Here is a 125,959-nt window from a genome sequence, read left to right as displayed (position 1 = left end):
AAAAAAAATTATTCAATATTTTAAATTTAATTTTGAATACCAAAAAGAAATATATTTGAGACCTTTATACTTCATAACTGTAAAAAATTAATTCTTTTTCAAAGTAACAAATAGACAAATACAAACACTAAAGAAAAAAATGATAGTAAAACCCAAACAACGTATTCGTTCAGGGGGAAAATACAGAAATTCCCAGCATTCCGTTCAGGGGAACATATCTGATTATAGTGGCTTCATATATCACCTCATGGGTACTCTTACAGTGCAAGCAAAAGTTGACAGCATATTCTTACCCAAAATTGCCCCTTATTTAGTGTTTTCCTTGCGTTTTCTATAATTATACGAATTTTCTTGTGTCAGTCACAAATTAGAACTTATATTTTCCTTATTGATGGTCAAAATCTATTGGCAGTTAGCCAATAATAGGGCAACACACATTTTTTCTATGGTTTTTTCCTATTCTGCTTTCTTTGCTTTGATTTCCTTATAATTACTTTATACTCCCAAATTTACAGACGCCCATGCAGATTATAAATTCACCACTTAGACGTATCCGAAAAGAGTTGTTTCCGCAACAACTTTAGTTTCCGAATTATTCATGTCAAGCAATCCGCGTCGAGAAAATTAAGTCATAAGTTTTCGAGCCTCATAGTAGAAAGGCACTTCAAGAACACAAATAAGCCTATAACGTGAGCAGGACGTGACTGAATCTACAGCAAATCCATCGGGTTTCAGCCACATGTTAATCCCCACAACCATGGGTTCACACAGTGGCAATGAAACATGAAAATTTGCCACTTGTTTCTTGTTTTAAGACTTTTTTCAGACAATAGCAGCATAAAACTAAGAAATAACGATTGTCCTACTTCCATTTTGTACATTATGTTTTGTTTTTTTCCAAAAACATAATCAGTTATAAACCAGATCTAAGGAATCATTCAGACGCTAAGGAATTCCTGCCCAGAATCCTTATCTGGAGTCGGAGGAGTCACCGTTTTCACGACCGGAGAAACACTTGATTTTTCTTTCAAGGATTCCACGTCTGAAAACTGACAAAGAAAATGGCTGGAAGTTAGTTGCTTTTACCTTCTGAACATAATTCCCATTGCTCCAGACCGGGATCACGGGCAGGAATTCCTTTGAGTCTGACTTGGTCCTAACTGACATAGTAACTGTCAAAGATATATCCTACATCATGAGTTTTGACTTTTTAAAATACCTATATTGGGAAAGTGGCTTTGGAGATATTGGTCTTTGTGAACAGTTTGGCAATTTCAAAACTGCAAAAAGGTGACAGTGCCAATGTTTTGACGGCTGTGTGAACGCAAGGTAAGGCTATCCTAATAAAGACTTTAATTGCTATTACTTTCCAGTACTGCCCCTAAACCTAAAAAAAAATCACAAAAATGGATTTGAAAAAGGATAGGCTAAACTAGTAGGGTTGCTAAACGGGTTAAAAGTCAAACTAATGTGCATACTTTCTTTTAGGTGTGTAATTCAGCATTTAAACAAACAGTCGCCAGCGTTTCATCTTCTTTGAATGAAGTGATAGTCTATCAGATCGAGCAAGAAGGAAACGTTGGAGTTGTCGTAGAAACTTCGAATAGGGCTCATTCGATTGGAAATTGGAGTGGCTAGTGCCCTTTTTAATAGTCGAAAGTGATTGGAGGGCAACTAGCCCCCCGCCCCACGCCCATCAAAATTTTGAAATAGCCATTTTGTTCAGCGTAGTTGATTTCCAGATAGAAAATATGTTTTTGAGGCGGACACTCCCCCACAACCCTCAGGGCAAGAGTTTTAAGTTCTGCCCTGGGGGTATATAAGAACGATGTTGGAACAATGTACTATTTATTATTTTTTTCCTTTAGAGTAGGGCACTTCGTATCGAAGAAGCTGTCGTAGAAACTTCAAAAAGGGCTCATTCAATTGGAAATTGGAGTGGTTTGTACCCTTTTAATAGTCGAAAGTGATTGGAAGGCAACTAACACCCCTTCCACGCCCACCATTTCCCGAAACATATCCAATCACAATTTTGAGATAGCCATTTTGTTCGGCAGTGCTTTCTGTGTCAGTTTACATTAAAAAAAAGATCTCGGTCATGAATATGTCCACGCAAGCCTCGCAAATTTGTTTATTGGTGTGACTGAAATTTTAGGAATACTATGCCTTGCATGTCAAGATGTTAATGGGCGTTTGATTCTGAATGCACCCACTAATGCCTGTTTCAGCTCGGCAACGGGGAATGCATGAATCTATAACGGTATCTTTTTGTAGTATTTATGGTAATTTATAACCTTACCATATCCTTTCGTATTATTCTGGTATTTGTTCTGATTATCGACCGTAAAGTATTGTGCTATGTAATATAGTTATTGATTTTGTACCTACTATGCGTTATGTAGGTTTGCCGATTTCGTCTGATTTAAAGAGGTGTCGAGCTGCGCTTCCTAAATATTTATTTCTGATATTAGAAGCGCTTATGGATGGCTTATAAGAGCTAAGGCTTTCTATAACGGTGATGTATTGGCCCGCCTTTGTAATGCGTTTGTGATACCACATCTACTGTCTTTAATGCCTTTTTGGAAGCTGTTTATGGAAAAGGATAAAAATGATTTGTTGTGTTTTTTACAAGTACGCAAAGCTTTCGTCAGGAATTTCAATTTGGGCTCGTAGTCAAATGATCACCACTAGATGTGGGATAGCCGACCTAAGTTTTACTGTATCGGTACAGTTAGTAGTTTTTTAGTAATTCGCTGGATCCGAATGAAGTTTTTGCAATGCAGTTATACGAACTGTTGTATCTTCCTAGACTATTATCTCGTTGCTTCTTTTTCTTTCAACTCCACAGTGTAATATGTTTATGTTTCTTGTGGGTAACAAGGGTAATTATTATTACTAGCTTGATACAGACCTACTACTACAATTGCCAACTGGCCAACCTCTTCCTCACTAATCATATAGGCCAAGATCATGCTACAGGACACTCGCAAAGGCTAACCAAGCAGACAGCGAAGATTGGAATATACAAGAACTTCATCAAAAAGTGTATTGTCTATAACTGGAACAGCCTGCAAGACCAAACGGTAACTGCACCTACTACTACGCACTTTAAGTCAATACTTGACAAAATGTGGAACAAATTAGCCAGAAAAATAACAGTAGGAACCGTCTGTTCAACTGGATAGTGCTCCAATAACACAGTGACTTTTCATACTCACTATTGTTAACACGGAGCAGAGCAGATCCGGTATGGACCTTAATTTGCTTCGAAGGACGAATTAAAGTAATACAAATGTTCAGCTGAGCAGTTTATGAGTAATCGATAAATTTGGTGCTTGTGGTCGTCTATCTTTATTTTCTTCCAATAATGTTTCATAAATGCTGCTTGTTAAAAGCAGACCAATTCAGAATATTCGATTTTTACACAAAAATAGGTCAATGTGAAACATTCATAAATTTCCTTGTGACCACTTATCAGTTTTAACCCGTACGATCGTTTAATTCATGCTTATTAATTGCATAAATAGCTCATTTGAGTAAATCGATCGTTGGCAACACTTTATTCCAGCATGCACCATCCTCATCAGAAATAGCTTCAAGACATATTTATCGATCCAACACCTTTTTCTAACAATGCAGCATAGATCAGTAGGACATTTGTGCTATATACCTTTTGCTTGTGACCGCCACTGTAAAAGGTCTCCGCCACTGTAAAAAAACACGAAAAAAAAGGCAAAAAAAAATTCATGGGCAGACTTTATAACGCTTTTTTTGCTCCACATGTCTTCTTCTTAGTCACTATGTTGAGTAATTTACACAATATCTGAGCGGTAGAAAATAAAGTCCCCATTCTTCCGTTTCTCCAAATATATTCTGCAGTTAACGCTTTGGGCTCACAACCGGTACATTTTCATTAGATATCATAATTTTTGATATTTTTCGATAAATGGACCAGCTTGTGGACAGGTTCCGTAATCGTCGATAAATAATAATACTTATCTTTATTTGTTCCCTTTATCACACTGCAATAACATGGGTATCGTCAATTTAAGCACAAAAAAAAGAAAAGCACAAAAAGACACAACACAAAAGCACAAATGATGAACCATCACCTTTACTTCAGGGCACTGTTGTTGTAACACCTGACGTAGTAGGGCACAAAGGAGTTTAAAAGTGTTGTCGTCGAGTGTGTAGGCGGGCATTCCAACAGTTTTTGCCCTCTTTCAGAGTTGCCAACCTTGTTTTGTGTGAGTGGGTCTCTGAAGTAAACGGAGGCAGGATATGTCGGTGTGTTCAGGACATCAGGATGTCAGATCCAAACTTTATTAGCATTTTATGCCTCCTTTCATCCAGGGTTTGGAGCTTGAGTTGGCTCAAGTTTTGTTTAGAGTTTTATAATTTGGCCAAAGAATTATTTTGTTGGCTCTTTTCTGAATTGCTTCCAGTTAGTTTCTGTGCTTCTCTGTAAACGAGGGGCGCCAGACAGGACAGCCGTGAATAATATTAGCATTACGTAAGCTTTATAGCACGAAAGAAGGAGTTGCTCTGTCATTCCAAACCTTCTTAGATATGCGAAGGATTTTAGAAAACCAGCTGCTGTTGCTGTGATCTGGCTGATGTGATCTCCAAACGAGAGATTGTCACTTAATGTAATACCAAGTATTTTTACTGATTTCTTTGTTTCTTCTTCTTCTATTTAACAGCAGTCGGGCTTTTCAGTAAAACTATTCAGCCCTTTTCCTTTTGCTTCACTCTGTGGGCTACAGAGCTACTGGCTTGATTGCCTCATATTTATTACATATATTCAGATATCTTTCAGCAGATCTTTCGACTCTAGGAGTTCAAATATAATATGATAGACGTCGATTTCTATGCTCTGTGTGCAGGTATAGTTGGCTATGCTCTTGGCTGATAGTAGGATTTTGTGGTGTTTGAAGTATTTTAACAGTTTACAAAGCAAGGTATGTTGTGCAGACGTCAGCATATTACATTCAAATAGGCAATGGTCAATTGTTTCATTATTCATATTACAATGCCTGCAAAGAGGGGACAGGGGAATTGAACCACTTGAATTAGAAAGCTTATATGAGAATGCAAGGAAATTTAGTCCATTTGTTCCAGAACGAATTCTATGATAAATTTTAGAAAGATACTTATTGGGAAAGGGGGAAAGGATAGGATTAATCTTATTAAAATTAATATCTGATAGCCTCCATCGGTAAATATCTCTAATTGGGATTGGTCTCCCACTTGGCTGGTCAATATTTATAGCATTTTTTGCTATTTCATCAACCTGATGATTACCACCTATGCCAGAGTGGCTAGGAATGTACTGAAAGTAAGTTTTTATGCCGATTGAAGCAAGATTATCAATAATACTGTGACAATGATAAGTGTCAATGTCCAACTTATATTGAGGAGCTGAGGCCAGCAACTCAAGGCTTGATAAAGAGTTGGAATAGATGATAATATTATTCGAATTTTCAATCAAAGGTTGGTTTTGCTTAAGGTGTTCTAATGCCATGATTATGGCATTTAACTCAGCAGACAATATAGATAAATTATTAAATAATCTCTCTCCCATTGTAATTTTCAGGTGAGGAAGGAAAACACCACTTGCAACCTTCTCATCCATTTTTGACCCATCAACAAATATTTGGAAGTGATTTTTATAGGTAATTGTATTAAGTTCTGCAAATTTTTTCTGGACAAAAGCAATGGGGGTTAAATCTTTATTCCATTTTGAAAATTCAGTATTTATTATGGGAGATGACCAAGTCCATGGAGGGGATTGGGGGAAAGTAGGTGCAATAGACTTTGCTGGTACAGGGAACTTCTTTTGAATATTGGCATACTCATCTGCAATACCTCTATACATGGCTGGATTTCTTAACCAATTATGTAATGTGTGTGAGCTATTTGATTCAATTTTTTAAGATGTTTTATCAAGAGAAAGCTACGTCTCTCCCTTATTGTTGTTAATCCACTCTCCATAAGCAGAAACTTGGTGCTTGTGGGTTTCCTAAGACCAAATATGAGACGTATTATATCATTTGGTGTTGTTTCATTTTTTTGCATCTGGGCCTTTGCACATGCACCATAGACAATGAGCCCATAGTCAATTTGGGGTCTTATATGTGATTTATAAAACTGGAGTAAGGTTTTCTCCTTACAACCCCAGGGTGTGGAAAGAAGTCTTTTTAGTATATTTGCTTTTCTATAACATTTTTTTATTGTGTTTGAAATGTGGAGGTGGAAATTAAGTTTTTGGTCAAGCATGAGACCTAGGTAATTAATATTATTATCTTCTGGAATAGTTATTTTATTTAGAGTTAGTTTTGCATTAACATGGTTTCGCTTCCGGTGAAATTGGATTATTTTTGACTTGGTGGGTGCAATGGGTAAATCTGAATGTTGAGAAAATTTTTCAAACTGGAAAAGTGACTTTTGCAGATTTGACTGTGCTATCTGAAAGGTGTTGCCAGATGACCATAGCACCAGATCATCAGCATATTGTAGATTCGTGTGGGGTAGGTTCATGTCCCAGAGATATAGGGCAAAAAGGAGGCAACTGAGGACTGCTCCCTGAGGTAGGCCTTTGGATATTGTCTTTTGGGGTGAAGAGGCTGAACCAACACAAACAATGAAACTTCGCACTTCTATGAAGGATTTAATAAAGGATACTAGCTTAGGAGGTATTCCAAGGTTTGCAAGTTTATTTAAAAGGATTTGGTGGTTCACATTGTCATAAGCTCCTTCAAAATCTAGGAAAGCTGCCACTAGGATATTATTTTTTGAGAAAAATTCATTTATTGCATTTGTTAGCAAAATGAAAGCATCTGTTGAGGAGTGGTATTTCCTGAATCCAGTTTGAGTGTGTGGGATCATGTTATTTTTCTCAACAAACCAGAGGAGTCTGTGATAAATCATTTTCTCCATTATTTTCCCCATCACAGGTGTAATCATTATGGGCCTATAAGACTCAGGGTTATCTTTTGGTTTATTTTTCTTTAGGATTGGTAGGAGGGACGAACATTTCCATATATTGGGGAACCTAGACGATGCCCAAGCGTGATTATAACAATTTAGCAGTTCTTGTTTGTATGAAGGTGTGAGATTCTTTATCCATGTAGGGTGTATATTGTCATAGCTACTGCTAGTTTTGGACCTAATATGATGTATTGCATTATTCAATTCCTGGATTGAAAATGGATTAGTTATGTACTCGGATCCTGGGCGTCGTTGGTAACTAGGGTTCATAGGAATTGTGGACAGTTTGCTTTGATTATTTGATGTTAGCTTATTAACAAAAAGAGTTGCAAATAGGTTAGCCTTTTCATTATCATTGTCATAATGGGTATTATTATGTATAAGCTCATACAGGAGTGGGTTGGGAGAAGTCTTTTTCCCACATATGTGGCTTATGACTTTATGTATAATTGGCTCATTTGTTTCTCTGGAGAGATTATTTGCAAAATTATTCCAGTATTTATATTTAGCATCTATTATAGTCCTTTTTAGATTAGATTCTGCTTGTAATTTTTTAAATATGTAGTAGGTGTTGGTTTTTTTATGAATTCTGTCCTAGCTGCCTTTTTTATCCTCCATTTATTTAGGCACTCATTTGTCCACCATGCTTTAGGAATTTGTTTAGGGAATGTTTTCTTAGGTGTCGTCCTGGGGATAGCATGATTAGCTGTATTTATTAGTAAAGATGTCAACGCTTCAGCATGTGTGTCAACTGTTGTGTTAGAAATGCAGGAACTTTGGGTGAAACTTGTAATTTCATCATTTAGCTTATTTTGGAAAATAGACCAATTTGCTTTAGTGTTGATATATTTGGATGTATGACATAAAGTTTCAGCAGGTTCATTTAGGGAGCAAACTATAGCAAAGTGGTCTGTACATAAACTATCAATTTTATTTATGTAAATTTTGTTCAAAAAATTTAAAGACACAATTTGTAGGTCAATTGTGGAGAAATTGCCACTTTTGGGGTTGAAATAAGTATTCAGGTTTGGAGGGGTAGCAACAACTAATTCATTATTATTTGAAGTCATATGCTCAATAAATTTACCAGCTTTATTTGCTGGTTTATTCCCCCACAAAAGGCTGTGGGCATTGAAATCACCACAAATAATGATATTTTTTAACATATTAGAATTATTTATATAATTAAAGAAATCCTTGGCATCTGTAGTTTGGCCATTAGGGTTATAAAAGCTTATTATGTAGGTTTTTAAATTATTCAGCCAAACACTTATACCAATTACATCAACATCATTTTCAAAATCTGGAAAATTGATGCCACAAAATTTTATATTATTATTAACTAATAAAGCTACACCACCTCCTTTTCTCTCTGAAGATCTATCCTTTCTCAGGATAGTATATCCCATAGACTTAATTTGTTGATTTTGGGTTAAATGAGTTTCCTGGAGTCAAACAATATTAATGGAATTATTATTCATAAATGATATTATTTAATTTAGCTTATTTTCTGTGAGTGATATTACATTACATTGGAGTATTGATAAATGTTGTGTTGTTGATTTATTCTTCATATGACTGTGTATCAATGTTCAGCTTTGTTAAGAGTAAAGCAAGATCTTTTTGTGCTTGAATGAGCATATCATCTGAGATGTAAATTTTTGCCAATTCTGCAATAATTTTTGTTTTCTGTAGTTGATGTATGTTCATGGCCTGAACTGCATTACAGTTTAGAATGAATAAGCATATATTTGGGGATTGCATTTTTGGTAGTGAATCCTGTTTGTTGGTTAAGGGATTGATTCATGGTAGTGTTTCTAGTTTGTTTCTTCTTGGGAGGGAGGGCCAGGCTGGCCTCATCTCACCGGAAAAGGATGCTTGTTGGCTTGGTGATTCCTTCTGATCGGGATTTGAGCGAGGGGGCTTAGAAGATGGTGTTGTCTATGGGGTGCTTGATGCAGTGGGGGCATTTGACTTGGGGGTTTTGGTTGGTTTCATTACAGGCTTTATTTGGTATCGTTGGGCAGCATTTGCTTCCATTGCTGCAAAGGGGTATGGGATGGCCTTCTCTGTTGATATTTGGAGTGTTAGAGCTCTTTTCTTGTATGCAGGGCATAATGATTTATTTGTAGATTCATGAGGGCCTTTGCAATTGATGCATGTAGGCTGAGTGTTGTTACAAGTTGTCAGCTCTTTAAGATGGAAAGATTTACAATTACTACACTCTTGGAGAATTTCATTGCATTTGTTTGTTGTGTGTCCCAGTTTGAAACACTTCTGACACTGAATAGGCTTAGGTTTGTATTCCTTGTGTGGTTTGATTTGCCCAAATAGGAATAATTTTTCTGGGATATCAATTTTATCCTTCAGTGTGAATAAGAAGGATCTACTAGTTTTTAGGCCATTAGAGTTGGGTTTTCCAAGTTGGGTAACATCCTCAACTGGGATTGTGTTTCCAGCCCTATCTGAAAGGCCTTCTTTTAACTCCTGAGTAGATATCTCTGGGGGAACATTGTAAACTACTATTTTTGTTGGTGATTGTTTTGGGTTCCAATTAGATGCAATAATTGGGTTATTCAGAAGGGATTTAAGGTTAATTATTGTATCTGCTGATTTCTGATCTTCTACAGCTATTAGCAGAGATCCATCACGGTAATGTTAAGAGAGAACATTGATTTTAGCAATTTAAAAATTGCAACTCTTATTGCAGTGATCATTTTTATTTCAAAGGGGGTAGTGGGAGTAATTTTAAGGTAAATTCCTAAGTTTTTGGAGGGAGGATCTTGGGCAGGGAGAGGGGAAATACTTTTAATTGGGGAGATTTTTTTTCTTTTCTTAGAACTTCTAGAGAGGACCTCTTGAAACCCATTATCATCATTTATGGTTACATTAGCCCCTACACTTATCATTGTCCTATTCTCCGAATTGGAGCTATCATTAGAACTTTGAGATAGGGTGCTTGACCAGCCAGGATGGGTATCTTTCACTATGACACTTTCACTGGAATTTGATTTGGGATCTGGGGGGACTTTTTTTTTGGAGGACTTCTAATCGTTGCCTATTGGAAAAAGCTTTAAACACAAAAATAAAACCAAAACAAGAAGGGAAAAAAGATGATATCAAACCGTCTGCACTATACTATGGGGAGGATAAACACCACAGTATAGCCCTGAGGATGACTTGAGCAGAATTGGTTTAATACAACTGCTGATTAGAAGAGATAATAATCACAAGAAAATATATTTCGATTTTCTTATAAGGTTGCTGACACCACAAACAATCTATCGAGTTTTTTTCTTTATTATATTTCTAATTTCTTCGAGAGGTGCAGATTCATTTATGCTCTTCTTCTTCGGGAAGTTGATATGCATTACACAGCTTTTCTAGAGGCTTATTTGGAGCTTCACTTGATCAGATTGATGTTGAAGCTCTGCAACAAGGGGTATGTGCTGATTGGGTGTTTGTGATAGAAAGTGCGGCAGGCTTTGCAAAAGATCATCTGTAAATTTATACCTCTGTGTGTTGCCTCATTAGTCGGTGGATGACTATAACAAATAAGATGGGACCTAACTTGCTTCCTTGGGTCGCTCCACACGTGATGTCTTGGAAATTGAATTTTTCCCCGTTTTGGAGTTGTACGCACTGTTGACGACCAGAATGAAAACTTGCAATGGTACACAAGAGAAACTGCGAAACTTCCAGGGCACGGCCTTCGCTAAATACAGTCTCGTGATCAAGCAGATCAAAAGCTTTTACGAAATCAGAAACAATTATTTCACCAAGGGCCTTAGGATTTCTACGTGTTTTAGTAGATCATGAAGTAATCTGACCAGATGGTGAGTTGTGCTGTGTCCTGGACGAAAACCGAACTACATAGGATCGCATTTGTGTTCTAATTCTGCTAGTAGCCACTGTAAAATAACATCTTTGAAGACTTTTGAAATGATGGGAGTCTTTGAAAATGGCCTGAGATCGAATGGTGAGGCTGGTGATGTTTTCTTTGGGAATTGGTGTGATAAATACCTTTTGAACTTATCTGGGAAAATTCCTTCCAGTAGGCACTGGTTATATACCATAGCCAATGGTGTAGGCAGTAAGGAGGAGGATGTATGTATCAGCCTTACAGGAATTTCACCAGGGTACGAGACTTTTCTAATGTCTACGTTTTCGAGTTTTTCTTGAACCTGGGAAGCTGTGATAGCAGGGATGGTTTTGATTGGACCATTCTGTGGAAAAGTCTTGAGGGGAGGCTGTTAGCAGCAAATATTTGAAAAGTGTGCATTAATTGCTTCTGCGCTTATATTCTCTCCTTGGTGGTCCCTCAGGATGCATTTAGACTTTTGCTGTCCCAACAGTTTCCTTACAGTTGGGTGGAACTTTCTTGGGTCACTGGCTGACAACCTGGTAAAAATTTGGTGTACATAAAGACGCATAGCTTGCTTTAGTAGTCTAACTACTACATTTCTCTTCTGTTTATATTCGTCAGAGTGTGGCTTTGTCTCATAAAGTATGTCTCGCTCTGCCATTGCTGTTTTAATTGTCGGAGTAACCTATGGTTTATTCTGTGCTCTAATTATAACTCGCTTTTCAGGGAAGAGTCGTGGGGTAAATAGGAATTTTTTTTCATAGAGGAAATCAGTCATGTTGTTTGCGTCTTTGTTTTCGAAAAGGTGGCACCAGCATACTGAGTTCAGACATTTTTGTAGCCAATTATACCTTCTTCTGTAAGTGGACGGTAGGTGAACTGGGTTGCTTTAGTAGGTTCCATTGTTGACTTTATAACTGTTACATGGTCACTAGTTGAGAGTGGTGCTTCTCACCAAGTGTAGTGGAAAACAAGTCAAGGGTGTTTTCTCCCCGTGTTTCCACTTTAAATATTCGATGAAGGGCTGTAGAGCTTTCGATCCAGTTTGGCGTCAGGTCGCTGACGCCTCCACAAAGAAGGATTCCAGCATATGGATATTTTGTTCTGATGAAGTCACAGCTTTGTTGGAGGTATTCCAATAGTTGTCGCCGATATGGTCCTCTTAATATTGTTGACTTTCCACTTAACTGTATAGGTTAATTTTGTTGTCTAAGTAGCTGAGATGTTGTTTTTCTCGTGAGTTATTTTTTGTTAGTGTTACATTTTTCTTTTATATTCCTGTATTTTTGTACTCCTTTAAATGTGTTTCATGCTTGTAAAGAGGGTCGAAATAAGGTATTATTATTATTATTCAATAAATAAATATCATTTAATTTTATATAACAAAAATTTATTTTTCAAAGCCTAAACTAAACTTGCAACGCTATGTTGTTTTAACTTATCCTTTTATCTTGAAAATTTTCAGCACGATCACTGAACTTGATCAGAATTGAATTACTTTAAAATTCACGCAGTTCAACACTCATAGCTGGAAAGTTGATTTTAGGTGTCTTTTTAAGCTGGACCGCTAATAGTACTATACATTGGATAAGTAGGAATATCACAACGACCTTCCTAAAAACTATAGGAGTGTAAACTTGCTCCTGATTTGTGGCTTATCTTTAGCTGACCAATTGTTGGCCATTTTACACTCTTACCTGGTAACTTTTCTTGATAAAATATCGCTTCGAATATGGCTCAATTACCATTGAATTCTTAAAAATCCCAATGGAGATTGAAGCTTCCAAACATGTCAAATTGCACGGTAAACATTGCCTGAAAAAGCCATAATGAAGAACACCTTTACGGAATATTTTTGGATGTCAAATCATCCAGAAAGAAGTATTAAATATTAGTAGAATCTTCAATATCCCAAACCTTTAGCTTGACATTAATGTGTTGTTGCTCTCAAGCCTAACAGCTCACTTAGAAAGACTTCTCTATAGATGTTCAAATTTTCATGGGGCATAATAATATTTTTGAGTTGATCGAATAGCATTTTCCTCATCACTCGCAGAGGGAAAATTCTCATGAAGCTAAGAGGAGACTGAAGTTGAATACAAAAGGCTGGACTTCCACAGACAAAATGTAGGAAATACAGACGTTCAGCTTCAATAATTTTATGATACCGGTTAATTTGGTGCTTGTGCTCGTCTCTCCTCGGTTTTTCATACCTCTAGAACGCATAAACGTCATCACACATGACCAAAAAGCACCCAAATACCCGACCTTTTTTTTAACATTGTAAGATAGGGCACATAGAAAGCTGCATCATATGCTTTTGTCTCTGTTCACGTCTAAGATCATTTTCTTGAAATACAATTTGCTTAATATTTGGCAATACTGGTTTTGTTCAATGGGAAAATTCGAAAATCAACCTCAATGAAAGTCCTAATTATTACTTCATTGGTAATAGGCCTACTCATTCTTTTTAGGCTAATGTTAACTGCAGGGTGAAGCATGGTTAAATTTCTTATGATTGAATTATGTAAAGGTTAAGACTTGGAGTAGGTTTGAAGGAAGCACTAAAATATTGTTAAAAATAGGCTAGGCTAACCTATTTTAAATAGGCTGATTATCAGCCTATACTTATGCTATTCCATTCTTTAAAGTGTATTACCCTAAATTGCAGCTAGGAGAAATCTAAGGATTTCTCATTATAGAGCTCTGGAATGATGATTAATTGTATGCAAGAATCACTGGTGACCAGGTGCTGCTCCATCTTCAATAGGCCTAGCATCCCAATTGAATTTACACTCTTTGGAGGATCACTCAGCATCTAGCCTTCATTTAAAAACATCAACAGATTCAGCAGTAACAGTTTTGTTAGGCTAGATAATTTGTTCCAATTGTTGACAATACATGTTGAGAAGAAATGAGTAGGCTATAGACTCTAGGTGTTGTAGACTGCTTGACAAGTTTCAGTTGATGACCTCTAGTTCTCAAATTGGTGCTAACATCAGGGAATAATGCCAGGAGAATATTAGCCCTCAATAACTTAAAGGCTAAAATGGCATCCCCTCTATTTCTCCTGTATACAAGTGTAGGGAGATTCAGCTTTGATAGTCTTACAGGGTAGGAAAGCTCTTGCATGCCAGATATCACTTTAGTGGCATGTCTCTGCACATCTTCAAGAACTTTTATATCTTTTTTAAAATATAAAGAGGCAAGTGACATTCCAACTTCAAGCTTAGGATGCACAAGTCCCTTATAAAGAAGACTGATGACTTTAGAGGAATGAGTGGAGATAGTACACTTAATCAAACCCAAGGTTGAACTAGCCCCAGCAGCAGATCTCTTAGCATGTGTGCTGAATTCATTGTCAATAGTGACACCAAGATCTTGCTCATTATTAACAGAGGAGATTGGGTGGCCTAAGAAAAAATAAGAACAGCATAGATTCAGTTTGCCAAAGTGAATGATATGGCACTTGTCAACATTGAATTCAAGAAGCCAGGCCTCAGCCCAGTGACCCAGCAGATGAGGATTATTTTGTAGCAGGGGATGATCTTCACAGGACAAAGCTGGTCCAGGAAGCTTCAGGTCATCTGCATAAAGAGTTGAATTACTACTGATAATGGAAGGAACATCACTGATGAAAATATTTAATAGTGTAGGACCCAAGACACTTCCCTGAGGAGCTCCACTCAGAACACATGTTGAGGAAGAAAGAATACAATCTCCAGAGTCATCAAACAACTGAACACATTGGTTTCACAAATAAAGAAAATCAAGGATCCAGAGCAGGGATTTCTCTTCAAGCTTAACTGCATGCAATTTAATTGCAAGTCGATTGTGACACACTTTGTCAAAAGCTTTTGAAAAGTCAAGCAGAATCATGTCAGAAGAAACCCCAATATAAAGCAAATTCGTAATTTGATCATATAATTCCAGAAGGTTGGTGTTAACAGATCTTCCTGAACAAAAGCTATGTTTTGAACTATGTAAAAAGTATTTGATTCAAGATGTTTAATAACTGCAGAATTAATTGTTCTTTCAAGAACCTTAACGGTTGCTGATGGGTTGATAATTTTCAGCAAGGTCCTTTCTACCTTTTTTAAAAATAGGAATAATATGTGCAGTTTTTCAATCCTGAGGTAGTCTAGAAAGATTTAATGATAATTTGAACAGCAGGGAAAGAGGTTGACACAAGACTGTACAACATTTGTGTAGGATACATGGGTGAATGCCATCTGGGTCAGCAGATTTATTCAGTTTGAGGGAGGTCAGTTCCTTTAGAACCAAAGTATCTGTAATCAGAATTGGTTCCATATTTTGTGATACATCATATAAAGGTGGTGTATGATATACAGTACTTGGGTTGGACGAAAAAACTGAAAAGAAATATTGATTGATAATTTCAACTATCTGTTTAGGATCAGTAACTAATTTACTAACATGCGAGATATCCAGGATTGTAAATCTGCTGCTACATTTTTGAGTGGCATAACGCCAGAAAGATTTAGGGTTAACCTTAACTTCCTCTGCCAGTTTTTCCTTGAACCTTCTCTTCAACACCATTATTTGGTTTGTTGTTTGATTATGAAAAGATTTGAAGACTAGATAATTTTCTGTGGTCTAATTCTTTCTATAACAGTTTCATGCTCTGTGTTTTCTATTGATTAGCTTACTAAGTTTAGTAGTCAAAAAAGGTAAACTCTGCCTGCTTTACCTAAGAAATTTTGGTGGATGACTTTTCAAAATTTAGAATTTCCATTTTAACATTTGACCAACTCTAATCAACATCATCCGCAATTAACTTTTTCCAGTTGACTTTGTCAAGTTGGTCAGAGATTATTTCTTAGCTAACACACAATTGTTGCTTAGAGGAAGGCTGATGGGTAGGTAGAGATAACTCAGAAATAATTACAACATGGTCACTGTTACCAACAGGTGTGGTTATAATATTCTTAGTAAGAAGGTCAGGGTTACTGAGTATAACCAGATCAAGAATGTTGGAGACTTGACCTTCCCTGAAACGAGTTGGTTGTGAAATTGTTTGACAGAGGGAATTATCAGAGAGGGCAGACAAAAAAAGGAGAATCTCTATTACAAGAACCAGATCCATCAATCCATTGAATTTCAGGAAGATTAAAGTCCCCCATAAGGACAAGATCATAGCTGGCGAAATTGGTCATCATATGAGACAACATGGCAGCCAAATTTGATTCCAAGTCCATAACGCATGGAGCACTGGGGCTTCTATAAACAACACCCACTGCAATTGGGTGTTAAGGGTAGCACTAGAGGAGAGATGCTCTTCTAAAAGAAACATGCTAATGAGACAAAATTAATAGTCCACCATTAAATTTCTTATTTATGCTCATTTTCAATATAATAGTTATTGGTCAGACAATAAACTACCCCCCCCCCCCCCCCCCTACTATTGTTCCCATGTATAGCCCTCATAATAGCCTGTATTTCTCCATTAATTCAATATAGTCTTACACTAGGCTATAGGTCCTTTGTTAAGATGTTTTCTTGCACACTATAATTTATCTTTGTCTTTATAATTTATTTCTGCATAATTTGTTGTCAGTTTAGTACAACTACTCTTACTAAACACTATAAAATTCTAGAGACTAGTCAAATCCTTCTAAAACACTCAGTCTACCTATATTGTTCCTAAATACATGCTGCTTCACTTTACCACCCATCTCCTTCTCCTAATGTACAAATTCATATCCAATTAGGACTACTGTATATATTCATACATTAGGGGGTCAAGGGTAGCGTTTGGTGGTCCACATAGGCTATATGAATGATATAAGTACTGTAAGTATTTCAGAATGTTTTAGAATAGTTCCAGAATTTTATAGTGTTTTATTAGTATGGGTACTAAGCTGGTCTCCATAATGATTTATGTATTGAAAAGCCTCATAAGATAAGAAATTTAATGGTTCTACTTTTATTTTACTAAGATGTTTCCTTCAGAAAAGCCCCTCACTTCTAATGTTACCTGCATAAAAGACAGGTCTATACATATTTTACCCTTTGGGAGATATTACTTTTTCTGTAATTTTGCTTTTAGTCTATTATACTTTGACTCTGGGTTTCTATAAATTTCATTCCAATGATTTGAGTAGGATTTTAATAGGTAATATTCTAGATGAGGGTCTTTCAGAGAAAAATTCAGAGGGAGCAGATTGGGTTTTTGCCCAACAGGAGAACTGTTGGTGCACTATTCAGACTGGAGCACCAATTAAGATTAGGACTCAAACAAGGGGAAAAAAACGCTAGTGGCATTTCTGGATATGAAGACTGTGCTTGATAGGATTGACATCACAAGTTTGTTGAGCAAATTAAATGAGCTTAAAATTTGGAAGAATATTGTAAATTGTATGTGATTACTTGCTAAAGAAGGAAGCAGAAGTTAATATTAGCAGTAGTAGCTTGGGATCAAGGTGAAAACCTAATATGGGACTTCCATAATGAGGTGTTTTAAACCCATTGTTGTCTGTAGTTTATTATAATGATATTGATGGAATTCCTGGATCTAATTTATACATCTATGCTGATGATCTGGCATACATCACATGTGCAAAGGGCAGATAGCCCAGAAGCACTAACAACAGCAGCAACAGATGAGGGGTTCTTTTGCTATCTTGGAAAGCAGTTGAGGTGGGTGAATGATACTTTTAGGAACAGTGGCATCATTTCATTCTGACCTACGGGGGGGGGGCTAAGCAACCTCTGTGGGCCCCCTAAATTGGTCAGCTCACAGTTGATGAAGAGCAATATTTCTTCACATTGGTTGGCACAAGCCTCTCCGAAAATTGATTGATAATAGTAAGAAGCAATTTAAAAGTGTTTAATGAATACAGAAAAAACTTAAGTTGGAAATTAATTTGAAGTTTTATTGTAACACTGAGAACTGACAAGGTCTCATTTTTCTAAAAATATTTTAAATAGTTTGATTTTATATAATGATTTTATATATTTAAATATATTTTCTAACCATAATATTGAAATCCAACAATTTCCTAAGAGCCTTTTCACTAAATATCAACACCAGATCTCTCATAACTCTTATTGCCCATCTATTCCAGTATGCCCATCTTGTAGTAGATGATTACTCGAGCTGAAGAACAGTTATGCCAGTGGCTTTCTCAGGGGCATCATTTAGGGGGGGGGGGCTGCAGCTATAGCCCAACCCTGATTTTAGGAGGGGCCCCAAATCAGTTGTCACAATTTCTGTTGATTTGAAGTTTGAAAAAAAAAGAAATACATATAAAAGTGTTTTCAATTAAAACAAATCTGTTTCTAATATAGCTGTTCTTCACAACAATATATACTGGGCTTCATTCCCAAACATATTTATTTATTATTCCTTTTTCATGTATCACAACATATTTTTATTGCCTTGTTGTTACAGTGACAGTGACCAGCTTTCATTACAATTAAGTAATTGGGCCCAGGATCCGTAATAAAACTATGCATGTCAGTTATGTGATTCTGGAGCAGTGACCCCTCCATATATATGTATTATGTACTCTTTACTTCTTTGAGACTGTTTGTGAATCTGTTCTGACTTGTTGTGTGTTACTCAGGTCTGCTCTGTTTCTGGGCTTGGTAAATAAAACACTATTTTGTACAAAGGTGGACTTTTTGTGTTCCTAGTAGCCACAGATGTATTATCAAACAGTTTGTGGTGACAAATTGTAAGTAAGGAGCAACACATATCAGTTGCACTGCTTACAATTTACACTAACTGCCTCATAGACTCAACCTTGTTTTAGGTGATTCCATTCAGAACTTGAGATGAATGGCATCTTTTTTTGCCATTCTTCCAGAGCTGTACTTTTTTATTGAGAATAGCAGTACATGCTACCAACTGTTTGTTAATGTTCAGAAAGCCACTGGCATAACTGTTCTAAAGCTGGAGTAATCATCTACTACAACATGGGCATACTGGGATAGATTGGTAATGAGAGTTATGAGAGATCTGATGTTTATATTTAGTGAAAAGGCTCTTAGGAAATTGTTGATTTCAATACTATGGTTAGAAAATATATTTAAATGTATAAAATTATTATATAAAATCAAACTATATAAAATACATAGTAAAAAAATATTTTTAGAGAAATGAGACCTTGTCGGTTCTCAGTGTTACAATAAAACTGTAAATTAATTTCCAACTTAAGTTCTCTCTGTATTCATTAAACACCTTTAAATTGCTTCTTACTATTATCAGTTGATTTTGGGAGTGGCTTCTGCTAACCATTGTGAAGAAATATTGCTCTTCAACAACTGTGAGCTGACAAATTTAGGGGGCCCACAGAGGCTGCTTAGCCCCCCCACCCCCATAGTTCAGAATGAAATGACGCCACTGGGCTTTCTGAACATTAACAAACAGTTGATAGCGTGTTCTGCTATTCTCAATAAAAAAGTACAGCTCTGGAAGAGTGGCGAAAAAAGATGCCATTCATCTCAAGTTCTGAATAGAATCACCCAAAACAAGGTTGAGTCTATGAAGATGGCAGTTAATGTAAATTGCATGCAGTGCAATTGATATAATACAGGCTTACCCACCTGAAAATTGGCTCCTCATGACACTGCCCTGGTATTTTCAAAGAAAAATGTAATAAACACAAATTTCCATCTCCCTCTTGATGTTTAACAGTAAATTCCTCTCCCCAATCATAAATTTTCTTTAACTGACACGAATTGATAAGTTGGAGTTTATCTTTCAATGTTAAGATTGTTCTTGTATAGCTCTTATTTGTTAAGTTTTTCTTTTTTATTACCTTTTTTATAAGTTGGTTCAAGCTACCCCCCCCCCCCTCCCATTAATAAAGTCTTTCGTTTGTGAAGTCACAAATTTGGTCTTTGATTGTTGGTGCAATTCCTTTTTAACTGTCTTATTAACAAATCTTTGCATATTCTTATTTTGTTATGATCTTTGGTGTGTGAGATTAAGTATCATTCTTCAAAATCTTTATTGATTTTTTGAATTTTCCTTTTATATAATATATTTTTGTTGTCTTTCTTATCTTTCCTGAACTCTAATAAAAATTACTGGCCAGAAATTCCCACTTTGAGATTTACAAAATTCAAGAAGCTAAATTTCAAGACAATTCAAGAAACAAAATTCATGAAATAACCATTTTGAATGCCAAATTTCACATGTTGACTGGAGGCAAAGAATAAAAAGTGTAACAAACTTTCAAAATCCCATATGGTCTGTCTTCTATTAACAATTAAATAGAAAAAATAGTTTTTTTTAACTGAAAGTAAGGAGCAACATCAAAACTTAACACGAACAGAAATTATTCTGTGTAGGAAAGGGGCTGTTGCCTCCTCAACTCCTCGCTCTTTATGCTAAAATTTTTATTGTTTTTTTTAAAGTAGAGTTGTGACAAAAAGTCAAACTTTAGCGTAAAGAGCAGGGCATTGAGGAGGGGTCAGCAGCCAACCCCTATGCCTTCCACAGGTCAGCACATAATTTGCACACTACTGAAAAAATATAAATGTTTTTACTTTTATAACTTTAATAAATCAAATAATATTAACATTTTGAATACTAAATATCATTATATGTATATTAAACTGACAATGTACATTCATCTGTATTTTTTTCAGTAAAGTGCAAATTGTGTTCTGGCCTTCGGAAGGCATAGCGGTTTTGAGCCCAACAATTACTGCTCGTTTTGAGTTTTATTTGGTTATTTATTGTAATTTCTGTTCGTTTTGGATTTCATTTATTTATCAATGCTGATTTGTGGTAGTTTCACGCTTTCACACTTTGAAAAAACTATTTTAGGGAAATTTTTTTTTTTAATTAATATCTGTTTGTTTTATATTGGCATAGTCTTTTCAGGGAAAAAGAAAATAATGCTTCAAAATCTTTTCGTTTTTTAAGACTTTATAGTTTAGCCTGCTATTTATATGCTGGAGAAAATTTTTCAGCAATTTTTAACAACATACACCCTTTTAAAAATCTGGACACAAATAGTAGTGTTTAATTTAGTTTCATACCTCCTCTAGTTGACCTGAAATAGAAAACTTGATACCATTTACAAAAAAATCTCTTTACTTTCTTTGATAGCTTGGATACACTTACACTATTTTAATTTGGTTAAATTTTAAGAGCAGGAGTAGCGCGAAAGGTTTGAACATAATGCCCTCAGTTGTTTTTGGGATACTGTTGAGATGCCTTTTTGGTATTTCGATTTAACACAGTGATTTATTTTTAAATCTTAAGCCAAAATTTATTTTTAAAACAAAAAGTCAAATGGTTGGGGGGGCGTGGTAGAGGGATTAGTTGCCCTCCAATCACTTTTGACTATTAAAAAGGGCACTAGGCCTTTCGATTTCCAATTGAATGAGCCCTTTTTGAGTTTCTTCAACAACACTTTCTATAAACACCTTATATGTCCCCAAGGCATAAATTACAACCCTTACCCTAAGGGCTGTGAGAGTGGTTGTCATCCTCTAAGACCTAATTTCCAGAACTTTCACCTACGTTAAACAAAATGGCTATCTCAAAATTTGATTGGATGTGTTTTAAAAAATGGTGGGAGTGAAAGGGGTGTTAGTTGCTCTTGAACCACTTTCAACTATTAAAAAGGCACTAGCTCTTTCAATTTCCAAACAAATGAGCCCTTTTGAAGTTTCTATGACAATGCTTTCAATAAAAACTTTATATACCCCCAGGGCATAGCTTACAACCCTTGCCCTGAGGGCTGGGGGGGGGGGTTGTCATCCTCAAAGACCTAATTTCCAGAACTTACTGCTATGTTGAACAAGATGGCTATCTGAAAATTTTGATTGGGTGTGTTTGAGAGAATGGTGGGTGTGAGAGGGGGGTTAGTTACCCTCCAATCACTTTTAACTATTAAAAATGGCACTAGCCCTCTCAATTTCCAATTGAATGAGCCCCTTTTAAAGTTTTTATGCCAACTCTATCTATAAAAACCTTATATGTCCCCGGGGCATTACTTACAACCTTTGTCCTCGCTCTGGGGGGTTTGTCATTCTTAAATACATAATTTCCAGAACTTTCAACTATGTTGAACAAAATGGCTATCTCTAAACTTTGATTGAATGTGTTTGGGGAAATGGTGGGTGTGAGAGGGAGGTTAATCACTCTCCACTCACTTTTGACTATTAAAAAGGGCAATTTCAATTTTCAATCAAATGAGCCCTTTTTGAAATTTCTAAAACAACTTTATATAGAAACCTTGTATGTCCCCAGGGCATAACTTAAAACCCTTGTACTGAGGGCTCTGATCGGGTTATCATCCTAAAAGACCTAATTTCCAGAACTTTCAGCTACGTTGAAGAAAATGGCTATCTCAAAATTTTGATTGTATGTGTTCGAGGAAATGGTGGGCGTGAGAGGGGGTTAGTTGCCCTTTAATCACTTTTTACTATTAAATAGGGCACTAGCCCTTTCAATTTCCAATAGAATGAGCCATTTTTGAAGTTTCTACAACATTGCTTTCCATAAAAACCTTATATAACCCCAGGGCATAACTTACAACCCTTGACCTGATGGCTCTGGGGGGGGGGATGGGTTGTCATCCTTAAAGACCTAATTTCCAAAACTTTCAACTATGTTGAATAAAATGGCTATCTAAAAATTTTGATTGGATGTGTTTGGGGAAAAGGTGGGTTTGAGAGGGGGTTAGTTGCCCTCAAATCACTTTCAACTATTAAAAAGGGCACTAGCCCTTTGAATTTCCAATCGAATGAGCCCTTTTTCAAGTTTCTACAACAAAGACTTCAATAAAAACTTATATGCCCCCAGGGCATATCTTATAACCCTTGCCCTGAAGACAGTGGGGGGAGTGTTCTAATTAAAGGTATAGTTTCCTGAAATTTAAACTGCCTGGAACAAAATGGCTATCTCAGAATTTTGATTGGATGTGTTTGGGGAAAGGGTGGGCATGGAAGGGGTCTTAGTTGCCTTCCAATCACTTTCGACTATTTTTAAATAATGCTGGGAAATCCAGCGTCTCCTTCATGAAGTCTCTTCTCCATGAAAAATTCCTCCATGGAAAGATACTCCCACATAACCGCCTCCCCCCACCAGAAAAAATCCCCCTGAAAACGTCTGTATACTTCCCAATACCCAATATTATATATAAACAATGGGCAAAGCCCATAACTTGCAGCCCATCCCCCAGGGACTGTTGGGGATTAAGTTGTTCTCAAAGACGTAGTTGTTATATTTTTCTACTATGCAGAACAAAATGGTTATTTCAAAATTATGATCTGGTGACTTTGGGAAAAAATGAGCGTGGGAGGGGGCCTAGTTGCCGTCTAATTTTTTTGGTCACTTAAAGAGGATACAAACTTTTAATTTCCGTTTAACCCCTGGGGAAAAAAACAAATAAACACGCATCCATCATCTTTCTTCTGGCAAAAAATAGAAAATTCCACATTTTTGCAGATAGGAGCTTGAAAACTCTACAGTAGAGTTATCTGATAGGCTGAATATGATGGTGTGATTTTCATTAAGGTTCTATTATTTTTAGGAGGTGTTTCCTCCTTTTTTCGAAAATAAGGGAAATTTTCTCAGGTTCTTAACTTTTGATGGGTAAAACCAAACTTGATGAAACTTATATATTTAAAATCAGCATAGAAAATGCAATTCTTTTGATGTATCTAGTGGTATCAACATTTCTTTTTTAGAGTTTTGGTTATTATTGAGTGTGTTGCTCCTTATTTTCGGTTTGTTACCACGAATTTTTTGATGATATGTCTACGTCTACTAAGAACATAGAAAATCCGCTGCTGTACAAAATAGTGCTTAATTTACTAAGTCCAGAAACCGAGAAGACCTGAGTCAGACATGACTCAGAACAGATTCAGAACAGACTCACTAACAGTCTTAAAGAAATATAGAGTACATAATACGTATATATGGAGGGATCACTGCTCCAGAATCACGTAACCGATATGTATAATTTTATTCCGGATCCTGGGCCCAATTACTTTACTGCAATGAAAGCTGGTCACCGTGACTGTAACAACAAGGTAATAAAAATATGTCATGATATATGAAAAAGGAATAATAAATAAATATGCTTGGGAATGAAGCCCACTGTGTATTGTTGTGAAGTACAGCTATATTAGAAACGGATTTGTTTTAATTGAGAACACTTTTTTATGTAATTTTTTTTTTCAAACTTCAAATCAAATCGACAGAAATTGTGACAACTTAATTGGGGCCCCTCCTAAAATCAGGGTGGGCTTGTAGCCCCAGACAGCCCCCCTAAATGACGCCCCCGTTCAGGAATGAATCCAGAGCATCATTGATAATCTGAGAAAGTCTTTGAAGTATATAACTCCACCCCACCCCCTCCAAAAGGCACTGACTTCTGATCACCTCAGACTTTTTTTTTCTTACTAATATGTAATCTTCAAAATTAGATCTATAGCTCGAATGAGGTCCAGTAAAAGTGTTTTAATCTTCATATCCTAGCTCAGTCTTGATTTATAATGTTTCAAAGACTTTAAAAAAATTTTCAAATTTGAAAAAAATTATTCTTGTGGCTTAAAGTTCTGCCAAGATCAAAGAAATTTTGTTTTCAAAACCTAGAGCCTAAGAAAGGGACTAAAAATCCTAAATTTAATAGAAACATTTTTTGTCAAAATTTCGATAGGTACCTGTCTTCTTCCTCTGAAACACAGCACTTAGAGTCTTAACAAAGTATAAACACATACTGAACAAGTACTGACCAAAGCATAAACACATACTGAACAAGTACTTACAAAACCTATCCTCGCCACACAAAAAAAAGTGACCCTTTGTCTGCGTCTCCGGAGACGATGGCATACCTATGCGAACCTGGCGACTAAATCACAAGTTCCGTAGGTGATTATACTTGTTCCGTAAAAGCTGTATTAAATTTAATTTATTGGCTCGGAGCGATTAAGTAGTACAACATTTTCCCTCTAGAGGCGCTGAGGTACGCGGGGTCAATTTTGGAGAGTTTTGACTGTACTTGTTCAGTAGATGATTATACTTTGAGTCTTAAACAACCTCCTTTTGGCTTCAAATAAAAATTTTGGATTGTTTATTTGCTTTTAATCTTCTTTCCAATTTCACTTACAAAATACCCAACTGAAGCAGATTTAATGTCAGGACAGCCGTGCTAAATTATGCTATTGCACCCTAATAAATGAATAATCTCCTGGAATAATCTTTATTTTTCTTTTCCTGTCATCTTGATATTAAGTTGCTCACCTGTGTGTTTAGTCTTGAGAAAATATTTTTTGTTCTGTTTTCTGACTTTGCAATAATATTGCAGCTAAAGATTAGGTGTTGTGAAGTCTCTGGAATTGAAGGACAAAATCTATGGTTTGGATCCCGTCTTTTTTCCAATTGTACTCTTCTTTCCTCAGTATCAGTTATCAAGCCTTGAGTTGCTGGCCTCAGCTCCTCAATATAAGTTGGACATTGACACTTATCATTGTCTCAGTATTATTGATAATCTTGCTTCAAGTGGCATAAAAACTTACTTTCATTACATTCCTAGCCACTCTGGCATAAGTGTTAATCATCAGTTTGATGAAATAGCAAAGATCTCTATACATATTGAACAGACAAGCGGGAAACCAATCCCAAATAGAGATATTTACCGATAGAAGCTATCAGATATTAATTTTAATAAGATTAATCCTATCCTTTCCCCCTTTCCCAATAAGTATCTTTCTAAAATTTATCATAGAATTCGTTCTGGAACAAATGGATTAAATTTCCTTGCATTCTCATATAAGCTTTCTAATTCAAGTGGTTCAATTCCCCTGTCCCCTCTTTGCAGGCATTGTAATATGAATAATGAAACAATTGACCATTGCCTATTTGAATGTAATATGCTGACGTCTGCACAACATACCTTGCTTTGTAAACTGTTAAAATACTTCAAACACCACAAGGTCCCACTATCAGCCAAGAGCCTAGCCAACTATATCTGCACACAGAGCATAGAAATCGACATCTATCATCTTATATTTGAACTCCTAGAGTCGAAAGATCTGCTGAAAGATATATGAATATATCTAATGAATATGAGGCAATCAAGCCAGTAGCTCTGTAGCCTACAGAGTGAAGCAAAAGGAAAAGGGCTAAATAGTTATACTGAAAAGCCCGCCTGCTGTTAAATAGAAGAAGAAGAAAGTGAATCACTTTCAATTCTGAAATATAGAGCATTTTCTTCACAAGATGGGGAAATAAGCACCAGCTGTGGTGGATTCTTGTAGAGAATTCTTCTCTGAACTGTGCCATATAGAGTTTTTTATTTTACTGTTCAGTCTTTATAGATGTCTGCTGTTTTATTTGCAAGTAAATCAGCCACCTTTTTGCACTGATTCCTTACTGATTTGGCATGTGGTGGAAATAAAGCTTGATGTTTTTTCCCGAATACTCCATATTATTTTCCTTAGACTTTTTATGTCAAGGTCTGTGACTGAATTATGGACCTGGCTAATGAGCTGTAGGGCAGACCTAGAGTATGTGAGCAGGATCACCTTCTTGGAATTAGGGACATTTTATTAGTAACATTTAAAACTTCTATTATAGCCTTTAGCTCAGCTATAAGGATAGATGTGCCATTTGGAAGCCTGGTGGATGTATATAAGGAATAACCAAGCTCCAACAGCCTTGCTTTCTTTCACGCAGGAAATTCATGAAGCAGGTTGTAATTTCTTTGCTGGAAGATAGCTAGTACTTGACCAGAGAGATAACTAAACTTTTTGTTTGACATAATCTCTAAGCAAGTTCCAACTAGTTCAAATTTCCATTTGGGGGGGGGGGGGGCTCTTGAAATTGATGGAACCAAATGATCTTATCTCTCCATGTCAAAACTAAATCTTCAAAAAGTACTCAATCTATGATTTGGGTACCTGCTTTTTCCAAAAGGACTCCAGGAAAAAGGTATTTCAAAAATTGGATGATTTTAACCAACTGCTTGGATATTTGGAAAATATCTAATGTTCAACGTACTTCTCCTGTCTTGTATTCTAGGTATTCCAGAGAGAACCCTGACTTTATAACTTGGCATATGGTTTGGGAGGCCCAACGCCAACTTTATTACCATGTTCTGAATGGTTTCCAGCTTCGTCAGACTTGTCTTGCAGTAACCTCCAAATACTTACATGGAACATCCTATCTTGGAACATTTAAGTCATTTGTAGAAACCCAGCAGCACAGTGGGAGAGCTGGCCATTTTGTGCCAGCAAGCCATTTCATGGTCAAAAGTCTCTTTACACCTGATTGTTTTACTGCCTGTTTGATTATTTCATGTCATGTTAGGGTTTAATATAACTCCCAAAAGCTTTTTTAGAGGCATCATGTATGATCTGTTTTTCTATGCAGTCTTTTAAGCCCTAGAAATATAGGAAGTATAGAAATTATTGCTTGAAAACTCTTTCCCTTGGTATATTTTTGGCTGTGGATTCATTCCTGAAAGTTTCATGGACCCAACTCAACTACTTTCCAAGATAGCAAAAAGCCCCTCCTCTAGAATTTCACCTTTTAAGCTACTGTAGGATTATTTTCTGAATTTAAGGAACATTTTTCCAAATGCTTTTGAGCCTTACAAACCAACCTGTTTTATCTTGAAAGTTTCATTTACCTAACTGAAATGCTTTCCAAGATAGTAAAGAATCCTCATTTAGAATTTTAACAAATATAATTGTCACTACTTTCACCATTCTATCCTATTCCTCCACCCTCTACTGGTGCCAAGTATATGTCTGGGCATTCACAAAAATTTGCTTTTTTTTGCAAATTGGCTTTATTTAGTATTACAGAGCAGCCTTTATTAAGAATAATGACAAAAAAGAATAGCAAAACCAAAAAACAGCAAACTTTTTTGTATATCCTAGGAGTATATCTGGCCTGATTTGGGGCTAGAGCTAGGATGCAGTTGCAACAGCAGTAATTATTGCACTTTAAAAGAGTATAAAAAGATAACATGATGGTTTATTTCTTCTTCTTTTCTTACCCGATTTCCGGTTAGACTTTTAAGTAGCCTTACCTATAATTTAGCACAGGCTTTGGATTCATCCCTGAAAGTTTCATTCAACTAATTCTAAAGATAGTAATAATTCCAGTATTGTTAAGACCAGGGGCAAATTTGAAGAAAATATCAACAAAATATGAAAGTTACTTCAAAACAACCATAAATACTTATGTATCTGCTTAAATCACCTTAAATTCCATGATGCAGACATGAAAGGATGGCTGCTTGTGATATGTCTGCCAGTGATGACTTCAATCCCCAAAGTTCATTGCTGCACTTTAGGCTCATTGCTCTTTGCTTCAAATCTCATCACTCGTTTTGCCTTATATTTTAGAAGAGCATTGAATAAGGAAAACAATTACATATTTTTTACAAGATGATTTCTTAACCAAATAGATAAGTCATCTTAAGCCAAACTTGGTCTCTGTATTGCAAAGGTCTTTTGAAGTGTCCATCTCTGATCTGTCTGTTCACCTTTTAAATCATATATTCACCATCCTCAACATAAAAGTCTTTGTAAATAAACTATTAACTCAAAGTTTTTTGTGTTTTAAGCTTTTGTAGTTTGCCCCTGTTTTTAAAAGTTTAAAGTTACACAAACAAGGATAGTTATTTGGCAACATTTTCCAAATAAGGTGCCACATGACAAGGATTGAATACAAATCTGGTTGTTAAATATAAAAGAAGGGAAGGCATACCCAAGAGGGCCAGAATAAAGTGAGTGTGTTTTATTTTTAGCTCCAAACTTGTTGACTTGCATATTGCTTAAATGCTCTCTGTATAATGGACATAGTTTTTTCTAATTAAAAAAAAAATGTTTTTCTACACTTAGAGTGAACAAGGTGAATAAACCCTATTTTTCCTCATGCCTTAGTCATCCTTTAACCAAGAGTAAATGAAATAGATAAAAAAGACTTATGGTATTAGGGTCTTCTCTAAAAGAAATAGTTTCCAACTAATTCCCAGACTTTATCAACCATAATACCTCCCAAAGAACAAACATAACAAAGTAGTTATATATTTTTGTATGTAAAGTGATTGACCACTATTAGGGAGCCTGAGGTAATACAAAGCTTGGATATTTTGTTTTTAGTGTCAAACGGCACGTTGTATGAAAGCTCCTGTTTGCTTGAGATGATTCTAGCCAAATTTTTATAAGAAATTATAAACTAAAATATTCCAAACAATACAGTTTGATGAGTTTGCAGCTAAAAATAACACACCCATTTTATACTAAGTGAGCCTATCTGGTGCTATCCTACAATATAAGTTTACCTATATATTTGCTAAATCCTGATTTAGAACGTTTTTAGAGTTTGTGAAAATTTTCTTTGATTTGAAGGAAATTCTATTAATATTGGTGAAAGATAAATTTTCTGAAGCAAACACTTTGATACCACAAGCATAACACCACCTGAATTCCCCTCTGTCCAATTATATTAGTTGCTAAAGTACCATGACAAATCTGAAAAATCCGACAGACCATTATCAAGTATATTTTAAAGATTACACAATTTGATTCCATTTGAATGCTCTTTGCAGCCTGCCCACCAGCCTGGTGGGCAGGTGGGCACTGGAATATTCTTTGAAAACTCAGTAATGATGTTTTTTGTATGGGTAATTTTAGAACCACATTGGTTTATTGATGTAGTTGATTTCTGATGTAACTCTTATATTAGATCTAATTTGTACTGAATTTTCATTCAACTGTTAAACTTTATAAATAATTATTTGGTTTTGCTTTATGCAATAACCAATTTGGGATATTGCTGCAATTGTCATTAAACCTATAATGGAAATTCAACCTTTTATTTAGCTAACAGCTTTTATTAACATAGTTCAGTTGTAACCCACTGTTGAAATGGAGCAGTTCTACGTATTTTTTCACAGTTTTGAATTCACAGTATTGCTGTGCCAATCAAGAATACAGATTAGAGAATCTTAAAACTTACCAAATTTTGCTTTGGTATTTTGTATACCAGTAAATTCATTTTCCTAGTTAATATTAGCTTGTTCATTGTTAGATGCTGAGAGGATTGATTATCAAGTAAATTTATTATACTGTTTTTAATTAGCTGATTTACTGTTACTAATAACAGGAAACATAGTAAAAACACAAAAATGATCTGATGCATCACTTTCTTCTTCTTGTTTGATTATTTGGAGATGTTAATGCATGATCTCTGTGCAATTTCAAACCCTGTGGCAGCTGAGATTGAACCAGGGCCTTATATTGCCTGGCAGAGTTCAATCCACTGCACCAGTACAAAGCTCTTGTTTCACATAAACAGAAGGAAAACAAGGCTTTATTTTAGAATTAATAAAAAAGTTTTTTTTTTTCAATAACCAGTGTAAACGCTCAGTATGAACATAAATGTATCCTACAGATAAGGGGACTACCAACCTCTCAGTTCCCTGCTCTTTATGCTAAAGTTTGACTAGTGCTTTATTGAAAGGTTTTTAAATATCCACAAACAGTGGCTCAGGAAAATTTGGAGGGGGGAGTCAAAATATATTTCTTTAAATCTGGGGCGGGCAATTTTGTTGTTTTTTGTTCATTTTTTTTAATGAAAATACCAAACATGCGATTGAAATATGAAATTGCAAGCGTTTTACTTACCAGCTCCTTTAAAAATTTGAACAGATAATTTATTTTTAAAGCAATTACAAACAAATTAGTTATTTCATTCTTAAATCATTTTTTGGAATAAAAAATATACCTGTTACCACACTGCTCTCGTGTACAAGTACTCAGCCTTGGAGTAGTAGGAGCAAACTCATAATAGAGTAAATAGTGCAGGGTTGAGTGGGTGTGGCATGTTCATGTAAAACATGAATTCAGTATGTCTTAAGTTTGAATGTTGCCCTTTACTTTTATCTGGGGAAAGTTTTTTATTTAATTTCTGTTCGTTTTTATTATTCTATTCAAGGTTATCTAAATATTAGGGGGCAGGCATCCCACTTAACACTTTGCTCTTTATGCTACATTTTAACTTTTACATTACGATGCTTCAAGAATAAGAGATCATTTACGTGTTTGATCAGCGTTTATTTATTATTACAATTATTAAAATTGAATTACCAATGAAAACAGCGTTTATGCGATAACTGGAAAGGTATCAACCTCCAAAAAAACAACAGTAACAACTACAATGTAAAGTAATCAGCAAGTAAAGGCTGTCAAACAGGGAGGCACAAAGAATCCTTTAAGTAGACTCCCAAATTCTCTTTCATTAGAAACACTAGACAGATGAGCAGACTTCAGCAAATGGTCAACAACAATCAGCAACTTGATTTGGTCTATACTAGACTTGAAGTAGCTTAAAAAAATATGTACACCTAGCTGTAGAAAGCCTACTTGAAGAGTCAGTAACGAGAAGAGTGGTGTCAATTCGCGAAAATGTGGAGGGGGACAAAACTTAATTTTCAAAATCTAGGGTGGGGGAAATTCTTTTCAGTGTTTTCAACAAAAATGCTAAAGAAGGAATTGCTCAACGGAGATACCAAATAAGGTATTTTGATATTATATGGGGCAAATGCTCTTCTCCCTCTCAATTGACGCTCCTGAACTAGGCATAGGGAGAAGAAACCATGGCAATAACTCCCAAACAAACGCTTCTTAACAGCATTATTCTTCACCAAAATTCCAAACAAGCACATTTGATAGGTTACATCGATAACAAATTAGATTTTTCACAAGGCTGTCATCTTTGAAATTATACTGGTAAATATATACAAGAGATCTAAACTAGTTACCGTAAGTAAGACACCTTTCAGATAAATGAATATCATCCCGCGACTCATGCACCCCCAATATATAAAAAACTGTGACTTATTAACATTGAAAATTGAAAACTATTATTGGTGATTGCAAAGACTCAATGAGGCCAATCATGGCCAAAGCACTCACATACATGTAGGGGTAAATATGTTTTTACAAAATCTTGTGGGTAGTTGGCAATTTTGTTTTTCTCAATTTTGTTTCCAATGAAAAAATCAGAAAAAGACATTTTTCAATGAAAACATCCCCCCTTCCTAGAAAAAGAATATTTTTCAAATTATGTGGAGGAAATGCAAGGGGAGCAAATATCCCCCATTTTCTGAATTGAAGCCCCTGGTTGCAAGGCAAAAAAGAGATCTAGGCTTTTAGCTGTTTTAACTTTTAAAAGGGTGTTCTATCTAAGAGAGACATTCCTAACTGGTTTCTATGCTGAAGTAAACTAATTTAGCTAATCTTTTAACACAGAGCTGCATTTTCAAAGCGATTTTGTAACTGTTTAAAAGATTCACCATACATTTAGGAAAAACTACAAATCTCTAGGGTGATGAGATTTATTTCTGAAAAAAGGCTATCACTTGCCCAGAGGGGAATTCGCAGTTTAAAGTCAACAAACTCAATGACATAAAAAAGACTAGGGGGTAGCCACGAGGACCAAGTTTTAAGAATTGGGAATGACTATTATTTTCTATTGGTTAGGATCATTTTCTGGGCTTTCAGTTACGAAAGCTTTTGGCCTTCATAACAAGAAAATTAGGGAAAGTAAAACGATCACTAAATTGGACAGTTTTTTTTTAATTGTTGGAGCCAGATGGGAGTGAGTGAACGTGAAAATGAGGGAGGACAGCCATTTTTTTGGGGATGAAACTGGGGTCAGCTTGGGAAGCAATATTATAGAGGGAGGTTGTTACCTAGTAAATACTATAGCAAGAATAATGACTCAGGTTTGTTGAGAAACTGTTAGTTTTGGGGAGGGTATAGGGCCATATTATGAATAGGGGAGGAAGTATGTACTAAGAATGGCACAGGGTAACTTCAATTTGACAACCTGACTTTAAATTTGGGCAATGTTGAAACTGATCAATGGACAGTTTAATGTAATGGGCAAATAAACTGTCATGACAGATATTAGTTTGAAAAAAGTTCACATCGCTTGTTTGCTGGCATTTTGACAGCAGCTGCTTTTGTAGAATATAAAATGTCATTTTATTTAATTTGTTTATACTAAAAAAAAGTGTCAGCCTAGGATGAGGGGGAAAATAAATTTTTCTGATATTCTGAGCTTCTCCTTGGTATTTTGTTGTGGCTCTGGAACACAAATATTTAAGGAAATTGAGAATCTTGGTTATTAATAGGGACTTGGAGCGTCTTCAGAAGTGGTTTTTACAAAAGAGAATTATTCACAATTTTAAACTCATTTTGCTAGTTTAGTATTGAATTTTTTGGATTCAATGCGTTTTGCTTATTTATTCCTCCGTGCTTTCTTACACGACCCTTGAAAAGGGCAGTAAAACCTTCAATTTCCGATCATATGAGCCCCTTTCTAAGTTTACATAACGATCTATTCCATATGAAGTGGCTAAAAAAAAAAAAAAAAAAATAATAATATACGGGAGACCAGGGCTACCACCATGGTCAGTTCCTAAAGTGCTACAATTGCTCAAATTTGCGTGCTATGCAGTGATTTTCGGTGCTATAGTAAAAAATTGACTGTAGTAGTGCTAAAATAGCACTTTAGTGCTGTTTTAGAAACCCTAAGCACGTGCTACAGTGCTACATATATTACAGTAGTGCTAAAATAGCACTTTCGTGCTACAGGTGGCAACTCTATTGGAGACGCTTTGCTCTCTAAAAAGTTGACTCTTGTAGGGTGTTTTACCTAACAGAGAAACTCCTAACCTACTGCCAGTGTAGTTTTTATTAAGGTATCTGTTCTTATTATTATTTTTGTTTTTCAGGCTGTTTGTTATGGCCGAAATGAAGCCCATTATTTGCAGAATTCCCAGCATTGTTGACAAGGAAAAATTTATGAAATGTGTTACAGTTGCTGCAGATCTCCTAAAGAGGGGAGGAATAATCGCTATTCCAACTGATACTATCTATGGTATAGCAGCTTTAGCACAAAGTATTGACTCAGTTGAAAGGTTATATAAAATCAAAGGTAGGCAACACGACAAACCAATAGCAATATGTGTTGGTGACTTGGATGACATTCCTAAGTGGGGCAAAGTAGATTGTCCAATTGGATTGATATCAGCACTTTTACCTGGGCCAGTTACATTGTTATTCAATCGACATCATAATTTGAACCCATTGCTTAATCCTGATGTGAAACTTGTTGGAATTCGAATTCCCAATCATAATTTTGTAAGAGCCTTAGCTAAAGAGTGTAATGAACCTATTGCTTTGACGAGTGCGAATGTGAGTGGAAGTTTAAGTACATTGTCCATTGAGGAATTCTCAGAGCTTTGGCCGTTGTTAGATCGTGTATTTGATGGTGGAAGAATAGTAGATTCTCCTGAGGCGAGAAAAGGCTCAACCATCGTTGATTTATCGTTACCTGGTGCTTATAAAATTACTCGAGAAGGAAGTGCCTATAAGGAATCACGTGCCACCCTAGAAAAGTTTGGATTAATACATGGAACAATTTAATTACATAACTTAATAATGTCTTCTATGAAAGAAAGAGAATCAAAAATTAAGAGATATATTTGTGCTCAGCTGGAAGAAGTTACTGCTGAACTTTTAGAGTCACTGACTGACAAAAGCTCTCCAGTAGGACTAAATGTGATGACAACTGAATTAATTACTTGTCTTGAAGCAGTGTTTGTTCATAAACTCCGCGACAGTTTTATTGATAAGGTTGCTTATGTACTAACTGGTGAAGTATTGAAACAGCCTGAGCCAAATCTTTGGACTTTGATTTTGTCAATTAGCCATAAACATCAGGTGATTGCTTTAAACGAATCAGATTATGTTACAACTGACATTGGTAGAAGCAGATCTTGGATTAGACTTGTTTTGAATGAAGGTCTGATGGGTAGTTTTGTTGAAAGTCTGAGGCGAGACTCAAGACTTTTGAATCAGTTTTATGAAAAAGATGCCTTTCTGAAGGACAGTGATTGTTGCTTAAGATTGAGGAAGCAATTGGCTCTATTAGCTGAATTATACTTTGATTTGCCGATAAACTCAAGCCTGCTCAATAAATGGACTCCTGCTCCTCTTAGTTTAGCTGGAATTTGGGCTCCATCAGCACCTATTACTCCCGAAGCTGTTGTCCAAGGCTGTGATGTTGCAGGGACTATTTCCTGTGAACAGTCCATTGCTACTAATCCGGAATTAGAAAATATTGTGTTTGATCGGATTGCTAAATCTTCTCCAAAGCAATCAAAACCCTCCAGTTTGTTTGGAGGCTCTCCCAAACCAACACCATTTGGAAGCTTTACGACACATTTGGGTGATGTGATAAACCAAAGTGATCCTGCAAGTCTTTCTAGCATCTACGCTGAAATTCAAACCGAAATAAGACCATCATCTGTTGCAAGCATTGAGGCTGAGACACAAACTTCTGAGAGCGATTTTACTCGTGAGCAGGGAAATGACAATACATCTTTTGAAGGTCTATTGATCAATTACTCTGCTGATCAAGCTCTCTCAAGGACACCTGTAACAAGTACAGTGTGTCTTCAACAAGAGCCCAAAGAAAATCCAGTAATCTCAGAAAGTCTTCCAGAGGTATGAATTAAACAGTTTCCCATTTTTTTAGTTTACTCTTTTTAATTTAATTAGATAGCCTGAAATCATTTTAAGTATAGTCATAGCAGCCATAGAGACTGTTAGACGGCAGAATGGAAAAAGAAATAAAGCCATAGACAATACAGTTTTGCAAAGATTTTAGAAAAAATAGTCTGTCCCTTTCTCCTCACATTCAAAGTTCCTTTACCTCTCCCCCCGAAAAAAAAGAAAAACTTGAACTTGGAGTTTTACCTCCATCATACAGCAATTACACAAAAATTGTTGAAAAAAAAGCAAAAACAAATATATATTCTTTGGATATTTTGTCGGATTTTTTACTTTTTTTCATGACTTACACAATCATGTAATGTAACACTTGCTCTCTAACTCGTCTGTAAAAACTCATTAAAACAGCTTGCAGAGAATAGCTGAAACGATGGTAGGCTGAAAGTAAATGTAGGGAAAGATGATTTTTCCCTTCTTCAGAATTGGTGTGATATTGCTTGTACAAAATGACTAAGGATCAATGCCCTGAGTTGGGATCATCTGCATGACTAATTTAATGTGCAGGATGAAGAAGAGCCTCCGTACTGTTAACCTCATTAATGTCGGAAGATGGCTTTGGCTGCAATTTTTGTTGCTCTCTGAGAAAAGAACCTCCAGGCTTTATGTGCAGCCTGTTAGCCTCATCAATACCAGAAGATGGCTTTGGCTTCTCTCTGAGCAAAGGACCTCCAAGCCTTATGTGCAGCCTGTTAGCCTCATCAATACCAGAAGATGGCTTTGGCTTCGATTTTGGCTTCTTTCTGAGCAAAGGACCACCAAGCTTTATATGCAGACTGTTAGCCTCATTCATACTGGAAGATGGCAATGACTTCTCTCTGAGTGAAGGACTTCCGAGCTTCATGTGTTTACTGTTAGCCTCATCAATATCGGAAGATGGTTTTGACTTCAATTTTGGCTTCTCTCTGAGCAAAGGACCTCCAAGCTTTGTGTGCAGACTTCTAGCCTCACCAATGCCGGAAAATGGCTCTGGCTTCAATTTTGGCTTCGTTCTTCTTTTCTTTCTTTCTCTCTCTCTCTCTCTCTCTCTCTCTCTCTCTCTCTCTCTCTCTCTCTCTCTCGCTCTCTCTCTCTCTGTCTCTCTCTATGTGTCTCTCTTTCTCTCTGTCTCTGTCTGTGTCTCTGTCTCTCTCTCTCTCTCGGTCTGTGTGTGTGGCTCTTTGTGTGTTTGTGTGTGCGTGACTCTCTCTCTCTCAATCTCTCTCTCTCTTTCTCTCTATGTCACTCTCTCTCTATCTCTCTCTCTCTTTCCCTTTCTCACTCTCTCTCTCTCTCTCTCTCTCTCTCTCTCTCTAAATCTATCTCTCTCTCTCTCTCTATCTTTGTCGTTTCTTCTAAATCAGTAAATCATAAATACCATGAATAAAATTACAAATTATACCGAAACATATACTATCTTATTAAAACATACCATGTTAAGGTGAGTTGTGGTATTCATCTTACCGATCGCATTCCACTAAAGAGAGGAGTCAAACAAGGTTCGATCATTAGTCCAGCTTTATTTAATAACTCTATCCATACAGCTACTAGAAATACTCCCCCTTTCCTGATTGATCGGTTCATTGATATTAGCCATCTATCTTATGCTGATTACATTGTTTTGCTAGCTAAAGATCTTGATTCATATCTTCTTCTTCTATTTAATCGCAGGCGGGCTTTTCTGTTGGTACTATTTAGCCCTTTTTCTTTTGCTTTAATCTGTGGGCTATAGACCTGCGGGCTTGATTGTCTCTTATTTATTAGATATTTTAAGATATTTTTCAGTAGATCTTTTGACTCTAGGAGTTCAATTATGAGATGATAGATGTCTATTTCTATGCTCTGTGTGCAGATATAGCTGGCTAGGCTCTTGGGTGATAGTGAGATTTTGTGGTGCTTGAAGCATTTTAACAGTTTACAAAGCAAGGTGTGTTGTGCAGACGTCAGCATATTACATTCAAATAGGCAGTGGTCAATTGTTTCATTATTCATAATACAATACCTGCAAAGAGGGGACAAGGGAACTGAACCACTTGAATTAGGAAACTTATACAAGAATGCAAGAAAATTTACTCCATTTGTTCCAGAACGAATTCTATGATAAATTTTAGAAAAATTCTTATTGGGAAAGGGGGAAAGGATAGGATTATTCTTATTAATTGTAATATCTGATAGTCTCCATCGGTAAATATCTCTGATGGGGATTGGTCTCCCACTTCGCTGGTCAATATTTATAGCAATTTTTTGCTATTTCATCAACCTGATGATTACTACTTATACCAGAGTGGCTAGGAATATACTGAAGATAAGTTCTTATTCCACTTGAAGCAAGATTATCTATAACACTAAGACAATGATAAGTGTCAATGTCCAACTTATACTGAGGAGCTGAGGTCAGCAACTCAAGGCTTAAAAAAGATTCTGACTAGACTTTAATATTATTTGAATTAGGAATCAAAGGTTGGTTTTTCATAAGGTGTTCTAATGCCATGATTATGGCATTTAACTCAGCAGACATTATAGATACATTATTATACAATCTCTCGCCCATTGCAATTTTCAGGTGAGGAAGGAAAGCACCACTTGCTACCTTCTCATTCATTTTTGACCCATCAACAAATATTTGGAAGTGATTTTTATAAGTAATTGTATTAAGTTCAGCAAGTTTTTTCTGGACAAAAGCAATGGGGGTTAAATCTTTATTCCACTTTGAGAAGTCAGTATTTATTATGGGAATTGACCAATTCCATGGAGGGGATTGGGGGAAAGTAGGTGCAATAGACTTTGCCGGTACAGGGAACTTCTTCTGAATATTGGCATACGCATCTGCAATGCCTCTATACATGGCTAGATTTCTTAACCAATTATGTAGGGTGTGTGAGCTATTTGATTCAATTTTTGTAAGATGTTTTGTCAAGAGAAAACTACGTCTCTCCCTTATTGTTGTTAATCCACTCTCCATAAGTTGAAACTTGGTGCTTGTGGGTTTCCTAAGACCAAATATGAGACGTATTATATCATTTTGTATTGTTTCAATATTTTGCATCTGGGTCTTTGCACATGCACCATAGACGATGAGCCCATAGTCAATATGGGTCTTATATGTGATTTGTAAAACTGGAGTAAGGTTTTCTCCTTACATCCCCAGGGTGTGGAAAGAAGTCTTTTTAGTATATTTGTTTTTCTATAGCATTTTTTATTGTGTTTGAAATGTGGAGGTGGAAATTAAGTTTTTGGTCGAGCATGATACCTAGGTAATTAATATGATTATCTTCTGGAATATTTGTTCCATTTAGAGTTAGTCTTGCATTAATATGATTTCGCTTTCACCGAAATTGGATTATTTTTGACTTGGTAGGTGCAATGGGTAAATCTGAATGTTGAGAGAATTTTTCTAATTGGAAAAGTGACTTTTGCAGCTTTGACTGTGATATCCCAAAGGTGTTGCCAGATGACCATAGCATCAGATCGTCAGCATATTGTAGATTCGTTTGGGGGAGGTTCATGTCCCAGAGATATAGGGCAAAGAGGAGGCAGCTGAGGACTGCTCCCTGAGGAAGGCCTTTGGTTATTGTCTTTTGGGGTGAAGAGGCTAAACTTACACAAACAATGAAACTTCGCAATTCTATGAAAGATTTTATGAAAGATACTAGCTTGGGGGGTAGTCCAAGGTTCGCAAGTTTGGTAAAAAGGATTTGGTGGTTCACATTGTCATATGCCCCTTCAAAATCTAGGAAAGCTGCAACTAGGACATTATTTTTTGAGAATGATTTATTTATTTCATTTGTTAACAATATGAAAGCATCTGTTAAGGAGTGGTGTTTCCTGAAACCAGTTTGAGTGTGAGGGATCATATTATTTTTTCAACAAACCAGAGGAGTCGGTAATATATCATTTTCTCCATTATTTTCCCCATCACAGGAATAATCATTATGGGCCTATAAGACTCAGGGTTATTTTTGTTTTTTTTTTCTTTAGGATTGTTAGGAGGGACGAACATTTCCATATATTGGGGAACATAGAAGATGCCCAAGCATGATGATAACAGTTTAGAAGTTCCTGTTTGTATGAATGGGTGAGATTCTTTATCCATGTAGGGTGTATATTGTCATAGCTGCCGCTAGTCTTGGTCCTAATATGATGTATTGCATTATTCATTTCCTGGATTGAAAATGGGCTGGTTATATACTCGGATCCTGGGCGTGGTTGGTAACTTGGTTTCATAGGGATTGGGGACATTTCGCTGCAAGTATTTGATGTTAGCTTATTAACAAAAGAGTGGCATTAGCTTTTTCATTATCATTGTCATAATGGGTATAATTATGTATAAGCTCATACAGAAGTGGGTTGGGGGAAATTTTTTTCCCACAGATGAGGCTTATAACATTATGAATAATTGGCTCATGTGTTTCTATGGAGAGATTATTTGCAAAATTATTCCAGTATTTATGATTAGCACTTATTATCGTCCTTTTTAGGTTATATTCTGCTCATAATTTTCTCAGATATGTAGTAGGTGATGGTTTTTTTATGAATGTTCTCCTAACTGCCTTTTTTGTTCTCCATTTATTTTGGCACTCATTTGTCCACCATGCTTTGGGAATGTGTTTAGGGAAGGTTTTCTTGGGTGTTGCCCTGGGGATAGCATGATTAGCTGTATTTATTAGTAAAGATGCCAACACTTCAGTATGTTTGTCAACTGTTGTGTTTGAAATGCATGAATTTTGGGTGAAACTTGTAACTTCATCATTTAGCTTATTTTGGAACATAGGTCAATTTGCTTTAGTGTTGACATATCTGGAGGTATGTGATAGGATTTCAGCAGGTTCATTTAGGGAGCAAACTATAGCAAAGTGGTCAGTACATAGACTATCAATTTTATTTATATAAATTTTATTCAAAATATTTAATGACACAATTTGTAGGTCAATTGTAGAGAAGCTGCCACTTTTGGGGTTGAAATATGTATTCAGGTTTGGAGCGGTAGCAACAGCTAATTCAATATTATTTGAAGTCATACGCTCAATGAACTTACCAGCTTTATTTGCTGGTTTATCCCCCCACAAAAGGCCGTGGGCATTAAAATCTCCACAAGTAATAATATTTTTTAGCATATTAGAATTACTTATATAGCTGAAGAAATCCATGGCATCTGTAGTTTCGCTATTAGGGTTATAAAAACTTATTATGTATTATTCAGCCAAACAGTAATACCAATTGTATCAACATCATTTACAAAATCTGGAAAATTTATGCCACAGAATTTTATATTATTTTTAACTATTAAAGCTACTCCACCTTCTTTTCTCTCTGGTGATCTATCCTTTCTCAGGATAGTATATCCCAGCGACTTAATTTGTTGATTTTGGGTTAAATGAGTTTCCTGGAGGCAAGCAATATTGATTGATTTATTATTCATAAAAGATATTAGTTCATTTAGGTTATTTTCTGTGAGTGATCTTACGTTCCATTGGAGTATTGATATGTGTTGTGTTGTTGATTTATTTTTGATATGACTGTGTATCAATGTTCAGCTTTGTTAATAGTAAAGCAAGATCTTTTTTTTGCTTAAATGAGCATATCATCAGGGATGTAGATTTTTGCCAATTCTGCAATGGTATTCGTTTTCTGTAGTTGATGTATATTCATGGCCTCGACTGCATTACAGTTTAGAATGAATAAGCATATGTTTGGGGATTGCATGTTTAGTTGTGCATCCTGTTTTTCAGTTAAGGGATTAATTCCTGGTAGTGTTTCTGGCTTGTTTCTTCTTGGGAGGGTGTGGGGGGGGGGGCCCAGGCTGACCTCATCTCACTGGACAAGGAGGCTTGTTGACTTGGTGATTCTTTCTAATAGGAATGTGAGCTAGGGGCTTAGATGATGGTGTTTTATAAGGGTTACTAGATGCATTGGAGGCGTTTGACTTGGGGGTTTCGGTTGGTTTCATTATGGGCTTTATTTAGTATTGTTGGGCAGCATTTGCTTCCATTGCTGCAAAGGGGTATGGAATGGCCTTCTCTGTTGCTATTTGGAGTGTTAGTGATCTTTTCTTATATGCAGGGCATAGTGATTTATTGGTATATTCATGTGGGCCTTTGCAATTGATACATGTAGGCTGAGTGTTGTTGCAAGTTGTCAACTCTTTAGGATGGAATGCTTTACAATTACTACACTCTAGGAGAATTTCAATGCATTTATTTGTTGTGTGTCCCAGTTTTAGACATTTCTTGACACTGGTTAGGCTTTGGTATGTATCCCTTGTGCGGTTTGACAAATAGGAATAACTTTTCTGGGATATCAATTTTTTCTTTCAGTGTAAATAAGAAGGATCTACTTGTTTTTTTGGCCATTAGAGTTAGATTTACCAAGTTGGGTAACATCTTCAACTGGGATTGTGTTGCCAGCCCTATCTGAGAAGCCCTTCTTTTAACCCCTGAATGAGTATTTCTGGGGGAACATTATAAACTTCTATTTTTGTTGGGGATTGTTTTGTGTTCCATTTAGATGTATTAATTGGGTTATTCGGAAGGGATTTTAGATTAATTATTGTGTCTGCTGATTTCTGATCTTGTACAGCTATTAGCAGAGATCCATCTCGGTGAATATTAAGAGAGAACATTGATTTTAGTAATTTGAAAATTGCAACTATTATTGCAGTAATATTTTTTATTTGAATGGGGGTATTAGGAAAGATTTTAAAGTAAATTCCTAAGTTTTGGGAGGGGGGATATTGGTTGGGGAGAGGGAAAATACTTCTGATTTGGGAGATTGTTTTCCTTTTTTAGAGCTTCTAGAAAGGACCCCTTGAAACCCATTATCATGATTTATAGTGACATTAGTCCCTACACTGATCATTGTCCTATTCTCAGAATTAGAGCAATCATGTGAACTTTTTGATAATGAGTTTGACCAGCCAAGATGGGTATCAATTTCACTGGTATTTGGGGTGGGATCTGGGGGGAATTTTTTTGGAGGACTTCTAAGTATCGCCTATTGGAATAAGCTTTAAACTAAAATAAGAAAGGATATTACTATGATAACAGACCGTTTGCACTATACTGTGGGGAAAACTTCACCGTCCACAAAAGAAACACCACAGTATGGCCCTGAGGAGGATTTTGAGCACGATTGGTTCGGTACAACTACTGATAAATCGAGATAATAATTCACAAGATATGTATTTGTAAATTTCTTAAAATGTTGCTGTTGTGTGCGACAGCCTAAATATAAAACTTTTCTTCTTAGAAAAGTTTGTCTGCCGTTAATGTATCAATCTGCCGTTAATGCAGTCAACTCTACTCTTTCAGATATAGGTCTTTCCTTAGAGGCTTCTAAAACGAAATTTATGGTATTTCATCCAAATTCTGGAGTAGGCGAATCTCTTTTAGTCGGGTCATCCTCAGTTGCATGTTTGGATACGTTAAGTTATCTGGGACTACCTTTAGCTGCGTCTATGAGGAATACGCGAACTCTCATTATTCAAGCTATTAAAGAAAAACTTCGAATGACTTATGGTATGCTTTCCAAAATAAAAGGGCAGTTTGACAAGATTTGCCTAGGAAGGGTCTATAATGCATTGTTTGCGCCCCACATATTTTTGTCACGCCGGTTTGGAAAATTTTTAATAAGACTGAACGCCTTATAATCCATAGACAGTTTTTTAGATATTGTAAGTTTTTCTTGGCCTTCTCTTATGGATCAGGAATACTTACATAGTTCAGAAATGCAAAGTTTTTGATATTACGTTGAAAATGGAAGAACTTAGGTTTAGGTTTGAAAAGCGTAGAGAATGTATCGTTAATTTTCATCTTAATTGCATCCAATAGTATTGTATTGTTATTCATTAGAGGTGTTTTCATTGTATCTTTTCATATCCTGTGTTGTATTTTCTTAGTGTGTGTGTATTTTTTCTTTTTCCCTTTATTTACTCCTCTATCAGCATTTTATGTTTGTGAAGAGGGTACAAATAAATTATTTTATTATACCATGGCATTAAATAAACCAATTAAGGAACTCAAAAATCGCTTTCAATGGATTTTGGCAGATGTCAGTACTTATCAGACGAAGTTGTTTACGCCACTTAATTAGCTTTGTTCAAATTTTGCTTCTGTTGTGAAGTGTTTATTTTATTGTATTTTGGGGTTGTAGTTGTAGATGCCCTTATTCTCCCTTTATAGGGGAGATAAACTCTGGCCCTAAGGTAATTAAACTTTGGTAGCGTGCCTTAGGCTATGACCAAACTAATGAGGCGTATCGACTGGGTATGTTCGAGAAGCTAAAAGTAGATCGTAGAAAGGTTGTATAAAATACAATGCTTTTATTAATTTACCGTATAATATAATCGGATATATTCCGTCTACTGGGACTTGCTGTCCTAATTAGACCACAAGTCTCAAATACAAAAATAATATATAGATAGATATTTAGACTCTTACACTGTTAAAACACAGTTCCAAGGTATTTCTAAAAACAACGGACCAGAGGTCAGTCCGGCATAAAGTTAGTAAGAGATTTTTCCTTCCGATAAAATGTATCTTTTATACATTTTTATCAACCACACCTTCCCACGTAATCACTAGGAAGTGGTAATTTCTCAATTTCCCGTTAAACAGAACTTAGCAGGATATTTTCCTTATCTTAATAAAAAGTATTATTTCAAAACTTCATATTTGCGTCTTATATATTTTTAGTAAATTAATAATTAACTAAATAAGAAAGCAAGCTTTACCACAATACTCCCCATTTAAAGAAGAATTGTCCCAATTCTCAATATTTTACTTTTAAAACAACTTAATTTCGTTTACAGCTATTTTGCTACCATCTTTGGGTCATTATGTGCATCTAACCTCAATGGGTTTCCTTAGGGTTATGTTTCTGGTCCAAAATTGGTCATGTTTTTTTTTGTCGAAGGATTTCAATTTGAAATTCATCCTTGTTTCTCTTTTTCTCTGTCTCTAGGACTGACAATTACTCTTTTACCCTCTTCATATGCATCTTCTGTTTTACTTGACCCCAAGCGGCTTAAACTTAATATTAATGGTTTTGCTTAAATTAGATTTATATTAGAAAAGTTTTATGAATTTTTTGAGTTTAAATTTAATTCCCATTAATAATTTAATCTATCTGTGTGATGTGGTTGATATACCGTTTATTTTTTTTTGTTTTAGAAATGCCTTGGTTAAATTACAGATAACATTATTAATTTTTAAATTTTCACATATATATATTTTTTCAGCACAAATTATTCTCACATTCTTTAATAACATTTGATATTCGTCTACGAAGCATACATTAGATGCCTAATTTAACTTATGTTTTTATCTCACTTTTGTAAAAAATTGATTTCAAGTTTCTATTTCCACTCTAGTCCCCAAAATATCAGTGTATTGAGTGAGTAATGATAATATCAGGATATATTTGAACTGGCTTTGAAATTTGCTACTTTCCACAAATGTGTCAAAGAAATGATTGAGAAATGGATCCAAAAAGATGTTATGAAAAATTTGATTTCATAAAAAATTAGCTAAGGCTGTATCTAAAATAAATATTCACATTAGTATAAATATAAAGCATAAAATTTTACATATATAGTAGAAAGAAAAACTCAATTTTGTAAAGTTTAATTCTTTTCATTACTTTTCTCTCTTTTAATTACTCCAAAAATAATATCTTGCTTAAATCGAAATGTTATGTTTCTTGTTGGATCATTCTTTTCAAAATAAAAATATTAATACTTTGACTCGAGGTCAAACATTTACATATAACATTACATCACTAGTTAAAATTTAAAGTAAATTTAAGAAGCGTATATATAAATAAGCATTGTGTAATAACTTACACAATTATGTTAAGTAACAAATATACTTTAAAGCATCAAGCATTTTTTTTTTTTAACGTCAATTTTTCGCAAAGCAACTTAAAAAGTGGCAAAACTCTTTTTTTTTCCTCCGTAAACACTCGAAGTGTGAATCTATGTAAATTATTAACAAGTATTACTGTGATCCAGTAATAAAATCGCTTCAAAACAATCATCGATTTCCCTTTACTTTTATGTTCATGAAATCAAAGTGGCAATCGAATTATCTGCGGTTGTAGATAAGTTTTTTTTTTTTTTTTTTTTTTTTTTTTTTTTTTTTTTTAACGATAGATTATGGTTTTGCGCAGACAGGGTTTCTTATATCCTTCTCCCCAAGGGTTTGATGTTTCATATTATACCAAAATTTAAGACCCCATATAAACAATCCCAGAACCACGATAGTAGTTATGAAATATCCCCAAGTATAGGGTAATAAGCCTTTATAATAAGTGGTTCTTTCTATTTCCATCTAGGTAAGTCTTATTTTCTGGGGAGCGATTTATTGTTCATTTCTAAGTAACACGAGTTTGCAAATATAATTACAGTTCTATGCACTATAATGCGCAAAAAAAAAACTCACACTACGTCTATGCGCTACGCGCTACGTGTGATCAAGGGTTGTCAAAAACCTGAGACAAGTTTTTTTTTGCATAATACTAGGTTTAACAGTAGTCATTCACATATGCACGGTTTATCCTTTTCTAAAAGAATATATATCTTTTTTTTCAAAATTATATTCAACAATAGCTAAATTTTTAGCTTGAGAATCAGTTTGAAAAAGCTTGAGATGAAATTCTTCTTACTTTTTACCTTCTTGTTGTGCCCTCACCTCAGTAATATCTATTTGGTGCTTGATCACCATAAAAAGCTTCTTGTAAGCTCCACAGCAATTTTCCTTGAGATTCTGCTCAATATAATAGGTTTATTAACAACACGAAATACAACAATATATTATGTATATCTGCACTCTTTATTTGTAGCTACAATCTTCCCTTAGCCTCTTCTCTTTAGTAAGAAGGTGGTTCTTTTCCCAGGAATATATCTTTATCTCCATATTTCCTTCTTTTTTTTACGTACGGTAGTTTGTTTTTTTTTAAGACATATAATCGAACATAACTGTTTTCGCTTTAACTTCCCAACTTTAAGTGGTCTTGCCTTAAATTTCGACCAACTTGTGTCCTTTTGTCAACCAATTTCTTTTACTTCACTTCCGTCTGGCTATATTTTCAACTCGAACCCTTCTCTCTTTTTTTTTAATTCGATATTTCAATGGAGCCTAAGGGTTTTTTCAAGTCTTTTCCCGCTTTTTCAGTAAATTATGTCTTCTTTTTTTTAAAGCCTATATTTATATGTTCAATGTTCTTTTTCAATAACCTTAACAAGTTTTTATGCTGATTGCCCTTTATGATCAAATTCATTATCTCCACATTTCTAAGAGGGGGGGGGGGGTTGTCTATTGTTGCACCCTGTATTTTTTTTCGAAATTATTTAAATTTCTTCATCCGAAAGTGTTCTTACTAGAAAAGTACTGTATTTTTTTCCAGCTGATTTTTAGAACACTTTTAATTAAGTTTGCCCCGCATTTGCTAATTTTTCTTTATTCATAAAAATGTACGGTTTTCGATATCCTGATTTCCACAAAATTGCGTGTTTTTCGTAGCAGACATATATTCCATGTCTGTGGTATTTTACCAAAAATTTGTGCCTATGTCGTGCCAAAAGTCGCTTAGGGATAGGGTTTATCTTTTTGTGGTTTCCCTATAATTTTTTTCTTATATATTATTCGTGTCTGGAATTTTTCCTCAGTTTAATTTGCGCTTTAGTTTTATACAGTCATTGAGTGTAATTTGTCCCTTTCGTGATAATTTGAATATTACCATGTTCTACGAGTTTATGTGTTTAGTGTCCGAGTAAAATTCCCCACATGCTATTTATTTTTTCCTAGCACGTGGAATTTTACCCGAACATTCAGCCCAAACCTCGTCCAAAGTTTGACTTTTTTTTTCTGATCTATATTTGGTTAGCTTGGTGGATCCCCCCCAATGACAAGGTTCTTAGCATTTTTTTGTTTTCAAATGCAGTTCTGTCATTGGTGTTTTTCACCTGCAATGTCGTCGCCCTGTTATTCCTGTTAATGGTTTGTTGTGACTTTGTTTAATATGCGAAATTAATTAAACCCGAGAAAAACTTTGCTTTACGCTGTGCTATACTTTTTAAATTGTGACCCATTTTATCTACGGCTTCTTGTCTATACATATGTTCCTTATTGGTAAGTGTTTAATTTATTATATATTCTACTATTTATAACAAGATTACAGCTAGCTTGTACATGTAGTGCACTTAATGTAAACTCTTGCTGTTTTTCCTATTATAATAATTTTAAAATTCTTAAAAAACATTTTTTTTTTAAATTATCCCCCCCCCCCCCGAAAGAAAAAAATAATTTTTTTCAATATACATATCAAAAGAATCGCCTTTTAATGCTGATTCTAATTATGTATAATTTAATTAGGTTCACTACACCCATTTAAAAGTTACGTGGCCTTACTTATTTTCTTTTTTTTTAAACGAAGCCTAATTCGTTTTGACAAGTTTGACATTTCACCGCTCGCGAAGTCTTATCTCGTATTGTAAACAAAATTTTTGCAGGAACCTATGATGTCACTTCCGATCGGAGCTAATACCTTGTCGTTGGAATGTGACGTTCATAATTTTTACTGGCGATATATATTTGAAGGAAAACTTGATTTTATCTATGTACCGATTAAAAAGAAAATATAGATATTTCTTTAGTGGCTTTTATCACCCAATTGAATTTATCAAGTATTTTGGGCAATAGGTTGCATCAAGACTGGGCTGGGTAATTGTAGACAGAGAAAAGCCAAGACAGATAGTCCAAGTAATTGAGAGGCAAATGTTTAAATGGCTCGGGCACGGGTAAATGGCAGGAGTATGAATGACTCTCTTATTGGACACATACTTTTCAGGTTAGTGTTTGGAAAGGCATGCCTGCCTAGAGCCTTGAGCCTATATGACCCTGTTGAGGGTCTAACATGTTCGGCACGCTCGGTAGATGTGACATATCTCAAAGTTTGAGATGGTGCTGTTTTGTTGCCTCGTCAAATATCTTTAATCTTTGTTTCTCTTGATGTTTGGCCTTTTCATAAGTGTTTTAGCGACTTGTGCTGCTGACAAAGGAACTTCTTGCTGCCCCTTTGGTTTCTTTACTGTTCTCCATAATTTTTCTCTCAAGGAAGGTTTTCTTGACGATGGCCCGGGTTTAGTTATATCGGATTCTGTAGAAGAATTTTCAGTGTCACATTCTGTTAGCTCGTGTCTGGTAGATGGCGTTTGTTCTAATAGCCATTTTTGTGTTAATACTGTAGGTGAGTCTAGTGTATGAAAATCAGATAATTCTTTGGTGTCTTCCAATTTTTCTTCCTCTTTGGATTTAACCTCTGGTTTATTATGTCTTAAACCAGTAGGTTGTGTTTGAGGCTCTTCTCTGTCGCTTTCATTGCTAGTATCCGATGAATATTGAACTTTCCTTTTTTCTCTTGTTTGTTGTGGAATGTTTGTAGCCAAGACTGGGCTAAATATTCCTTCCACTTCTCACAACTGTTGTGGTCGTTAAAAAGGCCATAAAATTCATATGGTCTTCTGATATATACTGGTGAGATCGTGTCTTCTTTTTCTTCTTCTGAAAGTATAGGCTCTGTTTTCCACGGTTTCGAAAAATATTCCTTTTTCATCCTATTATTGGGCACGATTTCTTCCTTTTCCTTATTTTGTTTCCTTAGAACATATGTTAAGTTATTTGGTTGAATTTTCAAAATTCTCTATCGTCCCTCCCATTTTGGCTTTAACGTTTTTGTTCCTTCCATATTTATTTCGAAAACCTAAACCAAAATCTCATAAGCAGTAATTAGTTTTATTTTTGCTTGTTCTGTCATATTTGTCTTTTTGCTCTGTTTTCGCATCTTCGAGATTGTCTTTAACTTGTTCAATAGCTTTTTTCATTCGCATTACCATCTCCTGCTTATATTGGTCTAAGTTGTAATATATTCTGTCATTTTGTATTTCATCTAAACAAATTCTGGGATCTCTTATGTGTTGCAAAAAAATGGCGTTTCTTTTAAGGTACGTGAAAACGCCGTATTTATTGCAAAGATTACAAACGGTAAATGTTCATCCAATTGTCATTTTCCTCTCTTGCATGTATTCCCAGCATGTAAGCTAATTCCCTATGATTACGTTCAACCTTCCCATTAGCTGCTGCAAGGTAAGACGAAGCAAACCATCGTCTAACCCCCATACATTCTGTAATTTCGTCTAATATTTAGCTCTAAAACATGGCCAATTTTCGCTAAGTAAAACTAGGGAAAATTTCGTGTTCCAGAAATAGGCGATTGACCAAAACTTTTGTAATGGTTTTTGTCTTTTCATCTTTAATTGAAAAGGCGTATAAATATGAAATAAAGATGTCTACTATGGTTAGTACGGACCTGTTTTCTTTCCTGGAAGTTGATCAGCTTCTCTCGGATCCCCAAACGTCTATTTAAGTTATTTCTCCTACCCCTGAAGGGGTGGGGTATTGACCTAATTCATCCCTAGGGGTCTTTGGTGGTGACTTTTGTTTGACGCACTCTTGGCAGCTTTGCATAAAAGCTCTTACTTTTAAGTACATTTTCTGAAAGCAACAATTTCCCTTCAGCCCACCCATAGTTTTTGCTTCTCCCAGATGATAGCTAATTGTTTCATGTATTATCTGTAAACATTTTTCTTCCAAAGATCTTGGAGTCGCTGGGATAATTTTTAAGTAATTTTTTCTATATTCTTGAGATGGTCTATGGTATGTTACTAGAAGATTTTACTTTCGTCCAGATCAAATTATCTAAGTCCTTTAAAAAATGTTTAAAGTGCTCTGGCAGTTCCGTTCCTTTTGATAAAAAGGATTTCATTGCTAAACAAAAATCATCTTTATTTTGATGCTTTGAAATATTTTCATTAGACAGTATTTCTACCCCTTCCAGTTCGTTCTGGATGGTTGCTATCACATTTTCTTTCTTATCTGGATTTCGTGATAAATAGTCTGGTAAAATATTTGTACGGCCCTTTATATATATTGGAGTATATGAATATGCTTGCAGACGCAGTATCCACCGTGTCAGCCGGGCTGAAGTATTTTGCATCTTATGTAGCCAAACTAATGATTTTTGGTCTACTCGTAAAATAAATTTTTTTCCAAGTAAAAATTGTCGAAAATATTCTGTAAATACTAAAACTGCTAAACACACCCTTTCAGCTGTCGAGTATTTATTTTCTGATTCCGTCAGTGACCTACTGGCATATTGTACTGTTGATTCTACTCCTTCAGAGTTAAAGTTTAATAATATGGTCCCTATACCGTGCCCCGAAGCATCTATTTGCAAACAGAAGTCTTGTGACAAATCTGGTAGTCCTATTATTGTTGCCAGTAATAACTGCCTTTTTATTTAATTTAGCGCTTGTTTTGCGTCCTCTGGACATTCGAATTTACCTGATTTCTTCAAAAGGTTCGTCAAAGGTTGTGCTATTGTGGAATAATTTTTAATATATCGTCTGAAATAGCTTAATAGCCCACAAACTGATCTGCAGCTTTTTTGATACTTAGGAGGCTGTAAATTCTCTATGACTGTAATTTTGTGTGGATTTGGTGAAATAGTAGCTTTGGTTTATCAGATTCCCAAGAAAAACTAATTTTTGTGGCATCATTTTAACTTTTCTGATTTTAATTTTAAGCTTGCTATTTCAAACTTTTATAGTATTTTAGTAAGTCCGACCAAGTAGTCTTCCAGGTTTTCATTAAACAGAATTACATCATCTAAATAAGCCAAAGTATCTTTTTTCCTTCCTGGTTCGATATCTTTTAATACCAAATTGATTAAGTGACTAAAACAATTTGGACGAAATGATAAGCCAAATGGCATACGTTCAAATGTGAAGACTCTGCCATCGTCTAAGATTACAGTAGCCTTATGATTAGTTTCTGCATCTAAAGTCATTTGCCAATATCCTGCTATTTAATCAAAACTAGTATAATATATTGAACCCCCTAAAACATCTGAAATCAAATCAATTCTTGGTAGCTTCATCACGTCTTTAATCGTGACGGCGTTTAGTGATCTAAAGTCTATAGATAGTCTCCAGGTGTTATCTTTTTTTCTGACTATCACTAATGGAAAGCACCAATCACTAATGCTTTCTTTAATTATACCCTGATCTTCCATTTCTTTTATTTGGTTATCTAGCCATGGCTTTAAATGATAAGGTGTTTTATACGTTGAGTGTTTGATTGGAAGGCCCTCTGTTGATATCTTGTGCGTGATTAAGTGAGTTAATCCGTAATCTGCTTTGTGTCTTGCAAAAGTCCATTTAAAATCCCAAAGAATATTTTCCACCCTACTTTTTACGTTTTCCGGTAAATGTTTTAAATCAAATTGTTGCAAAAAATCCGTTTTCGCCACTCCATACTCTTCTTGTGGTTGCGGTTTTAATGAGGATAAATTTTCGTGGTTAGAAGTGAAGTTGATGCAAAATTCTAGACTGTTTAGAGATTTTATTTCTGAATTCGAAATTTTTTCTACGGATCCAAGTTCTACCTGGTTCAGTTTTATTTTATCATTACTTAGATTTGATAGTTGTGTATATGTTATACCATTTTCAATATTTATAACTTGATTTTCGACGAAAATCATTGGGTATTCTTTTATGGTGTACCCCCTAATCACGGCATCAATTGTTTTAACCTTTCCTTCTTTTTCATTTAATGTAGCTAGAACTTGAGCTGTCGTTCCCCTTTCTATTATGATTTTTCCGTTTATTTTTGGTTTAAAATTCAAACCTTCACTTTTTTTATTTGTTGATACGCAAATTTTCCTATTATCTTCATTTGCCTGGTTTATTGTGATTGTATTGGATATGGGTTCCCATACAATCCCATATTTTCTGATGGCATCTACTCTTAGAATACAAGGAAATGATAGCTGCTTGCATATTATTACTGTTACTGTTATTTTTTTATCCCCTGCACTAAATTTTAGTGAACATTCTCCCAAAATTGTCAGCTTGTGCCCTGTCACTGATGTTAGGGTATTTTGGCATCTGCTTACTCGATTCTTGACACTAGAAGGAAACCTATTAAAAACTTCCTCTCGAATTAATGATTTAGATGCGCATGTATCTAGTAAAAATGGTAAATTTTGAAAAAACTCAATTTTAAAACAACGCAGAATCGGTAGATTATTATTATTTGAATTTGTATCACAACATTGTAAACTATATAGGGGTTTTTGTAAGGAAACATCTCTGTCAAACTTTAAAGGCTGGTTTCTCCGTTTAAATTCTCACTGTTTGACTAAATATTTCTGGGATTATCCCAGTTTTCTTCAGCGCTGCTACTTTGACCCTGGGTATTATTAACTGTTTGCCTTCTAGGCCTAAATTCAGGAATATTATTAGGTGTTTGCCAAGTATTATTTGTTCCCTGCCCTCCTAACTGTCTGTCCCCCTGCGTTCCGAACTGGTGTTTTGGTTTGTACGTCTGGCCTTCTTTGGGTATTTTATGCCAGCAATCTGCCGCATAGTGATTCGGTTTGCCACAATTATAGCAATTGAATCTTTTCCTATATTGCTTGGTAAGCTCTTCCTCGTGGGGTCCATATCTATTTCTGTATATTCTTGACTTGCCACTATTTGCTCTATAATTTTCCTCGGGAGGAGGAGGTGGGTGTCCATAACACTTGGTATTCCAAGTCATTAAGGATCTAGTACCATGGGATTGGTTGTCAAATAGGGAGGGGTCAGTCCATGGTGGGAAGGATTGGCCTTCCTCATGCCTTTTTGGTTCACGATTCGGCTCCTCAAAGTTCATCCTCTTCTGTCCCCTTTCATATTTTTACTTTTTTGGGCTCCTGTGTTATTTATTAACATCTAATCACACCTTTTCATAGCCTCGTCAATTTTTACTTCTGTTTCGACTATTATTATAGCCTACTCGAAATTTTCAGGTTTTCGCGATAATATTGGTCTTAATAACTTATTTGGTAACTTGTGGGTAAATGTATGTAGTTGTACTTTCTGTACTGTCTTGTCATTTCCGCCTTTTTCTAATTGTAAACACACGGATCTACAAATTTTGTCTTCATATTCCCTGATACTTTTTGAGGTATCGAATGTGACTACCTCTGTTCTTAGCCTCTCGGAGATGCTCGTCTCTATGAATCTTGTTTTAAAAGATTCAATTAGAGTACTGATGTCCTTAGGCTCTTTTTCCTTAATTGCCTTAAAATGTTTTAGAGCGTTTCCCTTTAATCTGGCTGCAACACATTGCTCCTTGACCTTATCCTCCAATGATTCAGTTAATTCGTCGAAAATTTTTAATTTTTCGATAAACTAATCTACATCCGAATTTCCCGAATATTCTGGTATAATTTTTGCAGTTTCCACTATTGTTGATAGGAAAGTCATTCTTTCCTCTGGTAAAGCCATTTTATTTCAGTCTACCATTTTTATCTATCCTTCTCGACCCAGTTTTTCTAGTGGCCACCAGTTGTTGTGAAGTGTTATTTATTGTAATTGGGTGTTGTAGTCGTAGATTCCTTTATTCTCCCTTTATAGGGGAGGTAAACTCTGGCCCTAAGGTAATTTAACTTTGGTAGCGTGCCTTAGGCTATGACCAAACTAATGAGGCGTACCGACTGGGTATGTTCGAGAAGCTAAAAGTAGATCGTAGAAAGGTTGTCTAAAATACAATACTTTTATTCATTTACCATATAATATAATCGGATATATTCCGTCTACTGGGACTGGCTGTCCTAATTAGACCACAAGTCTCAAAAACAACAATAATATATAAATAGATATTTAGACACTTACAATGATAAGACAAAGTTCCAAGGTATTTCTAAAAACAACGGACCAGAGGTCAGTACGGCATAAAGTTAGTAAGAGATCTTTTCTTCCGATAAAATATATCTTTTATACATTTTTATGAACCACACCTTCCCACATAATCGCTAGGAAGTGGTAATTTCTCAATTTCCCGTTAAACAGAACTTAGCAGAATATGTTCCTTATCTTAATAAAAAGTAGTATTTCAAAACTTCATATTTGCGTCTTCTATATTTTTACTAAATTAATAATTAACTAAATTAGAAAGCTTTACCACACTTCTTCCTCAAAATGTTTTGAAAAATAATATGGCAATTCGTCAATATAATCACTTAGGAAAAGGATATTCAAGATAAACTTCTTGTTAAAATGTATAATCCAGTGCATCAACGGGTGGCGTCATTCAATGTTAGTTGGCTTGCTGAAGCCACAGCGTTGTTTTTACAATAAATGCTTATCAAAAATTATCCAAGCGTCAGTATTTTTGTCACTAAGACATAATTTGTATTCACATTCTCCCGTTCCTTTAGCATACAACTATGTAAACCACCTCCTCCCAAAAAATCCTGGTATTGCTTGCCCCTCTCCGCTAGTAAAGCCCCGGTGGCGCCCATCTGCATTTCACATACCAAAGTCAAGATGGGGCTGACTAAAATCTCATGCAGCTCTGTAAATGTGCTATAATTATGTGTTCTACTATTGTTTTTGTTCAATCGTGACAGTCAGTCTAATATGACAATTCCGTCCGTCTTTATAATAAAATTGGAGTTTGGTTCGTAACTTTTCTTTTCTCTGGTGTTCCTACGGGAAATTTTGTGTCATTTGCTGTAACAATCCCTGACCCTTCCAGTTGTGTTGTCTTATATATGTTACTGGATTTTCCCACTAATAGGTGGTCACAACGATTTTCATTTGCGGGGGGTGGAGGAGGGGGGAATGATTGTTGCCAGAGGATTTGTATACTTTGAAAAATTGTATTTTAAATTCACGAATGTTGGAAATATGGCAGATTCATGTTTGTCTTGAAATACTTACATAGGAGGAGAATTCTTGGGTGGTTCTTAGGTAGGAGTTAGCCCATTTTCCATTCCTTGATGGCAGTAATGATTTTTAAGAACTACGTGCCTGGTTTTCTACACATTTTTAAGACAATATAATTTGCTTATGTTTATCTTGGTGTAGATTAATTTTTATAGTTTCTATTAGCTATTAGATGTTCTTTGAATATTATGGTTACTTGGCTATTTCCTACTCTTCTACTTTTAGTTAGCTTTGACTTAGAAAATCCATGTGGGTTATGCCTGGTGGTGTACAAAAAAGGAAAGAAAAACTTGAAAAATAGTGATATTTTGTTTTTGAAGAATAAGAGAAAGCTGACTTCCTGCATTGAATGATTCAATATTGAAATAGGAGGTTAAATAGAGAAATCCAAATGGAAGGGAGATATCATTACTTTATTTAATGGAGAAGAATGTACTTCTGTCTATGGTTTCCATGAAATTAGCAACGTCTCCAAAATTTTATATTTTAATTTTCGAGGAAGGAAATTTCCTTCCAGGAGATCCCATTGTCTTCTGCTCTGAACGAACGCAGTATTATTCTTGTTATCAATAACCTAGCTATCTTAATATACTACTCTTCGTCAATTCTTTTTTTTACTTGTTTGTGTGTAATTATGATGTCAATTAGTTTAAAGGCTGTTAAAACTGAGTTTCTTTAACCCTTTTCTATGATTAATGTCTTCGTGTTTTTACAGGTTGAATGCAATGAATTGCAGCCAAAAGTTATTTCCGGTTTTGAGTTAGTTCAGTCTACACCGGCACCGAAAGTGAGTTACTATTGAATACTGTATACTGTCTGCTGGCTCTTTGTGGTATTTTTGATAAAAAAAAAAAATGGCAATTATCGAAAGGAGTTTTTTTTTCACTTATTGTTGGTAAGCCTGTCTCCCTCCTGGGTGTGCCCTGGCTGTCTACTATGATATATGAAGATCTCTTAGACCAAAAGAAATGTCCCCTTGTATTTCTCAGTATATTTGAATAATGTTAGTGAAAACTGTACAAAGTTAATTTGTACCCAATTAAGACGGAAGGAGCATTGTCACCTAACCTGGATTTCCCAGGGGAATCCTGGAACAAAAAGTTACTTGCTTATATATAGCTTTACTTTATTTTACGATCATTAAACTGGTCTCTGTTTAATGATCGTTTAATAATAATTTAATGATCGTTTAATAATAATTTAAATAATAATTTAAATAATAATAATTTAAATAATAATTTAATAACTTAATAATAATTAATTTAAATAATAATTATTTAAATTAATTTAAATAATAATTATTAATAATAATTATTAAATATAATTATTATTAATAATAATTTAAATAATAATAATTTAAATAATAATTTAATAATAATTTAAATAATTATTATATTTAATAATAATAATTTTAAATAATAATTAATAATTTTAATAATAATAATTTAATAATAAATTATTAATAATTTTTATTAATAATAATTTAAATAGCAGAGTAAATAATTAAAATAGCAGAGTAAATAATTTAAATAGCAGAGTCTGCTATAATAATTTAAATAGCAGAGTAAACGCAGACTATACTACTGCGTTTAATAATAATTTAAATAATAATTTAATTAATGATCGTTTAATAATAAACTGGTCTCTGTTTAATAATAATTTATTTATTTTCTTAATGTAACACAGCTTATTTAAGCTTTTTTTTTCTACGCGATATGCAAACATATTTATTTTTCTAGTTCATAATAATTGAATTCGTGTGCAGAAGGACTTTGTGATCTTATGGAAAGTCAAAATAATGAGTGTGAATCATTTTAGAACTTCCCATGAGAATATTCTCCCTAACATTCTTGGATGGGCGTTTCATGAAATCTGCTCTAGGGGGGGGGGTTAAACTCTACTTCAGTAGTTGGGTGAGGATCTACTATCACTCGCCTTTTCCTAAAGTTTTGGAGCAACAAGGGAAAAATAATTGCTGAAATGTTATAACGATTACAGAGTATACTACTGCAAACTTGCAATTTTTTTGGCATTTTCTAGGGGAAAGCGAACTAGACTATAACCAACAACATCACAAGCTTTCTATTATACTTATTTTAACATATTAGTCCTCTGAATAATTTCTTAGACCACAGTGTCTGTCCATTTGCAATGATAATGAAAATGTATTAAAAACGGGTAATTATATTCATAAGAAATTGAAAAAAAAAACTTTAGCACAAAAGTAATATTTATAGTTCTAATATTTCGGTTTCACATCCGGAAGCTTTTATGAACGGAAAAACCAAACAAAAATAGCCTACATAAAAAAAGAAAAACTCAACAGACGCTATATAAAAAAAAATAAAGAAAGCGTCTGTTATTAATACTGGTACCTTTTGGTTACAAATATTCGTTGGCCAGTGCAGTCTCAATCAGTTGTTTAGTGGAAAAACATTGCTGCTCCTCTGCTCTTCCCCTTTGTGTACCCATAAATATTGTTTATTTTTTATTTACTTAATTCATTAATGAGGTAAACAAAAAATAAAAAAAAATAAAAAATCTTAGAAAGAAATATCGTTTCTTTCTTTGTCAAAGAAAATGTACGCTTCTCTTTAATATGTGTGATGTTTTTTTTTGTGGGGAGGAGTAGTGGGGATAGATATTTGGTTGATAATTCTGTGCAATTCAAAATGCAAATCTAGCAAATTTAACCATAAATATTGAGTCCCTTAGACAGTGATGACATTGCATTTTATTTGATGTTGTAATTAGCCTACTCATAAAACTGTGTGCAGAAAACAGGATGTTGTGCCATCATAAAAATTCGTTTTTTTGTGCTATTTTTTCTTTCTGCAATCTAGACGGTAATGAGATTGGGGGGGGGGGGTGTCTGGTAGAATGATGCTAGGGGACCCCTGACGCCAGGCAATTCTCAACTACTTAACTAGGTATTTTTTAGGCAAGTTCTGTGATAGCAAAGATTTTATCAAGTATAGCTGTCGAAGAAGGTCTCGATAGTCAAGATTACAAATGCCGTGACTGTAATAGACCAATTGGAGTGATATTTGGTGAAGCAAGGTCAGCCAATGTTTTTTACTTTTTTTGTTCAAAAAATGGGCCTAAAAAATATAGCAAATACGTTCGTCCAATAAATCCAAGCAAAACTAAAGTAAAACACTTGTGCTTATTTTTTTCATATCCAGCGCATATCTGAGTATATGGAATGCCCCCTCCCCCAAAAAAACACTTCAGGCACTTGCACACTTCATCCCAAAACGAATTCTATATGTCTGATATCTTCTTGTACTATTAATAATTCTTACCGTTGATGTATACGATTATTCGGTCTAATTTTTGGAAGAAATCACTCAAAGGTACCACTCGCTCACTTTGTTTTTATGTATCAATCATTAATGTTTTATGTATCAATTATTAATTTTGTGTTTTTATGTATCAATTATTATAAATAGGACTGCTTAAAGTTCTAGTTACATAGTTATGGTTGTTTTACGCTTGAGCTTTGAGTGCCGTTCAGAAAGTAATTTATGTTCTGAAGCAAAAAATAGGCCAGTGACATAAAGAAGTTTTTATTGTTCATGTTATAAAAGTAACTTCTAGACTGCCATTCAACATGATTTTTGTTAGAATTGAGACGCTTGCTACAATTGTGCCTCCGCGTACTTATAGATATACTTTCTTCGTATTTTTTTTTACCTAAGGCTTCTTCCGCTATATTTTAGTGTGAAGGTCAAAAGGGTGAGTATAGCCCTAATGTAATTTCTAGGTGGCCCGTGGGTATTGCGTTTATATGGTAGTGCTCTGCTCATTATCTGTATAATGAGAAAGAAAACATTATATGGAATGGGGGCCATAATCTTTCTAGAAGGCCAAGAGATGTTTTGTGGACATCAAAATAAAATATGATTATTTCGGGAACAGGGAGTGACACTTTTAGTTGATTGATGCGTACTGAGCGTAGAAACTCTCAAGGACAAAAACGGTACCGACTCCAACCCTGCCGCGTCGACGCCAATAGAAGGGGGTTCAAGTCTCGTGTTGCAAATTTTCGTGAGGGAGGGGGTGTCAATAAACTGGGACACCATTGCGGAAATTGTCTCAATATAAGCAGGAAAATATGTTGGTGTTATTTAAAATTCTCTTTTTCAAGTTATATGATAAAAAACATTTCCGTTTCTTTGCTTATTTTTACTATTCCAAGCAAGCTGAATAAAAAATTGTTCTGTCATAATTGTCACAAGTTAATTTAGTCTATACTCCATTGGACTGAGCTAGTTTGGAAATTTGCGAACTTTGTTCAGTTTCATTAAAGCATATAACAAAAATCATAAAGAACAATGTTGTCCTATGTTCCTGTCACTTCTCCGTTTCTGAAAACGTCACAGGTTGCTCAAGGCCTAAATTAACATTTTTCTTGCTTTTATCTATAAAAATTTTTGGACTTGAATTTAAAATCTTGATGGAATTTCATGAAAAAAAGCTATAGGTAAAAATTGAATTACAACTGCAGAATGATGGCAGAGTTTACTCAGAAACTATTCCTATAAGGATTGTTTTACTATAAGCAATTTCATAGACTAAACTGTCTTTCCGTTTGTAAATAAAATGAATATGTCAAATATATAAGTATTTTTAATCAAGACATAGAGTAAAATAAGACACTCACTGTCTTGGTTAAAACTTTGTACCATTACTTGTATATTTTCATATTTTTCGTTTATGGTTTTTAACATAGGATATTTAGGATTTCTAAGCTTTTTAAGTATGATCTGAAAAAAAAATATGAAGGAACCGCTTAATCTGTAGCCTACGGGAAAAGTTGACACGATATTTCTTTTTCAGAGTGTGCTATCTTACTGGTCGGTATTACTGTGATGATTGCCATGAAAATGAGAAGCTGATGATTCCCAGTAAAGTTGTTTATAATTGGGACTTCAGCCTTTACTCTGTCTCTTCAAGCTCAGCTCTTCTCCTTAAACAAATGGTTGTTGATCCAATAATCAACATTATGGATCTCAATCCAAGGCTATATTCATACGCTGATGAGCTTAGAACTGTAAAGGTAAAAATTATTTGGAGTGAATTATGAAAAGTTACAAGATTTGAAGCTGAAAACAATTCCATTAAAAAAAAATACTATTGTGGCATTCCTATGAATCGTTAGATGGCAGTAGGTGAGGGTAGCCTTGGACGACTTGAAAAAAAATATATTACCTTTTTTATTGTGTCCAACAGATATGTTGGCTAAAGTTCGATGGTCTTTTCGTAGCTAGAATTGAATTATATATTTTTTTTGGGCATAACATCTGTATAAATTTACGTAAAAGACTACACAAATAAAGTTTTAACCAAGTCAGGAGGTGTCCCCCTGGACTTCGACATAATCGTGTAAGCTAAGGAAAAATTGCACAAAATTAGATTACACTCCAGCTAAAAGGGGAGGAATCTATATAAATCATATAAATAAATATTTGAATTCTCATAGAGATAAATTGGAAGATTTAAAAAATAATTTTCTTAATCAATGAAAGACTATTTCTATTAAAATCGAACAAAAATAAATGAAAAAATATTTTCCACAAAACAAGTTTTTCAAAGAAAAGTAAATAGCCATATTAAACCACAGATCAGCAGAAATTAAATCAAATAACTTTTCATGCCAAACTACTGTAAATCACTATCAAGAAATAAATGAAACTCAAAATGAACAGGAATTACAACGAATAGCCAAGTCAAACTCAAAACGACCAGAAACTATCCCAAAGACAAGCAGATCTAACATTCCCTCTGTATTTTAAATAAAGAACGTAATTTGCTTTTTACTGAAAACAAAATACATCTTTAAACGTTTTCTCTTTGTCAACTTTGATAAATCCAAAATTATTGAGACTCTCAGGAATTAATATCAGTGTATATCAAACTGTAAGTCCATATTCAGTTCTTTTCTAAATAGTCATGGTTATTATGGTAAGTTTGCTTTTTATTTTTTTATGAGAAATAAGAACACATAGCTCGAAATAACGACTGTTCTCAATAAACTATAAATTACGTTCTATTTTTAGAACGTACAGGGGGCATTAGCCCTATTTAAAATCGATTTATGTTAAGATTTTACTCTGTAGGAAATGCGCACACAGCTTTTCTATGCAAATGCTTATTTGGCAACATGCAAGTCTGAAGCAGAAGATGAACTGAGGAAGCGATTATGGCCAAAAGAGTACATTTACGAACATATTCATGTATACTCTGCATCTGTAAGTTTGCTTTTGAATTTTATATATCATGCTTGCAGCAATAGCTGCAAACTTGTAGAGAGTGAATCGCAGCCCATACGACATTGTATGGGCTGCTTTTTACACGTTTTTTAAATATTTCCCAAACCAGCAAAGATGTACACAATAAAGATAAGTGAGGTAAGTGCAAAAGTCGAATCACTGAATAAATCCCAAGATTCAAGGGAGAAATTAAAAAAAAAAAACTAAAATTAAAAACACATTCTTAAATGAGTATTTAATGTATAATGACCGTCATTTGACACTAATTTAGGAATGGTAACTATTATCTATGTTATGTTCAAAAGTAAAAAGTAATGACGAAAACCAACTTATGGGAATTGGAACTAGAGCTGGAAAACCTTCGAAAATGGTGGGGGAGGATGGAAATAAATTTCCATAAGTTCTAATACTCAATACCTTTTTGTACAAATCCCTTCTCTTCTATGAAAACAGGGTTGGATTTAAAGCTTTGACGCTTCTAGGCCCAAGTGTTTTTGCCGCTCGGTTTTTAGAAAATTTTCGGAGAAGTCCCCGGCCATTTGGGGATAGTGAAAGCTTTGAACAGAAAAGAGATGTGATACCGCACTCTCAGCTGCCATTCTTGGGAAACGTCTGGCAGTTTATAAGTGACCGCGGAATTCCTGTGTTGTTTTAAAATAATTTTTCTTTGAATTGGCTGCGCGGTGGTGAACTGCACCTGGCACTTTGACGATAAATCATATCATTCCAGTTTTTGTAAAGAAAAAAAAATCACTCAGTTACAATTTATTGCTCCCCCTGGGATTGTGCGCCCCTAGGCCCAGGCCTAGTGGGCCTACTAGTAAATCCTGGCATGTATGAAGGTCAGAGTATTCTTGTTAATCTAAACCAACAGTGATACTACATTGTGGCAGTAATGATGAATAAGTTTAAACGTTCTTTGAAAAAAGGTTAGCTTTTATTTCTTAAAAAGCTTTCAAAAAACAATTACAGAACCCTTGTAAATTAGGTAGGTCTATTGATAAAACGACATGCTCTCATACAACAAGACAAATTTCCTCTCCAGCTGTTATAGCCAACGCATTTTTACAAATAAAGAAGGATATAAAATAATATGACGAATATGTTTAAAGTTTCTTTAGGAAAAATTGTAAGTTGCATTTCTTAAGAAGCTTTCAGAAAAGCCTGAACTTTCCTTTGGTATTCATGGCTTGGTTCATAGTATTCGCTTAGTAATCGCGGCCATCTCCCCAATAGTGTAGTAATGACATAAAAATTTAAGATGTCTGGCAGTTTCATTCTGTAAGGCTTCACCAATGGTTAACAAAATTTTCGAATACTTTGACATTTGATAACCAGCAATCGTCAAATGGCCAGTTTGGACAAAATAACGAATCCAGTGATCGTGTCTAGAGCAGGCCTCTTATTGAGCCAAATAGTTATCATAGTGTGGAAACTGCAAAATTTCCCAACCAGCATGATTGTCAATGAATTGCCCGTGGATATCCGATGCCATTACGCTGCACTCGATATACGACTCTGGCCGTCCCATGCCCCATGGAATTTTACGCTGAAGTTCACCTGGCTTGCTACTTTCCATAAAGTAAAATTTTTGGGTGAACGTTTCTGACTAAGTGTTTCCTTAAACATACTTAAGTTTCCTTCTTTTAAAGCTTTATTATTACCACATGCCTTTGGTTTAAACTTAGCATAAAAATGTCCATCACTTCAGTCAAACTTGTTCACATAAAAATTCACAGATACGTTGGATTCAAAATCTTAGTCTTCTTCAATGATCTTCTGGATATAATTTATAATAGGTGAGATTTATTCAGGTACCCCCGTCACTATATTTGGCGGCAGTACATTCACTGCCTCCGTATTAATTGAAAAAAGCATCTTCGCAATCTTTGGCTGAACTTTGAAAATACTCTTTTGTCTGGCACCTTCCATTGCATCAAGCCAATTTAAAAGAGCATCTGTAGTCTGTTTGAAATCTACCTTTTTGCTCTCTTTGGCAATGCTGTTTACATATCTTCATATAACTCAGGGATTACTTCGTTTCTTGTAAGATATACATATCTTATCTGTATTGTTCGTTTAGTAAGAGCCTGCTGTTGCAGAGCCCGTTCACAATCTTTGAGCAAGTCCTAAGTGGGACCAGCCTGAGCGTTTAATCTGAAAAAATGTGTCTGTCTGGCTTTTTTTATAATTTTGTCATCTATCTCTGTTAAGTTCATCGCATAAGATGTTTTACATTGAAAGTGATGTACTGGAATGCGTATGATTATGTCGAATGACATGTAGCATTTGGCATGACCCACGTGACTATGAGCATACATTGCATGTCAAACTATGTACTAAGATATTGTTTTGTAATTCTGCGGAGTGAAATCTCCTAGCTGTGGAACTATTATAGTTTTCATTTAGAAGACCCATTAAGATTAGTTTCATTTTGGCTGCAATCTTTTATATATCAATTTTGCATCCATCCAATCGTTGTTGAGCATATCTGAATTACTGGTGTTTCGCTTTCTGCTTGGGATTCAATATTTTCGTTCTTGGAAAGTGTTGGAGTGGATTAGGTGAATAATCGTCTTCAACGTCAGTAGCATGGTAGCTTGACTGTCGCTTGGCGTGTGTCCGCCAAAAATCCACTAAATGGCTGCACACACAGCTGTAGTAGGCACAACTATAGCAAACTATAGTCTGTTGATTTGAACTAGAGCCTTGCCAAAATAAAAGCTACTTTGTATAAACAATCCCACGCAGTAGAACCATTATTACGTTAATCCATGTCAATTAAATGGATTAACGTTAAAATACGTTATAAAATACATTAAAAAGCTCTTTTTTCTTACCTTTGTGCAATATTGAAAGTGGAGAAAGTAGGATATACAAAGGTTGTTGCTAAAATCCCGAGACACCCCGTCTATCTGGAGCAGTTTAAGGCTTTTATTAGAAGTACTTAAGATAGGTCACATGCTTGACCATCCTCCTTTGGAAAAATAAGAAACTTACTATTTTGTAAATAGTGGCCTTCGGATTCTCTTGGCTTTTGAAGTTAGTTGAATAATTTCCATAAAGATCACATTTCTTTTTGGGAGAGTTTAATTCGTATTTCTGAAATCATGCAAACTTTCATGTGCTAATAGCTTTTGATGATCAACTTTATTTTTGTATATCTAGAATGCACATAAATGAGGGATTTAATCGTTGCGTATATTGTTTCCAAAACAAATTATATGATCTTTTCTATGTGTATTCTACAGTAAAATGATCTTCTCAAAATCTAATTATGTTATAAAGCTATGTAATAAGACAAGAGGTCACAATTGGCTGCTTTGGCACCAATCAATTGCTAAGTCCATAGTGCTCCATGGACTTGCATGGCTACAGGAGGGGAGAGACAGTGGAATCCCCCAAGAATGGTTTGCAGGTTACCTAAAAAATTTGGGTCAAGAACATTTGGGGGGGGGGCATCAAACTATCCCATTTCCTCTTTTCCCCTTTTTGATTCCACTCACATGTAAAATTGAGCAGCCACAGAGAAAATATTATATCACATGCAAATAAGAAGCAAGATTAAACGCTAAACCATGGTGTTCACTGGAAATGACACGCTTATCTGAGTAAATTAAAATGCGCTAAGTATGTCTGTCATTTCTCATGAACTCTTTGGGAGAATATCAAGATAAGGGTGGAATCACTCTTATTTGTAACCTGAGTACCCTTACAATATTTTTATATTTAATTTAATTAACCTGGAGTCAAACTCTAAGCCAGAACCAAGAAAATTCAAAATTGACAGAGTTCCTTATTCCAAATAAGCAAGCAATAGTTTAAGCAAACAAAGAATAGAAAACCAAAGAAAAGGAAATTGAGAATGGTTTTTTTATAAGACAAATGAAAATACTGGAAAAAACAAGATGATTATTTCGGGAGGACAACTGCTTCCCTTCTCCATTGCTATAGGAGAAAGGGGGCTAGTAGCCCTCGAATCTGTTTGATTACTTAAAAAGGGCATTTGAACTTTTATTTTTTGTTCGCATAAGCCCTCTCCCGACCTTCTAGGACTCTTGGGTTGATACGGTCATCCCTAGGGGAAAACAAAAATAAAAAATAAGCACGCATTCGTGATCTTTCTATATTAAAAAACACAAAATTCCACATTTTTGTAGAAAAGAGCTTGAAACCTCTACATTAGAGTTCTCCAATCGGAGACGGGGGCAGATGCCTCAAAGGCTGCATTTTAATGCTAAAATATCCTAACTTTCATTGAGCTTTCAGACAAATACATAGTTAGTTCTAAAGGGGGAGGGGGGAGGGGGTAAAAAAAAATGGCATCTAATCCCTCTCGATTTCCGGGAATATTTATGGTCTAGGCCTTTATCATGAAAGCAAAGAATACACTAAACCCCAAAACGAGTAGGATTTATTCCGTATATAAGATGGGCTGCCCCTCCTCATCCACAACTCCTCCCCTCTTGGTCGTAAAAACTTCGGAGGATGCTCAGTTGATCGAAAATTGATTGCTCTAGTCCCTTCTATAAAAGTCAAAAGTAATTGGAGATCTACCAGCCCCTATCAACGAATCTTTTTTTTTATATTTGGTACTTTTATTACCCCTTAGGACATCTGATCGACATTTCGAGGTGCCAATTTTGTGCTTTCTCTGTGGCTGCTCAATTTCAATTTTCCTTTTTTCACAACGGGGGGGGGGGATTTTCTAGGGAGGGGATGCCCCTAGCACTGAAATATGAGTTTATGTATTTAACTACTTGTTCTATTGGAAAGAAAATATTATTCTAATTAAATAGGGGTCAACCTGAATTTTTGAGGAACGACGTTTTACACTGTTATTGAACTCAAGTCCTAGGGACACATCTTATTTTATTGCGCAGCTAACACTGATCTTCAGGTTATGTGTTCCGCTTTACAGCGCCCACAAGAAAAGCTACCCCTGAATTTTGTAATAGACGACAAGCTTTTTTCTGCAAATTAAAGGTGTTTCTGCCATTGTACAGTTGTCATGAATTTCTTATAAATGTTTTGGCATCACAAATAGGTTTTGAATGTCTGGAAACATGCCTACAAATATTTATTGCTACAATTCGCAGGAACATATAATTTGGCTTGAAAGTAAAAAGTAGCAAAGCAAATAATACCGACTGAGATATTCAATTTGGACGCGGAATTCAAAGCTCATCAATAGTCTTCACATGGCAGATCCTACTATAGCTGCTGCTAAACTTTTTGAGAAACACAGCCAAAAGATTTCAAGGCATACTTGGAGCCAACTTATTCAACTCTAGTTGCTTGTTATAGTTGTATAGTGATATATGTTGTATAGTTATAGTTGTATGATATATGTTATATAGTTATAGTTGTATAGTGATGTATAGTGATAGTGATATTTTGCTTTTGTTTTGTTGTTTTTTTCTCTTTGTAGTACTTCGTTAATTTCTTTTTGTACGGGTTTTCAATAAATAAGAATAATAATAATAGTAAATAGATCTAAAATATTAAGAAATATTTGGAACAGCATAAAGGCAAAATACATCCAATTCTTTCTATGAAAAAAATTACAGGTTTTATGTTTCTACTTAAATTTACGTTTCATCTTGTGTCAAAGATTCGCTAGTAATTGTGTCGAACAATCTTTTTTGCTAGATAATTTTACTGGCGACATTATAGGACTGTGGAAACAAGTCTCAAGCATGTTTGTATTTCAGGATTTGAGCCAGGTTGCCTTGGGTAGCTTTATCCCTACTCTGAAGAAATCAGTTGACTTCGCATTAAATCACGTTAGAAGCTGTCACTTATGCAAAGCAAAGGGGTTTATATGTGAACTATGCAAGAATCCAAATCCCATATATCCTTTTGAAATATCTTCTACAAACAGAGTAAGTTCTTTGGATGTGAACATTTTTAACAAGAATGCTACCCATCACCAAGTTTGTGATTAAAAGAAACACCTTACGGTTCGGTCTTAACCTGAAGTAATAATTAAAATTGGCATTTTTGACAACCGCCCCTATAGTACTGAGTTTGGAAACTGCGTTTTTTTTTGTCACGAATTTTATCAAACAGTTCGTGGTAACGAACTGTAAGTAAGGAGCGACCCGGCTCAATGGTAACCGAAACTCTAGAAAAGTTTTTGATACCAATAGATACATCAAAAGAATTATATTTCAATGCTGATTTCAAATATATAACTTTCATCAAGTTTAGCGCTACCCATCAAAAGTTACGCGCCTGAGAAAATTTGGCTGTTTTTCTAAAAAAGGGGGAAAGACCCCCTAAAAGTTATAGAACCTTAATGAAAATCACACCATCATATTCAGCGCATCAGAGAACCCTGCTGTAGAGGTTTCAAGATTCTTTCTGCAAAAATGTAGAATTTTCCATTTTTTGCCTGAGGAAAGAACACGTATGCATGTCTATTTTTTTTCCCCAGGGGTGGTTGTATCGATCTAGTGGTCCTAGAAGGTCGTGAGAGGGCTCATTGGAACTAAAACTAAAAGCTCTAGTGCTATTTTTAAGTGACCAAAAAAAAATGGAGGGCAACTAGGACCCCTCCCACGCTTATTTTTTTCCCAAAGTCACCCGATCAAAATTTTGAGCTAGCCATTTTGTTCAACATGGTCGAAAATATGATAACTATGTCTTTTAGGATGACTTAATCCCCCGAAGTCCCCGGGGGGAGGGCTAAAAGCTATGAACTTTACCCAATGTTAACATATAGTATTGGTTATTGGGAAATATACAGAAGTTTTCAGGAGGGTTTTTTTCTGGTAGTGGGGGGTGGTCGGGGGTTATGTGGGAGGATCTGTCCATGAAGGAAGTTTTTATGGGGGAAGGGAAATTGCCATGAAGGGGGCGCCGGACTTGCCAGCATTTATTGGTTATTGGGAAGTATACAGACATTTTCAGGAAGGATTTTTTTCTGGAGGGGGGGGGGCTAGAGGAGGGGTTACTCGGGAGAATCTGTCCGTGGATTATTCTGCCGGATGGCAAGTGACATGTCGGTGAAGAGGGAACCTGATTTCCCAGCATTATTTAAAAAATGATCAGAAATTGAATTAAAAAAAAAGAAGTTCTTTAAAATGAAAGTACAAAGGAATGTAAGAACCTAAAACAAACAGAAATTATTACCCATGTGAGGGGGTTCTCCCCCAAGTCCATACCTCGCTCTTTACGCTACAGTTTTTTTAGTGCTTTCAAAAGAGCTATCTAGTCTAATTAAACGGCCTTTGTGATTCAGGGGTTTGTGAATAAAAATTTATTTTAACTTTTAACGTAAAGAGCGTGGTATTGACTAAGGGGAGAACCCCCTCATATACGTAATAACATATACGTAATAAAAAAACAATAAAAAAAACAAGCGATACGGCTCAATAGTAATCGAAACTTTTAAAAACGGAATTTTGATTCGTATCAAAAGAATGTGTTTATAATGATGATTCTAAATATATAAATTTTATTAAGTTTAGTATTACTCATCAAAGGCTACGAGCCTGAGAAAATTTACCCGATTTTTTAAAGAGGAGGGAAACATCCCCTACAAGTGAAAGAATTTTAATGAAAATCACACCGTCAGATTCAGCGTATTAGAAAACCCTATTACATAGGTTTCAAGCTCATATCTGCAAAAATCTGCAACTTCTTTTTTTTTGCCAGAAGAAAAATATACGAATATAGAAGTTAGTTACGTAAGTTAATTTGTAAATTACGTCATAACCAAATTTAGAGACATCCATTGAGCAAAAGAAAAGTAAAATTTCTATGCAAATTTTGTTTACTTATTCAATGACGGTGAGCCAAAATAAAAGCTGCATTAACTAAAAAACGATCAGAAATTAAATAAAAAAAAAACAAGTTCTTTAAACTGAAAGTAAGGAGCGACATTAAAACTTAAAACGAACAGAAATTATTCCGTATATGAAAGGGGCTCTCCCCTCCTCAACGCCTCGCTCTTTACGCGAAAGTTTGACTCTGTCTCACAACTTTATTTTTTAAAAAAATAAAAAACTTTAGCGTTAAGAGCGAGGTGTTGAGGAGGGGACAGTCCCTTTCATATACGGAATAATTTCTGTTCGTTTTAAGTTTTAATGTCGCTCCTTACTTTCAGTTTAAAAAACTTGTTTTTTTTTTATTTAATTATTAGATAAAGGGAACTGTCCTTGGGTTGCTAAAGACGTTCTTTTCAAATGAAGCTTTCCTTTCAAATATCGTACAGTTGATTTTCCTCGTGTTTGTCGCCTTATATGCCTTTTCTGGTGACGTTGTTGATCAACATTTTTTTCTGCCGAGATATTGTTGATCAACAATCGTGTTTTAGAGACCAATAAAAGTTTCGTTGATCAACACTGTGGATGAAATGACCCACACATGGAACTAATAATTATCAAACTTGTGGGTCAAATTCAAGCGCGAAATTTCAAGGATGAATATTATGGAGAGAATTGTTTTTACTTAGAATTTTAGAAGAGAGAGAACAGTTACTTTGCCATATTGGTTGTTTTATTTATTATTAGCTTGGTCACTCGTGTAAAATAAGATGTGAGAAGGTACTTTATTTTGAATTATCCACCGAAGAAATTTTATGTGTTTAACTGAAACACTCAGAAATTAACGAGACAGTGAAAATTACAGGAATAAAGTTGAGGTTAATTGAAAATAGCAAAAGAATATTCAATTTATTTTGAAAATATTACGGAAGATTTTCAACAATAATAAAAAATTGTGTTCTCACTAAAATTAATGCTGATCCGCAATTGTTGATAAACAAATCTGTTGTTGCGATTGCTGATCAACAATTTGTTCGCCGGAAAAAGCCGTATATTATTATTTTTAAAGTGGGCCTATATCAGTACTGCAATTATTAAATTATTAGTCTCATTCTGAAATGAACATCGATTAAAAACTAAAATTAACGTCCGATTTCTGGTAAGTTTGTTTTTTCCCTTTTAACACGCTGAGTGGTGTTTGGTATCGAGAGGCCCTCTCGCCCAACATGTTCAACCAGTCTGTATAAAACAAATCCAAAAAATATGTCGGGTAAATTACACACCATAATTTTCTCAACTTATTTTTATGATATTTTTTTTTAAGTAGGGAGAAGGGGAGTTACGGTCTGGCAAGAGTTTCTGTTACTTAGCTATTACATAAACAAAGATTGGGAATTACCTCCTGAGTCAGAATAACGGAAAATTGCATTTCTAGTTTTGTTCTAAAAACATTAATATTAGAAAAATCTGAGTCATTGACAAAGGAATGGTTCAGTCCAGGCATATAAGCTATAGGAGGCTTTTGAATCCCCGCCGCACCCGAAATTTCTTAATTTTTAGGGGGTTTTATTCTGTTATATCTTGTACTTTTCATATAATTTACTTATTGTCTGTTTTCAATCAAAATTAGGCTCCTCTAAAATTTGACTTCACCCCTCAAAAATGTTGTATCTGATCAATCATGTACACAAGGGGCCATTCTCCCCTCCCTAAATCCAAAAAAGACGGCCTGTCCATAATTTGTTTTCAGGTAATTGGGCCTTTTTTCCAAGGAGGCTACAGCTAGCTTTGATATAAAATAGGCTTTATATATAAAAATATGCATTTACATCAGTTTATTTACAGGTTAACTAAGGTAATCATTCTTTTAGTGCAATTTCTGTGGTTTGGTATGTCACAATTCGTGTATTGATCTACATAGACCGTGTACGCGCTGTGAAAGAAGAAAGATGAGAAATCGAAAAACCCAGGCAAGGGTCTAGTTTATACGATTATATTTTCAGGTGTAATCGATTTTTGAAAATTGTTATTTAGCCTGTTAAATAAACGAGTCTCCTGGAAATATCTACCTCAAATTTCCCTTCTGCGAGTTAAAGTTTGAAGAAAGTATAGAATAGGCCGCTGACAACTTCCCAAACCGCTGGTTTCTTGCTGACGCATCTGACAGTTTCCCAACCGTTTTGTTTTGAGAGTTATGAAACAACTAATAATATAAAATTATAGAAAGCAATCAGTTTTTTTATTCACTTTTAAGTTAACTAATACTAAATTTAATTGCTTTTAGTTCTATAACCTATAATCTTTTTAACTGCGTTTTTTCACATCAAAAAGTATGGGTAACTTGAAGAGTTTAACCGGGTGCTAGTGTTGAAGGAAAAATCATTAACGTCATCTATAGTCTGGCGCTGCTTGGAGTTTTTTTTATAATAATAGGCAAAATTCGTGTAGCAAATGTCTGATCTCAGTTTCTGGAAAAAACAACAACAATTGTGCAATTCTAAGTGTGATGACACCTCAAATCCTAGATGGCGTTGATGTTTTTCTTTTAACTAGCGCCAATTTTCATTCTTGTAAGTTAGCTATACTCATTGTTCCACACGGCAATGGTTTTGGTGGTTGATATACTAGAATCAGATTGGCCGAGTCTAAGAGAATAATATATTGTCGAGGAGACTTGTCCTAGGAAGTTTGCCTTATTAAACTTGGTTTGTCTTTTAGAAATTTGGCTTGCAGTCTTCGACGATCAGGTCATTATGGTACCTTAACACAATCGATAGATGAGAAAATGTACGATCCTAAAACGTTATTTTTAGGTTTTCGCCCTTCATAAGCTTTTGATATCCTTCTCCCCCTATTGTCCCCGACCCCTAATAGTTGGACTGACCTGTATCTATTTGTAGTGATGTTCATAACGGTGCTATAAACATTTTAGAGGTGATTGAATTGAACTTGAGCAAAAATAGGTAGTACTGAGAACAACTGCAATTCGGAATGGTAAAAATTCTTAATCAAGAAGCAGGGAGCTTACTGATTTTTCTTAAACTCGCCTTGGTGTATTGGATGTTTTGAATGTTGGATACAGCTATCTACAGCGTTTTCGACCGTGCTTTGTCCTCTTGTTGTAGATGGCCCCATAGGTTGACAAATACAGCGTTTGCAGTATTTAGTCAGCCCCCTAGCGAGTAAATAATGGATTATTAGAAATTTAAATTAGATGGTTGAAATATCGTTACAGGCAATGACATTCAAACCATCTTAAGCCTTGGTATGCTATTTTAGCCATTCACTAGGCACTAGATTTGTACAGAAGAGGTTTAAGGAATACCAAATTTGTATTGGTCTTCGATCTTGTACAAGGTGTAAACAAGAACGGATATTTCCAACAAGACCGTAATGATTGCGTCAAGACAAAAGTCGCACTACTCTCCTAGTCATTTGGAAAGTAAAGAACACTTTTAACGAGTGAGCATGCTTCTACACCACCACTCCCAATGATCTCGCTACATGTAAGGCTAGTCGTGGCATAAGATTTTTGAATTGAAGAAAGCACAAACCGCTAGAATTCTATAGAAAAATTTCTGAGGTATATGGAAATATAATGAACGGAGCATTAGTTCGAAAGCGTTGCATCTTGTTTAATGGCGGGAAGACGAATATGCAGGATGAAAAACGCTCTGGCAGGCGTTCTTATGAGTGATGAACTCAAAAGAAGAATTGAAAGGAAAATTTAAGAGGAGGGGTGACTCAAAATTGACTGAGTGTACTCATTCTTCCCTGAAATGTGAAGAGCTGTCTACGAAATTGTCAGTGGTTGACTTGGTTACAAAAAAAAAGATCATGCAAGGCTGGTTCCTGGAGTTCTGTCAGAAAAACACAAGACGGGTGAATATGAGCCACAATGACTTTTCTTAGTCTCTATTCGTGTTTTGAATTTTCTGAGTCGTGTTTTGTTCGTTGACTACACGCCAAAGGTAAGACGACCATAAACACAATGGCTTATATTTAGACGTTACTCGGAATTCACCGTGCGATCTAAAACAAAAGGCGCGGATTGCTGACCATTGGCGGCACCTTCCTCCACGACTACGCGTGCAGTCCGTGGCATTAACAAAAGACTTCGTTCAGAAGTTTACTTAGGAAGTCTTTTAGAATCCACCCCAAAACCCAGACTTCACTCCTTGTGACGATCACTTATTCCCCAAGTTGAAAGACTTTTTGGGTAGAAACTGTGATGGGAGTGATGATAAGCTTAAAGAAGATGTTAATCACTGACTCAACAGCTTGTCAGCAACCAGCAACTATGTTAGCAGAAGGCACAGAAAAATAATTATATAAAAAAAGTTTTTTTTATCAAAGGTTTATGATAAGGGCCTAAATTCTATTGAACACTACGTAGACATTAACTTAATTATTAAATAGTATGTAAATAAATTTTTACGTTTTCATATCAGTTATTAAGTTATTCATACAGATGTTCTTTACCTTTCGAATGACCATCGTTCGGTCGTAGCTTTTGTTGGAAGACGTTACATGTGTGCTCTACCTGAAGAATTCTAAGTCTTCCAGCATTCGAAAATCACAACGAATTTGAGATCTTTGGCTGAGTATGGTAAAGCGAATGTTTATTATCTCACCTGTAGCCTTTTAGGTGACATCGAAGCCGGAAACTGAGCAAAGGGTGGAAAATCCCTTGTTAGAATAGCAAATAATATAGTTTTGGGTCGAATTTTAACGATGAATCTAGTAGTGGATACTTTTTGGCTATTTTTCTTTAATTTTCATGTTGAAATGGGTTCCATTCAGAGTTTTTGAAGTATTACATAGTATATTTACTGCCACCTTGCTTATTTTCCAGGATGTTTGCTGGCCCCGATAACAAAAATAGTTGTTGTTTTCCATGTTGATCTGTAAAATTGGAAGTAATGCATTTGTCCCTTATTGCACAAATTGGGCGGTATGCAAGTCTCAACGTGAAAATTCAAAGGCTTCTTCGAATCAAATTCCAATTGGTGACTGGGTTTCATTAAAAAATAATTTTCTTTTTCCTAGAGCTAACAATGCAGTCTTATTTTTTTTTTTTTTTTATATTTTGATGTACTGCTTCTTTAAAAGACTTCTTTAAGAGCAAAAACTGAAATTTTGTGTTATTTTCGAAGATCGAAGCTATTTCGCTTAGGAACTATATTAAGACCATCAAGTCCAATTACACCTTCTGCATACAAATGTCATCTTGAGGTAATAAATGGAGCGAAGTTTTAAGCCTCCTGCTGCGGTTGTGCTGAGGAATCAGATTAATAACGCAACTGATGACAGTATCAGGTTGAAAGTCTCTAAAATGTTTTTCACCAGAGTAGTGACAGACGTTTTCATTTCGGTATCCAACGGTACTTTAACCCATGACAATTTGTTATACAATTAAAATCATTTCGATAAACATATTCCAAAAACATTGCTGAAATTTTGATCACATATCTATTTTTGAAATTTACAAAAGACTGAAAATTGGTGGCTAAGATCATAAAATTCCAGCATGAAGGGCTAGGGTTTTATTGCAATTTAAGTGGTTTGATTGTGATTTTACTGTAGTCTTGAATCCGTGGATTTTACTGTAGTTCTGGTGAGAAATCGATCTTGATCGGTAAAACTACTCTATAGTGAAAATCATCGGCCAATCAGTAAAATCAAGTGTTACTTCCACAACCCCCCCCCCCTATCCCGTGTCCTAAAACTTTTGCTAGTGAAGCTTCGAATTGAAAGTGATTTTGAGGGATAAATATGCAATTTCCAGCTATAAAGATGTGAAAAATATGTTGAAATAAAGCAAAATCTAACTCACATTTTGTTATTTCGTTTTATGTAACAACCTCAAATAGTTTTCTAGGGAATGCTAATAGGGGAGATGTTGACAAAATATCATTTTACCTAAGTCAACTGCATTTAAACCTAAAACTAAGAGCGAACCATAGCCCATAGTAACCGAAAGTTTTAAAATGCGTTTTGAAAAAAATTGTCTAGTGAGAAAAATTGCAACTTGAAACTGATCCAAAAATGGCAACTATTATCAAGATTATGAAAATAAATGAAAATTGCACGCTTGGAATCACCATGGCCGAAAATACTATTCAGGAGTATTACAGTCCCTCACTTTGAACAACAAGGAAAGTACTTTTTTGCATGGGTAATAGCGCTGATGTCTTTTTCTCTTTTTACGCCGCTAGTGGGGATTGGAACTTTTTAGAGAGCTGCTTAAGGGTTCATTTTAAAGCTAATATTCACATCTGTGCCTTCTGTTGATTCGTCTTGATGACACCATTATAAAGTGCCATATGACAACGAACACAGCTCTTTTTGGTGTAATTTTCGGAGTGCAAAGGCTGGGAAGCGTAAAAAGGGTACCGTTATAACCTCCATGGTTGAAAATCCTCAACTGGAGGCCTTGAGCCCTGCATCTCGAAAAATGAGGTGGACGTGAATGCCACAGTGAGTTCCGTGTTAATCAATAACATAAATCGTCCGCTGACTGGCATTACTAGCACGCAATGCAACATCGTAGAGATGTTTAATGGCTCAATTCTTGATCATATCTGAGTACGTTTTGCAACTTCGTCTAAGTGACGCCATTGAAAACGCCACATCGCACCACAAATGACATTCTTTGGTCCCATTCCTGGATTTTAAAGGCTGTGAAGCCATAATTGGTACCATTATAATCTCCATGGTTGAAAACCCTTGAATAAAGGTTTGTGCCTTCTCTTCTCGTATTTTACCCTTCTCAGTCCCCTTATTAAGTTATTTGAAAAAAACTACGTTTTCTAAAGAGTTAAAGAGGCTGAGTCACAAGTTCGAATCTTAAAACGTACAGGGATTAGGAGATACAGTTGGGGGGCTGCCGCCCCCCAAACCCCCCGCTTTTCCAGCCTCTTTTGTTAAGCTTTTTATTTTGGGGGTTTTCCGCCCCCCTCAACCCCCGCTTTTTCCCTTGCAAAGAAATGCTTTGCCACACGAACGAAGTCTGCTTGAATTTTTTACCGTAAGAACATCCTATTGCATCTCTTTGATTAGAAACAGTACTGTTTGCTGGATTTTTTACAGGAGATTTTTCCCTAACCGAAAACAAGCTATAATGTGATGAACTTGGTACGACCAACTGATTGCAGGCTACAGGACTTAAAAAACCTTAACAAGAGGCTGCAAAAGCGGGGGGTTTGGGGGCCACAGCCCCCCAACTGTACCTCCTAATCCCTGTACGTTTTAAGATTCGAACTTGTGACTCAGCCTCTTTAACTCTTTAGAAAACGTAGTTTTTTTAAATAACTTCTGCATGTTTTTGTACAGTCTATTACTTATTTTTGCTTGACTAACTGTTAGCTGATCGTGTCAGGAGTTAAAGTTGGGGGCTGCCGCCCCCAAACCCCCCGCTTTTGGAGATTCTTGTGTTAAGGCTTTTAATTCCTGAATGCTCAAAATGCATAGTAAAATTTTCTTTTTTCAACTTTTCTTCGAGCATGCGGGTATACGGCATGTTATCAAAGCAGTGGAGACTTACCTGTAAGCTGAAGGCTGACTGTGATATTCTTCTGGAGATGCCTATTGAGCTGAAGGATTTGATATATTTTATTTAAAAAAGAAACTGAGTTTCTTTTTTAAACTTTAAATTTAAGAGATACTACTTTAAATTCAATATTTAAAAAATATACTCTGACGGGGAATCGAACCCCGATATTCCGCATGACAGACAGGAATAGTGACCACTGTACTCTTGGTAAATTATTTTTAGTCTCTGCAATCTATTTAAGACGCAAGCAAATACAAATTAAGATTTTCGTTTTTTGACAAAAAAAAACTTCTGGGAAAGAGCTGGAATTTTTGGAAGCCTGCAGTCGGTCTTGTCAGGTTAAGAGGACTATTTTGATCTAATTTAATAATGAAATACTATGCTTTTAGGAATTTCAAAAATTATTATGGGCTCTTATAGGAAAACGAGGTTTTTCGTAAATGTAAATTCGGGGGATAATTTTTTCGGTCTGAAAATTATCAAAAGGCCCTAACAGGTCGAATTCCGCTTTGAATGAGTCCTCATTCACCCAGATCTGTTGCCAACTGTGGCCTGTAGGCGTGGCTGATAAAAAAAAACTTGATAATTGGTTTTTGGAAAACACGGAAGGAGTGATCGGATTGAGCTCAAATTTTGAGGATAAGCTCCCAGGCCCTAGGAAGGCTTATCCTCTAAATTTCTGCCCGATCGGGCCTTACTAAAGGGGGGCTGTGGTGGGAAAAATTAACATGGACTCTAATAGGAAAACGAGGTTTTTCGTAAATTTAAATTCGGGGGATTATTTTTTCGGTCTGAAAATCCCAAAAGGCTCCAACAGGTCGAATTCCGGTTCAAATGAGTCCTCATTCACCTGGATCCGTTGCCAACTGTGGCCTGTAGGCGTGGCTGATAAAAAAAAAATTTGATGAACATTAATTGGCTATATTTGGTTTTTGGAAAACGGGGAAGGAGTGATCGGATTGAGCTAAAATTTTGAGGATAAGCTCCCAGGCCCTAGGAAAGCTTATCCTCTAAATTTCAGCCCGATCGGACAACGTAAAAGAGGGGCTGTGGGGCTGTGGTGGGAGCCCACTTTCCCCCATGAAGATAAAGTCGGAAGGGGGGGGGGGGTGAAATTTTGCATTTTTCTTAGTTTGAGTCCAGGCTACAAAATGCGATCACCGCCGTCTCTCTGCGACCGCTAGGACCAGAAATCGCTTAACATTGTGGTGGGTCGCCTCTTTAAAGAGGCACAAGTGTGCCTCCTTGAAAACTGAAAAACTCGTTCTAAAAAAAAGGTTTGATTTTGAAATAACAATTGTTATCTATATTTATCTAACAGTAAAAATTAATTAAGAAAACTATTTCGGAAATTTCGAAATAGCTTGAGACGCTGATTGGTCTTATTTTATTTGTTTATTTCTCCAGCACTAGCGAGACACCGAAACATCGTCGAAAGCTGTCAAACAGCTCATTTAGAAGATAATGCTTAGCCATTTATAAACTTTGTTTATATTTTTCTTGACAACGCCATAGTAAGGTGAAGTGAAGAACCAAAAATAGGACTTCTTGTGTCATGTAGTTTAGAAATCGCTAGGGCTGACTTCTTTAAGTGGGTGCACAAAATCTCTTGAACGCTCACACTCCATCGCCCATTACAGTCCCATTGGTAAGTGAAAATTTAAGACGGGTTTAGAAAAAAATACCTAGTAAAAAAAACAATATTTTTATTCCAATTCAGAACTTATTCATTAACAATAAGTAATATTATGCTAATTCTAATACTAACAGTAAATTAGAAACATCTGTGTAAGAATTTTGAAAAAAAAACTTGGAACACTGATGCGCCTTTTTTTTCTCCTTGTTTTCTTGAGTGCTATCGGGGCACTTGAACGTCACGAAGAGCATCGAAAGGTGTATCCAAGTGAAGCTTTGCAATTAGGTTTTTAACCCCCCCCCCCCGTCAAGGTGGGCACGAATTGGTCACTGTTTTTAACGTCTCACAGGCCAGTCATTTGAGGGCAGGAAGAGGGGGCTGCCCCCTTAATTTGAAGAATTTTTTTGTTTTAACATTATATATTTTCATAGTAATATGATTTTAATTATCAGCATGCGTAAACTGTGTTGACCGCACGTGGCTTGGTGCTGTTATGAGTTGTTAGTAGTAGTAGTTCACCTAAAATATTGAAGTCCAAGAAGCAAAAATAAGTATTTTTTCGCATTAGAAGTTTAAAATTCTTCGTAGCATTGCGGTCGGAAAATTGCAATAATAATAACAGGAATTTTCCTAAAACATAACTACAAACCTCAAATTCTTATAACATCGTTCAGTTTTCTAAAATCTATGTTTCATGTAGAACAATGCTTCATAAATAAATATTTTTTTTTATCTGAAACTCCTCTAAGATACTGAGGATTATATACCCCGTTACCTCTTTATGTGACAAAATTGCAGATTTTTCGGGGGAATATAAGAGGTGCAAAATCTTAAAACAAACAAAAATTATGTATTCGCTGTTTTGAAACATATCTATTAAAATGGTTCAAATAGGCTGACTCGTGATACTTTCCCATATTTGTAGAAATCTGAAAAACTAGCTCTTTACTGAAAACTCAGCTTGCTTGAAGTTTTAGAGTATTAGAATTATGTGCTAAAATTTATTGATTTCATGACCTGTGCAAGATTTATAAATTAGTCTTTGTTTTCTGCAGGTTACTTAAGGACTTATCTGCTCCTAAACCTGTTTGGTTGCGTCGTTTTCATGTTTTCAATAATGCGCTAGTTTTTCAGAATTCTACAAATATAGGAAATTACGACGTTTCAATTTATTTGAACCAGTTCTGCAAATATATGTTGCATAAACTCCAAAGCAGTAATTTTGTTGGGTTTAAGTTTTAATTCTATTCACTTCTGCGAGAAAAACTTTTATCTTTAATTAATCTTGTCTAGCTCTAAAAAAAAACAATTGCTCGGTTTATAATGACAACATTAGAAAACTGCCATTTTGTAACAAATTTGGTTTGAAAGTTTCTTAAATAAAATCATATGTTTTATTTTTGAGGCAGACTATGATAGTCTGCTTTATTTGACCTATTGGTATCCTGGAGTGAAAAAGTACAAAATATTAGTATCGCTTCAAAAATACTGTAATTCATTTTCATATTTTGCAAGAGCGACAGGAGAGCTTTTTTTTAGATTTACAAACGAAGAATATTTAGTTCCAATATTTAAACAAAAAAAAAGCTATAATAAAAACAGTTACTGGCTAAACAGCGTGGCATGATTCTTATATGCAGCACATATAACTGAGTTTGGTAGTCCTTGAGCCAGAGGCAGTGCCAGTGAGCCAGAGATCAAACAAACCTATTAGTGCATCTGAGCGAGTAAGGTGTTAGTTTGTTCTAATCATGGCTAGTTTACCATATCTCTAAATCCGACCTCGGTAAAGGTTTAAAATAGCGGTTCTTGTGAAGGAGATGTGCTGGAAGAGAGACATTCTTAGATTGTTAATTTTATGTTCATTTTTTGCTTGTGATTGTTTTTGACACTTCATCCTCAACCCCCTGTAATAGTTTCTTATGTAAAAAAAAACATAAATAATTGATGAAAACTCATTCAAAACCGATAAAAAGGGGAAAAAACAAAGAAATATGATTCTTTGATGCTTGCTGCGTATTATTAAGTGAGAATTCCATATTTTTTTGAAGCTATTTTTATATAGCCTAGGACTATACGCGACCATTATCGGGGGGGGGGCTGGGGATGGAGTGTCGAAAAGCGAACAAAACCATAAAAATGAATACAAAATAACAATCTAAAAATGTGTTTTCTTCTAGCATGTCTCCTTCTAGAGAGCCGCTATTCTAGACCTTATTCGAACCTCTTAAGAGGTTACAAACTGTAGATTTCTGCTAAACCAGTATTTTAAACAAATCTAAAATTAATGAAAACCAATAATAATGAACTGAAGAGCAAAAGAGATATTACGGTCTTATTCTCCCATGTTAAAGTCGCCACTCCTTAAAGCCAATTGCATTATTCCTTAGGCGCATGTCAGAAAATGAGGCCAAATAATCTGGACTTCTTTACCCGTTGTTATAGTAAAGGCTAATTGAGAAGAAAAGAAGTAACTTTGAAAAGCTTGCACTGGTCAGCAAATAATGGTAAAAGAAATATTAGGAATATTTACCTTAATTGGATCCAGCAATAATCTCCTTATTGGTCCCAAGAACTGTCTCAAAACGTTAAGTAGACTGTTTCACACGTTAGATAACAATAAATTGATTTCCAGCACTGAGATTCAATCACATAAGTCGAAGAGGGGTTTCGTCGAAGAGGGACTGTTATTAGCTTTGGTAACCTAGCTTTATGAAGATTTGTCACACTCATACAGCTAGATAACCAAAGAAAAAATCAGCGCCAATCGTAAGTCGAGCTATCGAACACAATATACACTGAAAAGAGAAAGATTGGTTTTAGCTACTGAACCTGAGTTGGGAGTTACTCGGATACTACGCCCAGAGTTGAGCACCAAGTCACTTCATGTAGGCTACCCTTAGCCTACACAGACATTATTGGAGAAACTGAAAGGCTGAAAAGATTTAGCCTTTTAAGAGCGGATGAGCACAAAAGATAGGCTTTTTTTTGCCTAAAAGGCAGTTTTCTTGGCGAAATATTTAAATTTGTACTTCATGGTGCTCAAATAAGACCTTCAATAAACATGTTCAGTGGGATTGGATTGATTCAAACATATATAGCATGTATTTACACAATTGAGCATTAAAAATAGTCAGTTATGTTGATGAAACTATGGGAGTAAAAAAGACTCATTCTCAGCGTTAATTTGGAAAAAAAAGAAAAAATATTCTAAGATGGAGGTGATGAAGTGAAAAAAAGATGGCTGTTATGTATAAGCTGCTTATAATTTTTTGCAGCCAATACCTTCTGAAGTTAATTATGTCGTTTACACCAGGTAGCGCGCTGTGCTTACCAGAAACGTGCCAGACAGTACTTTTCGTCGAAAACTTGAGGCTTCCCTTTAAAACAGGAAAACTTCAATCATTTCTCCTTAAACATGTAATATCATTTGTATGTTTTTATAGTTATCACCCCCCCCCCCATAATATGTTATTGTGTATATGCCTGGCCAGCTGATATTCATATACTTTTTCGTCAGGACCTTGAACACCAGACGAATTGGTGTTTCAAGTAATTGTTTTAAAATAAATGCAATCTACTTGAATTCAGCTGAAAAAACTTGTTCATTCCCAGCTTCAGCAGCTCTTGCTATACCACTGCATCATTCTGGTTTGTAGATAAAAATGCACGATACGATCAAACAGGTGATTTGAAATACTTTGGATGCATCCCAAGACATTCACTTTGCAAGATAAATTATAATTAATAAAAAAAAAAGAAACCGTCTAGGGCAGACAATTCATACCTAAATGCTTTATTTTTCTTAAAAGTATAATGGACGTCAAAAAAAACTTTTTGACCTGTGGACCTACCTTAGGTCTATTCAGACCAGAACACCACGATTTCATAAGATTGATTGATTGATTGCTTAAAAATAATGAATTTTTCGGGCAGTACCACATTCTCATCAGTGTTGCCACATCAAATCATGAAAACAAATGAAAAATCAAACCATAAAAATTTACAGTCCGAACAAATCCAAACATCAGCAATCTGTTGGTTCCCAAAGACAGCTACACCTTCAAAGGAAAGGCATACCTTAGGCTGTTTGGTGTCTTATGTACTTACCAAATTTAATGCTGATTTTTCACCCACATATCTTGTTCTTAACTCAACCCCCGTAACTACAAAAAGTTGCACAGAACTGCGAACAGAGGTCTGTTTGATTAAAAATTGTTCCTGACTTTTTCTAATTTTTTTAAATATATTTTTTCGTGTAGCTATCCACTTAACCAATCAAAACTACCAGATTTATTTTCACTGTCCTTGGTACTTTAAGATGAAAAATTGGCTATTTATAAAAATACAATTTAGACCATACTGGCTATACATTAACGTAAGAAACATACATGACGTGAGTGTACGTTCTCCTTTTGTTAAGTACACTTCGAAAGGTTGGTTGTTTTTTTTGTTGTTGTTTTTTTGCGCACTGAGGACGGCTTGGCAGAGGTCCTTGTCGAAATATTTGCTTGTTTTTGTCTTTATATTTTACCACTGGTTGATAACATTCCTTGTTTTCTCACCTATTTTATTTTATTTTTTCATTTATTATATCCTTTCCCCTCTTTGTTTCTTACGCTATTTACAAAAATTAGAATTTAGAGTGATAAGTCCTAATAAGAGCTTTTTTTTGTAAACTTTTCGTGAAGATAGGTCATTTTTTGCCACCAAATCCGTAGTGAACTACAACTGCACTCCCCAGTCTCCCCTGTAACTTGTATGATAGGCCAAGATACTTATACCATTGGATTCATTAGTTTCAGATAGATCGATACACGAGTCAGAATTATATCAATAATGCCTTTTCTTAAAGAATTATCTAACCTTAAAAGGAGAATTATCTAACCATTAAAGGAGAAAATGTTACGATTTTCAAACACTTTTTCAGGACTTTCTAAAAAAAATAAGTTAATAATATTTTGCAAATGTGAGCTACTGACTAACAGTAAAATTGTCGCCTTACGCTGAAAAATTAGAGCTTTAGAACCGCAGAAAGATAACTTAGCAAAAACTTATACAGGGACTACAAGCCTTAAGCCCATGTCTTTTATTTCAAATTCTTTATGAGCGTCGTGGACTGATCTCTGCCTGCATGGATTGACGCATGGGGTTCGATCCCAGTGACCTCAGAGCCGACGGAGAAGGGGACCCGTCAGTTTCATAGGTTTTTGAGAAATATCTACATATGCCCAATGCGCTACAAATGGCCCAGAAGGTACTATTTATTATGTTATTATCTATTCTATTTTTATGATGACTCAAGCGTAAAGCGACATTTTTTTTATTTTTGGTATGAATTACAGAAGATAAATGTCATCTTTTTTTCAAAATTAATAATGAATATAGCCATAAAGGCTTACATTTTGAAGGAAAATCTTAAAGCCAAGTCGTAACTCAGGGCAATGATTATAACTAATAACAGTGGCGCAATTTTGTAAAAATAGGAGGGGCGGGAGAATTTGACGCCAATTTTTCCAACTCAAGTGAAAGGTGAAAATTAGCCATATAGTACCCATACAGGTAAAAATATACTAAAGAAAACTGGGCCGTTTCTGTGTATGCTTGAATTATGCTGGCTTATCGTAGTTATAACAAGATTTTTGAAAGAAACTAAATTGCAGCTATGGGGGAGGGGGGAGGAAGGGGAAAAACTGAGGTCTGGGAGCGGCAGGTACCCCTCCTCGCTGTCCCACAGCAAATTACGCCTCTGAGTAATAAGATAGGACAGTAAAGTCGATTGCTGCAAATCAAATACATTAACAAAAAACAAATGAGACGAAATAAAAATATTTTTGCCATATAGTAACCGGTTTTGTGACTAAATATGTACGATAGCAAACGGATATAATAGCAGAGAACTAAGAAAACCAAAAAGTATGGTGAAACCACCAATAACATTATCTTTTGTCTATTTTCCTTTTCAATCAAAAATAAATATTTGCAAACTTGCAACCCAAACACATCTTGTTACCAGATCCCATATTCAAAAAAATCGGCACACGAAGTTCGGCATTTTCAAGCATACAGTAAATATATTTTGGGAAATAATTCTGTTGCGCCAACTCCGTTTCCTAATGAAAATCATTGCATTAATCATAACACTGCAATATTTCACATGACAGCTATTCAAACTTTTAGCCTTATGTCAATGTGACAACAGTGGCAAAATATTTCGTTAATCTCCTAGGTCACCTTTTTTTCTTCTTTTTTCTCGAGGACTGACTATGAACGTCATATTTGGCTTTACAACGGATAAATAAATAAAAGATGAAAAATTATCCGATTGTTTCGTTTACAATTTTATGCTCTAAAGTAAAAGGCTTCGTCAAGCATAAAATACTAGTCCCTGTGAAAAATACAATCACGCTCATGACAATGTTTAAATACTTTTCTACTTTTGGGTATAAGGTTTAAACAAGCTTCCAGAACTCTTGGCTCTGACCATTTAAGGTCAAGTTGAAGCTGGCAAACTAATGAGGTTTTATTTCGTTTTATTATGGTCGAAAAGGCCCATGAAGCTATACTACATTGTATTTTATTACTATCTCCCTAACCATCTTCAAGACTTGTCTGACTCTGCTTACTCAAGGTGAGGTTTTATGGTCATTCATCATGATAATTAAAAAAAGGAAAACAAATTGGTTTTATTGTTCAGAGTCAGGAAATATGATATTGTGTATTTATTTGTAAGTGTTCAATTCGGTTTACGGTTTCGCCCATAATTCTTATTAAAAAAAAAAAAAATTCAACTGAAAGTAAGGAGCAACATTGAAACATAAAACGAACAGAAATTATTACGTATATGAGGGGGTTGCTCCTCCTCAACATCTCGTTTTTTACGCTAATGTTTTCTAGTACTCTTATAAATAGCTTCTTATTGATCTAATTAAACGAACAGTGTTTCGGGAGGGTCTTAAAGAATTAAGACAGAATTCAAACTTTAGCGTAAAGAGCGAGATGTTGAGAAGGAGCAACTCTCCTCATATACATATTAATTTCTGTTCGTTTTAAGTAGTAGGATTCTTTGATACACTGAATCTGATGGTGTTATTTTCATTAGGGTTCTATGACTTTTAGGGGGTGTCTCGCCCTTTTTTCGACAATCAGGCAAATTTTCTCAGGATTGTAACCTTTGATGAGCAAGACTAAACTAAATGAAACTTTTATATTTGAAATCAGCATAAAAAACCCATTCTTTTGATTTATCTATTGGTATGAAAATTCTGTTTTTTTTTTGTTTCTGTTACTACTGACCCGAGTCGCTCCTTGCTTATAGTTCGTTACCACGAACTGTTCGATTTCTTTAAAAAAATTAGAAATTTGAATCGTTATATTTGTTTAATTCTATTTATTAGTCTGTACATTTTTATTGTCACTATTTTCGCAGCAGTCTCGCAAACTTAGCTTATGGCGTGATGCTGTAATTTGTTTTTGTTTTTTGACTTATAATAAATTATTGTACTATTGCTGCTAATACTGCTACTAGGAAAGGATTAGGAAGGATATTTTTTTTTCCGGGTGTTACAAAAAAACACATCTAAAATATGGTATTTTGTTACAATTTCATAAGTTGGACAAAACTTTCGAGGGGGGATTCAAAACTTGTAACCCTCTGCCCTTGGATACGGCCTTGGTACTAAGTAGCCTATTTTAATTCGTTTGTACATCCAGCAAAGCTAGCTTAATGAAGCTCAGCGAGGATTCAAAAATAAATTTCCCACTTTTCTTCCTAGATTTACTATAAGATTGCTGACATGTTTGCCAAAGGTCAGCCGTTCTGGGAATATATTTTGCTTGCTTACATAGTTGAGGCACCCCTACGTCTAGGATCATCGAGAAACACAGGAAGTAATTTAAAAATCAGTTTGACTAACTAAACTTGTCATAAATAATTTCTAAGACTACACTCAAGTATCCCAAGATAGAAAAAAAACTGTAAAGAAGAAAAACGAGGAGGTTGAGACCTCCGCTCAACTATCCTCGGTACAAAAAAAAGGGCACCATGAGAAAAAAAATCAGACAAAAGTCTTCAGTACAAAATGGGATCAGAACAGACAACAACATAAATATTAAACAGTAACAAAATTGCTATACTCTCCATTAAAGACACATCAGTCACAGACCTTTCTTCGTGACTCCGCCTTCTTTAGTAATTATGTTGTGGCAGCAACTAAAGCTATCGCTGTGACGCAAAGGGAAACTTCTCTTTCCACGAGCTGTTATGTGTCCCGTTTCTGAAAAAAATTTCGCTACCGTTTAATATTTATGCCGTGAAACAGACCTTAAAAACAAACACACTCAAAAAGGTCGCCTCAAAGCAATGGTGAAAGAGCAACTCAACGCCGCTGCTTCGAGAGGGCCTCTTTTAATTTAGTGTTTGTGTTTTATGTGTGTATGGATTTTATTTGGTTCTGAGGACCTTTATCTGCATTTTTTTTTTTTACTCATGATGTCCTTTTTGCATTGAGGAAGGTTGAGCGGAGGTCTCGACCGAAATATCTGCCAACTACTCTTCCATTTTTCACTGGCTGGAATTATTCTCGTTTTTTCTTCCTCAAAAAAGTTTCTCATTTTGAAAAAAAAAATATTTTTAATAGCTTAAATTTTTATAGACACATCCGTAAGGTAGAATTTAATAGTTCGTTCTTTTGAGATCAATGAGATTCAAGAAATCGATGACGATTGGCTCTCCTGAAATAAGAAATATTGCGATTGGCTTAATATAAAATACATCACAAACTTGCACCAATGAATTTAAAGCCATTTTCACCACGGAATTTGTTTGTTTCCGTCCCTAACTAAAAGATGATATATATGCACCAAGTCTTACAAAAAAAATTAAGATGTTTGCTTTCCTGTGAGCCTACTTTCAGAGGCACAATGTTTTATCTCCGAGATGTGTAATAAAAATCACAGATAATAAGAATTAATACCCTGAAATGGAGAAAAACTTCGTTGTTTAATTTTGTCAAACCTTATACGTGTGAGGCCCGTCCTCAACAAAACCTTCCTTTTTTGAAAATCTCAAAGTTTCTAGACTTAAAATACATTTTTTTTTTTAATTGCAACTTTTTTGTATGTTTTCTAAACATTTGTTTTAAGATATTTAAAGTATCAAGTCTTCAAACTTAAAAAAAAAAAAATATATTGAAACAAGGCACGTTAATGAGCAAGCAGCTTCAAACATATTTCAATATGAAAAAATAGTGTTCGATTGAGGGGCAGCAAAATAATGCCGCCAGTCGCCAGTGCCTGACCTCGATTCTTGGTGAACGTGCTTGGAGCATCCTGACGTTATATCTTGTCAGTCCATTTGTGATATTCGAGGTAATTTGAGGTGACTGACATAACATATATTTGAAAGAAAATTCTTTTGAAATAGAACAAGAAAAAACAAGGAACAGTTGGAGTGACATTTTCAGTTCAAGCCTAAATTAGTGTTTAACTAAAGTGACTTTGAATTTCATTAAGTTTAAAAGTATTTCGAAGACAATCCGTTCAAATGAGTTCCGTACTGAAAGATAGAGGCCGTTTAAGATAAAGAGTAAGTGGGGTGTGTCAAAGACAAGACTCGCAGGCTGGGTCATTTCTAGAGTTGGTGGTCCATAGGGAAAAATTAATTACAGTGCCCCCTCCTGACTCAAATAGAAGGAAAAAAGCCAAATCAAAGTAAAAATTTTTATTGAAGTGGGCAATCCCGCAGCCGTGGCTCCTGGGGCAGCTGACCCAGTTGCCCCCCTCTAGGAACGGCTGTGCCTGAAGGTAATGAATGGTCTTAAGAACATTTAGGCGTGGTATTGGGATCTAAATTAGTACCAATTACATTATATAAAGCAAAAAATGGCTGAACCTGTTAAGTTGATGTAACTATAACAACATGGAAAACCACTTTAGTTATAAGTATGTTTGAGGCGCTTACTAGGAAGAAGTCTTAATAGCTAACTTCAAAAATAAAATTAATCGATCCATTACGGGTAATATTCTATACGCACAGGGTATTTAACTCAAAATTGCAAAGAATGCATTGATTTTGGATAGGTGCAACAAAAATGGGTACTTGCATGATATAGCGACCACACTTTGTTCTTGATGTGTATTAAAACCGGTTTTCTGTATGTACTCGGAGATGATCAGCTTAGTCTGAGTGAGATAAACTAATATGCAGATATTTTTAAATTAAATATTTAATATATACAGTTAGTTAGCTTGGGTATTTAATATAATGCGTTCTAGGCGGTCTGCTTTCCATAATTCTCTGTTGTTTCCATAATTTTGTTAATAAAGTATTAGGCTACATTTTTATCGTATTTTGTTATATTTCAATATGATTAACCTAACTTCACTTCTTGAGTGTGGTCACTCAGGTTACAAAGTATGGTCACTATATCATACAAGTACCCAAAAATATTTTCTTTTCTGACTTTTGAATACTTTATATTCAAATATTATCCACCAAACGCTCTAACACGCCTTTACGGGCACTACAGTCTTCAGTTGGATGTATTTGTTGTTATTTTGCCCCCTGTATCAACTAGTGAAGTCTGAGAAATCCTTCCTTATTAAAAATTAGTCACCTATTTCCCTAAGAAGTATAGGAAGCTTCAATTACTCAGAACTTGTTTTCGTTTTTTAGGGAATGTGTTTATTTTGAACAGCTACAGAAGGGATTAAAGATGACATTATTCACTAAACGGGGTGTTCCGTTAGATCCGCAGATGTTATAAAGTATCTTGTTGTTCATTTCTACTCAAAGCTGTAAAAGCAACATGAAACGACAATTGAAAATGGCGCAAACAGATTGAAAAGCTATTCAAGATGGGGGACTACAAACGGAGTTATAAACATGTCTTGTAAAACGCTTGATAACAAATCTTTGTGACACACCATCAGTGCCCCCCAACTGTGTCAGACGACGGAATTTTGGGGGATTGCGCTACTCTTAGTTTCTTGATAAAATTGAATACAGGTGAATCAACAAGGAGGCAGTTTAGAGTCTCAACGAATAAGAGTGAAGGAAGTACACACGAAGGAGTTGTCTGCTACAACTAGTAGTAGTATTAGAGTAAAAGCTCTCCACGCAGAAAGTAGTCGGGGGACATCATCCTACCCACTTTAGAAGGTGAAAAATACAAATTTACGGCTCAAAAAAAAAATTCCATTTTTCTGGCAAATTATATTCGCTGACAAAAGATTGTTTCACTTTGGTATTGATCAAGTAATATTGCGACTACGCGGAAAGTAGTCGGGGGACGCCATCCTACCCACTTTAGAAGGTGAAAAATACGAATTTACGGGTCAAAAAAAATTCTAGTTTTCTGGCAAATAGATATTCGCCGAAAAAAATTAGTTTCACTTTGGTATTGATCAAGTAATATTGTTGTGAATGCTGGAAGTTTAGAATCTATCAAGTCATTTAATATTAAAACTTGTCCAAGTGGACATGGTCGGATAGACTTCTAAAAGGCTCATGTTGCAAAGTTTTAAGACAAAATTTCAGAAAATAATGTAATCTCAGAGTATCAAAATAATGTCAATACTCAAATTCTGCCTTCAGACAACTTTTAAGCTTCCAAGACTAATCCTACTATTCCGTGAGTGGCATAACTGACACTAGAAGAGATTAGCTATGTTCGCGGATAGTCGACGGGTTTCCCTATTCCGCCACCATCACAGACTACACAATACTCTTAAGGTTAAAGCCAAAAGTCTTACGGTTAAAGCCAAAAATGAAAAGAAATAAATTGTGCTTCAAACAAAGATGGTTTTTTAGCTTTCAAATGTAAAATTGTCTTTGGTCACGTGATTTAACTTCACCAAATATTGGTTTTGGTAATTATTGTTACGAACTGATTATACGAATTAAATCTTATAAACAGTCATGATGATGAGAAAACAGGAAAAAAGAAGAATTAATTTGCATTTTGGTGCTGGAGGAATAAGGTCAACTAAGATGGTCTAATCTGTTTTACTGTAGGCTATAAGTGGATATCTTTGTAGCGTTGTTTGTCATGAAACCAGTGCCACAAGTGGACTAGCTTAGATTAAACCTTACACTTTGTCATTATCATCATCAATTGCAAAATGATTTCAAATGTTTTAGACCCAAAATTTGTCTAGTCACATGAAGTAATTATAAAATTTCTAGTCACATGAACTAATTATAAAATTTGTATGACCAATAGTAATAAGAAGAAAAAAGGAAGTCTTAAAATTAATGCTCATTGCAGCGAAGACCGTGATCAACCATCATGTTTTATAAGAATTTCGATGCATTAGACTAGTCGGTACTTTCCCATTATATGGGCCTTTACAAAGAAACCAGTCACGAAAAACCCGTTTTTTACTAGTTAATTCAAGACATCGCTATAGAGTAATGAAATGCATAGCGTGGTTTACATTGTGTATACGATATTTAATTATTTTTTGGGGGGGGGGGGGTGGTTAGGGGGGAAGGTACCTAGGTTAAGTAAGGATACGTATTTAATATATGCAATGCTTTACCCCTCCCCCTAATATGCAAATATATAGCCCAAATTTATTTTTAAACAAGCCTATTACATATTCATCCTACTTTATTTTATTTCATTAGCATTAACCAAACTTGACTTTTTTGAAAGACCCATATAATGGGAAAGTACCGACTAGTCTGATTGAAAACATTAAGAAAAGCTCTGTCTCAAGCGCGGACTAATAAAACAAGACGCTGTTGATTATACCGATATCAAATAAGGTAAGGCTGATAACCAAATGGCCCATTGTAAATCAACAGGTATTTCCTACTAGTTTTTGGGAGTCCTTGGTCCTTGGTCGCATAGAAAGTGGTAGTTGATATTATGCTTATAAGAAGAACAGCCATTGATACTAGTGATTACGCAGAAGCCACTAGTTGATACAGCTGGGTCGATAAATATAATTATGAAATATTCGAGCGGTACCCCACTTTCCGTCTCCTGGTGTAGGCCTACATGCTCGTAGCGCCACGTGTGCCAGTCCCACCACGCATGGCAGTCCTTAGATGGTCGGCTTAGTTCTGCCACGCTTGGCACACTTTCGCCGCACGGAACACGTCACTCTGGTGTGCTTGATTTCTGAAAGACCATAACTCCCCGTATGCATTTAGCTCATTATTAGCGCATTTAGCTCATCATTTTACATATAGCTCGACTATTTGTGCATTTTTTTTTTTAATTTTACCTCCCTCACCTCCATAAGAATCGCGTACGTACCTGAAGTATCCAATGTCTGTCCTTGTGTAAACACTTCATTGATCATTAAAATGGGAACAGAAAAGCTTCTTTTTTTCTCTCATCTTTTTTGTACAAGAAAATAAGCGGGCACCTTTCATTTGAAATTTAAACGTCCGCTGAATACTGTGGGCACCAGGTGTTTAATGTGCTCGAATTTCACAATCAAGATTACCAATGTGCAATGCACGATTACCGGTTACCCTTTTGGTAGTCAAGACCCTATTATCAGATGAAGAGGCTTACGGCGAGCAATGGTCAATTGCTTTGCTCCTTATTATACAAGATGAATAATTCTCCTAGCATCTGGTGTCTTTATTTATCACGTTTTCAAAATGATTCTGGAAATTAAGTTCAAAGGTAGTCACTAAGATGAGTATTTCAGAAACGTATCAAAAATATGTTTATCTGCATTTGTTTCATTTGTAAGGGTTGTACTAACATCTTGACGGGTTCAAACCCCCTCCCCCCCTGATACGGCCTTGGCTGAGCCACTCGAAAAAATCTCAGCCGTTCAAATTGAGATATTTATTTTTAAGTTGGAGAATGGTTTTAAAATTTTCTACTTCGTTCTTTGTATTTGAGCTGTTATAATTTGCCTAAATTGGTTTTTACTAATGTGTGTAAATTTATTTATACAGCCAATTTCCTAAGAAGACAGCTAAAAATAGTGATCTGGTAAAGTAAAATGGATTTAAAGAATGAAATAAATATGTAATAGAACAAAACAATAAAATAAACTTAAAGAATAAGAGTTAAATAGATATGAACGTTAGTCAATCATTCATATTAAGTTTGCACCAAGTAAAGAGATGCCACTAGATACGGTTGTTTGGCATGAATATACATTGCTACTAACAACCTGTTTTGTAAATAAGTTTCAGCCGATCTGTTTCTTTGCCCTGTTTTTACATTTCTTGAAATTGTTTCTTTCTTGTAGAAGAACATTTAAAATGATAGAGGTTGTTTTAAACCACTCCAGGATATTAACAAAAATATTTTACAGTTATTTATCTACCTGATTCTAGTGCATCGAATCCTGATTTGAATGTCACATTATTCTGTAATCAGAACCAGGGCTGCCACTCTTGGATTTAACTTTGTCGTTAATATTTATATTGAGACTGTTACAGTATTATTTAGTATCCCTGAACATTGAAAATTTTCGCAAGTGAAACATGGGTATATGGCAAAAATCAGTAGAAGCTCTGTTGTGAACACTAAGCCGTTAGTGTTGGGCGATAATTTGATCAAACGATATATCGAAATATCGATATTTTTACTTTCGATATTCGATAATCGATATATCGATTTCAATATTTCTGATCAGTTTTTATTCAGATTAACTCTTGGCTTTGCAAAGTTAAAAAAAAATTGGGTACTTATCTGTTAGCCACTACACACTCGAGAATCTGAATCTATAAAATCATACAACAACCGGTTTATTGCTGTTTGTATACGGAGACAAATAGCTTCGATTCAGTGGAAAACTACATTGTAGCTATGTTTTAATAAATATTTAGTTGGTATTTTGGTTTATTTAGGTTAGGTTACTTATTGCATGCAGCCCCGCTATACTTAACCCCCGCCCCACCATTCCCCAAGTGTGCAAAAATACACCCCAAAATATATATATGATTTATGATTTTATATGAATATTTTTTTTACATATGAAAAAAGATGATTGATATCGAATCTACACGGGCCAAAATTAATCCTTCTCTCCTTTGGCGTTTTCTGCCCTCTAAAAGCGATGAGTCTTTATTCGCATCTGCTATCCCTGATTCTGAATGGTACGCATATTATAGATTCAATATATATTATTATATTATTATTATTATATCCTATCTATTTCCCAAGCATAGCGGTTGTTTCTACCCCGTACCTGTAGATCCAAATTCTCGAATGTGTACTGGCTGATAGAAAAGTACCGTTAATTATAATAAAAGTGTATTTTGCAAAATTTTTTAAACTTTGAATAATATAAAATCAAGCAATAAGAACAAACTTCGATTACAAGAGTGAATATCAGAGAAATCTAGACTTTAAATTACTCGGGCTCAAGATAAAGAAAGATGACCTACTGGCTACTTCTGGCTATTCAAACTCAGCGACATGTCAATGTTTTTTCCCTGAGCATTTGTTCTACCTTTCAGTGATTAAATAAAAAAAAAGAAAACAGGTTTTTTCAACTGAAAGTAAGGTTCAGCATTAAAACTTAAAACAAACAGAAATTATTCCGTTTATGAGAGGGATGCCCTTCATATACGTTTTTCCTAGTATTTTAAAAACAAGCTTCTTATTCTAATTAAATAGCCCTTGTGTTTCAGGAGTTGTTTTTAAATAATTGGAACTCTTTAAAGGAGGGGGTAACTCCCCTCGCATACGGTAGGATTTCTTTTTGTCTCAAGTTTCAATGTCTCCCTAGTTTCCGTTGAAAATTTTTTTTTTTTATTTAATTTTTGTTTTTTTTCATTTAATACCAGGAAATCATCACTACAAATCCGTCCCTGCTGAAAATTCCACCCAGATATTTTCTTGTGGACAATTTTGCCTAGAAATTTCTCTTACGCCTATTTTCATTTAAAAAAAAAAGACTTGTCTTTCATTTAATTTTTGATCTTTTTCAAATCATGCCGGAAAACTCCTTCAACAGGAAATTTTTCATTGAAATCCCATCCTCCGAATGGAAAGTTTCTTCCGCGGAAAATCCTCTGATGAAGAATTTCTCCCGCAAAAAATTTCCACATGGAGAATATCTCCTGCGAAAAATTCTGCCACGAAGAATTGCTCCCACTGAAAACTTTCCCATGGAAAATTTCTCCCGTGGGAACTCCCTCCCTCCCACAAAAAAATCTCCCAGGCAATTTTAACCTCTGAAAATTTACCCCGGATAATATCCCCGGAACATCTCTAGATGTTAAATTGAATCGGCAAAGAGAAAGTAAAATAAATTTGATATAAGAGTTCTGGCAAATTCTCCCGTGTAATATTTCTCCTTATAAGTTCATCTTCGAAAACGTCCCTGTCCATGAAAATGTCTCCCCGCGGAAAATCACCTAGCGCAAACGGACCCACCTTAATCATGTCTGTTTACTTACAAATAACAGAAACTATATGTCAACAGCAAACACAATTAAGAACTTATAGCCCTTTCCCCTGGCCCCATGGGGGGATCATAACAATTTCCTCGGAACATCTCTAGATCAAAAATTGAATCGGCAGAGAAACATTATGACGAATTTCGTATAGGAGTTATGACAAATTCTCCGGTGTAAAATTCCCCCTTGTTAGTTCAGCCCCGGAAACTGCCCTGCCCATGGGAAATTCTACCTGTGGAAAATCCCCCCACCGAACAGTTCCCCTCCCCTAAAAAGGCCTGTTTACTTACAAATAAAAAATACTATACGTAAACAATAGGCAAATTCATAACTTAAAGCCCTTTCCTCAGGTTGCGGGGAGTCAGGTTATCTCCGGAGGAACATTTTTTCGATCTTTCAACTATGGTGAACAAAATGAATATCTCAAAATTGGGATCGGGTGTTTTCAGAGAAAAAGGGTGTGGGAGGGGGGCTATTGGCTCTCCAATATCTCGAGTCACTTTAAAAGGGAACTAGAACTGTTATTTTCTTTTGAACGAGCACTTTCCCAACATTCTTGGGCCTTTGAATTGATGCGATCACGCTGGCAAAAGAAAGAGGAATAAATAAACATGCATCCGTGATTTTTATTCTGAAAAAAAATACAAAATTCTACATTTATGCTGACGGGAGGTTAAAATCTTTACAAGTAGGGTTCCATGATATGCTGAATCTGATGGTACGCTTTTCTTTAAGATTCTTTGACTTCTTGGGGGGTTTCTCCCCTTTCCCAAAAATCACGCAAATTTTCTCAGGCTCGTTTCTTTTGATGGGAACACTAAACTGAATGAATCCCATATATTTGGATTCAGCATAGAAAACCAATTCTCTTTTATATGAGCAAGGCTTATCAGCTTAGAAGGCATTAATACAGCCAAGGCCTTTTGGAGGTTCTCAGCAACATTTGGAAGTCCTCCTGACTAAACGTATTTTGAGTTTGAGAACAGGCTATGCCAACTTATGGATACAGGTAAGTATGCTGTGTATCAGCATGTATGAGTCAATGGAGTAAATACATCATTGTTCTTCTTCTCGCCCATTTCCCAAACAATTTTCTATGTTGGATCTTTTCTGCAGGACGTTTACCAGTAGCAGAAAAGGCCGAAAATAGTCAAATATGTTCAAATATCGTTTTCGATATCGATATTTTCGTTTCGATATTCGATATCGATATTTGCTCTGATAAATAGATATATCAATATCGATATTGAATATCGCCCAACACTGTAAGCCGTATTTACAGAGTAATATGTTGCTTTACCAGTGTCTCTGCTGAGGAAAGTACAGAGCTGAAGTACATTCTAATTTTATCCCCCAAGGAGTAGACACATCCCCTTTTTAATGTATATTATTTGAGTGACAATTTGTTAACATTAAATCCGCGCATAAACTAGTCGCTAAAGAATCTCCTTAATTCAACACCCCCTTCTTCTGAAATAAGTATATTTTAATTCAGCGTATTTTTTAGCTCACGTGTATGGGAATCTTGAAAAGGGTACCCCGAAAGGGGTAGACGTACCCTTTTCAAATCCACTTTAAAGCATTTAAATGGAATCCCTAGAAAATTTATGAGATGTCATACACTTTTTCATGACAAGATGGGCTCCCTCAGTGTAGAGTATTTTGGTCTTTGAAATGAAAAATACATTATTTACGTATTACTTTGCCTATTCAAGTGGTTAACTTACTTTCATTTAAGGTTTCATCAATGGGTCTCAAGTTGTTTTTCCTCACTTCAGAAGCAGGTGTCTTCTCACTCCGAATCTAAAGTATTCACTTCAATGTGCTGTATTCATGTGCCTGTAATTTAATGAAAAAAAATGTAATTTCTTAATATCGGAAGTTATTGCTGGCCTACTAAAAGTACTATCAAGAAAAGGATGGGCTGAACTTTGGTTTTTGTCCAAAATTAAGTTATAATCGGCTGTTAAACAGTGATTAATAGTCAAATGGTGGGCTGTAGAAAATGACCGGACTAAATAGAAGAAAATACAGGAAAAAAAATTCCAATGTGATTTCAAGTAAAGATAGATACGAAAAATTCAAAATGCTTACAAATTCAAATATTTGTAGGAGGTAGCTAAGTCTTATTTTTGACTGGCATATACGACCTATATGTCGTTAATCTACAGTTTGAAAAAAATGCCTGATTGGATAAAAAGCTTGCCGTGGTAGTCTTACATACCGGGAAGATCAAAAGACCAGAGAATTATTTAGGATGGTTTCTGGAAATGAGTGAATGCTTTGAAACAGCAAGAAGGTCCAAGTCCGATCCCCCTGCGTACTTCCTGGAATACTTCCATATCTTAACGAACTTAGGAATATTTGCGTGGAAGGGGGGCTAATTAAAATAAGGAAAATCATAAGTTATAACAATACTGGAGGAGGGGCATGGCCGTAAAGGCTCATATCATTGCGTACGTTCCTAGTTGTTTCGGTTTTGTGTTGGGAGAGCTTTAACAACTCATTGGTGACTCATTTGCACTCACTTGGTAAGGAGTTTCATATTTTGATATCAAGTTTTCTTCCTTGTTTTTTTTTAGTATTATTGGGAGTCTTACCTCTTTGTTCATTTTAAAATTTAGTTCTGTTTGTCACATTTTTCACTATTCCTGTCAGTTTGATGGACGTGGGGTTATGTTCGTTTTTTTGCAATTATTAATTTATGAGTAAACAAATAAATCACTGCACTTTTGAATAGATGCAGGGACTTCAGATAGGGATAGCAGGGGGGGGGTCAACCCTCAAGATTTAAAAAAACATTCAGTATTTTAGATTTTTTGGTACTTGTGTATTATACGGGCCCACAAAAGAAGTCAAGCTTGGTTAATGCTAATGAAATATAATAAAATAGGATGAATATATAATAACGTAGAAACAAATTTGGGCTATATATTTGCACATTAATGGGAGTGGGGGGGGGGGGTTAAACCATAGCATATATTAAGTACGTAACACAACCTAACCTAGGTACCTCCCCCCCCAAACCCCAAAAAACAGCAGTTTAAATGTCGTAAACGCAATGAAAACCACGCTTTGCATTCCATTTCTCTATTGCAAATACCCGTTTGGTGGGTTTCGTCTCTCGTCTCCTTGATACATTATATACCGGTGGGCCCGTATAATGCACAAGTACCGATTTTTTTTGGAGGGGGGGGGGATTTTCATTAGACAATTGGAAAAAACAAAACTGCCCTCTTAGATCTTAAAAAAAAATTTGCCCCCCCCCAGTTCCCATAAACTTAGCCACTGGGTAAATGGTGAACCGAAGCCGTCCCAGCATTTAATTGAAAGTAATAATGACTAGATATTTGATTCACAATCAACTTCTTGCTTAAACTCATACTATTTTCAAATCAACCGTTCCCTAGTTGACAACATAATGGTATATTCAAACCGTACGGGAAAAATATAAATCTACTTATCTTGATTGCCACAAGCTTATAAACTGACTGACATTTAATTAAGGAAATTATTATCCAACTTAAATTACTGATCATTGTCAAGTATTTTATGACTTTCAATCAAACAGACGATTAGGTCCACTCCATTACAATAAATGATGGAAAATTAACCTAATACAACCCAATTTCACGCGGAAAACAAAGCAGTTTGAAGTCTACTTCTTATTGGACATTGATAAGGATAAAAAAAGCGTGGCCAAGCTTCAAATGCCTTGGTTTTTCAGTCAATATTTGTGAAAATTTTCCCTAGCCGGTCATATAAGTCAGTTTTGCTTTCCATTGAATGTTGGCAACATCAATTTCCCATAACCAATATTCTGGAATTTTCAATTTTATAAATTATTGAAATTATAGTATTTTCTTTTTTTTAGCTGGATAGTATAAATTTATAATATTTTTTTTCTTTTTCTTAGATTTGTTGCGTATTTCTTTTACGACTTATGATGTTACTAAAGAATCGTAATTAAGTATGTTTAGCATAATTTACGTTTGTGTATATTGTCCAGTATTTATATTTGTATGTTTTCTTACATTTTATATGACCAGTTTGTTGATTTAATTTTCTTCATGCTCGACAATTTTGGAGGTTAATAAAATGTTTGGATTTTGTTAGACAGTAGAATTTCATGGTGTCACAATTTTATGCACGTATGTATTAATAGCTGACTACAAGAAAGGTTGAAAGGTTCAATAAGTCCTATAGATTAAGATCCGTGTTCCAGCTAATACTGCGAAAAGGAATAGGAAACAAAACGTTCAGGAAAAAAACAAAATCAATATTTAAAATAAGCTCCATAAATAGTGTAAAATGCGTAACGTTCAATTGCTAAAGTTCAATAATGTTCATGGGATGGGGACAAAATATAATAAAATTATTATTATTATTATTATATATTTTATTATCTAGAAGGGGTAGATTTCTCGCTTTTTTCAACTATTAAATGAAGATGCTAAAAAACGACACTATCCAATAAAACTACCCCAAAAGCGGTATTTTTTTACATCTAGTGGAAGGAGGAAATCTAAAGGCCATAGTCCCCCGCCAATCGGTGTCAATGTAATGCATTGCCACAAATAAACGGGATAGAATGTTCCATCCAAAGTGACCCAAATTGGGAGGTGGCATTCTCCCCCTAGGTTTTTTACTCCCGCCTCTTATGGATTTTTAGAAATAGCTTTTTAGGTATTTTCATTGAAAAATGTCCTTTGTATTTTAATTGAAGAAATGCCCTCCCCCCAAGATCTTAAAAATACACTGCATCCCCCCCCCCGGATTTCCATAAATTGGTGCTGCTGCTCACCCAGTGTGTGTATTTCGGAGTGAAGTGCAGATCCACGGTTTCATATCACATCTTCATTTTAGACGGTAAAATCAAAACTTGTTAAAACTCAAAAAGCAAGTTTTGAAGAATTAGACTCTGAAATTGCTAGATTACACAGAAAAATGTGTCATGAATAAATAGAAAGACAATGTACGAACATGACAGACAAATCTTAGAACAGTGAAATTAGATGAATCAGAATTCTAAGATAACACACCTATTTAAAATGTATTATTTTGCCAGCAGCTTTGGACCATGTTAGAAAAACAGATATGATTCATTCTATTCAAAAGTATTATATTATACTATAATTACACAGTATAAACAATGTTATATATATAATACAATATGACGAGAACAAGAAATGAATCACTCATTTCTGAGTGAGATATTAAGTCCTATTAACGAATAAGGTCTACTAGACATAGAACTCCAACACCTTTAACGTCAATTTTAAAGGAACCCTAGCTTTTGGCTGACTTCTTCAACTCCTTGCCCTATGTACTCCACATAACCATGTCCAGTTAAAATATGCCTTATAAGCAATTTTAGAGGAACTTTTCTATTCATAATTAACGTCGATTTATTCCTTTCATCGATACGTCACTTATGCGTAGCGAGATATACAGCCCTGTTACGAACTCAGCTTGAATAAATTTGTATGTTTTTATTTGCTATTATCCTGATATAGGTACATGAAATAAATTCATCTTCCGAACACAGATTAAGAGATTATCCGCTCTTTCCAATGTGGTGCAAATCATATAGCACCGTGTGTGGTATATTATAGCCGTCCAGAGCATTTTAATGCCATGCGTGGCACACCTTTCCCACGCATGATGCTTACCCCTTGGTGTACACTAATTTTTTAACTGGGCAACTCCTTGATGTGCATAGTTCAGTCTTTTGTCAAGTAACAATTCCGTGACTCATACTAACAAATAAAAGTTGATTTGTCATACCGTCGCAGCATATCTAAAGGCTGGTAGTAATACATTGCCATCCGATGGCTACAATGTACGGCAGTAAATTAAGAACGTCTACCCATGCTTTCAATTTAATTCACTTCAGTTAAAATTCGTCTCTTAAATTATGTAGCACTATTACTTTTATTTAGAACTCTAACAAGTACTTTCCTGGTCACGATCAGCAGTGGCCTGGCCAACGAGCCAGGTCACGCTCAGAAATTTCATTACAAATGTTTTTTCATTATCACCTTAATTTAGTATGCGCAATTTCTCCTAAAATACTTTTATCCATCTTTCAGCTGCTTTCTTGCCGTCAATTTTTTTCTTCTTTTTAACAAAGCCCAAGTTTACCTAGGAGGTCGCATATATTTGTATAGCCAGCCCTATAAAAAACTTGCGAATAAAGTAGGATTTGTATTTCGAGAAAGCTGTCTTCGAAAAGCGAACTTGAAAGATTGTGCGAAATGAAAAGCAAAAATATACAAAGGGGGAAAGCACAAATACCTAAAATTAAATAGCACAAATATGGTACCTGGAGCGGATATGACTTTAGAGAAGAAATAACTTCAATTCAAATCCTTTAATTACAATATTATATAACACTTAACGTTAATCCAAATGGCTGTCCAAAGAAAGCCATGAAAGCACTTGATACTGGGTGACCAAGTATATAACAAACAATTAACAAACAAAACCCTTAACAAATGAACAAAAATAAGGAAATAAAACAACCGAATTATGGCCAATCTCTATTCATAAAAATAAATATAATAACAATGGATAATGATAATCAAAACCCAAACAGAGAAAAGAAAAGGAAAAAAAACATCAATAAGCCAAGACCCAAAACAAAGGTTTTCATTTTAGTTTTAAATAAACCAAGGTGTTCCGCCGCCCGAATGCTCTCTGGAACATATTCCAAACCTTTAGGACCTAGATATAACGAATACAATGTAATACTGAAATGAATCGTCCCTGTCAATGCTGAAGGTCTGGACTAGGAGGATCAAATCATGATTGAATACATATGGCCCTGCTTATCCTCCATTTGAAATCAGAGTAGCAAGCAATTTTTAGCAATCATCTAAGGACATTGCACTCAAACTGGCAACCAATCGCTTTGAAAGTTGTGAATTGTGTTATCCATGCTATGGTAGTTGAGGTTTTTCCGCCATTGTACACACGTTGGGGAGCTCCAGGGCCAGAACCACCTCCAAACATTTCTTGGAGGACTGAACCCCTAACTGAAATGCTGTAAAAGGGTCCAGAGAATTTCTAAATGCTGATTGAGTGTTCTCAGATAGGCTGAAACTCATTATGAGCTATAAGAAAGAACGAAACTTAGCCCAATATACTAAGAGAATCAGAAATTCACTAGAGGGACCTTCGGTAATTTACCCTGAGAAGTAAGGGACTAAAACTACTTGTTCTGTTGACAGTGTAGCCTCTGGTGACTTCATTGAAAAAAAAGAAGAAAATTCCAAAAAAAAATTGAACTGCAAGATAAAACTGAGCTTTCTCTGTAACTGATTTTTGTCAAATATAGTCAAAATCCAGACTGCTCAGAAAAAGCCAAGTAACCTAGTCAACTTTATGCTGATAGGCCTACTGGTGAGACAATTCTGCTCTCTACCCCCTCCTGCTTCCAAGAGTACCTGAAAAGAGAAGTATGCTACAATATAGGTAGAATAAAAAAAGAAATAAAATCGCCATACGCCAGATGACGTTGGTGATTATTCTTTTCGACACTAGCGCCAGTCCCCATACTTAAAAATTTGCCATGCTCTTTGCCCGTGTCTTCCGTAACTATTAAGCCAAGTTCACGTCTTTGACGTCCATTCCAGTAAACAGCATGTAATAACTTTTTTCGCTTCACTCATTCCTTTTGAGGCATCAAATTTCCTATCTTCTCATGTTAGTTTTGGCTTCACATTCCATGAAAGTAGCAAGACTGGTTGCGAATGACTAAGAAAAATGAAGCAATCTCTTGGCATTGCTCTGGTATTTACGCTCGTCTCAACTGCTTGTAAAATTACATTATGTATGGGTTTTGCATATTAAGGCCAAGACAGACGTGGTGTTTTCATGAGGGCAAAGCTCAATGAGCCCGATTACAAATTAAAGATAGCCATTCATTTTATTAGAAGAAATATAATATATCACCATCATTGTTTGAATAAGGGTTCAAAATCTGGCATTCTGACCTCTTCCAATACCGTCTTTTTTAAGAGTTAAGATTTCTACAAGTCACTAGAACAGTCTGAGATCACCAGCAAAGACTTTTTATCATGGGGCGAGAGAAGAGCCAACAATTTTCAACATAGTAAGACAACAAGGACTGTTATTGCATATTATAAAGAAAACTGGTCCTTTTTATTCACAATAATCTTCCTACATTCTGTCTATCCAAATTTCCTTTCCGGTTATCCTATTGTTTTCTGATTTAGCTTAAAATAACTTGACAAACAAAATGAATAATGACGTAGGCCTACCTAATTTTACACATATACGTCACTATCTTCCGCTTCGTAGTTCCCTATCAGAAACAAATCATCTATGAAGAGAGATTCCCCGACAAGTCTATTGTAAATTTCTTTTAAGTACTAAGCCCAAACTTAATAGAACGTATGTCTAAAGCTCACATCATATTTTTATAATTTCATAGGAAAATAATGAAGTTTTCGAGAGAATAGTTTAAGACAGCCGTCCGATATTTGTAGCCTCGGAGAAAAACTGCAATCGATATAAATCAATTTAGTTCACCTCGAATTCTCATTAAATGTCAAATTTTTTATTTTAACATAGACATTTTATGATCGAGCCACATCATCGTCGCACCTGAGCCACTCTAGCCAAGTGGAAGGCACACTGGACTTTGCAATCATATGTCATTCGGGGACGTGGGTTCGAGTCATGGTGTCGCCCATCTCAAGTCTTGGCTTGGAATGGGGGGGGGGGGGGGGTCGTTGGTGACTACAAACTCAGCCGCCAGGGGTGTTGAGGCAATGAGCCTTTGAGACCTGAGCCTCAATTCAGTCCTGTTTGACCCACCGCCAATACAGTTATAATTACAAATCACATCTCTGGATATAAAAAAAACACAACAGATTTACGATAACATGTTGTCTTTGTTGACGTCAAACTAGTGTCACGGAAGTGGAAAATAGACATGGCAAAAACACAGCTTGAAGTCAACATCAGTATTTATGCATTCCCAAGTTTTGTCTACTAATACTATATTTGTATCTTTTGTAAGTGCATCATGCACACGGAAGAACTTATACTAAATGCTTCCATATTTACTAATTAAAAGAAAAAAATGTGCTTAATATATCCAATCAAATTGCGCCGCAAAAATGCAAAATTTGCGCTTGAAAGTTGAACATAGATCTACTCACTAAATCAGACTCACGAAACATTGTTGGCGTTGTAATTGTCCGTAATTTCGATCCTTAAGTGTGATTAAATAAAAAAAAAATAAGTTTTTTAAACTGAAAGTAAGGAGCGACATTAAAACTTAAAACGAACAGAAATTATTCCGTATATGAAAGGGGCTGTCCCCTCCTCAACGCCTCGCTCTTTTAGCTAAATTTTTTTATTTTTTTAAAAAATATAGTTTTTATAAATATTAAAAAATTATCGTAAATATAGAGGAGGTGTTGTTGGGAACGTCCCTTAAAAATAATTAATAATTTCTTTTCTTTTTATTTTTAAAGGCCGCTCCTCTCTTTCATTTAAAAAAAGTTTTTTTTTTAATTTAATTTCTGATCGTTTTTTGGTTAATGTAGGTTTCATTTTGGCTCGCCGTCATTGGATAAGTAAACAAAATTTGCATAAAAATTTCACTCTTCTTTTTCTAAATGGCTGTCTCTAAATTTGGTTCTGACGTAATTTACAAATTAACTTACGTAACGAACTTCTATATTCGTATATTTTTCTTCTGGCAAAAAATACAAAGTTGCAGATTTTTGCAGATATGTGCTTGAAACCTATGTTATAGGGTTTTTTGATACGCTGAATCTGACGGTGTGATTTTTATTAAAATTCTTTCGCTTTTAGGGGATGTTTCCCCCCCCCCCTCTTTAAAAAATCAGGTAAATTTTCTCAGGCTGGTAGTCTTTGATGAGTAATACTAAACTTAATAAAATTCATATATTTAGAATCAGCATTATAAGCCCATTCTTTTGATATATTTATTGACATCAAAGTTCCGTTTTTAAAACTTTCGATTACTATTGAGCCGTATCGCTTGTTTTTTTTTATTTTTTTTTATTACGTATATATTATTACGCATATGAGGGGGTTTTCCCCTTATTCAATTCCACGCACTTTACTTTAAAAGCTTAAAAAAAAATTAATTCACAAACACAAGAATAAAAAATACCGTTTGATTATAATATATATATATTTTTAAAGAAATAAAAAAAAAAACTGTAGCGTAAAGAGCGAGGTATTGACTTGGGGGAGAACCCCCTCTTATACGAAATAATTTCTGTTCATTTTAAGTTCTAATGTTTCTTCTTACTTTCAGTTGAAAAAACTTGTTTTTTTAATTTAATTTCTGATCGTTTTTTAAATAATGCTTGGAAATCCGGCGCCCCCTTCATAGAAATGTCCCTTACCCCAAAGAAACATCCTCCACGGAAAGATTCTCCCGAGTAACCCCCTCCTCCAGCCGCCCCTCCCACCAGAAAAAAATTCTTCCTGAAAATGTCTATATACTTCCCAATAACCAATACAATATGTAAGCAATGGGCAAAGTTCATAACTTGCAGCCCTTCCCCTGGGAACTGTGGGGGATTAAGTCATCGTAAATAACATGTTTATTAGATTTTAGATTATGCTGAAACAAATGGCTATCTCAAAATTTTAATTGGTTGACTTTGAGAAAAAAATGAGCGTGGGAGGGGGCCTAGTTGCCCGCCATTTTTTTTGGTCACTTAAAAAGGGCACTAGAACTTGTAATTTCCGTTCCAATGATCCCTCTTACGATATTCTAGGACCACTGGGTCAATACGATTACCCCTGGAAAAAAAAAAAAAACAAATAAACACGCACCCGTGATCTTCTTCTGGCAAAAAATGCAAAATTCCGCATTTTTGTAGATAGGAGCTTGAAACCTCTACAGTAGGGTTCTCTTATACGCTGAATATGATGGTGTGAATTTCATTAAGGTTCTATATCTTTTAGGGGGTCTTTCCCCCCTTTTTCGAAAATCAGCCAAATTTTCTCAGGCGCGTAACTTTTGATGGGTAATATTAAACTTGATGAAACTTATATATTTGAAATCAGAATTAAAATTTGATTTTTTTGATATATCTATTGGTACCAAAATTCCGTTTTTTAGAGTTTCGGTTACCATTGAGCCGGGTCGCTCCTTACTTACAGTTCGTTACCAAGAACTGTTTGACTATAATGTAGCTCGGACATTAGTTCTACTACGATATTAAATAAAAAAAACAGATTTTTTTTACTGAAAGTAAGGAGCGACATTAAAACTTAAAACGAACAGAAATTATTCCGTATATGAAAGGGGCTGTCCCCTCCTCAACGTCTCGCTCTTTACGCTAATTTTTTTATTGTTTTAAAAAATAAAGTTGTGTGACAGAATCAAACTTTAGCGTAAAGTGAGAGGTGTTGAGGAAGGAACAGCCCCTTTCATATACGGAATAATTTCTGTTCGTTTTAAGTTTTAATGTCGCTCCTTACTTTCAGTTAAAAAAAGTTGTTTTGTTAATTTAATTTCTGAACGTTTTTGAATTAATGGAGCTTTGATTTTGGCTCACTGTACATGAATAATCAGAATGAAACTTGTATATTAATTTTACTTGTTTTGGCTAAATGGCTTTCTCGAAATTTTGTTCTGACGTAACTTACGAATTAACTTACTTAACGAACTTCTATCTATGTATGTTTTTATTACGTATATTAGGGAGTTTACCCCTAGTCAATACCTCGCCCTGTACGCTAAAGTTCGAATTTTGTTCGAATCACAAACCCCTGAATCACAAAAGCCGGTTAATTAGAATAGATAGCTCTTTTGAAAGTACAAAAAAACTTTAGCGTAAAGGGCGAGGTATTGAATAGGGGGCGAACCCCTCATATACGTAATCATTTCTGTTTGTTTTAATTTTCCATGTTGCTCCTTACTTTCAGTTGAAAAAACTTGCTTTTTTTAATTTAATTTATGATCTTTTGAAATAATGCTGGGAAATCCGGCGCCTCTTCATAGAAATGCTCCTTCCCCCAAAGAAATATCCTCCATGGAAAGATCCTCCTCCGTAACCCCCCCCCCGTTTTCGAAAATAAAGCAAATTTTCTCAGGTGCGTAACTTTTGATAAGTAAGACTAAACTTGATGAAACTTATATATTTGAAATCAGAATAAAAATGTGATTCTAGTGACGTATCCATTGGTATCAAAATGTCGGTTTTTAGAGTTTTGGTTACTATTGAGCCGGGTCGCTCCTTACTTACAGTTCGTTACCACGAAGTGTTTGACAAGGTGAAGGGCGCTCACTTATCACTACCTAGTCTACACCTCAGAGCGCCATTTGTGCCACGCGGCTCCACCACACTTGGCGCGCACCACCTGGTGCACGTGATTTCTTTTATTGGGCCCTCAATAAAAAGAATGTGAATATAAGCGTTATCATAGGAATCAAGTCCCAAGTTTTTGGAATAATCTCAATTACCCAAATAAAGTTTGCTTGTCATTAGCATATTCTAAAATTTAGGGTGGGGTTTCCATAAAGACATTCAGAAGCAAGATTGTCGAATCAACTCTTTCACTCGAATAATTGATTATTCATATCATAGGAAAAGCGTTTTGAATTTTTAACATCTACCAACGAAAGCATAGCAGATCAAATAAAATAAAAGTAAAGATAACTTAAAATTAATTGAGATAAAAAGCTGTTCGTTTCTTATAGCATATAAGAGGGCTTTATTCCTTTTTTTTGGGGGGGGTCTTCAGGGGAGGTTTACAAAAAATCTAAACGCCTGAAAATATGGTTACGAATTTTTATTACGTTTCACGAGTAGGAAAAATACTTGGAGGAGGGAAGGTTGTCAAACCCCCCTAACCCTTCATTCGAGAATCCATTAATATAAGAGAAAACGGGGGGAGGGTGCAAAACGAGATTGAATTTACATAGCTTAATCTCTTTAACTCATTTTTCTCATCTCACCGACTTGATATAACTTAGATCAATTAGATATCTATTTTTTGCAAAGCCCAATCGGTTTTGTACCCCTCGTTTTCGCGGGGCATACACAGATATTATAAGAAAATACTTTAAAATTTTTAGTCCATTTCAAAAGCAACTTTTGTAAAAGAATTTTTATATATTTATTATTTGTAAGTATATTTTGTTCTCTGTGATGATGCTACGCGTCAAGATTCTTTTGGGTAACTTATCCCCGGTAGTTTATGCTATTCAAAATAGTCAAACAATAAAACTGCTTGTGTACTCGTCCAATTATAGTTTGTTTATATGGCATATCTTAATTAGTTTAGTCCAAGCTAAATACGGATAACAATTCCATCGATAAATATAAGGCTATCTTCTTTTTCATATTATGTGTATTTAGATGATTGGTTTAAATGGCTTCTCTCAGGAAATTTGTAGATTTTACTTCCCAATTGGATACACCTTAAGTAGTTTTATTCGAATCAAATTCGGGTATCAGTTGGACTTTCCATGTCAAGTACTTTTCGCATTATTTATTTTGCATGCGTTAAAGATAATTAATTCAGTAAAAAAATGCTACTTTAGCAATTGAGGCACTTGAACGAGGGCCTTGACCTTACCCGCCCACCCAACCACCTAGGACAAAAATTAAAGCAGAACAAAAATCAACTAAAAAGAAGAATTCATGGACATGAAACTTTTTTTTCGATTTCTTCAATGAAAATAATAAAAAACACATTTTTCAAAGAATATATAAAAGAGGTATTTTTCAAAATTTAGGGAGGAGCCAAAAATAGGGGGGGGGCAAATGCCTTCTTTCCCCCGCTAAATGACACCACTGCTCTCGAGCAGTTTCCGTTACTGAGATAGTCAAATGATCAAGTGCTTGTAAATCTTACTTCCCAGTTAGATATACCTAAATTAATGTCCTTTAATCCAATTTAAAATCATTAATAAAATATGAACCGCGGATTCTTTCTGTTATCCTATGTCTAAAATCACAGTTTCAAATGGACGTTTCCGGGTTTTATACAGAAATAAATTTTAACACCGAAATGTCCAAATCCTGTCAATTGCATAGGAATTCTGAGAAATTTGACCTGTCCAATTTCCGTTGGTTATGGCAACTGAAAAAATTCCAAGAAGCCTGTAATAGTTCAGAAAAGGGTCGACTATTTAATTTTATGACTACCGCCGAAAAGGAAGAAAATTGGCAATATTCTATGCCCACTGAATGGCCTGCCAATAAACAAAAGTAACGGTTCTGCAACTTGATGCAAAACGAGGCGTCTTATGTAAGCTGGACGAGTTTTGCTGTCCCCTGGGTTTAACGCAATGAACATTCTTAACCGTAAAAAAAGGACTGTATAACTTTGAGCCCCTTTCTCTTTTATTCAGTTATATTGGTTCATAGAATTCGTGTCATTTGATTGCTGTGGGGGTGGACCCAAGAAGACTCGAGGCTCCGGACTTAAAGGCCCATTGCCTCCAGTGTATTTTTTTACTGTTTCTTTTCTTAACAAATTAGTTAGATTTAAGTTGAAACATGTTTCTTATGCAGTCACGCTTTATCAGCACAAACTGGACGATTCGTCTTCGGATATTTTTTGGCTGACTATATTTAGATGGCAAATAACAATGGCATTTTTATTGAAAAAAGTGATCTAAAAAGGGTATAATGGTAAAACTCCTATAATCTATGATAAAGAGGGGGACTAGATAACCCACATGATACACGCTGATCCTTAATCCAGAAATAGTCACAATTCAAAAATGAATATTTCTGCGAGGTATTCACTTTTCAATACGATTGATTTGGATAAAAGTCGTAGAAATAAAACTGTTAATATATGTTACATAAAAGTATGCTAGTTCAAAATAATGACATTTTATTGCACCCTTTAAGCTAAATCATAGCTTCAATTTTTTTCGTTGGTGGAATATTTAAACAGCAAAATGTGCATATTTTGTATTTTTTGGATGAGCCTATCCCAATTTTAGTCTCTTGTGCTGTAATCACCGACTTTCAAAACCAATGTATTCCAAATCTTGTGTGTAAATTAAACTATTCCAGACCGTCGGCATTATTTCAAGTTTCTTATATTAAAACTCTATCATGGACATATTTTAAAACTCTAGATTTACAGCTGATCCCCTCAAACTTAGAAAGATCTATCAATTGGTTCAATTAATAGACAATGCTTGATAATTGTGTTGGCATGGCCTGTCAAACCATTTTAATATTCCGGTTCTGTAATACAAGCCTGCCGATATAATCAAAGGAAGACACAAATAACTAATAAATTTTGGCTTTTTTATCAATACATGGCTTTTATGTATCCAGACTCAATTTTGTTGTGGATTAGTTTAAAAAAAAAATTGTAGAATTCTAAAAAACTGTGTTGCTTTTAAGTTTCGATTTTTGTTTTCAATAGAAAAGCTTGGTTTATTTGAAAAATAATTTTTGTTCGTTTTTTTAGGTCTCAAATTTATACGCACTAAATCGTATAAAACGATGCTTATCCAGCTTAGTCGAAAAAATTAAAGAGTTAACATCGGTTTTTGTCAAAACAGGGTATCAAAAATATGTCTTACTTCGCATCTCTCTTAAAATTCCTTTATTTATTTATTGTAAAATTGTCACAAGAGTCCATGTGCCATATTATCCTTGGCATCTTTTGAGTTGTAGGTAAAAAAAAATCAATTATCTATGAAATATTATCCTGTATAGAATATATGCAGATTTCAGATACCTAACGGACATAATTTGAACTTTTTATAAAAAAGTATACTTTTATTATTTTTGCTATTTGGACTAACGTCTTGACACTATTCCTGAATCAGCAACCAATGGCAATTTTTTCTCGACAATTTTTTTTTCACAACACATTTTTAAGCTTTTGGTTATTAATGGAGGGTGGTCCTTTTACTAGATTGCAACTATTGCAGAAAACCTGATTAATCCTCAAATATGAATTTCGGGTATGTGTCCTATTAATCCTTTTTTAACATCTTTGCTGGCTTTTTGTTAGTCCTATTGGCGTTGGCCTACACCCATGACCTTGTATTCCTAAGAACAATGGAATGGGGACCTACGTGTCATCTTTTTGTTTTGAATTTGATAATGAGTAGCCTTAGAACCAAGATGGATAGTAATTAACTAAGACAGATAGTGTTATCAGCAAATCGATACCTACTTCATTTTATCCAGATTACAAAGCAGCTATAAAAAGTACCAGTCATTATTCGATTGGGAAAACAAGTCTATAGCCTATAATTGATATATATTAGAATGTCTCCGTTAATATATGCAACTTCTTCTTATTCTTTTGTTCATATAACTTGATAAATTTTATGATACCAGGATTGCAAACCTATGATACCAGAAAATCTTACCAAATATATGTCGTTATACCTGTCTACGGAGAAAAGCTCGGCCTTAATTAAAATTAAATAAAAAAAACAAGTTATTTTAACTGAAAGTAAGGAGCAACATTAAAACTCAAAAAGGACAGAAATTATTCCTTATATGAAGGGTCGTCCCCTCCTCAATACCTTGCTCTTTACGCTAAAGCTGTTAGCACTCTTAAAAAAGCTTCATGCTCTAATTAAGTTCTGGTCTTTTGCCCCCCCCCCCGACGTTTAATCCCCTGGAAAATAACCCTCGTGAAAAGTAAGGCTTTCTAAATTTGAGAATTTTATTTGAGTTTTTTTTTCCGTACGGGGAAGGAATTTTGGTACTTGTGTATTATACGCCATTCACTTAAGTTTACACTGCGTAAAACTCGAGAACCATCCGGTTTCTTCGTTCGTGCCTTTCAGCTTAAGTTGAGACAAGTGATAGTAGATGGGAAATATATAATTTGGACTACATATTTGCACATAAGAGGGGGGGGGGCAAAGTATTTGGACAAATTTGAAGTCAGAACAATTCTTACTTCATAATATGCAGAATAATTGTACCTAACACATTTTGCATGAAGAACCGCTATACTTTACCCCTCCCCCCCCGACGTTTAATACCCTGGGAAATAACCCGCGTGAAAAGTAAGGCTTTCCAAATTTGTGAATTTTATTTGTTTTTTTTTCGTATGGGGTAGGAAATTTGGTACTTGTGTATTATACGCCATTCACTTAAGTTTACACTGCGTAAAACTCGAGAACCAGCCGGTTTCTTCGTTCGTGTCTTTCAGCTTAAGTTGAGACAAGTGACAGAGTAGATGGGAAATATATATTTTGGACTACATATTTTCACATAAGAAGGGGGGGCAAAGTATTTGGACAAATTTGAAGTCAGAACAATTCTTACTTCATAATATGCAGAATAATTGTACCTAACACATTTTGCATGAAGAACCGCTATACTTTACCCCCCCCCCCCCCCGACGTTTAATCCCCTGGAAAATAACCCTCGTGAAAAGTAAGGCTTTCCAAATTTGAGAATTTTATTTGTTTTTTTTTCCGTATGGGGAAGGAATTTTGGTACTTCTGTATTATACGCCATTCACTTAAGTTTAGACTGCGTAAAACTCGAGAACAAACCGGTTTCTTCGTTCGGGTCTTTCAGCTTAAGTTGAGACAAGTGACAGAGTAGATGGGAAATATATAATTTGGACTACATATTTGCACATAAGAGGGGGGGGGGGGTAAAGTATTTGGACAATTTGAAGTCATAACAATTCTTACTTCATAATATACAGAATAATTATACCTAACACATTTTGCATGAAGACCCGCTATACTTTAAACCCCCCCCCTAATGTGCAAATATATAGCCCAAATTTGCTTCTAAAGTAACGAAGAAACTGGCGAAGAAACCGGCCTGTTCTCGAGTTTTGCACACGTTAACTTTAGTGAGTGGTGTATAATATACAAGTACCGGAATTTTTCATGGAGAGTCGGATTTCCGGGTATTTTTTAAAAACGATTAGAAATTCAACTTAAAAAAAAACCACTGAAACTAAAAGTAAGGAGCAACATCGAACATTAAAACCAGCAAAAGTTATTAGATAAAAGGGGTTGCCTCCTCCTCAAGACCTCACTCTTTACTCGAATTTTAAAACAAAGCTTATTATTCTAATAAAACGGCGTATAATACACAAGTACAAAATTCCTTTCCCTCTACAGAAAACAAAACTCAAATAAAATTCTCAAATTTGGAAAAGCTTATTTTCAACGGGGGTGGGGGGGGGTAGACGCCGGCAACCTCTAATTAAACGGCCCATGTTTCAGCAGCCGTTCTTGAAAATTGGGACAAACAGTCAAACTTTAGCGTAATAATTCTCAAATTCCGAATTTCATGTCAATACTTATTCACTTTCAAATAAATTTGGTTGGTCTATCCCCCCCCCTCCTCCAAACAAATCCTGCGTTTGCCTAGCCTCGACCTATATAGCGTCGTGGTTTTTGCTCGTTTAAGTCTATGTAGCATGTGATCAAGGAGGCACGCTTGTGCCTCTATAAAGAGGCGACCCACCACAATGTTAAGCGATTTCAGGTCCTAGAGGTCGCAGAGAGACGGCGGTAATCGCATTTTGTAGCCCAAGCTCAAACTAAGAAACTTGCAAAATTTCATCCTCCTCCGACTTTATCTTCATGGGGTAAACTGGGCCGGAAGTTTGGACCCTCCCACCACAGCCCCCCGTTAACGTTGTCCGATTGGGCTGAAATTTAGAGGTTAAGCTTTCCTAGAGCTCGGGAGCTTATCCTCGAAATTTCAGCTCAATCCGATCACTCCTTCCCTGTTTTCAAAAAACCAAATATAGCCACTTAAAATTCATTTCTTTTTTTTATTCTTAGCCACGTCTACAGGCCACAGTTGGCAACGAATCCGGTTGAATGAGGACTCATTCGAAGCAGAATTCGACCTGTTAGGGCCTTTTGATATTTTCAGACCGAAAAAATTATCCCCCGAATTTACATTTACGAAAAACCTCGTTTTCCTATATTAGCCCATGTTAATTTTTCCCACCACAACCCCCCCGTGAACGGTGTCTGATCGAGCTGAAATTTGGAGGATAAGCTTTCCGGGGGGCTGGGAGCTTATCCTCGAAATTTCAGCTCAATCTGATCACTCCTTCCCGGTTTTCCAAAAACCACATATCAAGATTTTTGGGAATTTGCTTGCGTCGAAAATAGCTTCAATTTGCTAAACAACAATTACTATGTGTTTGTATAGTCCAGCGGCTGATACCCCAGACTTTCAGGCGGAAAACCCGGGTTCGATTCACCATCAGAGCAACTTTTTTATATACTTTGAAAAGAAACTCAGTTTCTTTTTTAAATTATTTGAAAAAAATTACGTTTTCTAAAGAGTTAAAGAGGCTGAGTTACAAGGTCGACCCTTAAAACGTACAGGGATTAGGAGGCACAGTTGGGGGGCTGTTAAAGAGGCTGAGTCACAAGTTCGAACCTTAAAACGTACAGGGATTAGGAGGCACCCTGTACGACGTGATTTGAGTATTCAGGAATTAAAAGCCTTAACACAAGAATGTTCAAGAGCGGGGGTTTGGGGGCGGCAGCCCCCCAACTTTAACTCCTGACACGATCAGCTAACAGTTAGTCAAGCAATAATAAGTAATAAACTGTACAAAAACGTGCAGAAATTATTTGAAAAAAACTACGTTTTCTAAAGAGTTAAAGAGGCTGAGTTACAAGGTCGAACCTTAAAACGTACCGGGATTAGGAGGCACAGTTGGGGGGGGGGGCTACCACCCCCAAACCCCCCGCTTTCGCAGCCTTTAAATATAAAAAAAATTCTTTAAACTGAAAGTAAGGAGCGACATTAAAACTTAAAACGAACAGAAATTATTCCGTATATGAAAGAGGCTGTACCTTCCTCAACGCCACGACCTTTACACTAAAGTTTTTATTGTTTAAAAAAAGAGTTGTGAGAAAGTCAAACTTTAGCGTAAAGAGCGAGGCGTTGAGGAGGGCACAGCCTCTTTCATATACGGAATAATTTCTGTTCGTTTTAAGTTTTAATGTCGCTCCTTTCTTTCAGTGTAAAGAAATTTTTTTTTATATTTAAAGGCTGTGAAAGCGGGGGGTTTGGGGGGTGGTAGCCCCCCAACTGTGCCTCCTAATCCCTGTACGTTTTAAGGTTCGACCTTGTAACTCAGCCTCTTTAACTCTTTAGAAAACGTAGTTTTTTTCAAATAATTTTGCAACGAGGTGGCATCTGTAACTTGTTCTGAAAGGACAAGATACTTATACTATTGGATTCAATATTTCACTTTCGCCAAGACAAAATTATTTTAATTACTGAGACCTTTATTTATTGAGGTGATCTCAACTTGCCTTAAAATGTTCTAATTTTTGTATGTTTCTGACGTATTTTTTTAATCTAAGAAAATACAGTTCTAGCCATTTATTCCCACCCCCCAGAAAATAAGGTTTCCAAATTTAAGTTTTTTTTTAGTTTCGTTGAAAAGTGCTAAGGAACGGGAAAAATAGGAATTTACACACCACAAGTATCTTAAAAAAAAAAAATAAGCTAATAACATATGGCACCAAAAAGTTTAAGAAGGTTTACCTTTCTTTTGAAAGCATAGTTGGCTTTGGGAACCAATAAATTCTTACTGATTAAGTTTTTACAGACGAAAGCGTTGTCAAAATCTACGAGTTGGTTTTCTTATCTTCCATCTATTAAACCTACCACAAATCACCATTAATAAATAAATGAAACCCAAAACGAATAGAAATAACAAATAGATAACCTAGTCAAACTAAAACGAGCAAAGATTAAAAGGAGTAGGGCTGACAATACCCATGTCTTCTCAAGACCCGAAAATAATTTACACTACTAAAAAAAAATAACCATGTCTTTTCAGTTTAATACACATATTCTGCTCAACGTAATAATTTAGCTCGTTTTTAGTTTTGATGCTGCTCCTTACTTTCAGTTGAAAAAAACTTATTTTTTTATATTCAATTTCTGATCATTATCAAAATAATATTGGGAAATCCGGCTGTCTACATGAAAAATTCCGGTGCATGTGTATTATACGCCATTCCCTCAAGTTTACGTTGTGTAAAACTCGAGAACAAACCGGTCTCTTTGTTAGTTTCTTCGTTACTTAAGAAACAAATTTGGGCTATATATTTGTACATTAGGGGAGGGGGGATCAAGTATAGCTGATCTGCATGTAAAATGTGTGAGGTACAATTACTCTGCATATTATGAAGTAAAAATTGTTTGCTGACTTCAAACTGTCCAAGTATTTTACTCCCCCCCCCCTCATGTACAAATATATAGCCCAAACTATATATTTCCCATCTATTCTGTCACTGGTCTTGTCTCACGCTAAGCTGAAAGAAAATAAGAAGAAACCGGTTTGTTCTCGAGTTTTACACAGCGTAAACTTGAATGAGCGGTGTATATTATACAAGTACCAAAATTCCTTCCCCATATGGAAAATAAAAACAAAACTCAAATAAAATTCTCAAATTTGGGAAACCTTATTTTCCATAGGGGATATTTACCGGGGGAAGGTTTTTCCGGGGGGGGCACCGGCCACCGAAAATACAAAATAAATCTCAAAAACACCATCCAAGATCAGGATAAAGCAGACCCTAAGGGATACAACAATACCGAAACTGGGCTGTACGTTTAAACATTAAAATCATAGGTCTGCAGAAAAACGACATCAAAAACAAGCACAGGGAACTAGAGTTTTATCATTCTTAATAGCGACATTAAACTTAAAACGCGCGTCTATTATCCTGTGTGAGGACTACCCTCTTCCTCCCTCAATCCTCGTTATGTTTTATGCATTATACTTAATGCTGTATTGAAAGCATCTTTGATTGCAACTAATATAGCCAGTTGGTAATTGTGAATTGTGTTTTGCTCGATTGCATTTTAAGACGTTTGAACTGAAAGTTACATTGTTTAAAACAAATGCGCATAAATAACCCTAATCTCGGGGCATTGTGAAAAGTATTCTCTTACCTCATTCTCTTTTCCGTGTTATTACTTTTAAGCCTAATTTATTTTATATTTTTCAAATCCTAACATAAATTGGGTCTTTTTATATGTACGAGTATGTCGTCGTCAAAATTCTGTTTTTAGGTTGACACTGTTAGCACGAGTCGCTCTTTACTTGCACTGCATCACCACGAACTTTAATTTCGCTATTGCCGCTTGTTAGAAGTTACGGCAGAAAAATGTATAGCATTTAAATTTTCAGAGCAAGTTGCTCAGGAATTTCGCTGAAAGTGAAGAAACAATAAACCCTTGCACCTCCGAAGAATCAGAAAAAAACTTAATATTTACGAATTACAAAAAACAACCGCCAATAAACAGTAGCAATACTAGGCTATATTTGCTAGTATTATTGTCATTTTATGGCGTTTAATATTTATTTCTATATTTCGAGTTTATCTCACAGAAATGTGTGTTCAAATTTAGCTAAATATTTTTCAGTTAAATGTCACTGCTGAGTTCAAACAACCCGTTCCATTTGGAAATTTATCAGAAAATTTGTGAAAAAAAACAGATTGCAAATAGAACTGTTTTTGTCACAACTTCAATATCAGTTTGAAGCTTTGACCTATTCGATAGCGGCAGTTGGGGGGGGGGAACCAGCAATAAAAAAATTAATTTGAATAGGAAGTCCCTAGATATTCAAGAAGATATAGTATTTGGGACGGGCTAAGGGAACCCCCCCCCCCTTCCTGCAGTTTTATAAAAAATACAAAATTAATTCTTTTCAAGCTATTAATAAAAGTTACCTTGCTTATGCATGAACACCTGTTCCTTTCAACAATTTTCAGTCATTTGAAAAAGCAATTCAGAAGGGAAGCAAGTAGATTGAAATGTCATAAAAAAAACCTTCTTTGACCTGACAACTGAAACGGTAAAATACTAATTTTTTTTTTGCTGCAGATATGTCATGTTAGTCTTGAACTTCCTGGGTTTTCTTATCCCTAATACTTTCCCAACAGGACACATGTCCCAAGAGACGTAACAGTAGTCGGAAATAGATCCTAGATAAAACATACGGAATAGACTTTTTTATTGTTCAATGCTCACAAGGGAATTGAAGACCTTTGGTCAAAATAAAAATTAACATGTTTGTGAAGTTTAGACTCTTGTAAATTAGTTGTGAAATAATTCAATGATAAACCAAGAATTTGGCTCTAGCTGGAGGTAGGGGGGGGGGGGGGGATAGTACCAACAATAATAACTACTTTTGACAGATTAAATGTGACGCTACTGTTGGGTACTCTCCTCATATCAATCGATTTGGCAAAACGTGTCCCTCAGTGTCAGTAGTTTCATTCTCGTCCACAATGGCGCAGCCACGGATACGAGAGTTCAATTGAAAAAAAAAACCCAACAAATATAAGACTAGCACAGTATGCGGTATACCAGCACACAATTAAATAAGAAAGCGGTACTTATTAAGAATCCGGTAAACATGCGAGAAGTGAAGTTTGGTTAATGCTGAATGAAATAAAACAAAATAGGATGAAGATATTATAGTTTATAAACAAATTTGGGTTATATATTTTCACATTAGGGGGGGGGATAGCATATATTAAATACTTAGTCTAACCTAACATAGGTGCCTCTTTTGCCCCTTTAACCCCCAAAACTGAAGTTTAAATCTCGTAAGTCACGGAGTGAACAACAACTGATTAGGCAGCGGAAACCTGTTTTTCAATAGCATCTGAGATTTCGATGCGGTCTTTCTCGCGTGTTTACCGGATTCTTAATAAGTACCAAAAAGCTTTGACAGCCTTAGGGAGAAAAGGTATTTGTTGGTGAAGTGGAAAGTTTTTTTTTTAGCGAGACCACAAACTCGCTACATTTTACTTTAGTCGATATTAAATATTCATTACATTCCGAACAAACTTTCTGGCTTTTCGTTTAACACTTATTTTGATTTTTTCCCGGGAACGTCGCTCTATTTTTAAGACATAAATAGTCCCAGAAAAGCACAGTTTAAAAAGAGAAGCATATAGTTCAGGTCATAACTTACACCTTGTCTCCCCTCCAGAAAAAAGTATCCCCGGAAGGGTCGAAAACCATATTTTTTCGCCTTATTGTCAGGCAATAAACAAAACCAAAAAATACGATATAGTTAGGAAGTAAAGTTAACATTTTGTAAGTTGCCATAACGTCTCAGATCAAGCACAACCCACATTTCATTGGTCCAATTTAATATCATATATCTTACTTTCTTAGTTTTTCTTTATTCCACAACTTCCCTGGATTAAGTTAATTTTTTTAATAATGTGATTTTCCACATCACACAACTGTAAAGCAAAAACCAAATAAAATTTTAATTATTAAAGTTACTTTCTACAATAATATCGGGATCGATCATAAGGCAAGTTTTTATGGAAAGTAGCTATCGTACAATGTTACGTGACCCAGCAACTTCACCCGTCCAGGTTTTATCACTAAATGAGATCACTTGTGATATAAATTGGAAAATTTCAAGCAATTCTATATTCATTCCATACCCTAAGAAAAGAAATTTATTCCAAATTTTTAGGAACATACACTAAGAATTATTTTCATTACAGACGATGTAGATTATATAAAAAGGTGATCTTTTTCATTTAGCTTAGAAACAGCACTTATAAGCCCAAATGGGGAGCAGCAGAAATTATTAGACAAAAAATTGTAAAATATTTTTCCAGGGAGGGAGCATGAGTTAGTAGGACCTGTCAGAGAAGTGTTGTATTTTCCTAATTTTCCCCCAAAAATGCATGTTCGTAGTTGGCAAGTTAATGTAGGGTATCCCCCCCCTCTCATATCAGTGCCCATGTGCAAGTAATAAAATTGGGTAGAAAAGTCTTATGAACCAGCGAAGTTGTAAAGGCTATATAATGACCATGGAAGGACTAGAATAGAGAAGGTTGCTAAGCGACAGTTTTCCAAGAAATGAGGCTAAAGTATGTCATGGGAAAGTATTTTAAAGTACCTACCTCCACTATTTCTTCCTCTAGAGGGTCCTGTAATTTGTCTACATAACCTTATTGAAATTTTGACAAAACAACATTTTACCTTAATTTTCAGTTAGCAATTTCTTTTTCTCTGGCTTTAGTTCTGAAAATGCAATTCCTGTTATTTGAATAGAATTTTACGCCTTATCGCTGTTTTTTTTTTCAAAATTTAGGAAATATATTTTTATATCTTTAAAACCTTATGAATTGGGATTGAGCTAAGTTGTGAAGCTAAAAACAATATTGTTGTACATCATTTAAGCAGAAGATCTATTTTGCAGGGTTTCACTTTTATAAAACGCAGATTTTTAAAGGTCATCAAAGGTCAGCACCCTCTAGAGGGAGCAAGGAGGTAGAAATGTCTTCCCAGGACATACTTTAGCCTATAGACCCATCCCTGAAAGTTTCATTTTCCTAACCTAACCTCTTTCCAAGATAGCCAAAAGTAGCTGAAGTAGAATTTTACCACCGTTTTTTCTCTTTGACTCAAAGTGTACGAGAAATCGGTTGAAAGAAAGTTTGGTTTGATTTAATATTCTTTCATGTAGCCTACCTTGAGTACAAACTAAAAACAGCTATTCAAAATCGAAGAGAGTTGAATCCAGTCTTTCTAGAATTTCATTTGAAGATTAATCTCAGAAACAAATGGTTGGTCAAGAGAAAAAAAGAAAAAAAAACAAAAAAACAGGACGATGCATAGAACTAAGTGCCAGAATTATAAGACCTGTTTTTACCTTCACTTAGGATTTTACAAAAGGCTGCTGCGACAAGAACAAATGTTTGACCTAGCTTCAGAAGTAGATCACTAAGGCAAGGCGTCAGAAGGGGGGGTTATCTCCATCTATTTTTAAACCGTATCTAATGGAATGTGAGAATCTCGATTACAAATAATTTGCGTTCATTTTTGTTCACGTAGTTAGCGAAACTGTATGCTCTAGATATTACAACACAAACTGACCTCGCTACAGAAGGGGCTATCAAAATCAATAACAAGAATACCGTCCAACAACTACAACACCCGTCCAAGCTGGGGCTATATTTTGTCAAAATGCAACATAGCCTTGCAGATAGTTTGGAGCTGTCACGCAGCAGTGGTAGTAGCTATGGCTGAAATGTAATCATAATCCATGACGGATATTTGGTTTACAAAATATGCTGTTTCATTTCTATTTTCTTGGACCATCCATCAATCAGCAACTTAACACTAATGAAATCCTGACCTGCTGGAAATTTTAAACCGTCTATTAGCATACCGTGACCATCATATGACATTATTTATAACTCGTTATGAATGATATTATATATAATCGTTATGAATGGTGTAGGCTATTTCAATACTAGATTCATTCTTTTTTAATAAACAAACTACTAAGGTTCTGACACCGGCTCAGCTAAGCCAGCTAAAGTTCAGACAGAAGAAAAAAGAGAATATAAAAAGCAACAGGAAAAACCTAGATTTTTTAGCAGGGTTATGGGCCAGAAATACGTACATCTTCTGGTTGATTTAGAGAGGAAGGATAAGCCTACCTCAATTATGATAGTCTTTGACCACTATTAAGCTTCTTTTGGATATGATGAATCAGCCAACATAAAGCGTAGAGCCGTTTCGGAAGGTTTTATTCGCCTAGCACAGACATTTCCATGTTTAGAGTCAATGTCCTAGAGGGGGAAGGGTGCTAGAAAAATCTTCAAATTGGACAATTATGAACTCATCGCCCTTCTAAACTAGGCTAGCTACAATAGATAGTCTACAAAGGGGGAAAACATTTGGTTCCTTGTCCAGCACTTTCCAAATATAATATTAGGCTATCTACCGTAGTAATTGCGTCCTCCTTCCATCAATGACTTATATATAGGCTAGCCTCGGGTTATATGAAAAGGTTTACTGACGTTGTTAGTTAGCAGTTATTTTGTACTTGTTCTGATCAACAGTTGAGTAATACCATTCATAAAGAAGCCTAAATGGTTTTTTCAAGTACTAGGGGAGGGCTAGGACACCAATTGTAATGGTAGCATAGCATATACTAGCCTATATTTGGAAAGTGCTTAACGAATAATCAAATCATTTTATTTTTGTTATTATCGTAGCTAGGCCTAGTCTAGAAAGGAAATAAATGCACAAGATTATCCTAAATTGGGGTTGTGGATTCAAAAATGAAAGCTTCATTCGCCTAACTTGACATATTTCCAAGATAGCAAAAAAAGCCCTTGAAATAGAAACTTACTCAAGACCCCTTTCCAAGATAGCCAAAAGTAGAATTTTACCAAGATTAGCGTGATGAGTAACTATGCGGATTTCAAAATGGATAGCGTAAGCTTGATTTAGCAGTTATAGGCGTTTAATCTTCTAATGTCAAGCATTTCAAGTCCATCTCATAAGTTAACTGAACTAACCTTAATTCTCCTGAACGAAAACTTTTTCAAGTTATCCTTTTAGGTCTACATCTTCTTGATTCACATTAACGAATGACGGCAAGTCATCTTCGCAAAGACAATCCATCTCCACACATGGGTTATTTCTGATTCACATTTAGGTATGCCCCACCAAACTACCCGAATCGCATGTCGGGTTGGTCAACATCTTCTCATTCCCTGCCGGCACCTCTCAAAGGTCATTCATATACATACAACTTGCTTAATTAGATGACCGTTGGCTGTGGGATGGTTTAGAAGGAAAAAAAAATTAAGGCGGTGTGAGACATTACTATGAAATCGGTATAGTAACTAACTATAGGTACAAGGGTCATGCTGTTTTTGAGTTGTAATTAACAATTATGGAATTGACTGCCTGTCCCCAAACTGTCATTCTGAAAATTAAACTTGTGCTTGAACATAGAGAAACAGACTTCTTGCTGTGAAGGGACTTGTATTTCGTGTAAGATTACATATATTCATTTTTTGATTCTTTATGATTTGATTACTGGTATAATATTTGCCAAGCATAATGTAGGTATATTGGCAAAGGCAGGATTATCCATGGCTGAATCTGTGATGAATGGCAGCCGATTCTGTGATGAAGAGAGCGGGACTGAAGTTATATTGACAGTTCACAAAACCTTACATTACCAGCAAGTTCTATCATACCTGTGAAATCTTTATTAATAAGTAATCACCAAAAATCATAAATCAACAATAAGCTTCAGTATTAATCTTCTTGGACTAGAGCTAAATCTTTCCAAGACATTATGGATAATTGCTTTTTAATTGATTTTTATTCCGTCATTCCAGCTGTTTATTTCAAGCTTTTCCAACCATCTACCTTTTATCAACTGCTTTTTTAGCCATCCACCTTTTTTAACTGCTTTTTCAGCCATATCTAGCGTAAATTTGAAGTTCTAGGGGGGGCAGCTGTCCCCCTCTGCCCCTTTTCCCTACGCCCATGGGATTGTCCCTAATTTTTCCCTATGTGTGGAGATATGGACGAAACGGTGCGTCACATGATGGATGAGAGTGAAGAATTGAATGAGCTGCGAAAGGAAGTGTAAGAAAAAAGATTCAATGAAAGTCGACTGGAAAGTATACTGATTGATGAGTGTTTTGTGAGTGTGGAAAGTATAGGGCGATTTCTCGGACTAGCAAGGGAGCAAAGAAACAAATTAGTACTTGTCTAGAATCCAGAAAACACGCGACAATTGTATTGCGTTGAAGATCAGATAGGATAACAACCGGTTTGTCTTCAATTAATAGTGATTGAACAATGGTTTCTCACTCCGGGAACTATATTTAAACTTTAGTTTTTTTGGGTTTAGGGGGAATAAAAGGTGCCTAGGTTAGGTTAGGCTATATATTTAATACATGCTATGTTTTACCCCCCCCCCCCTAATGGGCAAATATAATGTCCAAATTGGTTTCTAAGTTGTTATATTTTCATCCTATTTTGTTTTATTTCACTAGCATTAAAAAAACTTCACTTATCGCTTGTTTTCTGGATTCTAGACAAGTACCAACACATGTTGCAATTGATGGTTTTTTATGTACTGTTTATGTTTATGCACTCTTTATGTCAGTTTTGTTTATCAAACAGTTCTCGGTAACAAACTTTAAGTAAGGAGCGGCTCGGCCCAATAGGAACCGAAACTCTTTAAAAAACAACATTTTAATATCAATATATACGGTACTTCAAAAGAATTGGCCTTTTATGCTGATTCCCGATACGTAACGTTCATATTACCCATCAAAAGTTAATGTTGCCCATCAAATAGGGTTTAATGCTACCCATCAAAAGCTACGACGAGTCCCAGAATATTAGCCTGATTTTTTAAAAAGAGAGGAACACCCCCAAAAAGTCATGCGATCTTAATGGAAGTCATAACATCAGATTCAGCATAACAGAGAACCCTGCAGTAGAAATTTCAAATTTATATTTGCAAAAATGCGAAGTTTAGTTTTTTTTTTTTTGCCAGAAGAAAGATCCCGGATGCGTGTTCATTCGTTTTGTTTTTTCCCATGGGTATCGAACCAATGGTTCTAGAAAATCAAGAGAGGGTTCATTCAAAAGGAAATCAAAAGTTCTGGTGCCATTTTCAAGCGATCGAAAAGATTGGAGGTCAACTAGCCTCCCTTCCACACCTCTTTTATCACAAAGACATTTTATCTAAATTCTGAGAAAGTCATTTGATTCAGCATAGCCGAAAGGTTCAATAACTATGTCCTTGGGGATAGCACGCCCCCCTCCCCAGAGTACCTGAGGAAAGGGCTGTAAGATACACAATTCGCCCATTGTTGACATACACTATTTGTTATTGGAAATATCAGGATTTGGGAAGGGGGGGAGATTTTCCACAAGGAAGAATTTTATGTCGGGAGGAAAGTTTCCAGTGGGAATTTTACACTGGCGAGGGAAGGGAATTTCTAGGTATGATTTGAAAAACGCCCGAAATAAAATAAAAAAGTTTTTCAGCTTAAAGTAAGGAGCAATATTGAGACTTAAAATTAGCAGAAATTATTCTGTATATGAGAGGTGTCCCTCTTCCTCAATCCTCGTTCTTTACGCTAGAGTTTGACTTTTTGTCATAATTCTTTAAAGAAAGACTGCTCAAATTCAAGGGCCGTTGAATTTGAAAGAGAAGAACTTAGAAATAACTAAGACTTTAGCGTAACGGGAAAGGGCTGAGGCTGAGGAAGGGGCACTCCCTCTCATATGCACAATAATTTTTGTTTGTTTTAAGTTTTAACGTTGCTCCTTATTTTCAGTTGAAAAAACTTGTTTTTTTTATTTAATATCAGTTAGAATTGAAATTTTCATTTATTTTGTTATGCTACTTGTCTATTATTAAATAATAACTGGAAGTAAGGAGCGACATTGAAACTTAAAACGAACAGAAATTATTTCGTATATGAAAGGGGCTGCCCCCTCCTCAACACCTCGCTCTTTACGTTAAAGTTTTTTATTTTTTAAGAGATAGAGTTGCGAGAAAAAGTCAAACTTTAGCGTAAAGAGCGTGGCGTTGAGGAGGGGACAGCCCCTTTCATACACGGAATAATTTCTGTTGGTTTTAATTTTAAATGTCGCTCCTAATTTTCGGTTAAAAAAAAAACTTGTTTTTTTATTTAATTTGTGAACTTTTTGAATTAATGCAGGTTTTGATTTTGGCTCATCGTACATGAATAACTAAAACGAAATGTGCATATTAATTTTACTTTTTGTTTTGTTTAAATGGCTTTCCCGAAAGTTGTTTAATTTTATTTACGAACATTTTTATTAGTAATAAATATACGTAACTTACGAATTAACTTACGTAACGAACTTCTATATTCATATATTTCTAATAGGCCTACGTATATTAGGGGGTTCGCCTCCTAGTGAATACCTCGCTCTTTACGCTAAATTTCGAATTTTGTTCCAATTCTTTAAAACTGACCGCTTAATCACAAAGGCCGTTAATTAGAATAAATAGCTCTTATGAAAGCACTAAAAAAAACTTTAGCGTAAAGAGCGAGGTATTGACTAGGGGGCTAACCCAATCATATATGTAATAATTTCTGTTCGTTTTAAGCTTTGATGTTGGTCCTTACTTTCAGTTGAAAAACAGTAGAAAGGGGGGTAAAGGTCGTGACAGTACAAAATTCGGTTATCAAAAGAATGTATCTCGTGACAGTACACCAAATATGAGCATAGCCTCCCTAGGGAGAACA

At 35.3% G+C, this 125,959-nt stretch overlaps 2 protein-coding genes and 1 long non-coding RNA gene across 5 annotated transcripts; 2 read left to right on the top strand and 1 right to left on the bottom strand.

Annotated features, from left to right (window-relative positions):
• Positions 1–13,183: 13,183 nt before the first annotated feature.
• Positions 13,184–34,300, top strand: Tcs1 (Threonyl-carbamoyl synthesis 1). 2 transcript variants are annotated; one of them, XM_089102563.1, is made up of 2 exons: positions 13,184–13,303; positions 33,607–34,300. In XM_089102563.1, exon 2 carries the CDS (start codon positions 33,617–33,619, stop codon positions 34,298–34,300), a length of 684 nt encoding a protein of 227 aa, XP_088958689.1. In that variant the 5' UTR covers positions 13,184–13,303; positions 33,607–33,616. The 2 variants fall into 2 exon arrangements, with proteins under 2 accessions (XP_088958689.1, XP_088958690.1); XM_089102564.1 differs by lacking the exon at positions 13,184–13,303 and adding an exon at positions 26,076–26,189.
• A 15-nt stretch (positions 34,301–34,315) lies between these two features.
• On the top strand, positions 34,316–71,356 carry Plekhm1 (Pleckstrin homology and RUN domain containing M1). 2 transcript variants are annotated; one of them, XM_089102560.1, is made up of 7 exons: positions 34,316–35,383; positions 55,969–56,040; positions 58,195–58,313; positions 60,096–60,315; positions 61,376–61,507; positions 67,243–67,413; positions 71,172–71,356. In XM_089102560.1, the coding sequence occupies exons 1-7, from the start codon at positions 34,316–34,318 to the stop codon at positions 71,280–71,282; spliced, it is 1,893 nt and encodes a 630-aa protein (XP_088958686.1). In that variant the 3' UTR covers positions 71,283–71,356. The 2 variants fall into 2 exon arrangements, with proteins under 2 accessions (XP_088958686.1, XP_088958688.1); XM_089102562.1 differs by having other exon boundaries at positions 71,146–71,276.
• Positions 71,357–81,027: 9,671 nt separating this feature from the next.
• Positions 81,028–122,310, bottom strand: LOC148942896 (uncharacterized). Its single transcript, XR_016143109.1, has 4 exons — positions 122,219–122,310; positions 96,606–96,717; positions 86,657–86,767; positions 81,028–81,289 (listed from the first exon to the last, which is right to left on the bottom strand). It is a non-coding gene; the product is annotated as an uncharacterized LOC148942896 (long non-coding RNA).
• Positions 122,311–125,959: the final 3,649 nt, after the last annotated feature.

The sequence above is a fragment of the Artemia sp. Qi Xiang Cuo genome, chromosome 16, assembly GCF_049724085.1.
Source record: "Artemia sp. Qi Xiang Cuo chromosome 16, ASM4972408v1, whole genome shotgun sequence".
NCBI classification, from domain to species: Eukaryota; Metazoa; Arthropoda; class Branchiopoda; order Anostraca; family Artemiidae; genus Artemia; species Artemia sp. Qi Xiang Cuo.
This window is presented reverse-complemented; position numbering and strand designations above follow the sequence as displayed.

Bases quoted from the DNA above. Each gene is read 5' to 3' on its own strand.
- Plekhm1 (XM_089102560.1), top strand. From the start codon at position 34,316: ATGTCTTCTATGAAAGAAAGAGAATCAAAAATTAAGAGATATATTTGT. The intron at 56,041-58,194 runs GTGAGTTACTAT...GGTATTTTTTAG, and splicing joins AGTCTACACCGGCACCGAAA to GCAAGTTCTGTGATAGCAAA. The intron at 58,314-60,095 runs GTCAGCCAATGT...TTTCTTTTTCAG, and splicing joins GTGATATTTGGTGAAGCAAG to AGTGTGCTATCTTACTGGTC.
- Tcs1 (XM_089102563.1), top strand. From the start codon at position 33,617: ATGGCCGAAATGAAGCCCATTATTTGCAGAATTCCCAGCATTGTTGAC.